General features: G+C 50.3%; 2 protein-coding genes across 14 annotated transcripts; one reads left to right on the plus strand and one right to left on the minus strand.

The window, feature by feature from the left end:
* The first annotated feature begins 3,511 nt into the window (after positions 1 to 3,511).
* Positions 3,512 to 104,747, plus strand: EPS15L1 (epidermal growth factor receptor pathway substrate 15 like 1). Of its 13 annotated transcripts, none has more exons than XM_036846895.1 (25): positions 3,517 to 3,574; positions 25,411 to 25,452; positions 25,651 to 25,740; positions 26,205 to 26,252; positions 27,878 to 27,973; positions 28,690 to 28,752; positions 36,110 to 36,235; positions 39,634 to 39,693; positions 43,975 to 44,208; positions 48,316 to 48,473; positions 51,177 to 51,333; positions 51,579 to 51,664; positions 54,593 to 54,665; positions 61,104 to 61,265; positions 61,807 to 62,004; positions 63,532 to 63,603; positions 68,476 to 68,599; positions 69,882 to 69,932; positions 71,040 to 71,176; positions 75,373 to 75,433; positions 76,440 to 76,522; positions 82,983 to 83,115; positions 85,516 to 85,563; positions 98,572 to 98,777; positions 104,118 to 104,712. In XM_036846895.1, the coding sequence occupies exons 1-25, from the start codon at positions 3,542 to 3,544 to the stop codon at positions 104,262 to 104,264; spliced, it is 2,688 nt and encodes an 895-aa protein (XP_036702790.1). In that variant the 5' UTR covers positions 3,517 to 3,541; the 3' UTR covers positions 104,265 to 104,712. The 13 variants fall into 13 exon arrangements, with proteins under 13 accessions (XP_036702789.1, XP_036702790.1, XP_036702785.1 ...); XM_036846890.1 differs by having other exon boundaries at positions 63,532 to 63,696; positions 104,118 to 104,711; XM_036846892.1 differs by having other exon boundaries at positions 63,532 to 63,696; positions 85,519 to 85,563; positions 104,118 to 104,711.
* A 21,617-nt stretch (positions 104,748 to 126,364) lies between these two features.
* Positions 126,365 to 128,797, minus strand: KLF2 (Kruppel like factor 2). Its single transcript, XM_036848755.1, has 3 exons — positions 128,580 to 128,797; positions 127,578 to 128,394; positions 126,365 to 127,032 (listed from the first exon to the last, which is right to left on the minus strand). The coding sequence occupies exons 1-3, from the start codon at positions 128,652 to 128,654 to the stop codon at positions 126,857 to 126,859; spliced, it is 1,068 nt and encodes a 355-aa protein (XP_036704650.1). The 5' UTR covers positions 128,655 to 128,797; the 3' UTR covers positions 126,365 to 126,856.
* Positions 128,798 to 141,184: the final 12,387 nt, after the last annotated feature.

The following is a 141,184-nucleotide window of genomic DNA, read 5'->3' on the forward strand; positions in this document are numbered from 1 at the left end:
ACCACAATAAGTTTAGTGACCATTCATCATCTCATATAGATACAAAATTAAAGACATAGAAAGAATATGTTTTCCTTGTACTGAGAACTCTTAGGATTTACTCCCAACAATTTTCATTATAACATACAGCAGTCTTAATTATATTTATCATGTTGTACATTATATCCCTAGTACTTATTTATCTTATAACTGGAAGTTTGTACCTTTTGACTGCCTTCATCCAATTCCCCCCCACTCCCACCTCCTGCCTCTGGTAACGACAAATCTGATCTCTTTTTCTATGAGTTTGTTTCTTTTTGAAGTATAATTGATCTACAACACTATGTTCCTGTTCCACAACGTAGTGATTTGATATTTCTATACATTTCAAAATGAGAAATAAAGTCTTTACAGACGTAATCAAGTGATAATGACATCATTAAGGTGGGTCCTAATCCGATATGACTGGTATCCTTATAAGTGGGAAATTTGGAAACAGAGACAGACATGTGCAGAGGGAAGACCATGTAAAGATCCAGGGTGACACCATCTTCAAGCCAAGAAACACTGGAGGCTACCAGAAGCTTGGAAAGGGGCATGGAACAGATTCTCCCTTACAGAATTGTAATTGATTTAAATTTAAACTTACATTGCCATATGTGGCGAGAGGCCACTGTGTTGGACGGCGCAGCTTTAGACTCTGGTGAGAGAGGCCCCAGGACGGCTGGTTACTGCCCAGGGTGGCGGGCACAGTAGTAGAGGGAGTTCCAGGCCACTCTGCTGCTGGCCAGGTGGGACTCTCACCATTGAGCCTCTGGTTCCAGTCAAGACAGGATAGTCTCTGTGGTTTTTGTTGCCCCTGTAGACTCTCGACAGCGAGGCTGGAAGCCTGCACAATTTTCCCGGACAACCTTGCCCGTTAGTGCCCCATCACGTTCTGTGAGAAGGTTATCAGAAGACGGGCGAAGAGGAGAAGCCATTTTTTCCAGGCTCCTGCTGGCACCTTAGGCAATGGGGACAATAGTGGTGACTTTAGCAACAATGGCAGAAACAGTGGTGGCCGGTGAGGACCGGTATCTGGGTTCCTGCTCAGGGCCCAGTGGTTGTGGGTTTGGGGTAACACCCTTTCCTTTTGACTTTTAGTCCTAAAGAGGCTAGCAGCTACCTACTGTTACTAATCTTAGGTAACCTTGCATTTCTCCTCTGTTTTTCCAATGCTTTTGCACTCAGTCTCCTGTTACAAATTGTCCTCTGTTTGAAATATCTAGGATGACTTCTCTTCTCCTTATGGAACATGGACCGATAAAGCACCCAAGGCAGCTAAAAGCCTCCATCACCCCCACCAGGACCACCGCTGCATCTTTCCAGCTGTCCCACTTGCTTCCATCCATCCCCTCTCCATCCACTTTGCCTACCTTATCCAGAGCTGCTGTTCAGAGCAGCTGTTCATGTTCAAAACCCTCTGGTGAGGGACTTCCCTGGTGGACCCGTGGTTAAGACTCTGCTCTCCCAATGCAGGGGCCCTGGGTTCAATCCCTGGTTGGGGGACTAAGATCCTGCATGCTGCACGGTGTGGCCAAAAAAAAAAAAAAAAAATCTTAAAAAAAAAAAACAACCCTCTGGTGGCCTCTCATTTCTCTTTGCACAGGGAACTGAGGAGCGAAGGAGCACCATGAGGCTGAAAACTTGGAGCTCGGAGAGCAAGGTGGTCTCAACACGAGGCTGGATCACATGTGGTCTTATTTTATTGCTCTTCACACGGGGCTCTCCAATCAGACCGTATGTAATCCAGCCTCATTTCAAGACCCTCTGTCTTGCTGTCTGAGTTCCAGAGCCTCAGTCTCAAAGTGCCTCTTCGCTCCTCAGCTCCTTCTGCTTGTGATGATTCCGAGGCCCCACCGTCGCTGCAGTCAGGCTCAACCTTCACGTGTCACACCATTGCACTACTCTGTAGCACTTATCACTGGTTATCTATTTCCTCATGTGATTTTTAAAAATCAATCAATTATTTTTTTGGCTGCGTTGGGTCTTCGTTGCTGCGCGTAGGCTTTCTCTAGTTGCGGCGAGCGGGGGCTACTCTTTGTTGCGGTGCGCGGGCTTCTCATTGCAGTGTCTTCTCTTGTTGTGGAGCACGGGCTCTAGGCACACGGGCTTCAGTAGTTGTGGCACGCGGGCTCAGTAGTTGTGGCACACGGCTTAGTTGCTCCACGGCATGTGGGATCTTTCCCGGACCAGGGCTTGAACCCATGTCCCCTGCATTGGCAGGAGGATTCTTGACCACTGCGCCACCAGGGAAGTCCCTCCCCATGTGATTTTTTCATGTCTGTTTCCTTCCTCTAGACCTGTGGTTCTCACAATGCGGGGCCTGGGGACCAGCAGCCTCAGCACCTCCTGGGGATTTGCTAGAAATGCAAAAATCTCAGGCCGCACCCAGATCTGTAAACCAGAATCTGGAAACCTAGTCTACTTAACAAGTCTGGGTAGCTCCAGGGTGAGACCTGTTTGTGTAGAGTGTGTGTCTACCTGGCCCACAAATGGAGCACCTGTACTCAATGAGCATCTGATGGTGAATGGTTGTTGAATGAATCACAAAGCACACTGTGCTCATTTGAAGGGCACGAGGTATGTCAAGTCGCTGAAGACACAGGAGCAAGCAGCTGTGAGACTCCAGAGGGGAGGAGGTGGACAGGCAGCTGTGCCCTCACTATCCCAAGATCGCACAGCCTTCCAGCTTGTCTGCCTGAGAAGTGCCACTATCACAGGAGACCAAGCAAGGGGAAGCTGACCCGTGCTGAAGAAACCTTGTGCCACTGTGGTCAGCTACTCAGCAGGACCTTCCTTCCTCATCCTTTTAGTGGAAACCGGCCACAGATGAGTGGGTGTCTATAGTAAAAAGAAGGCAAAACATGTCTAAACAAATAAATGCGCCTCCATAATGGTCCTCCAGCAAACACCAGGTGCCTGCTCTGTGCGGGGCGCAGCGTGAGGCACAGAGGTGGAACAATAGCAAACACATATTATTACCATTCCCTCTTTTCAGAAGAGGGGGTTGGGGGCGCAGAGAGCCTACTTAAATGACTTGCCAAGATCACACAGCAAGAAAGTGGCCACACACACACACAGCTATCCTAGGAACAGGGCGCCTTGTTGGGCAGGGTGAGGGTCCCGACCCTCTGCCAGGTGGGCGACGGCCTCTCCATAGTGCTTTTGCCAGGCGCACGGCAATGTGAAGAGCATCCCTAGAAGACGGCCCATCATCGGCTAGGACCCGGAGGGGTAAGGAACCTTGGCAGACGAGCCGAGGAACTGGGAAGGAGGTGGTGAAGGAGCTCGGGTGGCACTCTGGAAAAGTCCCGGCCCCCGCCCTCTCCGGCTGGGGCTAGGCGCGCGCGGCCCCGCCCTCAACCCCCCCCTCCCCTTCAGGCTCCGCTGAGCGTGCGCGGCCCTGCTTCGGCCCCGCCCTCTCCCGGGCCGGGCTGCGCGCGCACCGCCCCTCGCACCAGTGCGCACGCGCGGCCCCGCCCCGTTCCCCCCGGCGCTCGGAGCCCGAGTCCGCGGGAAGATGGCGGCCCCGCTCATCCCCCTCTCACAGCAGGTACGGGCTGGCCAGGCGGGCGGGGGGTGGCGGCGGGAGCTGCGGCGCCGCCCGTTCCGGGCGCGAGGCGGACGCTGTGGGGAGGCCTAAGCGCGAGGAGGCCCAGCTGGGCGGCGGCGGCTCGCGCTGAGGGGCCCCGGCGGAGGGCGGGCGGGTGGTCCTGAAGGTGACAGGCCGGTCCGGCCCTCGGCCTCCCGCACCAGAGCGACCCTCTGCGGGCGGCGACCCCGCAGGCGGGGCCGCAGCGCGTGTCTGCTCCACCCGGGACCCGGCCTTCTCCGCAGCTTCCAGGCCGGGTGATGCACGGTAGCATTGGGCTGCCTCCCGGGGAGGTGGGCCAGGGGAGCAAGCATTTTTGCGGGTGCGGCAGCCTCGCGGGTCTTTGTCTCCTGCCGGGTCCCAACGCCGGGGCGGCAGTGTCCCCGCCGCGGCGGAGGGCAGAGCCCCGCCGGAGCCAGGACCTGCCAGCAGTGCGATCCCGGACTCTTCTTCCACTGGGAGCTGCTTCCGCCACCCTTGCGCCGTGAAAGGGAGGGGGGTCGCAAGTCTCCGGGCGCCTTGCGGTGCCCTCAGATCAGCCAGATGCTCTTACTAAGGGGCAGTATCAGTGGCGCGACACAGACGTGCAAAAAAGAGACATGCGCAGGCAACCCTGCCTTCTGGGAGGGACGTTCATTCATTTATCCATCCGTCAAATGTGCGTCGGGCCAGGTGCTGGGAGCGCAGCAGTCACCCAGACCAACAAGGTCGCTGCTCTCCTGGAGGTGACACTCTCGTGGGAACTAGAAACTACCTATGTCCTGCTAATAACAGCTGCCTTTATTTGCTGAATATCTGTGTTGTACCAAGCACCGTATTATACGCACTTTGCCAGAATTATCTAGCACAGCATTGGGATTGAGAGTGAGGACACAGGGTCACATCATCTTGTGTTCAGATGTTGGCTCCAAGGCTTACTTCTCTGACTGTCCTTGGACGAAGCTCTTTAGCCTCTCTATGCCTCAGCCACCTCATTTGGAAAATGGGAATATAAAAAAAAGTATTGGGATTAGGTGAAGATTAAGCATGTAAAGCACTTAGAACAGTGCTTGGCACATCGGACTCACTCAGTGATCCTGTAATTATAACCATTATTTAATTCTCTGGCAGATTTGGACATTTGGAAATAGAGATTACAGCTGTGAGAATGCCAAACCCCAGGAGAGCTGTTAGGCATGTTGACATGACTGGTCAGCTGATCCAAGGAGAGAGTGCATACTTGCTAAATATTGCCAGAACTAGCCAATTTGTAACACTGTCACTAAATTAAAAGCATTAGAGACCGGTGGTTATTAATTAACAGATATGAAAGTGCTCTGTAAACTATTAAGTGCCTTACAGATGTTGGGTATTATTATTGATAGCCACTTGCTACCTTTTAGGGTATGGTGGGGGGGGGGGTGAAACAGGCTTAGGCTCATATAATGAGGAAGCGCCCCTGGTTTTTAAAACTTCCTATCCAGTTTCGGCACCTGCCTTAATTTGAACTTTTTAAAAAAATTTCTTTATTTATTTAATTTTTTTTTTGGCTGCGTTTGGTCTTCGTTGCTGCGCGTGGGCTTTCTCTAGTTGTCGCGAGCGGGGGCTACTCTTCGTTGCGGTGCGCGGGCTTCTCATTGTGGTGGCTTCTCGTTGTGGAGCACGGGCTCCAGGCGCGCGGGCTTCAGTAGTTGTGACACGCGGGCTCTAGAGCGCAGGCTCAGTAGTTGTGGCGCACGGGCTTAGTTGCTCCACGGCATGTGGGATCTTCCCGGACCAGGGCTCGAACCCGTGTCCCCTGCATTGGCAGGCGGATTCTTAGCCACTGCGCCACCAGGTAAGCCTTTAATTTGAACTTTGATGACAATAGCTAACGTTAATTGAGTGCTTTAGAGCGTACTAAGTGCTTTCTAACGTGCTTATCCACACAACGAAGAGAGGGGATTCTTATGTTACTGATGAAAGATTAGCTTTAGAGGAAGGCAGTGGTTTGCTGCTGTGAAGTAAGGTGTGAAAACCTGAATCAGGTCATGTGATTCATCTGCTTAGCACCTTTTAGAATAAAATCCCAATCCCTCCCCAGGAATCCCTGCTGGTCAGGTGCCTGCCAGCCTCCCCTGCTTCTTTCTCACCCTGGCACCCACACTGCAGCCATACTTGTGGCTTTTCTGTTCTGCTCATAGTTTAAGCTCTGTCTGTCCTTATGATGTCCCACGGGCTGTTCCTCCTTCCTGAAGCGTTCATCCCTATTTCTTACCTTGGTGGTGCCAGTGCCTGGCTCCTTTCAGGTGGCAGCTCAAATGTCATTCTCCCCAGAGGCCTTTGCTGGTTACCTGTTGTAAGTCCCCCTCCCCTGGCACTGTGCCTCCGCCACACCACCCGTCAGCACCAGTCATGGTCCACAGATGTCTGTGGGTCTCTTTTCTGTCTGTGTCCCCATTAGACCAGACATAGATCTCTTGCTCAGTGCTCCTGACTCTGTGCTCAGCACCCAGGGGGTGTCAGGTAAACCCATGAAGCAGGGACCAGCGAGTTGCACCACTCAGCACCCTTCACAGGTGGCTTTTCTTCCCTCCATGTGGCCTGGGGTCTGGGCCCTTGCGGGTGGGAGCATATTCGAACGAGGAGCTCGACAGCCTGAATCCCCTGGTCTCTGACAAGCTCAGGTCATTGACTGGTGTGCTTTTTCCTTTTCCTTTGTTGAATGATGGCATGGCCAGGCTTTCTTCCTTGGGTAATTATGTAAACATTTACACCTGTTAAGTGAAGCACTGCCCCACATGTTCCTGTCGACCCAGGTGTGAGGCACAGATCTATCAGGCGCTTCCAGTCTAGCTGAGGCTAACAGGAGTTCAGTTCAGTCTAACACGAGTTCACAGTTATTTCAGGGGAAGCATGCATATAATTCCGGGATAATTTCTGGTTGGGGGCACTAGGGGAGCCCCCTGGAGCAGGAGGCCGTGGTCTGGTTGGATTGAGGTGTAGGGCACAGTTGGAACATGGATGGCCAGCTGAGGGTGAGTGAAGCGGGTAGCCAGTGGGATTGTGGAGAGTGGGGTGTTTTTCCTCTGCCTCCAGCCCTGTCTGCGTTTTTCCCATCAGCATCTTTCCTGGTCTGCTCCCTACTCTGCCATATCTGTGATGTCCTCTCCCCATATAGTCTTCTCTGACCCAGCATATAAATCTTGTCAATTTGAAGAGTAGGTAGTTCTCCCTCTAGAAGTGAGTTTTTTCCTCCATCAATGTCTCATTGATTTATGTTTCTCCCAGCGCCCCCCTTCACCTCTCCTCTTTAATTGCGGCCCACCCTGGAAATGCACCTGTGTCCCTTACCCCCTTTGTACCCCCTTGTGCTCTTGTAGGTTACTGGCGACCTTGCCCCAGTAACCTACAAGAGCACACGGTGGTCCTTAACCCCAGTGGCCTGTCCTTGGGACTGGTCTTCCTCGAGCCCTGCAACACTTGTCCATCACTGTAGCCTGCCCTCAGCCTTAACTGTCTCTCTTCTCCCAAATTTCAGCCTCTCCTGCTTGCATCCTTTCTTTCTGTATGTTCCTGCCTCTGGTGCAGAGCACTCTAACACCGCCTCCCAACCCTCCCCACCCCGCAATGGCTAGAACCTCATGCTGTGACCTCCTGCTGCATCCTGCCTGCCCCAGAGGCCACTTTGGTGGTGTCTTCCTTCAGCCCCATCTGAACGGGAGTTCTCCCCCCTGTACCTTCTGTGGGTCCCTTGCGTGGCCACCAGACCCAGGGAACAATGGTAATGGGAGGAGAGCGTCAGGCTCAGTGACAATGAGAGTCTGCCCGGTGCCCAAGGAGTTCCTTCTTCCTTCCTCCCCACTTAGTCATATGTTTCATTTTAATGGGTACCACTGTTTTAAGAGTACTTTATTCCCATTTTTCAAACGGGAAACTGAGACCCAGAGAAATTAAGTAACTTGCTGAAGTCCCATAGCTGGTGGGTGCAGAGCTGGGGTTGAACCCACATCTGTCTGCCTGCAGAGCCCTGCTCCTTCCCTCTTCTAGGCGGCCTGCTGGCCCACAGCAGCACCAGGCAAATGTGTCTGGAATGAAGACTCAGTGCTTGGGACACTTGTTTGTCCTTTTGTCCCTTGTTTTTTCCTCCAAAATAATTGCTAGTTTCTGTGTCTTACTAGACTGTTAATGCAGTATAAATTGGGGGGGGTGGTGGTGGTAGAGAGCCAGGTTTTATTATTTTGTTTATTTTTTAATTAATTTTTATTGGAGTTTAGTTGCTTTACAATGTTGTGAGAGCCATGTTTTAGAGTAAATTTGGCTCACCCTGTAAGATCCCGAGTTCCCTGGCTGTCTCTGTCTTACTGAACTGCCTCAACCTGGTTTTTGTTGACTACGTGGCTCCCGGTGAAGCAAGAACATGTGAGTTTTGCCTCTTCTGCCCCAACTTTGAGCTTTAAAACAACTTTCCCCTGCCTGGTTCTTAATCCTGATCAGTTGATCCGGGAAGCAAGTGACTGCCTTTGAGCAGATGTATTGGATAGAGTGTCCACTCTCTGATGCCTCAGGCTGTGCCGACAGCCCCGGCCACCGGTGGTGAGAGGCACCTCATCAGCCCCACTCCAGGAGTGCTGTCCGCTTTGACCTGAACTGAGCAGCCAGCACTCACTCGGAAAGCTACTCGTTATTCTTCCTCGGGACGGTGCTCTCGGAGCCCCATTATCATTTGAGGCCATTTCAGGGTGCCTGTTTATCAATGTTAGGGTTCCCAGATATTCTTTCAGTGACCTCAGTTATGCAGTACTTTCTGCACCTCAGTTTCCCCATCTGCAAATTGGGAATAATACTCTACACCTGTTTTATCTGTCTCACAACAGTGGAGTGTCAGAATCCCTCAGGGTGATAGACGTGTGTGCAAAGTGCCTTCATTTGTGTAGCACGCTGTTTGTTCAAGCATTTACTGGGCATCTTCTCTTGGCTGGTGCTTTCTGGGCAGCAGGATGTACCAGCAAACCTGAAGACCATCCTGCCCCAGGGAGCTGAGGTTCTAAGGAGAGGGTGCAGACGTACAGAAATGAGCAAACACATACACAGTATAGTGATGCCATCTGCGCTGTGAGAAGTGTAAAGCCGAGGAGGGCACAGTCAGATACGGAGGTCTGGGCAGGCCTGGAGTCGACACAGGCTCCAAGGACTGAGTAGGAAAGGCATTTGGATGGCTCAGATTATCCTCCCAGTCACCCTGGTCAGTCATCTTCGCTTTATATAAAGGGGTAAACTGAGGCCCAGAGACCTTATGTCACTTGCCAAAGGTGGCACCCAGCAAGCTCACGCTGACACGGCTCTTCTGACCCCTGTCCTGGGCTCTGCGTTGCACTACAGTTTCCTGTCTTGGAATTTTTTTTTTTTTTTTTTTTTTAAGCTGCCAAACGTTATGGTAGTGTGAGGTCTCATTTGTTTTTAAACAGTGGTCCTGCTACTTCATCATTAGGTTCTATGGAGTCTGGTGGAGAGAAGATCACTTATTTACATTTTTATTTTATTGTTTTTGAAGGTGGAGGGGCAGATGGAAAGACCTGCTCGTCGTCTTTATGAGGGATCAGCAGGCTTCCCTGCTGCAGTGGGTACTCAGAGCTTCCAGAGGCTGATGGAGGAATGAGTGGGCCACGCCCGGCCCCCAGGGAAAGTGTACTCTGCTCTGGCTGGCGAGGCTCAGGTCCGAGCTGGAGGAGGGCCGGGTGACTGGCTTGCACTTGGGTGTGTTGGAGACAGTTGCCTGGAGGAGAAGGGGCATTTGGACTGGGCCGTGGAGATCCTGGGAAGGGAGGGAGTCATGGCCTTTCTGACAGAGGCAGAGCAGAATGAGCCGAAGCCGAGAAACTGGAACTCCAGCTCAAAGGGCCGAATGTGAGGCCGGGGATGGGACTTTGGGGTGCATGTCCCTCTTTTAACTAGGGTGACTTAGAGTTGAAGGGAAGAAAGTGGCATGGTAAAATGGGACACAGGAGTCTGCGCCTGGCCTACAAATTGGCCTGAGACAAAAGGGCCTGACAGGGTGTCTGCTTGTCCAGAGAGTGGCTGACGCAGATGTGGGGGAGGAAAGGAGACCTGCCGGCTCTGTGGCCCAAAGGCTGCTCCTGCGTGGAGTGCTTTGCCCGCCACAGCAGTCTTACAGCTACAGGCTGATGGAGGGGGAAGTAGAGGTTACAGATGACCGCAAACAGCCGTCTCCTCAGATTGCCACCCAGCTCTGCCTGCTGAGTGGGATTGTTGCAGTTCTTGATAGCAGAATCGATTTACTGACTGTGTTCTGGACTGGCTGATAGAGAGTCGGTTCTCCTCCTTTTGTACACACTGGCTGAAAGCGGGGAAAGGTGGTGCCTGGCCGTCACTGTCTATGGACTGGATCAGGCCTCTGCCCCACGCAGCACATGGCACCCCTGTATCCTGCACCTCCCAGACCTGTTGCTCTGCCCTGCAGCCCCTAGGCCCTTCTTTCAGTTGCTTGCATATTCTCTCTTGCCTCAGGGCCTTTGCACATGGTATTCATGGCCTCTCTGGATTGTCCTCTCCCCCACTTCATCTCCGGTTAATCCCTACTCCTCTTCACGTCTCAGCTGGCACATCACTTCCCTGACAGCCTGGCCCAGCTTTTCTGTTACTGCCTTTGAGGATACCCTGTACTTTTCCACATACCAGTTTGTAATTTTCTGTTGGTGGGAGTATTTGATTGATGGTCTTTCTCCCCCACTGCCTAGACCGTGTCAACAAAGGCAGGGGCTGTGCAGGTTTTAATTTGACCTTGTACCCTAGGTGCTAGGAGTCATCTGTTGAACTAAAGGCTGACGGGTAGGGCAGGTCCACTTTATGAGAGGCAGTTAGGAGCTCTGGCAGTTCTTGAGGAGTGAAGTGACACATTTAGATTGTCTGACTGCTTATACAGGGAATGCCCAGAGCTGGGTACTAGCTCAGAGACATTTGCTGTGCTACAGTCCTGAAGTGATGCAGAGCAACCTGGCCCGAGGTTTCTGGAAGAGCAGAGCGGCTGATGATCAAAGGAGTATGTGGATTGGCTACCTGGATAGGGATCCTCTGAGTGGGGGCAGGAAGCAGGAGGAAGAAGCAGGTGTGGTGTGGGCAGCCAGCAGGACGAGACAAGCCTTTGTGGGAGCCAGGTGGGTGGCACCAGGTGGTGGCTGTGTCAGTTGAGACCAGACCTTCATCACCTTTGCAGCAGGCCCTCCAGGCTGGGCCTGACCCCACATTGAGGCACAGCCCATCTCCTGGGGACACCCCCCCCCCATGTTACATTTACTGAGCACCTACTTTGTGCTGGCTCAGACCTAAGATAAATAAAACTGAGCATCTGCCCTTCAGATGGCTGAACTGGAGCCGGGCTCCCAGGCACGGATAATCCAGACACCCTGTGGCGGACATCCTCGTGGAGGTCCGGTGGCAGCCCGCAGAAGTGGAATGAATTGCCTCCACTGGGCTGGACATAGGAGAGGAGGAAGAGGAGACCTGCATCTCCCTTTTTCTTTTCCCTCCTCTGTTCCAGTGGGACCAGAGGAAGCAGAGGTGTGCAGCCTCTCAGTCTGGCTGCTCGCCCCTCCACCCCCGTCTTTGTAGTTTGCCCCTCCTATCCGCTCTGCCCAGTCAAAGCCCCCGTTCCCAGACTCTGATCACCCAGGGTGTCCCAGAGTGGTGTTGCGGAGAGATTTGAGGCACAGGTCTTGCGTGGAAGTAAGGGAGTGTGGTTGGATACCCACTTTGTGCCCATTCACCACTGACTCCCTGTCAGGGAGGTGTCATTGTCATCATTCTTGTGCTTATTTCTGAACAAGGAAACTGAAAAGGGAGAGAGGTAAAATGCCTGGTGTCAGACCTCCTGGGGAGGTGGGGTGTCTGGGTTGGCCCACAGATCTAAAACTCCCGTGGATGCCATGCTGTGGGCTCCTGGGAGGGCAGGAGCGGCTCTATCCCTGCTGTGTCCCAGCATCTGAAGCAGGCAGGTGATCGTCACCTGTTGATTGATTGCTGCATGCTCTGAATAGCAGCCAGGAGTGCAGTCTCTCTCTAGCTGTTCTTGTTGGTAGTCGATTGGTGGGAACATTTTGTATTTTATGTCTTGGGTGAAGAAACAGGCACGTACGTACTCTACAGGTGACGAAAGTCAGGGCACCCCCCCTCACCCCTGGGCCAGCATCCTGATGGCCAGGCCCCCACCCCTCCCCAGGGTTCCCGATGCCTCTTCACTTCTGCTGTGAGAGGGTATGGGAAGGGGTTCTCTGATTTACTCATGACAGTAACAAGCATCCCTGTTGATCCGTAGAAGATTGGCTTTTCTTAACCCATATAGGATGGGCTTTTCAACTTTACATTTCCAGTGGAGAAAGAAAACTATCTTCTTTCAGGCTGTTTTTAAAGAGGAAAGATTAAACAAGAAAAAAACTTGACAGGCCCTCTTTAGGAGACTGCTTAACCAGGACTCTGAAGTTTTGGGGATGGATTAGCCCTCTAAATTCCCCCACACCCGAGAAACAGCACTATTGGAGGTCCCAGAACCCTATAGACTTTGGCATGTGTGATCACAGATGTTTCTCCCTTTGGGTGTTTTCTTTGATAAAGATTAGAGCGGCTTCTGTGCCCTCAGTGCACGCCTACATCCATTTTGAACATTTTGAACACTACCTCTGTGGAGAAGAGGGTTCCCAAAGGGATGAGCTGATACCCGTGATGCCTAGTGGGTCGGGCAGTCCTGTGGGTCACTGTGGTGCTCACACATCAGGCCATGGAATCAGCATTTTCTTTCAGGCCAAATTTTTAGTATTGGCATTTGACTTTTTGATTTTTTTGTTGCCTTTTTGCCACTGGAAAATATTCTTTAATTCACAACCCTGTAAGTGGGTTTTTATAGGTATGTACTTAACTTACTATGTGTGAAATTGTATGTTTAGGAAGAACGACCACTTAGACTAAGAGAACTGGTAAAAGACTGTTCTGTCCTGGTGTTGGGAGCAGCTCAGCCAGCTAGTTGAGTGAGAAAACGAGTACGATATGTACTATAGCGTGTCCAACGTTTGGTGAAACATTTTATTGTTTGGTAAAAAGATCATTTGTCACGGCCAGCTGTAAGGATGACAATTCTTTGTAGATAAAACCTGTTCTTCTGTTTCAGTAACAATAATAACAACCACCATAATAATAGTTATAACAACTGCTTCCCTTTGTAGTGTGTGCTTTACCTACATATTCTTTTTTTTTTTGAGTGTATAATTTTTTTTATACTGGAGTATAATTGCTTCACAATGGAGTATAATTGCTTCACAATGTTGTGTTAGTTTCTGCCAGTACAACAAAGTGAATCAGCCATATGCACACACGTATCCCCGTATCCCCTCCCTCTTGAGCCTCCCTCCCACCCTCCCTATCCCACCCCTCTAGGTGGTCACAGAGCACCGAGCTGATCTCCCCGTGCTGTGCAGCAGCTTCCCCCCGGCCATCCATTTTACATTTGGTAGTGCATGTATGTCAGTGCTACTCTCTCACTGCGTCCCAGCCTCCCCTTCCTCCCTGTGTCCTCAAGTCCGTTCTCAACATCCGCATCTTTATTCCTGCCCTGCCACTAGGTTCATCAGTACCATTTTTCTAGATTCCGTATATATGTGTTAGCATACAGTATTTGTTTTTCTCTTTCTGACTTACTTCACTCTGTATGACAGACTCTATGCCCATCCACCTCACTACAAATAACTCACATTTCGTTCCTTTTTATGGCTGAGTAATATTCCATTGTATATATGTGCCACATCTTCTTTATCCGTTCATCTGTCAATGGACATTTAGTTACCTACATATTCTCATTTGATACTTGCAGGAATGGTCAGGGCAGTCACTGTATTATCTGCATTTTACAGATGGGGAAACTGAGGCCCTGAGAAGCTTTGTAGCTTTTCACTCTGCCTCTGAGGGGTAGAGCTTTTTTTTTTTTTTAATAAATTTATTTATTTATTTATTTTTAATTTTTGGCTGCGTTGGGTCTTTGTTGCTGTGCATGGGCTTTCTCTAGTTGCAGCGAGCGGGGGGCTACTCTTCATTGCGGTGCGCAGGCTTCTCATTGCGGTGGCTTCTCTTGTTGCAGAGCACGGGCTCTAGGAGCGCAGGCTTCAGTAGTTGTGGCTCATGGGCTCTAGAGCGCAGGCTCAGTAGCTGTGGCTAGCGGGCTCTAGAGCGCAGGCTCAGTAGTTGTGGTGCACGGGCTTAGTTGCTCCGCGGCATGTGAGATCTTCCCGGACCAGGGCTGGGACTCGTGTCTCCTGCACTGGCAGGCAGATTCTTAACCACTGTGCCACCAGGGAAGTCTGAGGGGTGGAGCTTTGTCTGCCTGAGAACTGACCACTCTCTACCCATCTTACCCACTCCCTCCCGAGGTTTCATCTAAATCTCACCTGTTCCATGAACAAACTTTTCCTGAAGGTATGGGCCCAGCGTTGTGGGTGGGGTTGAATAAATGTGAAACCTCCACCCCCCAAGTAGTGAAATGTAGGGAGGGGGCCCGGTCATAACAGTAGCCTTAACATAAATTAGGAGTGTGGGAGAGAGGCACTCATTTCAGTTGGGAATTTGGGCAGTGTCTTACAGCAGGGGGTTTGGTGCTGGGGCTGGAAGGTAACTGGCTTTCAGCAGGCAGATCCCCCCTCCCCCCAGGATAATTTGTGCCCAGACAAGGGTGAAAGGTGCACAGTGTGTTCAGTAGAGCATCTGCCAGACCAGGAAGGAAGGCGGGGCTTGACGGCTGTGTGTGTGTCTGTGAGCAAGTGAGTGTGTGTGTGTGTACGGGTGAGTTTGGGGGAAGTTAACCTGGCAGGGCCGGGAGGTGGCTTTGGGGTGCATCGAAAGCATGGCCGGGTGGAGGTTCACACTCCCTCAGCAACCACAGAGGGTCTTTTCGAGCAGGGGCGTGACCTCCTGCCAAATGGGATGGAGGGGGAAGCTGGTGAAGGTGAGGTTCCAGCTGAGAGGCTGGGGCCTGGGCAGAGGCGTGTGCAGAGCGAGGAGGGGGTTGGAAGGCCACCCTCGCTGCTCTGTCTACCTAATCCCTCCCTGCCTCCCCGGCAGGACAAAGCTCCATTCCTGTGCTGCCCTTGCCAGTGCCTTTGTGTGTTTGTTCCCTGACCAGACCGTGATGTGATGCGCTGCTCTGCGGTGGCGGGGACTGCCTTTCTGCTCACAGTGGAATCCGGGAGCTTGGCTTGGTGCCTGGTGCCTAGAGGGCTCCTAGGCTCTGAGGAAGAGCAGTGGGCAGTGGGAGGCTGGTCGTGCCACCTACAGAGGGGAGCAGGGAGGAGGCACAGAGAGCTGCTGACTCCATCTGTCCTGGGGATCCCTGGGTCCTCGTGTAATGTTGGGCCAGGGCTCAGAAGATGGCAGGGATGTTGGAACCCTGGGGTGGCCGATGTAGAAAAGGAATTTTGGGAAGGTTCAGAGCACACTTGGGGAAAGTTGGGAGCACTGTGAGAAACGGGTGCTTTCAAGGAGGGCTGTAGGTGCCCTGCTGTGTAGGGGGCACTTACTGCTAAGATGTCGCCCCTATGAGTCTCCCCAGGGCCTCTTCAGGGCCTGGTCCATCGAATGGAGGAAGGGAAGATAGAATGGAAATGATGGGGCAGGGGGTGTTCTCTGCGACGCCTGGAGGAGTGGTGTCCAGGGAGAGCTGCAGGGAGGCCAGGGCTACGTTGATCTTTTAATTTATTTATTTTTTAATTAAAAAAAAATTTTTTTTGAGGGGGGCACTCCACGAGGCATGCGAGATCTTAGTTCCCCGACCAGGGATCGAACCCATGCCCCATGCAGTGGAAGCGCAGGGTCTTAACCACTGGACCGCCAGGGAAGTCCCCAGGGCCACGTTGATCTTAAGCAGCAGTGTTTGGCTGGAATCTGCTCCCTGCCCCACCCACGCTGCCTGGGCAAGGTCCCTTTCCAGCGCCATCCACCTGCTCCTCTGCATGGCCGTACTCAACCCTGTACCCCTCTCTCTGTGCCCGCCCTCTGGTCCCCACAGGACCCCACTCCCTTGGTGTTTTCTTGCCAGTGGCACCTCCTTCTGTCTCCGCTGTGGGCCTGTCTTCCCCCAGCGCATCCGTGTGGGTGCTCCTCAGCCTGTTGGTTGTCTCGTGTCCCCTCGGGCAGGCTCAGCAGCGTAGCCGCCGTCTCCCTGCCCTCGCAGGTGTGTGTCTGTGGGCTACAGAGTCGCCCTCCACCCTGTCTTTTCCTCATAGCACTTACAGCCCGCTGCGTGTGTTGTCACGGCTAATGACATTCTCCTCAAGACCAGGAGTTCTGAGAGGCTGGGCCGGGGGCGTGGTCCCCTTATTCATTGCTGCACCCCGGTGGAGGCCAGTGCCTGGGACCAGGCAGGCACTCCATAGATACTGCTGGAATGGAAAAGAGATTTCCACCTCGACGTCCCATAGGGACATCCCAGAGAAACATGTTCAAGGGGGAACAGCCCCCTCTTCTCTGCGTGTTTCCGCATCGTGGATGGCTGTGTTCTTTGGGCCTCATTCTCCTGGAGGACGATGGTAGTCTCTCCCTAGCTTCCTCCCCTCCCTCCTGTCACCCGATCCGAGAAGCTGAGTGCATACTTGGTTCACCTTCTCGTGAGCGCGTCTGTTCAGGTCGCCTTCAGGAGGCCAGGATGACATTCAGACCTCTCAGCAAGGGGTGTGCAGACCTGTCATCTCATTGTGTCTGCCATTCCTGCCTGGTCCTGCATCCTGTGCAGCGCAGTGTGTTGGAGCAGGAAGGCTGCCTCCAGTGACTTTTGTTCCTTCCTCACTTCTGTTTCCGGTAGATGGGATTGAGAGTGCTGGACTCCCGGAGCATGGAAGCTTTCACACCTTGATCCTGTGTTCTTCCAGGTGGCGTCTCGCCCTAAACTCCCCCTGCCTGGCTTGTTCACATTGATGCCTCATTGTGTGTCTAAACTTTCAGGTGTGGTTCTCTTGCTCCTTGGTTCTCCTTGTAGGAGAACTCCCCCGTGTCATGTCCCCACTGCAGGCCCTGAGTTCTGCGTGGGTCAGAGGGAGGCCCCACATTCTGGGCCAAATGGCAGGCACACGTCTTCAGCTGGCCTTCGTCATGGCGGTCATTTGGGTCCCTGGGGAGAATCGTGTATCATCCTTCAGATCCCTCTTCTCCTTTCGCGCCTCCTTTTCCCTTTTCTGTCCTATTTACAAAAAGCAGTGTGCGCTAACGTGGATCACTGGAGAACTCAGAAAGCCGGGAGAGGCAACCAGTTCACAGGTAGGAATCACTGTACACATGTGGTGTCCGTCCTGCCAGGTTTAGATCCAAGTGGATGTGATCACTGTGTGCTTACCAGCCAGGTCATAACTGCGTGCTGATTTGGGCCCTCCCTTTTCACTTGAGCAAACAATGTAAACGTTCTGCCTGTGCCGTTTTTACCGCTCTGTGGTATTCTGTCCCAAGGAGACACAGCAGTTCATTATTGGCTTAACCAGTTCTTGACTATTTCCAGTCCTTTACTGTCACCTGCAGTCCCGCCCTGAAGAAGGGCAAACTGATCTAACCCTCTTGCCCTTCTGCCTTCCTGCATATCTGATCATTACAGAATCCCAGGAGGAGACCCTAGAGTATCGGGAAGGCCTAAAGAAATTCTGGTTTTTATTATTTGACAAAAGCAAATTCTGGTTTTGTCAAATAATAAAAAGAAAGAAATTATTTGTTAAAGAAATTAACAAATAAATAAATTCTGGTTTTTATTATTTGACAAAAGCACGATCTTGCCAGTGATAAAGCTACTTTTCATTTATCACACTTAAACCTGAAGCAGCTTGTACCATTAAAATCCTTGCCAGAGCAGAAACACATCAAATGTTGGTCTTTAATTATGTAAAATTTTAAGCACACTAAAAGTAGAGGGAAGAGTTTAATGAACTCCCATGTACTCACCACCCGTTCACAACAGATGCCAACGTTTTGCAAATGTCTTTACCCAAGTGTTTTTCATCTTAGAAATCGTATTTCAATATGCACTTCTAGTAGCTGAGACTGTTTTCTTTTACATTACCACAGTGCCATACCACAACTTAATTAATAATAATCTGATACCCAGTCCATATTCAAATTTCCCTGATTATCTAAAAATATCACCTTGCGTTTGGTTTTGACATCTCCTGAGTCTCTCTTTTTTTTTTAAATTTTGAGGTAATTGTAGATTCACATGGAATTGTTAAAAAACAATGATGCAGAGAGATCCTGTGTATTCTTTATCTGGTTTTCTCCAGTGGTAATATTTTGCAAATCTGTAGGACACGATCCTAACCGAAACATTGACATTGCTACAGTCAGATGCAGAACAGCTCCATCCCCACAGGGATCTCTGTAGTTGCCCTTTTACAGCCACACCCACTTCCCTTTCTGAATTTCCTTTCTGAATCCTTGGCAACCACTAATCTGTTCATTTCTATAATTTCAGCATTTTAATAATGTACAGTGGAATCATACAGTATGTAACCTTTGGAGATTGGCCTTTTTCACTCCGTATAATCCTCTGGAGATTCTCCCGGGTTGTTGTGTATATCCGTAGTTGATTCCTTTTCATAGCCAAGTAGTATTCCATGGTGCTGTGGGACCACGGTTCATTGAAGCAGTTACCCATTGAAGGAGATCTGGCGTGCTTCAGTTTTGGGCGATTATGAATAAAGCTGCACTAAACATTTGAGTACAGGATGTTCTGTGAACTTAAGTCTTCATTTCTCTGGATGAATGCCCAGGACAGTTGCTGGGTCCTGTGATAGTTGCATGTTTAGTTTAGTTTTTTTTTTTTAATAGCTGCCAAGCTGTTTTCCAGAGTAGTTGTACCTTTTTACATTCCCACAAGCTCCGTATGAGTGATCCAGTTTCTCTGCATGCTTACCAGTGTCACCAATTCTTTTTTTTTAATACATTTATTTATTTATTTATTCTTATTTTTGGCCACGTTGGGTCTTCGTTGCTGCGCACAGGCTTTCTCCAGTTGCCGCGAGCGGGAGCTACTCTTCGTTGCGGTGCATGGGCTTCTCTTTGCGGTGGCTTCTCTTGCTGTGGAGCACGGGCTCTAGGCACGCAGGCTTCAGTAGTTGTGGCACATGGGCTCAGTAGTTGTGGCTCGTGGGCTCTAGAGCGCAGGCTCAGTAGTTGTGGTGCACGGGCTTAGTTGCTCCGTGGCATGTGGGATCTTCCCGGACCAGGGCTCGAACGTGTGTTCCATGCCTTGGCAGGTGGATTCTTTTGTTTTGTTTTGTTTTGTTTTGGCTGCCTTGGGCGTTGGGTCTTTGTTGCTGCATGCGGGCTTTCTCTAGTTGCGGTGAGAAGGGGCTATTCTTTGTTGTGGTGCGCGGGCTTCTCATTGCAATGGCTTCTCTTGTTGCGGAGCATGGGCTCTAGGTGCACGGGCTTCAGTAGTTGTGGCACGTGGGCTCAGTAGTTGTGGCTCACAGGCTCTAGAGCGCAGGCTCAGTAGTTGTGGTGCACGGGCTTAGTTGCTCCGCGGCATGTGGAATCTTCCTGGACCAGGGCTTGAACCCGTGTCCCCTGCATTGGCAGGCGGATTCTTAACTGCTGTGCCACCAGGGAAGTCCTGGTGTCACTATTTCTTGTTTTAGCCATTCCAGTAGGTGTGTGGTGGCCTCTCACTGTGGTTTTTCAAGACAATTTTTTTTTTGACTGAAGTATAGTTCATTTATAATGTGTTAGTTTCAGGTATACAGCAAAATGATTCAGTTATATGTGTAACTTTTCAGGTTCTTTTCCATTATCGGTTATTACAGTATATTGAGTATAGTTCCCTGTCACAGTGGTTTTTAATTTACATTGCCTAGCTAACGATATGCTAGCCATCTTTTCATGTGCTTATTTGCCATCTGTATATCCTCTTTGGCTAAATTGTTCCTTCATGTCTTATGCTCATATTCTCATTGGATTGTTTCCTTTTTTGTTGTTGAGTTTTGAGAGTTCTTTATGTATTGCAGATACTAGTCCTTTGTTGGATATGTGATTGGCAAATACAGTTGACATTTGAACAACACAGGTTTGAACTGCGCAGGTCCACTTATATGTGAATTTTTTCTTTTCTTTTTTCTTTATTTTTTAAAAAATTTTTATTTTATTTTCTTCATTAAATGTGTACTACAGTACTACTTGATCTGAGGTTGGTTGACTCCATAGATGTGGAACTGCAGGTACAGAGGAACTGTGTATGGAGCGCTGACTATAAGTTACACTCGGATTTTTGACTGTGTGGAGGGTGGGCACCCCTAACCCCCACGTTGTTCAAGGGTCAGCTGGATTTCCTTCTAATCTGTAGCTTGTCTCTGCATCGTCTTATCAGGGTCTTTCGTAGATGAAACATTTAAAATTTTGATGAGGTCCAGTTTATCAATTTTTTTTTTCTTATGAATCAGGCTTTTGGTGGCAAGTCTGACAGTACCTAAATTGAACATCTCCCCTAACTTTGCTGCATCTCTTCTTTCAGAATCACCTTTTTCTTATCCTTTGCTCGTTTTTAAATTGAGATGTCTTTTTCTTCAGGATTTATGAAAGCTCTTTCTCATGTCTCAGTTCTCTCGGCAGTGTTCACCTTAGCTCTGGCTTAGAAACTTCTCATCTGGCAGTTGGAGTGAGCTGTCAGTTTCAGGGAGGTTCAGGATGCCCCAGTGTTTGCTGACGCTCTTTGAGTGCTACTGAGTTATGTCCCGGTTTCCTCACCTGCAGAATATGGTCCGGCCTGCCTGGAGGGCTGTGCGCACCGCCATGGTAATGGTTGTGCAAATAGTGAGGGGAACTAACTCTAAGTGGAAGGCGAAATGCAAGGATTATCAAGTGAGCACTTCTCTAGCCTTGTTTTTGCGTCAGCATCTTGCTTGCCAAGGAGGAACTCAGACAGGGATGTCTTTTGGTGTTATGTGCCTAACTTCCTGCAAAACTTGGCAACAGCTTTGAAAAACACAGCCGTTATGGGGTCTCAGTTTTCCTGAGGAAATGTCAGGCTGCACTGGTTTTCAAGTCAGTTCGTATGCTTAAGTCAAGTCTTGCACTTTGACCATGTCTGTTGAATAAAATGTACCATGACATAATCACATGTTTTGCCTTTTCTCAGGTGAGCATGCACGGGAGGCTGTGCAGTGGCCCTGTGTCTGGCTCCGTCATGCCTGGGCTATTTTTGCAGGGTGCAGAGTAGGTTAGTGCCACATGGCCTGGGTCTCCTCTGGCTCCGTCACTCCTTGGCTGTGTGACCCTGGGCAAGGTAACCTCAGTCTCCTCACGCATAAATTGGGACGAACAGTAGTACCTGCCCATAGCATTGTTTGGGACAATTAAATGAGGTACAGGATAGAAAATAGTGAGGCTCAGTAAATGTGATCCACTATTTATCAGAACAAGGAATTATACTTTTCTAAAAGTTTTAAAACGAAAATTAATTTGCTTTACAAATGTCATTTTGAAACAAGCAAGGCCAGCGATCATTGCTTTGTTTTGCATAAGAGCTCCTGCCCGTGGATGAAAGCAGGAATCAGAGAGCTGGATGGACTCAATCCTGAGAGGGTTAGGTGTGGCCAGAACCCCAGTCCTGAGGGTTTCCCCTCCAAAGTAGTACTGCTGTGTTCCTCATCTCAAGCTGGTTTTCTCCAGCATTAAAATTGCGTGCACTTGCATGAACTGTGGAGTTTAAAGGCCTCCCAGGAGAAGGATGTGAACTTGTTCCCTGATGTGCTGCCCTCCCTGTCTCCCCATTTGTAGGTTGCCTCTGGGGTGGAGGTTAGAGTGAAGAGGCCACAGGAACTTTTCTTAGTATTTTAGGAGACCAACTGAAAGATCAAATTGAAAGTTATATTGAACTTCAATGAACAATTCAGAGTCAAAGATGGCATCTTAGCACAGTGGGCTGGTGGAGGAGAACACCCTCCTGGGCCGGCTCTGTCCGTTCTTGAAGCCATCTCAGAGCTGTCTGCAGCCTCTTACACTGAAGGCCTTGTCCCCTGGCCTGTCCCCTTTCTACCTTTGCCCCTGGGCTCACTTTGGGGTTAGGCAGAGGTGGGCAGCTCTGGTGCCCACTCTCAGCTCTCAGGGGGCTCTGTCCCAGCAGAGCGGCTGCCTGCACCAACGAGCTGTTTGTGTCCGAGGTCTCTGCCCGTCACGTGGGGACTCGAGGCCTTAGCAGCATTCATCTTCAGCTCTGTTGCAATGGTGTATTGGGCAGCTTGCAGGTGTGACTCTGCTGTCGCCGGGAGGAAGTAGTGTGGTAAGAGGAAGTGCCATTAGATCTGGTGGTGTTCTCCCTTTACTCCCCCTTCTGCTTATGTAGTGCCTGAGGTATGTGTAATTAAATCAGAACCTCTCACTGCTGTCATTGTCCCAGGTTACCCAAATTGACTCCTGTACTTAGAGAGGAATGGGTGAGGCATATTCTGTGGTTTTCTGTTAGTTGTAGGTCATTTGGGATCCACACCTGGCCATAGACTGTCTGTGGGATGAGCCCTTAGCATCGATGGGCCAAGCTTTGGGCCTAGGGCTTCAGAACCTTTTCTGGACTGTTTGGGGTCTTGTTCCTCCTGATTGTGGATCTAGTTCAGAAGCATTTGGAAAGTTTGAGGCAGTTATTAACCATCTATGCTCCAAATATTGTAACTTTTTTTCGTTGGAATAGTAGTAGCTTGGAAACCTCTCCCTTGCTTACCGTGAGATCTTAAAAAAATCCCACTGGAAATGCATTTCAGACCCGTTCCTCTCTGATTGCTGGCAGGAAGGGGACCTTTGTCAAGGTGGGGGTCCCTGTGGTCTGTGCGTTCCATTTCCATGAGCCAGGGCACAGGATGTGCTATCTAGACCCAGCACGGTTACCTTTACTGATGACAAACAGCCTGCCTGACTTTGCTTCCTCTGTCAGCCTTACTCCTCCGGGGAGATGTGTTTTGAAAGCATGCAGAGCTTTTTTTTTTTTTAACTGGTTAATTATTTTAAATTGAGGTTATAGTTGACATATAACATTATATTAGTTTCAGGTGTACGATGTAATGATTTGCTATTTATACACATTGTGAAATGATCACAATACTTAACATGCATCACCACATGGTTATAAAATCTCTTTTCTTGTGATGAGAACTTTTAAGATCTACTCTTAGCAACTTTCAGTATACAGTACAGTATTATTGACTATATTAACCATTGCAGTACATTATATCTCATGACTTACTTATTTTATAACTGGAAGTTTGCACCTTTTGACCACCTTCACCCATTTCGCCTACCCCCTATTCCCATCTCTGGCAACCACCCATCTGTTCTCTGTATCTGTGAGTTTGGTTTCTTGGTTTTGTTTTTTAGATTCCACATATAAGTGAGATCATCCAGTATTTGCCTTTCCCTGTTTAACTTATTTCACTTAGCATAATGTCTTCAGGGTTATTCACATTGTCACAAATGACAAGATTTCCTTCTTTTTAATGACTGAACAGTATTCCTCTGTGTGCATGAGTGTGTGTGTGTGTGTACACACCATATTTTCTTTTTCCGTTCATCCATTGATGAGTAAATATTTAGGTTGCTTTCATGCTTGGCTATTGTAAATAATGCTGCAGTGAACATGGAGTTGTTGTTTGTTCGTTTTTCTTAGTGTTTTCGTTTCCTTTGGATAAATACCCAAAAGTGAAATTGCTGGATCATATGGTAGTTCTGTTTTTAATTTTTTGAGGAACCTCCATACTGTTTTTCATAGCAGCTGCACCCGTTTACATTTCCACCAACAGTGTGCAAGGGTTCCCTTTTCTCCACGCCCTCTCCAACACTTTGTTATTTCTTATCTTTTTGATGCTAGCCATTCTAACAGGTGTGAGGTGAGATATTGTAGTTTTGATTTGCATTTCCCTGATGATTAGTGATGTTGAGCATCTTTTCACATACCTGTTGGCCATCTGTATGTCTTCTTTGGAAAAACGTCTATTCAGATCCTCTGCCTATTTTTTAATTGGGTTGTTTGGTTTTTTGCTATTGAGTTGTATGAGTTCATGTGGGGTTTTAAACCCTGGAGATCAAACAGGGTGTGATGGTGGACATTGCCATCTAAGTCATATGAAGCTAAGGGCGACAGCCTCCCCCAGGACGGTATACACAAGGGCCCAGGGCAGGAGGAACCCTCCCGCTAGGGAGCTGCTGTAGCTGTACATTTAGCTCTTTTTTTTTTTGGCTGAGCCGTGTGGCTTACAGGATCTTAGTACGGCAGTGAAAGTGCAGAGTCCTAACAACTGGACCGCCAGGGAATTCCCCACTTAGCTCTCATTTCTTCTTATTGGTGTTGTTGCCTTTTCTTTCTCAAGCCATTGGCCTTTACCCTCCTTTCTTGCTTTTTCACATTGTTCTGCCTAGCTTTTTAGCTTTTTCTGCCTTTTCAGGATTTCCCTCTTTCTTTTCCCCTTTTTCTTTTTTTTTGACTTTCCTCTGCCGCCTTTCAGATCTTTTTGCTCTTTTCCTTCTGTTTTCCTTCTCTCTTGCTGGTGTTCTTGTACTTTCACTTCTTTCTGTGTTTGCAGGTGTTGGCATCCTCCAGAGGAGCTGACCGTAATCTGGGCATTATTTTTAACCTGAAATGACTTTTTACAGCACAGCAGGATGCAAGTGTTTGGCTGGTTCAAATCAGTGATTGTAACTGAAGGGAACCCGCCTCCCCCCAGTTTTATTCATTATGAAAAGTCTCACAACAGCATTCAAAGACTTTTAAAATAAACATTGTCATCCCACCTCTCATCTGGTACTCATTTTTCCTGGCATTCTTCTCTTTACCTGTTTACACACCAGTTCTTCCATACGATTAAGCATAATGGTGTCTTCTTCACTTTTCTTGCTCACTAAATCAACGGCAAGTTTGCCATGTCCTGCTTTTTTCCCTTCATGCGGTAAAAGACCAACATGTGTAAGCCTTTACAGCTAACATCTTAGTGGCTGCTGAATTCCTCCCCCTGCTGGCATACACCTGCAGATCCCCTCCACTGGGGGAGATCCCCGCCACTGGTGGGCGGCTCGCTGAGGTTGGGAAGAGAGACCGTGGACACGGTGGGATGTGTGAGGGTTTGGCCGCCAACCAGGCTGAATCCAGGCGTGGCCTCAATTTGCCGCTTGATCCTAGACCGGGTGGTTACCTTCTCTGAACAGCGACATCTTGGGGAATCTGGAATGTCTGGAACATGGAGTGTCTTCGGTGCCAAGCTGAGGATTTTGAACTTCCTGCCTGTCATTGTGGGAGCAGTCACTGGCCAGCCCTCTCCTGGCGGCCAGGGCTGGTCAGTGGTTTTTGCACAGCCCTTGGGTGGGTGGCTGGTGGAGGACAAGATGGGTGGGGACGAGACCTGGAGTGGGGAAACCAGTCTGAAGCTTCTGTGACTGGTGATTCATGATGATGTGCAGAAGCTCCCGTTCTGGTTCCTGAGCCAGAGAACAATCTCAAAGGATAAGGGTGTCTTTTCCCTCTGAGCTCCTGGACGCACCGAAATCCCATCAGTCAGTGAATGGAAAACGACTCTGGGCTGCTGTTCCTTCCCGAACGACTGTGTTGTTTGTGTTGGAATCGGGACTTATTTAAGAGCATTAACATTTCCTTTTTCTAAATCGAGAAAGTGTGTTATCTCTGAAAATAAACTACAGTCCACGTATAGAGGACGTTTAAAGTGCATAAATTTTGATTTTCATTATTGTGTATTTTGGTGATAACAGAATTGAGGGACACTTTTTTTTAGAAGGGTTTTGTGTCCACCTTTGACCAATATCTGTGCTTTTGTTTACAGATTTCCACTGGAAATCCATTATATGAATCTTATTACAAGCAGGTAAGTTTTCACTAGTGTCTTTTTGGATTGAAATTAGAGTGAGTGACTCAGAGACCACAGCTGTGAATTGCAGCCCAGTAAGGCCTTTCGTCCCTTTCTGTTTCCAAATTATCAGCTAGCAGCCAGTGTCATGGGTAATGCTTTTACCTGCTGCTCCGTTGCTGAAGCCTTGTCTCAAGTGTTGCTCCCCAATTCCAGGTAGACCCAGCATACACAGGGCGAGTTGGGGCGAGTGAAGCTGCACTTTTTCTAAAGAAGTCTGGGCTCTCAGACATTATCCTTGGGAAGGTATGTGATGAATGGTAGCGATTTCTGTGGCCGCCCTCAGGGCTCCCCCGGCAGGTGAAGGCCAGCCTGTGCAGACCCCTCTTCATGCGGTCTGTACTCCCCTTGGAAGTGGGCTGGCCATCGCGAGCCTCTCGGGGCTGTAATTGGTAGATCCAAGTGCTCTGATGCCTATTGCCACCCTTTGCTTGAATAGCAGACGAGAAGCCTGAGTGCTCCTGGGATCTTGATAGCTATGGATTTATGTTGGCCTCGGAGCCAGGTGTACCTGGGTGTTCTCCGGGCTCTGCCACTGACCGCTGTGTGCCCCTGGGGGGAGGGAGGGGTGAAGGCTATTCACCTGTTCTGAGTCTGTGGCTGCTGTGGCGTATACATAAGGCCCGCATGTAGCGATGGTGGCTTCTGTTTTGTGATTAAACGGGCAATGATCCGCAGTCGCACTCACGAGCATTTTTGTGTTTCCACAGATATGGGACTTGGCCGACCCAGAAGGTAAAGGGTTCTTGGACAAACAGGTATATACACGTATACACAGAGCAAGTGGAGGGGCTGGGCCAGAGCCCCCAGGCCGGGTCACCTCTGCACTTCCTTCCTCGTTGTCTCCACTGACAAGTATTACTAGTCATAAGTGCGGACATCAAACTGTTAAAATGGGAAGGTTTCATTTTGAAATAAAGGTCTTTTGAACTCTTGGAGCCATCTTTCATGGTTAGCGTATCTGTTAATATTTTGTGTGCTTACAAGCAGTTGAAATGTTTTCAAAACGTTTTATTTTGAAATAACTTCAGACTCTCATGGAAGTTGCAAAAAATAGTTCAGTAAGTTCCCGTGTATCATTTCCCAGCTCTCACCAAAGCACACTGCTCAGAAGCCTGACTCAAAGCTGACCAGTTTTATTGATACCTGCACTTTCTTGTGCCTTTTGTTTCTGTCGTATATAGTTCTATGTAATTTCATCACTTGCATAGATTCAAGTAACCATCACAACAGTCGGGATCAGAACATTCTCAGACCCCGGAGTCTCCCTTATGCAGCCCATTGGTAGTCACACCCTGACCCCTGGCAACCACTGGTTCCTTCTCTGACGTAATTTTGTCATTTTGAGAATGTTCTATAAATGGAATGTTATAGTACTTATGATTTTTAAATGGTCGTATTTTAATTTAGTTCAGTCTTTCCCCAAACTATATTCCAAGGGATGTTGTTCCTGGTGTCTCACTGTCCGTGATCCGACCCGTTGGGGAAGCACCGTTAGCTTTTCCTCCCTCGCTTGAGATTCACAGTGCACATCTGTGTGTTAAGGTTCTGAGGATCTTTGTGTAAGAGAGCCCTGTTAACTTGGCTTAATGCAGTTCTTCTAACCTTACTAATGTCCCCGTTTCTCTACACTCTTCACGGGCATTCTGTAGACATCAGCTTGAGAAAAGCTGCTCTAGTGCTCATCTCTTTGAAGAAGTTTTTAAAACCATAATGGTGTTTACAGTTTTAAAAAGAGTCCGTGTTCTTAGGCCCGTTGATCAGTTTAAAAAAACTAGGTGATGCCACACGAGTCCACTAAGACTGTGGCATGGCCAGTTCTGGGTTAGGAGGAGAGCGAGGAGGAGCCAAGGCCCCTGACGGCCTGGTTCAGGTCCTTTGTCCTTATGTGGGAAGTGAAGTCCACGTCAGGCCACTGGGGAGTAGGGGGGGTGAGTGGGAGATGCTGTGTTCAGTGAGGCCAGGGGGATCCCAGTGAATCGTGAGTGTCAATTCCCGAACAACTGTGTCTATTTCAAACCATTTTTAAAAAGTCAACGCATATGTGAACCATCCTTTAGAGTCTTAAACTGCAGTCTGCTACTTTTACAATCTAGCATTTCCTAAATGTTGAGAGCTCATTATTTTTGAAAATACATTTATTTGAAATTTTACAGTGTTCAGAAAGCTATGGGCTAAGTCCATTTTAGCATATTCATTTAAACAGTGCTCCCAGGGTGAGACCAGTTCTGCTCAACACTGTAAGTGACTTGCTCACATGTGGTCTTCCTTGTTGAAGTAAACTGAAATCCCTCTTTCCCCAAAGCCCACTGCTGCAGACAGCTCTGCCACTGCCGCTGCCAGCTGGGTGGGGTTTACGCCTCCCCCTTTTTTGGATTTGCAGGGTTTCTATGTTGCACTGAGACTAGTGGCCTGTGCACAGAGCGGCCACGAAGTTACCTTGAGCAATCTGAATTTGAACATGCCGCCGCCTAAATTTGTAAGTGTCAAAATCCTTCAAGTTCACGTTCTTCTAATATCATCTATTTATCTATCTCTCCAATGTTTTCTCTCTCCCTCTTTTTAATTTTTTTTTTAAATTGCAGGGAAATTTACATAATCTAAAATTAACTGTTTAAAAATGAACAATTGGGTGACATTTAGTGCATTCACAATATTATGTAACCATCACCTCTATCTGGTCCAGAATATTTTCGTCACCCCAAAAGAAAACTCTACACCCATTAAATAATCATTCCCTATTTCCCCCTCCCCCAACCCTTGGCAGCCACTAATCTGCTTTCTGTCTCTATGCATTTGCCTGTTCTGGACATTTTATAGAGCCATACATCTGGCTTCTTTCACTCAGCATAATGTTTTCAAGGTTCATCCACATTGTAGCATGTGTCAGTACTTCATTCCTTTTCGTTGCTGAATAAGATTGCATTGTGCGGTCTACCCCATTTTGTTTATCCATTCGTCTGTTGGTGGACATAATAATTCATGTACAAGGAATTGTTTGCACACCTGTTTTCAGTTCTTTTGGGTCTATACCTAGGAGTAGAATTGCTGAGTTATATGGTAATTCTGTGTTTAACTTTTTGAGGTTTTCCTCCTTTTTGAAAGCACTTTGAAATGTGTATCCTTATAGTAAACACATCCTCCTGTAGTTGAATTCTGTTCCAGCTACAGTGCAATGTACCTCTTTCTCCTCAGCACGACACCAGCAGCCCTTTGATGGTCACGCCGCCTTCTGCAGAGGCCCATTGGGCTGTGAGGGTAAGTGACCGGGGAAGGCGCCCCTTGGCTGTCTTTCACATGCAGTCGTTTAGCCATTTATGACGTTCAGAACATTTCATAGGACGATTGTATCATCCACTCTGTTTCAGAGTGAGTATGCCACAGAAGTTGGTAAATTAGAGTCTTTTCAAAGGCTATCTATCCCCTTTTCCTATAATTGGGTGTTGCCTACTAAGGCAGTTAGCTAAGTTTCAGATGTTGGATTCTGAAATGTTTACAGTTGAAATCTCGTATTTCTGTGGTTTTGCTGCTTGGGTTGGTTAATCAGGATAGAAGGAGAAATTGTGAGAACTCTCAAGCGTGAAGACTTCCAGGATGTCTTCGTAGCTTTCTTCCTTATTTCCAGCCAGTTTATGCGTTATAATTCTTTCCTTTCTGTTGCTCCTATTGCTTTTTGAAAAGCTTCTCTCAACACTTAATGTGTTTGTTTTAAGACAGGGTGTTGTGGCTGTAGAGCTGTGTTACTGCTTCTAGAAAGAAAAACGAGTGGTGTCTCCTAATAAGTGTGGAATTGACTCCTGAAGGCAACCTGTGTATGGCTTGGAGACAGTCTCCCAGTAATGAGATCTCCTCCCCACTCACTGTGAGCGGGTTGTCACATTTCCTCATTTTTATCTGGCTTAAATACTGACGTTAATAGCAGTCCTGCTATGAAATAGACACCCCTCACCCACCCCCCAGCCCCAAGTGCTTTTTTGTCCCTTTTTATGGGGTTGGTGTGTTCCCTCATTGAAAGGGTTTAGATGGGAGAGGTCCGTGCAGGGACAGGGCAGGAAGAGGCCTCAGGTGACTGAGGGGTCAGGAAGTTGCCTTTGTGAGCAATCAAGCATGTTGCCGCAGTGCCGAAGGATTTCTTTCTCTGTAGTCCAATTGCACGGTGCCTACTTTGAAAAGCAGCTGCTTTGTTGTGAAAAATGGTGCCAAAGGGATCTTATTATTCCTTGAACCATTTTGACCCCTTTCTGGCAGGGGCTGTGTTGAGGCCTCAAGAGAAGAGCTGGCGGCTGAGGAGCCTGTGAGGCCTTGAAGAGGGGAGTCGGGGCAGGAATGGCACCGTGGTGGGGCAGAGAGCTTTGCAGTCCATTCAGAGAAACGGTGACAAGTGTTAACGTTCTTTTCTGTGGTGGAAGTTCCTGGGCTTCCTGAAGCCTGAGCCAGCGAGTCTGACAGATCCGGGGAGAATTCCACACTCTAGGCGGACGCAGGGAGTTGGGATTCTCAGTGCTTATGGTGACTCGAGTACACAGTGTCTGCTTGTGCTCTGATTTCAGTTTTTTCTTTTTTTTTTTTTTTAATTGTGGTAAAATACACATAATATAAAATTCACTATCTTTTTAAAAAATTTTATTTATTTATTTGTTTTTATTTTTGGCTGTGTTGGGTCTTCGTTGCTGCGCGTGGGCTTTCTCTAGGTGAGGCAAGCAGGGGCTACTCTTCGTTGCGGTGTGCGGGCTTCTCATTGTCGTGGCTTCACTTGTTGCAGAGCACGGGCTCTAGAGTGCAGCCTCAGTAGTTGTGGCGCACGGGCTTAGTTGCTCCGTGGCATGTGGGATCTTCCCAGCCAGGGATCGAACCCGTGTCCCCTGCATTGGCAGGCGGATTCTTAACCACTACACCACCAGGGAAGCCCTGTATGTCTTCCTTGGAAACATGTCTGTTCAGATCCTCTGCCCATTTTTTAATCAGGTTGTTTTTTGATATTGAGTTGAATGAGTTCTTTGTATATTTTTAGATATTAACCCCTTATCAGATAAATCATTTGTAAATCTCTTCTCCCGTTTGGTAGGCTGCCTTTTCATTTTGTTGGTGGTTTTCTTTGCCGTGCAAAAGCTTTTAAGTTTAATTAGGTCCCATTTCTTTATTTTTGCTTTTGTTTCCTTTGCATTAGGAGACATCCAAAAAAAATATTGCTATGATTTATGTCAAAGAGTGTTCTGCCTATGTTTTCTTCTAGGAGTTTTTTGGTTTCTGGTCTTACATTTAGGTCTTTAATCCAGTTTGAACTTATTTTTGTATGTGGTGTAAGAAAATGTTCTAATTTCATTCTTTCACATGTAGCTGTCCAGTTTTCCCAACACCACTTATTGAGGACATTGTTGTTTCTCCATTGTCTATTATTGTCTCCTTTATCTTAGATTAACTGACCATAGTGCATAGGTTTATTTCTGGGCTCTCTGTTCTGTTCCATTGATCTTTGTGTCTGTTTTTTGTGCCAGTACTATACTGTTTTGATTACTGTAGCTTTGTAACATCAGTTAGGGAGCTTGATACCTCCAGCTCTGTTCTTTCTCAAGATTGTTTTGTCTATTTGGAGTCCTTTGTATTTAATACAAATTTTAAAATCATTTGTTCTCATTCTTTGAAAAATGTCATTGGTATTTTGATAGGGATTGCATTGAATCTGTAGATTGCCTTGGGTAGTATGGTCATTTTAACAATATTAATTCTTCCATTCCATGAGCACAATATATCTTTCCATCAGTTTGTGTTGTCTTCAGTTTCTTTCATCAGTGTCTTACAGTTTTCTGAGTATAGATCTTTTACCTCCTTAGTTAGATTTATCCTTAGATATTTTATGGTTTTTGATGCGACTGTAAATGGGATTGTTTCTTTAATTTCTCTTTCTGATAGTTCGTTGTTAGTGTACAGAAATGCAACAGAATTCTGTATATTTTGCATCCTGCAACAAATTCGTTGATGAGCTCTAGTATTTTTTTGGTGGTGTCTTGAGGATTTTCTATGTATAGTATCATGTCATCTGCAAACAGGGACAGTTTTACTTCTTCCTTTCCAATTTGGATTCCTTTTATTTCTTGTCTGATTGCTGCATCTAGGACTTCCAATACTATACTGAAGAAAAGTAGCAAGAGTGGGCATCCTTGTCTTGTTCCTGATCTTAGAGGAAATGCTTTCAGCCTTTCACCATTGAGTATAATGTTTGCTGTGGGCTTATCATATATGGCCATTATTATGTTGAATTATGTTCCCTCTCTACCCACTTTGTGGAGAGTTTTTATCTCAAATCGATGTTAAATTTTGTCAAAAGCTTTTACTGCATCTATTGAGATGATCATATGATTTTTATTCTTTAATTTGTTAATGTTGTGCTATTGATATTGAACCATCCTTGCATCCCTGGAATAAATTCCACTTGATCATGGTGTATGATCCTTTTAATGTATTGTTGAATTTGGTTTACTGATATTTTGTTGAGGATTTTTGCATCTATATTCATCAGTGATATTGGCCTGTAATTCTCTTTGTCTGGTTTTGGTATCAGGGTGATGCTGACCTTGTAGAATGAGTTTGGAAGCTTTCCTGCCTCTTAAATTTTTTGCAGTAGTTTGAGAAGGATAGGTGTTAACTCGTCTTTAAATGTTTGGTAGAATTTGTCTGGTTCCTGGACTTTGTTGGGAGTTTTTAAAATTACTAATTCAGTTTCATTACTGGTAATCAGTCTGTTCACATTTTCTATTTCTTCCTAATTCAGTCTTGGGAGAGTATACATTTCTAGCAATTTATCCATGTCTTCTAAGTTTTCCAATTTGTTGGCATGTAATTGTTCATAGTAATCCCCTATGATCCTTTGTATTTCTGTGGTGTCAATTATAATTTCTCCTGTTTTATTTCTGATTTTATTTATTTAGGCCCTTTTTTTTTTTCCTTGATGAGTCTGGCTAAAGGCTTATCAATTTTGTTTATCTTTGCAAAGAACCAGCTCTTACTTTCATTGATCTTTTATATTGTCTTTTTGGTCTCTTTTTTATTTATTACTGCTTTGATCTTTATTATTTCCTTCCTTCTACTGACTTTGGGTTTTGTTTGTTTTTCTTTTTCTAGTATCTTTTGGTGTAAGGTTAGATTGTTTGAGATTTTTCTTGTTTCCTTAGGTAGGCTTGTAGCACTATAAACTCCCTCTTAGAACTGCTTTTGCTGTATACCATAGATTTTTTAAAAAATATTTAAATTTTATTGGAGTATAGTTGATTTACAATTGTATACCACAGAATTTGGATCATTTTGTTTCCGTTTTCATTTGTCTCCAGGTATTTTTTGATTTTCTTTTTGATTTCTTCAGTGACCCATTGGTTGTTTAGTAACATATTGTTTAGAATGCATGTGTTTGTGTTTTTTGTAGTTGTTTTCCTGTAGTTGATTTCTAGCCTCATACTGTTGTGGTCAGAAAGACTGATATGATTCCAGTCTTAAATTTATTGAGACTTGCTTTGTGCTGTAGCATGTGATCTGTCCTGGAGAATGTCCGATGTGCACTTGAATGTGTATTTTGCTGTTTTGGGATGGAATGTTCTATATATATCTATTAATTTCATCTGATCTAATGTATCACTTAAGGCCATTCTTTCCTTATTGATTTTCTGTTTAGATGATCTATTGATGTAAGTGGGGTGTTAAAATTCCCAATTATTATTGTATTACTGTCAGTTTTTCCCTTTATGTTAATATTTGCTTTAGGTATTTTTGTGCTTTATGTTGGGTGCATATCTGTGTTTACAATTGTTGTATCTTCTTGTTGGATTGATCCCTTTATCATTATGTAATGCCCTTCTTTGTCTTTTGTTACAGTCCTTGTTTTACAGTTATTTTGTCTGATGTAAATATTGCTACCCCAGCTTTCTTTTCATTTCCATTTGCGTGGAATATCTTTTTCCAACCCCTCACTTTCAGTCTGTGTGTGTCTTTAGATCTGAAGTCTCTTAAAAGCAGCATATAGATGGGTCTCGTTTTTTATCCATTCAGCCACTCCATGTTTTTTGATTGGAGCATTTAGTCCATTTACATTTAAAGTAGTCATTGATAGGTATGTACTTATTGCCATTTTGTTCATTGTTTTCAGTACGTTTCGGTAGTTTTATTGTTGCTGTTCCTTTTTTTTAAATGCATGCTTTTCTAATTCTTGGTGGTGTTCCCATTTTTTTTAAATTAAATTTATTTATTTATTTTTGGCTGTGTTGGGTCTTCCTTGCTGCACGCGGGCTTTCTCTAGTTGCGGTGAGCGGGGGCTACTCTTCGTTGTGGTGCGCGGGCTTCTCATTGTGGTAGCTTCTTTTGTTGCAGAGCATGGGCTTTAGGCACGTGGGCTTCAGTAGTTGTGGCACGCGGGCTCAGTAGTTGTGGCTCATGGGCTCTAGAGCGCAGGCTCAGTAGTTGTGGCGCACAGGCTTAGTTGCTCCGTGGCATGTGGGATCTTTCCCAGCCCAGGGCTCAAACCCATGTCCCCTGCATTGGCAGGTGGATTCTTAACCACTGTGCCACCAGGGAAGTCCGAGTTCCTTTTTTCTTCTGCTCTTTTTCCCTTGTGATTTGGTGGCCTTCTTTAGTGTTATGTTTGGATGCTTTTCTCTTTTGTGTTTATGTAGATACATTATAGGTTTTGGGTTTGTGGTTACCATGAGGTTCATGTATAATAACCTATGCATAGGTGAGTATTTTAAGTTGGTGCTCTCAGGTTTGAATGCATTCTAACAATTGTACACTTTTACTTCCCCTCACCACATTTTGTTTTTGACATCGTATTTTGCATCGTCTTATTTTGTGTTTTTCTTAACTACTTATTATAGGAGATGATTTTACTACTGGTCTTTTAACCGTCCTACTAACTTTATAAGTGGTTGATCCCTACCTTTACTGTATGTTTGCCTTTACCAATGAGATTTTTTTCCTTTCATAATTTTCTTGTTTCTAGTTGTGGCCTTTTCTTTTCCACTTAGAGAAATCTCTAGCATTTCTCATAAGGCTTGTTTAGTGGTGCTGAACTCTTCCTTTTGCTTGTCTGTAAAACTCTTTATTTATCCTTCAAATCTGAATGATAATCTTGCTGGGTAGAGAGTATTCTCGGTTGTAAGTCTTTTCTTTCATCACTTTGAATATATTGTGCCTGTTCCTTCTGGCCTGTAAAATTTCTGCTGAGAAGTCAGCAGAGTTTTATGGGACTTTGCTTGCATGTAACTAGTTGCTTTTAAGATTCTCTCTTTATCTTTAATTTTTGCCATTTTAATTATGATGCCTTGGTGTGGACCTCTTTGGATTCATCTTATTTGGAACTTTCTGTGCTTCCTGGACCTGGATATCTGTTTTCTTCCCCAGGTTACGGAAATTTTCAGCTATTTCTTGAGATAAGCTCACTGTCCCTTTCTCTCTCTCTTCTCCTTCTGGGACCCTTATGATGTGAATGTTAGTATGCTTGAAGTTGTCCTAGAGGTCCATCTTAACCATTTTTAAGTGTATAGTTCAGTAGTATTAGACACATTCACGTTGTTGTGTAACCATCACCACTGTCCATCTCTAGAACGTTTTCATCTTGCAGAATAAATCTCTGTCCCCATTAAACACTAACTTTCCATTCCCCCTCCCCCAACCCTTGGCACCCACCATTCTACTTTCTGTCTATTAATCTGAGTACTTTAGTGACCTCATGTAAGTGGAGTCATAGAGCATTTGTCTTTTTGTAACTGACTTATTTCATTCTGCGTAATGTTTTTAAGGTTCATCCATATTGTAGCATGCATCAGTGTTTTATTCCTTTTAATGGCTGAATAATGTTCCATTGTATGGATGGACCATTTTGTTTATCCATTGTTCCATTGATGGACACTTGTCGAGAGTATTTTCTTAGGGCTCCCAGTGGCTTCAGCTTGTGGTCAGAGTGGTGAGAGGTTTGCCATATCCTCACTTCCCCTTGCCGCAGGCTTTATTTCCATAGGAGGGCAGACTGGAGGCCCCTGCCCAGACCCTCCTCACTGACAGCTCCCTTTACATGCTGCCCGCATTTTGTATTTCAGAATGGTAGAGGCTGCTATTCTGCATTGCAAACCCTGCCTAGCCCTTCACTCTGTTCCTGAGGAGCTTTATTATTTATTTATTTATTTTTTATTGTCAGACACAGAGGACTTCTTATGCTTAAAGTTGATTTTGATAATTAGTTGCTTACATCTTTAGTTTATTTTTATATTTGGTTCTTTAGTTGTTTAAGTTCTACAGATTGATATCCAGATTTAGTTCTTCATTCTTCCATCTTTCTCATCCTAGTGAGCTGCTAGGAGGTAGGTAGGAATGACCTTGGTCTCCCAGGCATCTCCTGTGGCAGAGAGTGAAGCCCAGCTCCTCCCTCCCCTGTTGACCTTGGCCACCAGATCCATAGTCACCAGAGGGCTGTATCCTTATGGGTAGAATTCACTCTGGAAGTGCAGTAGGACAGTCCTGTGCTCTTAGGTGAGCCCAGCGCTGTGTCCTTGCCCATTTTCAATCAGCTTCAGGCCAGGGCTCATTTTGGACTCTCACACTTTTTCACTCACTCAGGCTGTTTCTTTCCAACTAGGTAGAAGAAAAGGCAAAATTTGATGGAATTTTTGAAAGCCTCTTACCCATCAGTGGTTTGCTTTCTGGAGACAAAGTCAAGCCAGTCCTCATGAACTCAAAGCTGCCTCTTGATGTCCTGGGCAGGGTAAGTGGTTCTCTCGCACCGGGCACTGCTGCTGAATCCAGTCAGCCCCGTGCTCACCCACCCCGGACACTTCGAGGCCTCGCTGCACGGCCGTGCAACGTCGGGTCTCATAAGAGCCGACATGGGTGGAGCAGTTGCTGCAGTTGGGCTGGCTTGGGGCCTCACAGGGTGCAGCTCACAGAGGCTCCCCAGCACACATGGGGAGCAGCCTGAGAAGTGCACTCACTACCCAGGGCTCGGGGCAGGCAGAGCTGGGACTCAAACTCAGACTGTGATTTCCCCCTCTGCATTGTGCTTCTAGGGGAGGAGTATGGGCATATATGTCTGTATTTCTTTATTTCTTTTCTATTTTTAATTTTTTTTCCTGCCTATGAACCTAAGGTAAAGGTACTTTCAATTCTGCTGCAAGTTTAGATAAAATTTTATGCATTCCCCCCCTTTTTATTTAAAAAAAAAAAAGCCTCAGTTTTGTTCCTATTAAATACAAGTTTTTTAGATACAGGTTTCTAAACCAGACTGTTTTCCTTCTAATGAGGTTTGCGTTTTGGCCCCTCATGTTTGCTCTGTGCACAAAGCCCAGTTCTGCATGGCTATCTCTGTGCTGAGTTTCCCGCTCTGGGTCGAGAGGGGATGGATGTTGTCATCTCGCTGGATGGAGTTGCTGATGTGGCAGGTGCAGACCTAGAGCAGGAGGGTGGAGCATGGTCCCTGCTGCCTCAGGCCACGCCTGTGGGTCTGGCTCATGACATTTGGTAGAACCATGGGGAAAGGTGCAAATTCCTACCCACTTGGATTCACCTAATAATTTTCCTGTTTGAATATCACTTTTGCACAGATACTGGCCCATTTGATAGGACCCAGATAGGACTTTGTTTTGAAATGAGGCCACTAAGAAAGGGGATCTCACAGATCCCTTTGTCTTCTTTTTGGCTGTGGTGTGGTGTAGACGGAGGCCTCTGATGGGGACCCACGCTGATCACCAGTGGTCTTTATGAGGCAGGATGGGGTGATCTGCTCCTGAACAGTGTGACAGTTCTTCAAAATACCTGACAGTTGGGTGTAATAGTGTTGTAGAGCCAAATCCTGAACAAGACAAAGATCAACAGAGGTGGAGTGTGCTTTATTAGAAAGGGAGCTACGGCTAGGAAGGGTGGGTTCTGCAGATCTTCTACCTTGGCTCCAGGTCTTGTCCACAGGGGTCACTTCTCGTCTACTCCTCTCTCCTTCTCTCCCTCCCTCCAAGCATCAACCCACACGTGCACCCATCCATGTATGCGTGCGTCCACACCCATGCATGCACCCACGTCCACGCACCCATCCGTCGTGCATGCATGCATCAGTGCACTCAGGCATCCATCCTTGCATCTGTGCACACACTCATTCACCTGTGCATCCCTGCACCCACGCATTATGCATCCATTTAGTCATTCAGAAGCATTTTTCGGAGTCTGCTATGGGCCAGCTTTGTACTGAGCACTGGGAAGATGGGGATGAAATTAAATACAATCCAGGGGATCAAATAAGTAAGTAATAGTTAAGATCTTAATATTTATTGAGGGCTTAGTATGTGCTAGATCCTTTTCTAGTGCTTTGCAGGAATGAAGTCACCAAGTACTTGCAACTACTTTGTTAGGGATGGTGTCACTTCCGTTTTCCATGTGAGGAAATGGGGGTCCTTCAGAGTCGCTGGTTAGTCGCTCAGGGTTGCATGGAGAAGGGAATGAGGTCCTGGTGGTCCCCAGAGCCTGCGCTCTTCCCTGGTGCTCCCCACCCCACCCCCCGTAACCATTGCCTCCCTGATAATCACGGTTCTGCTTGCTGGGGACAGTGGTAGAGGGGGAGGTTCCTGACCCGCCTGAGCAGAGGGGTACAGGGCAGGCAGGGAAGGCTGCCTAGAGTAGGTGCCCCTGGGTTATAGCCTTTAGAGGGAAGGAACGGGTGGCAGATGACGGGTTGAGAAGGCCGGGCACAAGACAGCATGAGCAGAGGCAGCCTGGCACGCTGAGTACGGCTGATATTCTCACCAGGCAGTTCTACCCCTGGGGAATGTTGAGCAGTATCTGGAGACGTTTTTGGTTGTCCCACCTGGGTTGGGTGTTACTGATATCAGGTAGGTTGAGGCCATGGTTGCTTCTCAGTATCCTATAATGCACAGGATGTCCCACCACAGAGATGATCTGGCCCCGAATATCAGTGGTGCTGCGGCAGGGGAGGACTGTGGAGTCAGGAAGGCCTGTATGTGCCGTATTTTTGGGAACATTACTCTTCTGAGCTTCTGCTTCTTAAATTGAGACCAAAGACATAAAACACTCAGCCCAGTGCCAGACACCTTTAAAAGGGCATCCATATGCTTGAGGGGACTGTGAACAGTTAGAAGTCCCTGGAGATCAAGGTGGAGTCCCAGAAGACTGGGCTGGGGTTGAGGGACCAGCTGAGGGCACAGTGGTCTCCATGTGCACAGGGGCTGGATGCCGTCAGCAGGGTGAGGTGGGGTGAGAGTGCATTCTAGAGCAGGTCCTAGGTTACCCTGGGTACAGGACTGGAGGCAGGGAGGCCAGCTGGAAGCTCTGGCCTCTGTGGAGTGTTAGAGAGGCCTAAGCCAAGGGCACAGCAGCAGAGGGTGAAGAGGAGGGTCCACATGTGAGAAACATCCCTGGGCTGAAGATCCTAGTGATCGATTGGGGGGCGGGTACCAGCATATGTAGCATCATGAATGGACCCTGGGCTTCTGCCTGGCTCTGGGCACTGGTGCCACGTGCAGCACTGTCCAAGTCAGACAGGTCGCTGGTCCTGGAGGGCTGACTTGGGTCAGGAAGCTAGTGCCTTGGTTGTACTTTAGAAAACCCAGCACACAGCCTTTGATCCATGCCTGCCTTGTCTTTCAGGATGCTAGGTCGGCCTGGCATATTTTGTGGCATCTTTCTCACCATCCACTGATAGGGGAGAGGAGACAAGATCCCACAGACCTACTCAAATGCATTCCCGTGGCCCTGCTGTGAATGGGGGCAGGGGCTAGATGTGTGTGTGTCTGTGTTTGTGTGTGTCAGTCAGTGGGGGCGGGAAGGTGGGCTTGTGTTCAGAGCAACACCTGCACCAAAACCAAAGAATCTAAAAATCAGGGTGGACGTGATTACAATCATGATCATTTGTTAGAGAAAATGAATGTTAATATGGTGGAAAGGATCTTGGAATTGACAGTACTTCATTGGATGATGGTTTTTCAGAGAACCTACAGACTGGTTCTTAAATGCATTTTGATTGCCTTGTCTTAACCCTAGTGTGCAGTCAAAATCTGAGTTCTGGTGAGCATGCGTGCTGCCACACAGGCCCTTCCTCCCAGCAGTAACCCTCGGTACCGCCCCCCACTAACTAAGCCTTGCTGCTCTCTTCCCTTGCAGGTCTGGGACCTCAGTGACATCGACAAGGATGGGCACCTGGACAGAGATGAGTTTGCTGTGGTAGGCCCCTGCTGTGACTCTCTTTTCCCACTCTGCTGAGGAAGGAAATAGGCAGCTCATGTGGGGGTTTCTTGTTTAATTTTTTAAATGTTTATTTTGACATAATTTGGGTGTAATTTGACAGAGAATTCTTTTGAATCTTCACTTAGATTCCCCAGTGTTGCTGTTTTACTACATTGTTTTATCCTTCTCTTTCTCTCCCCTTCCCTCTCTCCTTCTCTCTCATTTGCATATGAATGTATACATGGATATGTATACACAATTAATTTTCCCTTTGAACCATTTTGAAGTAAGTTTCAGACATGGGCCTTTTCATCCTGAAATACTTCAGTGTCTATATCCCCAAACCAGAGAATTCTCTTATATAACTGCTGTCCAATTCAAAATCAGGAAATTGACATTGTCTAATTTATTACAGTATCTATTATGATAGGTTATGTCATGTATGTTATATATTACTATATCTATTATTATATTAATCTATTATCTAATCTAAGGATAGTATTCACATTTTGCCAATTGTTCCCAAAATGTCCTTTATAGTGAAAGACTACAGCCTCATGTTCTTATAATCTAGATCAGCTCCTGCATCTGTCTTTGTGTCTCATGGCCATGTGGGCATTTTTTTTTTTTTTTTTTTAATTTTGGGTTTATTTATTTATTTATTTATTTATTTATGGCTGTGTTGGGTCTTTGTTTCTGTGCGAGGGCTTTCTCTAGTTGCGGCAAGTGGGGGCCACTCTTCATTGCGGTGTGTGGGCCTCTCCTGTTGCGGAGCACAGGCTCCAGACGTGCAGGCTCAGTAATTGTGGCTCACGGGCCTAGTTGCTCCGCGGCATGTGGTATCTTCCCAGACCAGGGCTTGAACCCGTGTCCCCTGCATTGGCAGGCAGATTCTCAACCACTGCGCCACCCGGGAAGCCCCGTGTGGGCATGTTTAAGGCCAGTGGTTTGTAGCGTCTCCCTCGGTGCGGGGTTGGCTGCTGTTTCCTGATGATGATCCAGGCCATGCGCTTTTGTGTGGCCGGTCCCCACCGAGGTGATGCTTGTTCTCCCAAGGGCACATGACATCGATAGGACATGTGATGTCTTATTACATGTCTTACTACCTTGATGTCAACCTTGACCTGACCTTGATCAAGGTCGGGGTGGAGGCTTCAGGATTCTCTCTTTTCCTTCGTGCTCCATCTTTCATGAGAGACACGTGGAGACTGAATACCCTGTTACCCCTACCACTCTCACCCGCTAGTTCTTGCATCCTCCCGGGAGTCTCACCTGAAACAGTCAGGTTTCTGGTAGTTGCCAGATGATGATTTTCTAATTCTGTCATTCCTTGCACATTTTCTAGCTGGCCTTCTACTGTAAGGAACTTGTTCATATCAGAGTGGACTTATGCATGTGTCCTCTGTTCTTTGTTCCATGGTTTATAATCCTTTACTGGCATGATTTATTTTGCCCAGTGGGAGTTCCTCCCAGCTGACTCCTTTGTCATTTGGTCACATCATATCATTCTTGAGCACTTGCTTACTTTTGGCATGATAGGATTTTCCTGGCTCTTCCTGTACATCCCCTCTCTCAGCTCCATCATCAGCCATTTTTCCAGGGACCTCCAGTTCCTTATAGTGGAGAATGGTATTAGAAACCAGGATCTGGGCACTGGGGTGCTCAGTGCCCCTGGGATGCCACTGCTTCCAGGCCTTCTCAGCAGACAGAGCTGGAAGTAGGTGTATGTGTAGACATGCCCATCAGGTGCCCTAGCAGCCTGCCATCTACTTACACGTCTGCTTCTGTTCATGCCAGAGCCCTGACACTCCCACCCTCTTCTCCTTTTAGCAGCAGTGCTAGATCTATGTGAGGGTTGGGGCTATTGTGTCCTATGGGCTGCCTTCCCATTCAGCTGCCCTCCCTCCACACCCCTGTAGCTCCCCATTCACCTCTCCCAGCTGCCTGCTGCGCTGACTTTGCCTGGCTCTCACCTCCCCACCCTGGGCCCATGTCATTCTGTCCCTCTTTTTCTTTCTCCCTTCCCCTCTCCTTACTCACATCTTTGATCTTTCTCTTCCGCTCATGAGATTTATTCACTCATCTCATTCTGTTAAATCTCAAAGTAGAATAAAGTAGCTCCTTGTAGTTAAAGACAATGCTCTAATAAATAGTAATTAAGTTCAAGCAAAAAAAAAAAAAAAAAAAGCTGGGAATTCCTAAGTAATAGAAAACGATGAACTATATCAATGTCCCTAAGATACATCTTCTGTTTTAGGAATTTTAAATGTCTTTAAAATGTGATTTTACAATATACAAATGAATGGAAGCTTATTATCTTACTATACTATGGTGTAAAGCCTTTGAGATTTTAAACTTCTAGGTTAAATTTAAACCATTTGCCAAGGAAATTATAAATTTCTCTTACAATTCCACTCATAATCCCTTACACCCCATAGTGCTCAGTTGTGTTTTTTTCCCCCACACATCGACTCTGTTTTGCCTTTTTTACTTTGAGCATTTTCCATGTTTCTCCATCATCCTGTTCTTTTCACTAGCTGTCCATTATTTTTTTTTTATTGTGGTAAAATACGCATAACAAAATTTACCATCATAACCATTTTTATTTAATTAGTTTTAAAAATATTTATTTATTTATTTGGCTGCACCGGGTCTTAGTTGCGGCACGTGGGATCTTCATTGCCGCGTGTGGGATCTTCATTGTGTCACGTGGGATCCTTTTAGTTGCGGCATGTGGGATCTAATTCCCTGACCAGGGATTGAACCCCGGCCCCCTGCATTGGAAGCATGGAGTCTTAACCACTGGACCACTGGGGAAGTCCCATCATAACCTTTTTTTTTTTTTTTAAAGTATTTTTTCCAATTATTTATTTATTTATTTATTTATTTCTGGCTGTGTTGGGTCCTCGTTTCTGTGCAAGGGCTTTCTCCAGTTGCGGCGAGCGGGGGCCACTCCTCATCGCGGTGCGCGGGCCTCTCACTATCGCGGCCTCTCCTGTTGCGGAGCACAGGCTCCAGACGCGCAGGCTCAGTAGTTGTGGCTCACGGGCCCAGCCGCTCCGCGGCATGTGGGATCCTCCCAGACCAGGGCTCGAACCCGTGTCCCCTGCATTAGCAGGCAGATTCTCAACCACTGCGCCACCAGGGAAGCCCCCATCATAACCGTTTTTAAGTGTACGGTTCAGTGGTATTAATACTATCACATGGTTGTGCAACCATCACCACCGTCCATCCCCAGAACTCTTTTTACCTTGCAAAACTAAACCTCCATCCCCATGAAACACTAACTCCCCATCCCGCCTCCCCCAAACCCCTCATTATTTGTTTTTATATTTCTTTTGATGACACTTGACTTCAGGTGTTAGTTAGTATCATTGAACTGCCTTTGGGGTGGTCCCCAGGAACGGGGTGATTGGCTTGGAGTGAACCCAGGAACACGCCTCTCTCCTCACAGCCTCATGAGCCCTGAATTTCTACTTTTGTTTTGTTTTTATCATTTCTCATCATTTCAGCCAAGATTTATGTTCTTTTATAAGTGGGTCTTAGAGTTGTGTCATTTTGTGTTTCTTTTCATCACTAGCTGAGTTTGGCATTTAGTACAGTTTTTAAGTGACTGTAAATTTTTACCTGTGTTAATGATCTGTTGGTAGCAACTTAAAGACTAGTTTGAAGTGGGGGGGGCGGTTGTAATTTTGGTTTTGTTTTGTTACTTTTTAAAACAGACTTTTCAATCCTTGTTTTAGACAAAGTTTATTTTCCCCTGCCTACCTCGAGCAGGAGAGCCACCTATCCATCCTCAGCACACACACCCTTTTGGGTAGTTTTCTGTCTCCTGAATATCCTGAAGTACAGGCAGCTCTCATGGTGTGTCTTTTTTCCCCTTCCAGTTTTCTTGAGATGTAATTGACAGACAGCACTGTATAGGTTTAAGGTGTACTATCATGGTGAGTCTGTAGACTTCCACGTTCCAGTACTTTGAAAGTCGTCAGCCCTGGAGACAGTGGCCTTGCTGTGTGGCGAAGGGACATGTGTGGAGTCTGGCATGATTGGATTCCTTTTGTACTCATTTCAGTCTCGCATGATTAAACATACGTCTTAGAAAATTATGCATTGGCGGTGTAGCTCATCAGAAAGGTTTATTTTTACTGTGTTCCGTTTGGAAGCAACCTCAAAAAGAGCAGTCTTCATCACATCACTGCAGCCCCTGAAAGAGCTGCCCTCTGCCCACCCTGGCCCCGGGCCTCGCCACCTGAACGCCGTTCTCTTTTGTGCTCACAGGCCATGCACTTGGTGTACCGAGCCCTCGAGAAGGAGCCTGTGCCCTCCGCCCTGCCCCCATCCCTCATCCCACCATCCAAGAGGAAGAAGACGGTGTTCCCGGGAGCTGTGGCCGTCCTGCCTGCCAGCCCCCCACCGAAAGACAGCCTCCGCTCCACGCCTTCCCACGGCAGCGTCAGCAGCCTGAACAGCACTGGAAGCCTGTCTCCCAAGCACAGTATCAAGCAAACACAGGTACGGTGCCCCCTGCACGCGTGGCCACGTCTCCGAGCAGCTGTTTGCACTGCTGTGTAGAGTCCCAGCAAGATGTTTCTCAGCAGCAAGTAGTTCGTGACCCAAGAAGGGTAAAGTCTGTGATTAAATTAAATCTTTACAATAGGTGTCTTAGTCCTCTCTGGCTGCTGTAACAATGCCGTAGACTGGGTGGCTTCTAAACAACAGATATTTATTTCTCACAGTTCTGGAAGCTGGAAGTCCAAGATCGAGGTGCCGACAGATTCGGTGTTTGGTGGGGCAATTCCTGGTTCACAGGTGGCCGTCCTCTTGCTGGGTCCTCACATGGCGGAAGGGCCATGGAAGCTCTCTGGGGTCCCTTTTATAAGGGCACTAATCCCATTCATGAGGGCTCTGTCCTCATGACCTAATCACCTGCCAAAGGCCCCACTTCCTAATACCATCACAATGGGGCTTAGGACTTCCAGCATATGAATTGAGGGGAGGGGGGGACACAAACATTCAGACCATAGCAACAGGGATTCAGAATTAAGTTTCTCACTCACTTACATATAAATACCAACTCTCCCCAAGCACACCCAGCACTACTCACCCCTCTGCCCCTCCTGCCTCAGGCAGACCCTCTGCTGGGAGGGCGCGTCCCCTGATTGCATACTGAGGCACCTGGCATCATGAGGCCTCTGCTCATGGGGCACCTCATCTGGGGAGCCTGGTGTGACCACACCCCGGACCAGCCACCCTCTACCTGCTCTCTTCTAGATTTCCCACAGCTGGTCTGTTATGCGGTTAATTATGTATCATCTGTCCAGATCCCCCCCAACCCCCCGCCATTAGCTTCATGAGAGCAGAGTTCGTTCTTGGTTATAATCTCAGCATCTAGAAGGATCTCTGGTACTCTGATGCTCATTAAAAATATGTTGAGTAATCAGGTAATTAAGGGAGGTATCCATCTCGTGTTAGGAAGACAGGAGGGGGCTCCAGCTCTCCATGTGGCAGTATCTTATATGTCAAAAAAGACGTTTCTTGTTCTGGCAAAGGCAGCATCATAATGGGCTCTTTATAAAAGGGCGCCTTGGAGATTGTCTAAAACGTGCAAGGACATGAGTTACATCTGGAATCATGCTTTGCTTTCTGCCTCATTTGTTTCAAAGGCAAAGCAATGAGTTGTGCCAAGAAGGCCAGCCAGCACCCCATGCAAGTTTTCAATATGATAAAAATGAAAACGAGAAAGGCATAATGAGAGTGATTTCTCTTGATAGTGACATAATTTTAAAGTTAAATATTCGACTTGAAAGGCTCATTTTCAAGGAGCTTATCATATCTTAGAGTTAAAAAAAAGAGATCAGAGAGGGTCGATGAGGCTTGGTCATAGGGGCTAACACAACTCCCCTCACCACTCTGGCCAGTTGGAGAGGTGTGGCCTCCGGTTGGTGAGTTGTATGCGGCTCTCTGTGAAGGAGCCCAGCCCCAGATGGCCCTGCCCGGGCACCTTTATCAGCTCACCAGCCGTGCCCGGCACTTCCTGGGGGTGCTGCAGTGACTGTGCGATGGGCCCCTGCCCTCTGTGGGGAGACAGACGATAAGCAAATTGGTAAACTAAGGAAGGTCCACCAGTCGTGAGAAAGCAGAGCAGGGCCTGGCCTGGAAGTGTCGGGGTGAGGAGGGGGCTGTGCTCCCGCAGGTGGGGCCAGCTGGCAGGCTACCGCTGCTGCGGTGACATCTGAGCTAACACCTGAATGATAAGAAGCCATCTGAGGACTAGTGCATGGCAAGGCTCTGAAGTGGAAACACTCCGTGTGTCCTTGAAACAGGAAAAAGGCTGAGGCAGGGTGAGCCAGGGGATGGTGAGATGGAGTCGGAGAAGCGGGGCTGAGGCCAGCTACTTAGACCTACATGAGCTGCTGTTTTTCAAGACCCAACACCTTGAGTCTGCAGAATTCTTGCCGAAAGCTCTTAAGTACCGTAGGTTAGGCCAGATGGGGTATGTTTTACTGACAAGGAAGCAGGCGGGGCTGAAGTTGTTGTTGGGTGCAGGCCAGCCAGCCTCATAATACCGCCCCCTGGTGATCTGGCAGCTCTCCCCAGATGCCAGGAGCATGCTGCTGACCCCCCTGACTGGACCAGTTGTGCTAGTGGCCACCGCTGGGGGTCACAGATGGGCGTGTCTGTGTCCCCGTGGAAGAGAGGCGGCTGGTGGAATCGCAGACATGAGAACGGGCATTTCTGTGGACCCACAAGTTCCATGCTTTCCCCACCCCCACTTTCCTCATCCCCAGGGCAGCAGCACCCTACCTGGGGCCCCCAGAGGGCCGCCCAGTCCAGCTCTCATGGCCATATGTGAGGGGAAGCCCCTTCCAGCCACAAGGGTCTGTTCCCTTTGACTGGAGGCCTGCAGCTGCTAAGCTGACCTTAAACCCAGCCCTTTCCAGGAGACCCAGCTCCAAGGGGGAGGTTGTCCAGTGTTGGATTTTTAGCCAAGTAGGCATCGGATTCTTGCTGCTGACATACCCTGAGACCCCCAGAAATGAGGCAGCAAGTTCATTGTGTTTGCGCAACGAATGTCTGGACCCTCATCATCCCAGCGGCATGATCTGTTGGGGCCCATGGGACCCAGAAACCAATCCCGCCTCAGCTCAGCTTGTCTGCCCATTGCTCCTTCTTCTGTGGGCATCTCAGTGTCAGCGTATGAGCTCGTTCCAGGCTCTTGACTTAAAGGCAGCAAGCATCTTCATTAAAACTCCTTTATGTGCATCTTTACGTCTCCTCTGAACTGTTCAATGACAGACCTGAGGTGGCTTAGAAAATTCCTGTAATGCAGCAGGTAAAACGCTATCTCAGTTCTCGCTGCCTGAGCCTTTGCAATTTGAATCTGGTCCGTAAATTCTGATGAATTTTTTTTTGATAAATCCTTGCTGTCCTAAATCATTCTACTCCCTACCCCAAACCCTGGGTAATGTGTTGTCCCTTTCTTCCCAAAATTGCTTTCTGGATTCCTGGTGCTCACATCAGGATCCCACTGATTTAGATGATAAGAGAGACCTGGTCAGAAAAGCAGATGAAAGGAAACATCTCTACAAAAAGGGGCAGAGACGCTGTGAAACGTGCTGTGATGGGAGCCCCAAAGGTCAGAGGTGACACACCCAGAATAAGCAATTGAAGAGGCCTGCCACCAAGTGCCCAAGGGACCTGGATGCCTCTGAGTTGGAGGTGCTCTGGCCCTGGCAGACCCTGGCATTTGCTTTTCTTAAGTAGAACTAGAGCAGGTGGTGTTAAGAGGTCACAGGTGCACAAGGTGGCCGAGCCCCAATGCAATGAAATCACAGTAGCTCGCTGGGCTCTCAGCTTCGTCTGCCACAGCAGGGTCCTCGTGAATGTGGGGTGCTCACAGGTGGTGGGCGTGCTCCTCAGAGGCCCGGGCTCCCCCACCAGCAACACAGGGCCCTGAGTGCCCGCCTGTCATGCAGGTGCAGTTTTCACATCAGCCTCACTCACTGCCTGTCAGTGCCTTGTGTGTACTGACACCTCACAGGGGGTCTGCTGTGTGGCAGGGAGTGGGGTCAGGGTCAAAGAAGGATGGAGTACAGAATCCTGGAACTGTGGGCATTGAGAACGCCCCTGCCGCTGCAAAGAAGGTCTGCAGGTGGAGGACAGAAGGCCAGGAAGGCTGGCATCGGTGCTGGGCTGGTTCTCGGGAGACAGTCCTTCCAAAATGAGTGGTCAGGAGGGTCCTCTCTGGTACACTTGAAGCCCCCTCCTGGAAGGGGATCACTTTCCGTCGTGGAAGGCTTTCCTTCGTGTCCCAGGCAGTGGGGATGGAAGGGCTGTTGTTGGTAGAAGGACCTGCTGGGTCTTTACATCCCTCTTAGTACAAAGATTTCAGGGCACTGTGATGGGATGGAAAGAGGCGCAGACTGGCCACTGGGTGAGACTGACCGAGTCAGCATTAACCTCTCTGAGCCTCAGTTTCCCCTCTTACAGAACAGGGATCCTGTCTGCCCTCTCGGCTCGTGGAGGGTTTTCTGCTAAAATGAGCATGAAAACTCTTTAATAGTGTGTATTCGCAGTTGATAAAAAGCTTGAGGATTAACTTCTGAAAAACCCTTTCAGCCAACAGTAAACTGGGTGGTGCCAGTGGCGGACAAGATGCGATTTGACGAGATATTCCTGAAGACCGACCTGGACCTGGACGGCTATGTGAGCGGCCAGGAGGTGAAGGAGATCTTCATGCACTCGGGCCTCACCCAGAACCTTCTAGCGCACATATGGTAAGAGCAGATAGATGGACGTCTCTTCCTAAGTACAGGGGGTCTCGCTGTGTGAAAGTAACGGCTGTGGGTGGCTCACATGTTGAGTGAGACTTGTGCTGCCTGAAGGGCCGGAGCGGGTGAGCAGGTCAGGAGGGAGCGGTAGTCAGGGCTGAGTGTGCAGACCTGTGTCCTGCATTCCGTGCATGTCAGTTGACCCTCCTCCGGCAGCAAGGTCTCCTGTTTTGTCCCTCCAGAGAGCCCTGGGGCAAGTTCTTGCTAGTGGTTATGCAGCCTTCAGCCCAGCCAGTGAGGGTGCAGGTGCTCGGCCCCACCCCCCTCTGGTGGGAGGGTGCAGTAAGGGCCCCAGAGGCTCCGGCAGGGCCACCCTGGGCATCAGGGCTGTGGCCATCTCTCCTAGAGGCCCTGCCCCGTGAAGGTCAGTGACACGGCTGGTGGGAGAGGGTGAGACTGGTCTGCACCTCAGGGCTGGTTGAGGAGCTGTCTTCACCCCCACTTTCCTCCAGGGCCGGCGGAGCGATCTTCATGGCACTGGGATGGCTCCTTTTGTAACTAGCCAGTAGTGAAAGTCGCTTCCTAGCTTTCTCAGGGGAGAAAGCCCTCCCACTTTAGAGGGCTTCACTTGGGAGTTGTAAGAAGAGAATTTCCGTGTAATTCTGGAGGGGTGAACCCCTCCAAAGAGAGCTGTGAAATTCACTGTGACTTGGGGAAATAACCATCCTTAACAGTAATTCAGAGATAGCCACGTTGCAAGGTGAGGCCCCGCTGGAGAAAACGGGCTGTCCCTTCTCAAGAAGCACACGACACCTAGTCAGTCAGCAAAAGGCTGTGGGAAGACTGGCTCCTTGTGACGAGTCAGGGGCAGTCTCTATCAGGCCCTTCAGATCCAGTGCCCCCTTTATCACCCTGAAATGCACGTGCACGGAATTCAAATTATACCCCGATCGTAACGTAGAGTAATTTATAACATGTATCTCAACCTGTAAGTGACATGACGATACGTAAATGACACAACGAAATCACAAATACGCTTGGATTAAAAAGAAAACACGCAGAAGGCGTTGCATACAGGGAAAAAAAGGCAAGGACAGAAAGAGTGAGCTTTAGAATAACCACTGGGACAGTGAAAGGACAGTCTGGGTTTGTTTGCAGGTGGCCGGGTGTGGGAACATATCCAAAGTGGAGATAACAAGCGAAGAAGGATTGAAGGGACAAAACGAGGACGTAGGCCTGTCCCCCGCAGTGCCCGGCACCGTGCCACTCAGCGTGGTGTCAGAATAAGCACAGTAGGGCTTCCCTGGTGGTGCAGTGGTTGGGAATCCGCCTGCCAATGCAGGGGACACGGGTTCGAGCCCTGGTCTGGGAAGATCCCACATGCCGCGGAGCAACTGGGCCCGTGAGCCACAACTACTGAGCCTGCGCGTCTGGAGCCTGTGCTCCGCAACAAGAGAGGCCGCGACAGTGAGAGGCCCGCGCACCGCGATGAAGAGTGGCCCCCGCTTGCCGCAACTAGAGAACGCCCTCGCACAGAAACGAAGACCCAACACAGCCAAAAATAAATATAAATAAATAAATTAATTAAAAAAAAAAAAAAGAATAAGCACAGTAATGCTGCCCTGGGTGGACGCGGACAGAGTACCCCCCTGCACGTGGGCCTGGGGGCCCCCGCTCCTTCAGAGACCAGGGAGCAGGGACGGGCCGGAGAGATGGGACCGCAGCCCGAGAGCTGCCGTGGGCTGGGTGTGCAGCAGGACTGGCCCTCGCCAGCAGAATCAGGAGAAATAGTTGCAGTTCGAAATTATCACACCCCGCCCTTGAACTGTGACAAGAACAAAGACATTTTAAAACCAGCCTTGAGTAGAGACATTTAGAGGGATCTCCACCAGCCCTGTTCACTCACAGTGTCTGGGCTTGAGTCTGTTACACGTTCCCGGCTCTTCTTCGCTCTGCATCAGGACATGGTTTCACTACTCTCTCAGTAACTACGTGCAGTGGGAAGGAGTCTGCATGTTGAGTGGACAGAGTGAAGGGATGACATTTTTCACAGATGTGGAGGCCTTGTCCTTGCTGCATGAGGCTTCCCTTCCCGTACGGCCGGCTCTCGGTGACCACGGGTGTGGCAGAGCTTCCACACTGCCTTGCCCATGTGCCAGGACACCAGAAGGCCACGAGGGCGGGGTCACCTTAGCAGCGAGGGACTGTCCCCTGTGTAGCCATGCCTGGCTTTGCAGGCCCCGTCCCCTCATGACAACCCCAAATGCTGCTTGTCATCCCCATTGAAGACCAGCGGCCCAGGCCATTCAGATAACCCAAGGCTGCAGGAACCAGCTGAGGGTCTGAGTGTGTGCACTCGGCTCCAGCTTCCACTTACACAGGAATGTGAATCGCATCCACTGCCTGCACACCATCAGAAGCCAGCTGCGTGTCTCGTGGCTGCTAACAGGGCTTCCCAAGGGACCTCGGTCCATGGGTGGGGCTTGGCGGTTCTCCAATTGGGAGAAGAGCCCCCTCCTGCCCCGAAGCGCTGGTGGGGGGGTTGTGACTGCTCCCCAGGAGGGGGATGTTCAGTGGAAAAGGAGCTGCAGCTGTAGCCCGTTGTTTTTATCGTTTTCGTTGTCCATTTTTTAGAAGTGTGGGTTCCGTGTACTTGGAGCCGATTCTGGTGTTTGTGATGTGTAATTAGCATCCCCACATTTCTCCCAGGGCCCTGGCCGATACGAGGCAAACGGGGAAGTTAAGCAAAGACCAATTCGCGTTAGCTATGTATTTCATTCAGCAGAAGGTCAGTAAAGGCATCGACCCCCCTCAAGTCCTCTCGCCGGACATGGTCCCACCTTCAGAGAGAGGCACTCCCATCCCGGTGAGTAGCCGCTGGCCCATCCCTATCGTGTTTGCGTCGCTTCCCTCACCCCGCCACCAGGTGGCGCTGGCAGCCTGCCCAGCCTTCACTAGGGCCACTCGGGGTGTGTCTGGGCTGCCCAGATGGTTCGCAGGTTGGGGGCTGGAGACAGATGATTTTATCCCTTATTCTAAGACCTACTAGCCCATGCTGTGCGGTGCGGGCAGCTAGCCAATTTGTAATTCTTTGTCTGAATTTGGTTGCAGGACAGTTCAAGTTCTCTTGGATCGGGGGAGTTTACTGGTGTGAAGGAACTTGATGATATCAGTCAAGAGATCGCCCAGTTACAAAGGTATGTTAAAGCGTCTCCTTCCCTTCAGATTCCAACCAAATCTACATCCCAGGTTGTTATCGGAAGTAGCAGAGGCTTGTGAACCACGTGGCGAGTTGACCATCACGAGTTTGTTCGGCAGAAATGAAAGGACACAGATTCTCCTGAGTTCCTGAATTGAGTTAATGAGCTCGAGTACTGACATCCTCAGTGGGAGCCGGTGTGGGCTGTGGGGTCTCAGACACATTGTTGCTAGGCAGCCACAGGGCTCCCCGGCCTCAGGAAGGCCTTGTAATTTCTGAACACATACAGTGACTGAGTCTCAGGTAGTGACACTGCTGCTTAGGAGCAACAGGTCAACTCTGAGTCTCAGGCCTTGTGTCCAGGTTTCTGTCTTCACTCCCAGCGCCCACTGATTTGGTTTCCCCACCTGTAAACAAGGGCTTTGGATGGGGTGTCTGTACTCTCAGAGTCTGGCATAAAAGAATACATCTACTTCCTCTATGCCCCTGTGATCTTCTGCAGAACACCATCCTCTTACCAGTTAATTCTGGGGGAGGGCTGGGGGGTGGGGTGCAACAAGCAGAAGGGCCAAAGGCACCCAGCCCTCCACGGGAGAGGGACTGTTTCTTGACCGAAAATGAAAACAACATTACTTTGGCAGAGCGAGCTGGATCCCACTCACAGCTGGATGCCCCTTGGGTGGTGTAGTTTGTGTCCTTAGTGGAGCAGAGCCCTGAGAAGCAAAGGCAGGTCAGATGTCATGTGAGACTGGTTAGGTGGGTGGCTGGCTGGGCACAAAGCCTCAGCCTTGGCCTCCTGCTGAAGCCAGACCCTCTGCTTCATGCTCAGCCCAGAGGATGGCTCCCATTCTGTCACCGGCCCCCTGCGGCTGTATTTCCAAACCAGAGATCAGCACGTGCAGCCTGGCAAGGCTGAGAGGGTCTGCGAGGATGGAGGGCCAGTGTCTTAGAGCCTGGGTGGGCCTGTTAATCAGAACTGCAGGTAGAGGAGGGAGGGGACCCTGTAATGCAAGGGTTGGGGTCTTGGAAGGGACAGTGGTGTCCCAGTCAGGCCAGGGCTGCCTCTTCACAGCTGTGCAGCCTCTGGCAGCCTGGAGCGTTTCCCTGTGAGGGCGAGAGGCAAGCGTGTGCAGAGCAAGAGTGTGCAGGGAGCCAGGCCTGGGTGGCTTTGAGAGTGACCTTCAGGCCTGTTGCTTGGCGGTGTGGCGAAACACGCCTCTCCCCTTGACGTGACTCAATCGTAATGGGTTGGATGTAAAGAGCACGTTGTATCGTTAGGTAGTTCTTAGACTTGTGGAAACGAACATGCAGATGCTCGCGGTTCCATGTCTGGCCCAGTGTCCCAGAGGGGACCTTATTGTCGAGCAAGGGCTGGGTTCCCAGCAGGGGAGGCAGGGTGTGTTGGCCACATGAGATTTCTGATGCCGAGGCAGCCCTTTCAGGCTGCTGTAACAAACTCTCACAGACTGGGGGGCTTGAACAACAGGCCCATACTTACGCCCATCGTGGAGGCTGGAAGTCGAGATAGAGGTGCAGGCAGATCCAGTGTCTGATGGGGCCCATCTCCTGGTTCATAGGCAGCGTCTTCTCGCCATGTTCTCAGAGGGCGGAGGGGCAAGGAGGTCTCTGGGGTCTCTCGTAAGGGCATTAATCCCATTCCTGCAGGCTCCACCCTCGTGACCTAATCATCCCCCAAAGACCCCACCTCCAAAAACCATCACATTGGGGGGTTAGGGTTTCAACATATGAATTTGTGGGGGGCACAAACATTCAGTCTCTAAGGAGGAGAGCAAGGCTGGTTGCTGCCCCGGGGGAGCTGTTTGCAGCTGAGGAGACAGGCAGGGCCCCACCAAGCCCTGGTGTGCACAGCGGCCAGCCACAGCCTCCTGTGAGCGAGTAGCTGGGGGCAGCTGCCAGGCCCAGAGACCCGCACTGCCGCGTCTCGCTGCCAGCCCTCTGGACTCCTCACCCAACTTTGCATCACTCCAAACTCCTCACCGTGGCTCCCCCAGCCGAGCTATGCCTTCCTGTTCCCATCGCCTAGAATGTTTTTCCATCATATAGTCTATTCATAGGCCATGTTCTCATTGCCCTTCCCTGGTCGTCCTATGCAGGACACTGCACACCCCCTTTCCTTATCCCATTGGATTTCCCTTCGTGGTACTTAGGTTGTGTGCCTTTGTGTGTTGATTTGTCGCCTGTCTCTCTCACTGGCCTGTGAGCTCCGTGAAGGCAGGGCCTCTCTCCGTGTGTCCTCGTGTCTTCAGCACTCAGTCTTCTGAGCAGTTGTTGCTCACCATTCATGAGCGAGTGCACATAGGATTTAGAGAATGTATTCATTTTCTCTTGCTGTGTATGGAATGGCTTAAAACAGCACAAATTTATTAGCGCACAGCTCTGTAGACCAGGAGTCCAGATGGGCTTAACTGGGCTTCTTGCTCAGGGCCTCACAAGGTCGAATTCAAGGTGTTGTCCAAGTAGGTGGGGATCTGAATCGAGTTCCTCAAAATTGGGGGTCTGGGGTCTGCTTTCCGTGCTGTGTGGCCAGGGGCTCATTCTGCTCTGAGAGGCTGCCCGGTGCCTCCTCTCTCGTGACCCCTCCATCTTCAAAGTCAGCAGGGGCACGTCCAGCCCTTCTCACCCTGGGCATTGCTTTGACATTCTTTGCTTTAAAAGGCTTGCACGGCCATGTTGGGGGCAAAAGCCTCATGGCATCCACAGGTTCGACCCACACTTGTAGGGGAGGAGGTCAGGTAGGGCAGATGGTCACTGGGGGCGTTCCTATACTTCTGCCCCCACTGAGTGGGGTCAGCCCGGGTGGGTTTCTGTGGGATGGATGGGATTGGGTCTTGAGAAGTTGGGATATTGGGGGAATGGTCAACTCATTCACTCTATCTGTGCTTTCATGAACTATTTTTAAACACAGAGAGAAATACTCACTGGAACAAGACATTAGAGAAAAGGAAGAGGCAATCAGACAGAAAACCAATGAAGTACAGGTAAGCACGTGGCTGGTTTTGGTGGGATCAACCTTGTGTCAAACGCAGTGCAGGGAGTTCCCAGCAGTGATGGTGGAGCAGGGCAAAGGGGGGCACCGATGCACTCATTGGAAACTTGAGCTTTTGGGGGCTTCCAAGTGATTTTTTTTTTTTAGTTTCCTATACCATAAACAGTGGATTTTTTAAAAATTGAGATATACAATTCATGTAACATAAAATCTGTTCTAAAGTGGACAGTTCAGTGGTGTTTAGCGTGATCAGTGTGTTGCTTAACCACCACCTCTGTCTAGTTCCAGAACATCTCCATCACCCCAAAAGGAGACCCCGTCCTCATTAGCCGTCTCTCCCCATTCCCCCTCCCAGCCCCTGACAGCCACGAATCCACTTTCTGTCTCTATGGGTTTGTCTGTTCTGGACATTTCATATAAAGGGAATCATACAACATTTGGCTTTTTGTGTCTGGTTTCTTTCACTCAGCCTGACGTTTTGAGGTTCAGACAGTGACCCCTAACCTGTTCTCAGGACAGTCCTGCTTGGAGAGTCTCCTTGTGGGTGGTGGTGACACTGGGGGTCTGACTGCTGGGGCTCAAACCTGGCTCTCCTTAGCAGCTGTGTGACCTTGGGCAAGTTACTTAACATCTCTAGGCCTCGCGTGACGTTGGTAGTGAGTGGTCTGCTCTCCTGGGCGCTGGGCTGGAGCATGGGGTCTGGCATGTGCTCAGCACTCACTCGTCGTCTGGGCAGAGGGAGGCTGTGCCAGAAGCGAAATGGTCAGTGCCTGGGAGCTGCACCCTTGAAGAGACATCGGTTCTGAGATGTCTCAGGTCTGAATGAACAGAGACGGCTCTGCCGTCGTGAGGAGACTCGAGTTGTCTGTAGGGCTCTGAGAGCGTGGCTGAGCTGTGCCGCTGGGCCTGACAGTCTCCGCGTGGGGCTTCGAGCGCTCCGAGCTCAGAGCCGGGGAAGGAGGAGCGAGGCTGAGCAGTCAGCGCTGCAGCCCCCACGGCTCGGCCGGGGGCCTGTGGGTGGGTGGCTCAGCCTCCCGGCCTGCGTCTTCCCACCTGGCGGTGAGGGTCAGCGCCAAGAGCAGCATCTGGCCGCCGTGCGCACCGCCTGAGAGGCTGGTTCTTTCTGGGCCACCTCCTAGGGCAGCGACCTGAGCCAGGCCAGGGGAAGCAGCACCTGACTCAGTCAGGCTCATGGGGTGCTGGGCGGCCCTCTTTCCGCCTCCCCTGAGCCTGTCCGCACAGGGGCTGTAGGATTCCATGAGGTACCCAGTGGACGGATGGCAGGCTGCGGGAAATGCCGTCTGCCGTAGCTGCCGTCTGCAGGTGGGGTAGGGTGGGTGCTTTGGGACTCTCACTGGTTCACACTGTGCAGCGTCCAGGCTCTTCTTTCCTGGCTTCTCACTCTGTACACGTTGGCGTCGGGGGTTGGGCCTTAGATGGTCCCCAGGAATGTTTTGGATCAGAAGGCAGGGAACAGCCTGCCTCTATTATCGTGTTTTGGTTTTGTTTTTGTTTTTGTTTTTGTTTTTTTGCTCAAATGAGTTGCATCATTTATATGACCACAGGTGAAGTGACTGTCTTTTTCCGGATGTTTGTATGTTCATCCTGTCATTTTATTCTCACCTCAGCCCTCTGATTTCCACCCATGTCCTAAAACTGACCCCTCAGACACAGTTCCCTGTCACCCGTATCACCTCACCCCCATCCTTTCAGCTGTTTGGTGTGGTGGCACTGGCCTCATCTTCCCTTTCACCTTGGCCATGGCCCGGCTGGCCACATGGGTCCCTGGGCAGTTCTCCCTCCCCTTGTGTCTGGGTCACTGCACAAGCTCTGGTTTGCCTTCCCAAAGCTGGGGATCTGGGTGCTGTGATGTCCTTTGGCTCCAGGGAAACCAGTCACCTGGTCTCTGGCACCTGCTCCTGGGCAATTCTAAGAAAGCCGCTGGGTCGCTGTGATGTCTGGAGGTGCTTTCCCCTCTGGTCTGCGGCAGGCTCAGCAAGGCCACCCGAAACCCTTGCTGCTGGGCTCTGACAGTGCACTCCTGCAGCCTTTGAGATGCTGGGGTCTGTGTGGGCCCCAATGGCCCCTCAGAGCTGGAGGGGGCCCGGCGCCCCGATGGGCCCTCAGAGCTGGAGGGGGCCCGGCGCCCCGATGGGCCCTCAGAGCTGGAGGGGGCCCGGCGCCCCGATGGGCCCTCAGAGCTGGAGGGGGCCCGGCGCCCCGATGGCCCCTCAGAGCTGGAGGGGGCCCGGCCAGGCCAGCCCCTGTTCCATGGGAGCATCACGTGTACTCCAGACCAGGACAGGCCTCTGCTGCAGTGTGATGGCAGCTCCTTGGTCAGGGACAGAGCACTATATATATTTTAAAGTTCCCCTGTGAAAACCAGGTTTGATTCTGGTTCCTGCTGCCTTTTCCCAGATGGGTTTGGCCAGGAGATCATGTGCCATGCCTGCCAGCACAGGCTGCAGGTCAGGGCCCAGCGTCGAGTAGCAGGCCTTGGTCCTCAGGTTAGTTTATGTTTGGTTTTAAGCAGTGGGAGCTTCAGCTTCAGCCCCCTCAGGCCTCCCCTTCCCCCTCCTGCCCTGGGGATCTCTCCATTTCTGTGGCTACTGTCTTAGAACCTGCGGCATCTTTGCCTGGTTTACTGTTTCATTTCGTTTTTGTAACAACAGCTTCACTGAGATGTAATTCACATACTGTACAATTCATCCATTTAAAGTGTATAATTCAGTGGGTTTTAGTATATGCACAGAGTTGTACAGCCATCGCCACAGTCAGTTACAGAACATTTTCATCACTCCAAAAAGAAACCCCCTACCCATTAGCGATCCCCAGTCCTTCCCCAGCCCTTGGCAACCACTAATCTACGTTCTTTTCTCTGGATTTTCCTGTTCTGGACATTTCATATCAATGAGATCACATACTGTGTGGCCTTTTGAGTCTGGCCTCTTTTCACTCAGTGTAGTTTTCAAGGTTCCTTCATGTTGTTGCATGTGTCAGTGCTTCATTCCTTTTTATGACTGAATAATGCTTCAGTGTATGGCTGTTTTATTCATTGCTTCATTAGTTGATGGTTGTTTGTGTTTTTCTACTTTCTAGCTATTTCAAGTAATGCCACTGTGAATATTAATGTGCAAGTTTTTGTGTGGACATATGATTTCACTTCTCTTAGGTGTGTGTGTATATATATATACATTTCGGGGTGAAATTGCGGGTCACATGGTAACTGTATGTTTAACCCTTTGAGGAATTGCCAGACTGTTTTCCAAAGTGGCTGTACCATTTTTCATTCTCACTTTCTCCACATCCTCGCCAACATTTGATATTTTCCATTTTTTATTATAGCCTTCCTAGTGGGTATGGAGTGGTATCTCATTGATGCTGTCCCTAATGTTGATGAGCATCTTTTCACTTACTTATTGGCCATTTGTGTATTTTCTCTGGAGAAAAGCTAATTCAGATCCTTTGCCCATTTTTAAATTGGGTTATTTGTCTTTTTATAGCTGAGTTGTAAGAGTTCTTTTTTTTTTTTTAGTTTATTTATTTAATTTATTTATTTTTGTCTGTGTTGGGTCTTTGTTGCCGTGTGTGGCCTCTCTCTAGTTGCGGCGAGCAGGGGCTACTCTTCGTTGTGGTGCGTGGGCTTCTCGTTGCGGTGGCTTCTCTTGTTGTGGAGCACGGGCTCTAGGTGCGTGGGCTTCAGCAGTTGCGGCTCGTGGGCTCTAGAGCACAGGCTCAGTAGTTGTGGCCCACGGACTTGCTCCGCGACATGTGGGATCCTCCCGGACCAGGACCCGAACCCGTGTCCGCTGCATTGGCAGGTGGATTCCCAACCACTGCGCCATCAGGAAGCCCAATATATTTTCTAGATAAATTCCCTTATCAGATAAATGATTTGCAAATATTATGTCCCCATCTTTGGGTTGTCTTTTCACTTTCTTGATGGTTGTACCTGGGCCCTCAGCAATGAAAGTGAGGAGTCCTAACCACTGGACTGCCAAGGAATTCCCTGAAACACAAAAGTTTAAAATTTTCCAGTTATTTATTCCGTTTTTTTGCTTTTGCTTGTGGTATCATATCCAAGAACCCATTGCCAAATCCAAGGTCACAAAGATTTACCACACATTTTCTTCTAAGAGTTTTATAGTTTTAGCTGTTACATTTAGGTCTTTGATCCATTTTGAGTGAATTTTTACATAATGTGTGAAGTAGGGGTCCAACTTCATTGTTTTGCATGTGGAGGACCAGTTGTCCCAGAACCATTTCTTGAAGAGATTAATCTTTCCCCCACTGAATGGTCTTGGCACCGTTTTCAAAAATCAGTCATAGACATGTGGATTTATTTCTGAACTCTCAGTTCTGTCCCACTGATTTCTGTCTTTCCTTATGCCAGTATCACACTGTCTTGATTACTGTTGCTTTGTAGTAAGTTTTGAAATCGGAAAGTTTGAGTCCTCCAACCTCGTATTTTTCAAGATTGTTTTGGCTATTCTGGTGAGATCGGGCCCATTCAGCATGGTATGGCCGTAGACTGTTTTGGCTATTCTGGATCCCTTTCATTTCCTTATAAATTTTGGAATCTGCTTGTCAGAAGCTGGCTGGCGTTCCAGTGGGGATTGCTCTGAGTCTGTAGGTTGTCTGGGTTTTTTCTGTCTTCTCTTTGCTCAGACACCTCCCCCACTTTGACCCCAGCGTTCTTCCTAACTAGAAGCTGGCGGGTCGTCTTCCCGTGGGCTTTTCCATGGCTACGGTGGGCCTGACCCTCCTTCCTCCTTCGTCTCCCCCTCCCCCATCACTTGTCCTTCCCTCAGATGTGGGAAACCCACGTTCCCTACTCTGCCATTAGCTTCCTATCAAACATTCATTGTTAGCTGTCCCAAACTTGTCGGACTTGAGATCTATTCTTAAAGGTCGGGGACAAGGAGACCGGGGAGCAGAGAACCTGGCCCCCCAAAATAGCTCAGAGGTGTGTTTTGGCTGTTGAGAGAGGAGAGAGAGAGCCGTGATTTTTTGTCCTCAAAGCAGGGAGAGGGAGACCCTGCACCTCCTTCGAGTTTTCTTCTGAAATGACGTCAGCCACCAGCAGCCCCAGCCAGCCCTGGGCATTGGCCTCACCACTCCTGTCCTCCCTGACCGCCCAACAGTTCCCTCAAGTCCGCCCCTTCCTTTGATACCCACGGCCACAACCTCACCCAGGCTGCCATCACCTCTCCATCGGCCCCAGCTTGAGTCCCCTCCCCACTGTCAGCCCCATAGGCCATACTCTCCCCTCCCATCCCATCCCTGCTTTAGTTATCTATCTTACAGGTAGATAAGACATCCCATAAGACATTCGCCTGGTTGAATATGGACGCCTCCTGCCCTTCCCTGTATCCCCAGAGGTGTAGTCCATCAGCTCCCATGAAGCCTTCCAGAAAGGTCCTGTGTGTGTGTGTGTGTGTGTAAGGAGAGACGTCTGTGCATATTCCCCCCTTCCTGATTGCACAGATGCCACTGTGCCTCACACGTGTGCTCTGCTGCGTGCCTCGTTCATTTCACATTATAACTCGGGTACGAGGTGGAGTGTCCCTCAGGGTGGGCTGTGCTGTAGGTCCAGCCAACTCCGCCTGTGGAGATTTGCATTGTTGACAGATTTTGCCATCACAAACATTGCACGCTTTCACTTGCGCCATCCCCCTCTAGGATCCTTTCCCTAGAGGTCTAACAGTCGAGTCTGAAGACACCCGCCCTGGCCATCGCGTTCGATACAGCCCACGTGGAGGAGCTGTAGCAGCTGAGAATCATCATGTCCTGCTCCCATTTTGGATGTCCGCAGGGGCTTCTCACTACAGAAGCCAGTGCCGTCTCTGGCATGGCCTGTGGGGCACGGCCTCTGGTGCTCTCGGCCCGCTTTCCTTTGATCCAGCTGGAGCACGACACCCCCTTCTCTTAGGGGTCCTCTGCGGCCCCATCCACTCTTCACATTCCTGGCGCTTTTCCTGGCTACCACCTGCTCGTCCTTTGGGTCCATCGAAGTGGCACTTCCTTGAGCTCTTGTGCACCTGTGCAGCGTCAGTGTGATCTCCCCATGTCCCCGTGACTCTGACCGACAGTCTGACCCAGGCTGTCCCATGTTTGTCTCAGTTCATTTGTGTCTGGGTGATGCCCTTCCCGCCCCACTGATGACCACATGTCACTGGAGAGCTCTTCTTGCCAGGAACCCAGGCCCTCTCCTGGTGCCTGGCCTCTCTTAGGCCATCAGTAAATATTTGCTGAGGGACTTAGTGAGAGATTCAGCTGGGGCCGCCACACTGAGATGTGTGTGGTATTCCCTGTGGAGTGTGCGGTTTTGTAGGACATCTTGGGGGCTCCAGCCCAGGCTGTGACAGTGTTAGCTTGGACGTGCCCCATGTGAACAAGTCTCGAATAAATTCATGCCACCCTCCCCTAGGAATTGCAAAATGATTTAGACCGGGAAACAAGCAGTTTGCAAGAGCTGGAAGCTCAGAAACAGGACGCCCAAGACCGCCTAGACGAAATGGATCAGCAAAAGGCCAAGCTCCGAGACATGCTGAGTGACGTCAGGCAGAAGTGCCAAGACGAGACCCAGATGGTAAGTCATCATCCCCCCTCTCTCCGCTGAGCCCAGCAGGGGAAGGAGGCTTCTTACGGACTTCCCTGAGCTCACCATGACCATCTCAGCTCAAGGCTGAGACGTCTACTGGTTTAATAGAGTAGTTGAACGTATCGTGTGGAAAAGCGTCCAAGCATTTGTGGCCTGACCTCAGTCTCATCTGCCATGTCACATGTATAAGCGTGAACCCGTGTGTGCACACACCCCCGACCCATGCCCCACAGCACGGTGTGGGCACGTGTCTCCCCTCCCCTGCTGTCTTAGCTGCTTGTTACAAACCAGGGAGGCTGCAGCTTCAGCAGACTGTAAAACCCTTACATCCCCGTCTGAGGCCGCTTGTGGGGACGTTCAGCCCCAGGGGACAGACAGATTGCCTATGCTTGTCCCAGGTGTGGAGAGGGGTCCCTGTAAAGGAAGCCAGGCATCTGGCTTTCAGGCTGGTGTCCTCTTCCCTGGGTCAGCTTGTTTCAAGAACGTGAGCCAGAATTCTTCCTCGAAGTTGTGTTTCATCTCATTTCAGATTTCCTCATTGAAGACGCAGATCCAGTCTCAGGAATCCGACCTCAAGTCCCAAGAAGACGACCTGAACCGGGCCAAATCTGAGCTGAACCGACTGCAGCAGGAGGAGACGCAGCTGGAGCAGAGCATTCAGGCTGGGAAAGTTCAACTGGAAACCATCATCAAGTCCCTGAAATCCACGCAAGACGAAATCAACCAGGTATCTCCGAGGGGGTGGGGTGGGGCCTGCCACCACTGGCTGTGGCCGGGGGCTTCTGGGGTCTCCTGCCAAGCGGGGTGGCTGCCACGAGCAGAGCAGTCACAGAGGGGTGTGAGACCGGTGGTCCCAGGTGTCTGTGCCACAGTAGTTGTTTCCTTTGCTCTCACCCACCTCCCTTTCTTCTTGGAAGCCTTCATTCAGCCTGAAGGTGAAGTGCTGAGAACCCTCCCAGCGTGTGTTCCACCATCGTGTTGACTTTGGCCTGGTGGTGTCTGCTTTGCCTCACCGGCCTTCCACTTCCCCGCCTGAGCGCACATCATTTTTGAGGAGCGGGCGGGGTCTGGGTGAGGACGTTAAGTTAACTCATTTGGAGAGAGCCTTGGGTTCAGGACATGCTCTCCCCAGCCTTGGTCCTTGTACACGCAGGAGGGACAGAGTCCAAGACACCTTCCAGCACCCCTCTGTCCCCACGTATTGATAGTTCGAAGACCAGCACACCGAGGAGGCCCCATCCTCTCAGCATCGCCCCACGTGGACCCCTGTCCAGGCACCCCTCCCTGTCCCGCTCTGGGGTGAGGGCCTCGAGGCCTGTGGCTGCTGCCCACCAGCAGAGGGAGAACTCTTTTCCTGCTCCCCCGTATGTAACGGCCAAAGGCCTCCTTCCTGGCCCTCGGGTGTCCCACCTACAGAGTGAGGGTGATGTTTGTTAGACCTTGGCAATATCTAAATGCATGTTCGTGCTTCCTTTCTTTTGACTGACTTGATCTCTTTGCTCTTTTTGCCAGTTTACAGGCAAAAGTTGATCACAAACTCAAATCTCAGGGATTTAATACTATATATTGTGCTTTATTGTTAATTAATACCTGTAGGGTTATCTTATGTCTTTTCCCTCCCAGCCTTTGGAGTTTATAAAACAGAGATAGGAGCCAAGACATAAATGTATGTTAGTGATAATGATAATGATATTAAAAATGATAGCTGCTGCTTGTTAAGGCCCACCCTGCTGGACACCGCAAGAGGGGTTTTACCCGTCATTTCCAGTGCTCCATCTTGGAGAAGAGGAAACAGAGAGGTTAGATCGCCAGTGCGTACGAGACAGTTACGATAAAGCTGGGGTCTGTCTGACGTCACAGATTGCCTTCCTTGCCCTGGCCTCACGTGCCTTCTCCAGGAAGAAGGAGGAGCAAATGGGGTAATAAAATCCCACAGAGGAAAGTGACCGCAGAATATCACTTTGAATAGATTGTGAATCTGGATTTTGTCCCATTTCAGTTCGTTCCGAGTCACCACATGTCTGAACACTTGCCTTTCTCAGGGACCGCCTTGGGGCAGCAGAAGGGTCTCGTCTTGGTTTACAAGCGGTCTCGCGTCTCGTAAACATGGCAACAGGGATTGTCTACTCCGTAGATGGGTAATTCAGTTAACCGGTGTGAATAGTCCAGGGTTGGATGTTAGGAGAAAAAAATGTGTTGCCTAATACTTTTTTCCTAAACCCTACTTGATGCCGACGATGTCTTTATCGTACAGGCAAGGAGCAAGCTTTCCCAGCTGAACGAAAGCCACCAGGAAGCCCAGAGGAGTCTGGAGCAGTATGACGAGGTGCTCGACGGGGCCCACGGCGCCAGCCTGACCAACTTAGCAGAGCTGAGCGAGGGCATCTCCCTGACAGAGAGGGGCGGTTTTGGAGCCATGGTAAAGGTCGAATAAATGTAAATGTAAAGGTCCCGGGATCAGGCCCCACATTGGGATCAGAGAAGGCCCTGCCCGCTTGATCCAGCACTTGCCAGCCTTGATTCTGTTCAAGTGCAGGGTGTTTCTTGTTTTCGCTGCTGCTTTGCGTGTCCCCACCAGCCCTGCAGCCTGGCGTCCGGGGCCACACTCCATCCTGGCGTCTGGGACAAAGCCAAGGATAGGCCTGAATCCTTTCTAAGACCAGTTTGTAAAGACCTCCATCTCCGTGGGCTGATCACCCAAATTTGGAGGGCTTCCCAAACTTAACCAAAATTGGATCAACTCTCACACGTTGTGAAACACCACATCCGACTAATTGGGAGGCTGGAGGAATGTGTGTGTGTGTGTTTCTGTGTTCCTACAAGGAGCACCTTGAAAATCACACGTCTAGGTAAAGATCAAGAACAATGACAGCCCTCCTGGGGTGTTGCTATGTCACCTACGAATTGGCCTTTCTCCTGAAATCTTGGTTATTACGTTTGAGACTTTGGCCCTTGGGTTCAAACCTCATGACGCTGGGGGTGCTGGTGAAGGCCCGAGGGGCCATTGGCCTCTTAGGTTTCTGCAGGCCCTCAGGCTGCTGACATCCAGCAGTGTTACTTTGTCCTTTGTTCCTGCCAGAGTCGGCCGTAGCAGCCCTGAGCCCTGGCGTGTGCCGTTTGCAGTTTATTCTGGCTGACGAGAGCGTCTTTGTGCGTCTTTGTGCATCTCTGTGCGGTTGCGGGAGCCAATGGGACGCTGTTGGTCTCAGTGGTTTCGTTGTGCTCTGCTCCCAAAGCCTTTCACCGCGCGCCCTGCACTGCCATCTCTGTCTCCCAGGCTCCTGCTCCTGGCCCTGTTTGCCTCATGGATTCCTTCCCCTCCTTGTAATAATTCAGCCTCTCTGTCTCCCTTCATGTGAGACTCGGCTCTTTCTGTGCATTTCTTGACACGTTTCTTTTCTCAGTAGCCAAGTACTCAGTCCCAAGGATTTATGGGGACGCTTACGCCTCCTCCCCCGGATGGTGCAGAAGCCGCTGTTGGTGTTCTCATCTGTCTCCCGTCTCTGGCCGTCACTGCCTCCCTCTGCCATTCACACATTCCTTTCCTCAGGGAATTGTAAACGTATCCGCTCTTGGGCCCAGCCCATTGTCAGCTTTGTCAGCTTTACCGTCTAAATAGAGACTGTGAACGTTCCTTCTTCATGAACCGCGTGAGGCAGAATTTCCTGCTTGGCTGTCTGTCTCAGAGTGTGCGTTTCAGCTTCATAGCCCTGCTCTTATTCTTCCGTCTGTCACTGGTGCCCTCACACGGCTCCTGGCTTGCCCTGTTCCGTCTTAGTTCATGGAACAGCTCACTTTTAAACCCTCTCGCAGGCTTTGGTAAGATTGGTTTCCTGGGATAAAAAGTTGACAGCGAAGTGGCAGTTTGAAAGCAGCATGGGACTTCCCTCCCCCCACAGATTTTTTTACCTTTATTTTTATTCATCTCATTAGCAGGCAAAGTTTACATGATAGTCAATTCATCTTGAAACGTTGATGTCACATATGTTACGTAGAAACTCAAAACCAGTGTTTGAGAGAAAAACGATTTTTATCTTGTTGTACAAATACAGTTTTTAAAGCACTTTTTGGTTCGTTTCCATTTCTTAATAAACACTTTGAAGAGGGCTTTTTGTTTACTCCTGGACATTTCAGGACTGCTCCGGAGGAGAGGGACCTCTCTTAGTTCTTCTTGAGGGGGATGAAAGTGAGGGATTTAGTTTCTTGAGGACAAGTGTAACCAAAGAGGTGCGTCTAGAACTTCCTAAGTCTGGACGGTTTTACTAAAGTTACTAAGTTTAGTGTTAGGCTCACATGATTTTACTTTGTCCAAGACAGCAGGATTCTTAAAGCCATATTTATTTCTTATCTTTCATCCACTGATGAGAATACTAGCCTCTTGTCCTTGGAGTCAGCACTCAGCCAACCGGTCTGCTAGAGAGAAGGTAATAAATCATCCCAGACTTTAGTCTCGCCGAGAACTCATCATGAAAGATGGGCTTGTCTGTCACATCCAGCCCCTGGAGTTCTGGAGCCAGTTTTATTGACTCTCCAGAGCCGATTATTAAATAGGAATTTTGTAAGCTGTTACTCAGCCTTTGGTAACTGGATGTCAACCATGGTGGGAGTAGCTACACCATGGGAATTGGCAGAGGCTAACAATCAGGGCTTTTTTTTTTTTTCTCCCCCAGAGCGCTGGTTCACCAGCGCACCACTGCCTTGCCCCCATCTAAAGGGAAGGAATGTCACAGAATGTCACCTAGATGCCCTTTCAGAGTTGTCGTGTCTGTTTCCCGAGAAGTGCAGTAATTAAGAGCAGAACTCATTGTTCGAGGTGTTCTCCCTCTGCTTCCTCTGCCACAGGGGGGACCGTTCACCCCGTGCTTGGCTGCTGCACTTGGATCTCCCAAGTGGGCAGGTGGCTCCGTGCTCATTGGCAGGAGGTCAGTGGATGGTGGAGTTTACGGCCTCGCTGCACCAGGGGAAATGTAGTTTTCTGCTCTGGATCTGTGAAATGGAATCCAAACCACCTGTGGTTACCCTAACCACATGAATCCTGCCGGGGTCTTCTTAGGCTTCTCCTCTGAAGGGGAGGGAGCGGTTGCTGCCTCAGGCAGACAGTTGCTCCTGAGAGAGAGCTTGCAGACTTGACTTTCCGCTCAGGGGATTGCAGGCCAGACCCCCCAGGATCAGTCTCTTCTCTGCCATTGTCCACTGTTATTTGTCAGTCTTCCAAGTGGCAGTTGAAAACATTATAAAAGCAAAAACAAAACAACACAACCAATTTGTACATCAGTGCTAATGAAAAACTAAATAGAAGCTTCCACTCCAAGGCCAAGTCGTCATTCTTAACTCACTACTTTATCCACCTCATACATCATCTCTCTCTGTTCTTCTGGAACAGATACGTTCCTTCCCCCGGGCTGCAGTGCGAGAGGTTTATTTTCCACACCAGCCTCCTGGCTTCCTTAGATTAGGACTTGTCCGTCACGTTGATCTGTGTCTCAGAACCCCACTGGGTGCTTGCTGACGCGGGCATGCCACAGTAGTTAGCAGTACGACGTCCTTACTGAGTCCTTGCCCTGCTGCCAGACACGGTGCTTGCAGACATCGGTACTTACTTGCCTAAGAACTGGCTTATTTTCCCCACCTTGGGAAACCCTGTGGTTGGAGGCTGCAGATAATCTTTCTCAGGTAAGGAAAATCGTTCCGTATTCATCAGAGGGCAGGGGTGTTGGTCAGTCCTTCCGAAGCCTTGGGCTTCCTGTTAGCCTGGTACCTCTGAGATCTGTCCTGCTCCCTGAAGTCAACTGGCCCAGGGTGGTAGGAGCCTCGTCAGGAATCTTCCTTTGGCACCTTTGACGTCATTGCCCTGTATTTTCACGGAAGCCCAGCTCTTCAGTCATTTGGTTTTGGTCAGTTGGAGTAATGGCTGAGTTTGCCAGCCCCGAGGATGCTGACACATTTGCCAGATTCAGTGAGGATGTTGTGCTTCTTAATATCATAGTGAAACCTTCATGTTTTCACTGAGGGTGTGTCTTCATTAACCAAAATATCTCAGTATTTCTAAACCAAGTACACCGTCCCTACGTGTACTGTGAAGCCTCTCCCCAGCCCTTTCAGGTCATTTTCCACTATAAAACCTTGCTCTTCAAAAGCAAGTTTTTTTCCCTTCTGATTTAAATATTCTTGTTTGTTTCTAGAAATAAGCACTTTTTTAAAAAAATGCAAAGTGTGGCGTATGCTCTAGTAGTTCTAACTGCATAAGCACTCATTTCCTCTCAGGATGTAAATAGCCAGCATGCTTCTTGGTGTGGAAACGGCATTTTTTAAAATGCCCACATAGGTAACACACTCTGAGAAGGTGTTTGAGGGAGGCATACCTTTGAACAAGGCCCCTCTGGCTGCAGTTGTTGGTGGCTCGTTACATTTTCTTTCTGACATTTCCGAAAACATGACTTTTTTTCTGACTCGGTTTTCTTTTTTTTTAATTTTAATTTAATTGTGGTAAAAGACACATAACGTAGAATTTACCGTCTTAACCATTTTTCACCATACAGTTCAGTGGTGTTAAGTATATTCACATGGTACTACTAAGCTCCAGAACGTTTTCATACCCATTAAACACCATCTCCCCATCCTCCCTCCCCCCGTCCCTGGCACCCACTATTCTGCTTTCTGTCTATGAATTTGATGTCTCTGGGGACTTCCTATAAGTAGAATTACACAATATTTGTCTTCTTGTGACTGGCTTCTTTCACCTAGCATAATGTGTTCAGGGTTCATCTGTGTTGCATGTGTCAGAATTCCCTTTTTAAGGCTGAATAATATTCCATTGTATGTACATCCCACATTTCGCTTATTCATTCATCCATCAGTGGGCGCTTGGGTTGCTGCCACTCAATGATTTTCAAATAAACTTTTTAATTTTAGAAGACTTATAGAAAAGTTACAGAGATGGTACAGAAAGTTCCCACGTACCCCACACCCAGCTTCTCCTATTATTAACATCTTGTACGGTACATTTATCATAACTAATGAACCATTGTCGACATGGTATCATTAACTATAGTCCATCTTCTTTGGTTTAAAAAAAAAATTACTCTCTTTAGGGTCACATCACTTAGAGGGAAAATATACCAGTTAAGTATAGAATTCTGTACTTTGCTTTAAGTCTGAAATAATTAAATACCTGTCCTGTTTCTTCACAAAATTATAGGACGATCCTTTCAAAAATAAAGCCTTGTTATTTAGCAACAACGCCCAAGAATTGCATCCGGATCCTTTTCAGGCAGAAGACCCCTTCAAATCTGACCCATTTAAAGGAGCCGATCCCTTCAAAGGTATCTCATTTGACACCCACTTTATCATTGAAAGGCTGTTTTGTGCCCCCTAGGGTTGTCCAGTGACTAGAACAGTTAGGAGGAAAGAAATTCTTTGAACCTAATGGGCCTCTTGAGTTTTTCACCTCACCTGGTTATCTAAAGAGCTATGGTGTTGAGGGGAGGGGGTGGGAAGAGCTCCAGGCTCACCAAGAGACATCCACGTTCAAGGGCGGCTTGCTTGGCCCCGAGACTCTGCATGCTTCCCTTCCCATCCACCTCTCAGGATTGATAAGATAATCAGATGTGGTAGTGATTATGGAATCACCTAGTAAACAGCAGATCCCCACGTAAACATATCTAAGGTCTTAACGTGGGGAGTTCATCCAGATCCACACACGAGTCAAGAATAACTAAGAAGAATTCTAGAAACAAGATTTCCCAAGTTTCTTCATTTTTTGCAGAGCAAAACAGTATTTCCAAGAAGGCTATCTGTACTTTTCTGAGAAAAATGCCAGGGCAGGGAGAGGGCAGAGGGAGTGCCTTTCCAGTTTCAGATTTGGAGTGGAAGCACCTTAGTTCTGAGAGATGAGTCAGGCAGCTCCCGCAGCTCAGATGTACCATGCGGCTGAGGAGGGGGCAGCTCGGGGTCCCAGGTTCTTGGAGCCCTGGGAAGTGACGGGGAGGGGCGGGGGTGAGACGGGAGAGTAAAGCGCTGTGTAGAAAGAGACAGTGAATGCAGGCTTGCCCTGCATTTTCCTTGACTTAGGCCCGTGTTGAGCAGCCAGCGATACCTTTCGTTTTATCTTTTTTTTTTTTTTTTTTTTTTTTAAAGCACTTTTCTTTTTTTTTTTATAGCTACTTTATTTATTTATTTTATTTTATTTTTGGCTATGTTGGGTCTTCGGTTCATGCGAGGGCTTTCTCTAGTTGAGGCAAGTGGGGGCCACTCTTCATCGCGGTGCGGGGACCGCTCTTCATCGCGGTGCGCGGGCCTCTCACTATCGCGGCCCCTCCCGTTGCGGGGCACAGGCTCCAGACGCGCAGGCTCAGTAGTTGTGGCTCACGGGCCCAGTTGCTCCGCGGCATGTGGGATCCTCCCAGACCAGGGCTCGAACCCGTGTCCCCTGCATTAGCAGGCAGATTCTCAACCACTGCGCCACCAGGGAAGCCCCTCGTTTTATCTTAGTTGTCCTCGCCATGACGAACTGCCTGAGTCAGCGGCTGCCCCTGCTTCCCCACTTTGCTCTGCCAAGGTCATTTCTACCACAGACCTGAACGGTCCTCTCTCCTCTAAATCCAGGTGACCCGTTCCAGAGCGACCCCTTTGCCGAACAACAGACGGCTTCAACAGGTAAAAAAAAAAAAAAAAAAAAAAAGCCTTTGTTAAGAGAAACATTTTGTGGACTGGCTCTCAGAATATTCCCATTCCTAGTTCAGGTTGAGGGAAATGGGGAAACACCTTGCAGCCTCCTTTGCCAGGTCAGTTTCTGAAGGAACCTCCATTGTCCCTCCCTTTCACAGTCTGCTGCCGTTCTTGCCAGTCGCACAGCATGATGAGAACTAGAACTAGAAAAGAAGCCCCTGATAGCTAGGCCACTGTTTGGACACTTGTGCCTGCTTGTGCCACCTGTGGCGGCATCAGGGTGTCCCGTTGGTACCCACATGCGGTGGCACTTCTGCCCACACATACCAGGGAGTGGACTGGGAAGGACAGCATCGCATTGCATAGAAGCCTAGCATCTTGTTCCCTGCTGGTGAGGGTGGCTTGCCCCTCCTCTAGTCACCAGGCCCACACCCCACATTCGAGGAGAATGAACACACCCTGGGCGTGGTGTTGGGATCATGCTGCCTATTTATCTAATTTTTTCCCTTGTATTCATTTTTTCTATTGAGGTGAAATTCACATAACACAAAATTAACAAATTCACCTAACACAGATTAACCACATTTCGGTGGCGTTTAGTTCATTCACTGTGTTATGCAGCCCCCACCTCTGTGTAGCTCCAGAACATTTCCATCACCCCAAAAGGAGGCCCTGTCCCCATGAGCAGTCTCCCTAGTCCCACTCTCCAGCCCCTGCTTTCTGTCCTTATGGATTTACTCCTATTATTTGTTTGTTCATATTATTTTTAAATCAAATGTTATTGAGAGGTATAATTAACACACAACAGAACTCACCCATTTTAAGTGCAGAACTGGACAACTTTTGACATATGTGTATAGTTGTGTGAGAGAGAACGTTGCCATTATCCCAAAAGGTTCCCTGGTCTCCCCCACCCCCTACCCCCTCAGGTCTCTGGCAACCACTGACCTGCTTTCTGCCACTATGGTTTTTACCTTTTCTAGACTTTCACGTAAATAGTGTCAGTCAGTTGTGTGTTCTTTTATATTTGGGTTCTTTCACTAGGCATAATGTTTATTCATGGGGCATTTTTTTTCTTCTTTCCAAAACACCTAGATCCATTCGGAGGGGATCCTTTCAAAGAAAGCGACCCATTCCATGGCTCTGCCCCCGACGACTTCTTTAAGAAACAGACAAAGAACGACCCATTTACCTCAGACCCATTCACGAAAAACCCTTCCTTACCTTCAAAGGTGAGTGACCCCGGAAAGGCTGCCTTCTGGTGCTGCCCGTGTGCATGCTCTGTGTGTGTGAAGGCAGCCCTTCCCATCCCCCACCCTCCGTGGACCGAGTCAGGGCCTCCATCACTCAGGCTGTGAGTGCTAAGCCTGATGAATGAGGGCTGTGCAAGGCCAGGTGATTCCCCAGGGGCTGGCTCGAAGGCCAAGCCTCGTTACTGCATAGCAAGGTGACCGTTACTGCCGATCCCTACAGAGGCTTGTCCCACGAAGCGAGGTGTCACATCCAGCAGTCCAGTGAGCCCAAGTCAGGGCGGGCTGTGTCCTGAACAGCTGTCATTCCTCTGTCCCTTTCTGTGCCCCTTTACTTCAGCTCAGGCCCACCTGCTGGGTTCTCTGCTCTATCGTCTGCCCGCAGTGCCACTCCACCTCCCAACAAAGACAAAATAGAGCACCACACACTCCCGCAGGTTTCCATGTGACTGCTCCTGCCATCTTCCTAGTGCAAAGCGCTGATGGTGACATTGGCATCAGCCAGCCTCAGTGGGTCCCCGCCATGGCAGGAGGAAGTCCAGACCCACAGCCTGGCTGCACCTAGTGTGCTCCCCCGCCCCCCAGCAAGTGGTAAACCGTACGTTTTGCACGTTAGACTCAACAGACTGGTTTACATTGGTGTAAATGAGGATTTAAAAAGCAAAAATTGACTTTGTGATTGAATAGAGAATTTTTGTGTCTAAGTGAGGGCAATGTATAGCCTTCCTTCACGTTCTAGGCTGCACCTCTGTCCCCACCTTACCCATTCCCTAGTTTTTCACTTCTCCATGGACCTACTGGTATGTATCACTGGCGCCAGAGCTCCTTGAAGGCAGGGATTAACCTGTAACATTTCTATCTGCGAGACCTGTCATGGGATCCCCCCCTTTCATTGCTGGTGTTGGTGGTCTGTGTTCTCTACGTTTATCAATTTTGTCGATCTTTTCCACGAGTCAGGTTTTGGCTGTGTTAATTTTCTCTCCTGTTTGTTTCCTATTTCACTGATTTCTGCTCTTCATTATTTCCTCCCTCCCACTTTGCTCTTCTGTTTCTAACTTCCTAAGATACAACCTTAGGTCATTGATCTTGGATCTTCTTTTCTAATATGAGTGTTTAAAGCTATGCATTTCTTTTGAGGTGCTGCTTTAGCTGCATTCCATACATTTTGATATGTTGTATCTTCATTGTCATTCATTTTGAGATATTTTCCAGTTTTCCTTGTGAATGCTCTGTTGAACCTGGATTATTTAAAGTATATTGTTTCATTTTGAGATACTTTTTTTTCCCCCTAGGTATTTTATAATACTGATTTCTAATTAAATCTACTGTTATTAGAGGACATATTTTGTATGTTTTTGGTCCTTTTAGATTTATTGAGACTTGTTTTATGGTCTTTGTTGGTGAACATACTTTGTACACTTGAGAAGAATGTCTATTTGCCGTTGTTGGGTGTAACGTTCTGTAAATGCCAGTTAGGTCAAGGTGGTTGTTCTGATTGTCTATTTTTTCTTCCCTTTGGCCACGCCATGTGGCTTGAGGGATCTTAGTGCCCCGATCAGGGATTGAACCCAGGCCGCGGCAGTGAAAGTGCCCAGTCCTAACCACTAAACTGCCAGGGAGTTCCCCTTTTTTCCTTTTTTTTAAATGTAAGGTATAGTTGATTTACAATACTGTGTTAGTTTCTAATGTACAGCAGATTGATTCAGTATACATGTATATATTCTTTTTCCATTACGGTTTGTTACTGGACTGGTCATCTGTTTTTATGGTTTTTGTTTGTTTGTAAGCTCTACCAGTTGCTGAGAGAGGGGTGTTAAAATCTTCTCCTATGATTGCAGAATTGTCCATATCCTCCTTAATTCTGTCAAGTTTATCTTCATGTGTTTTGAAGCTCTGTCAGGTGCCTACACATTCATGATTGTTGTGTCATCCTGATGCAGTGACCTTTTTTTCATTATAAAGGGTTCCTTTTTTCCTCTGGTGCTTTGTCTTAATCTATTTTTATCACATATTAAAATAGCCACCTCATTCTCCTTATGCGTAGTCTTTGCATGATATATCTTTTTTCATCCATTTACTTTCAACCTGTCTGGGAGTTGAAGGATGTCTTTTGTGTCGAGCATGTAGTTGGGCCTTATTTTCTATCCAGTCCGGAAATCTCTGCCTTCTAAATGGAGTGTCTAGTCTGTTAACATTTAATGCAATTATTGATATGGTTGGATTTAAGTCTACTATTTTATTATTTCCTTTCTTTTATCCTCTGTATTTTATTCCTCTTTTCCCCTTCTTCTGTCTTCTTTTGGATTATTTGAATGTTTTCTAGAATTCCATTTTCTGGTATCTGTTGGCCTTTTTTAACCATACCCTTTTTTCATTATTTCTTAGAGGTTGCTTTAAGGATTACCATATACACTCTTAACTTACCATGGGCTGCTTGGAATTAATATTATGTAACTTAATGTAAAATGTAGAAAACTTGTAATCATATAGGTCCATTTATCCACCCTCCCCCAAACAGCAGCGTCTCTGTTACAGTTGTCCTATGAATGTAATACATCTAAATATATTAAACTCCATAAGACAGTGTTTTAATTTTTGCTTTAATCCACTGTATGAATTCTAAAGAGGAAAAAATAGTTATGTTCTTTTCTCTGGCTGCCTTAAAGAGCCTCTCTTTACGTTTGCTTTTCAGTGGTTTGTGTAGGGTGTAGATATGTTTTTCTTTGTATTTATGCTGCTGGGCATTTGCTGAAGTTCTTACATCTATAAATTATGTCTTTCACCAAATTTGGTAAGTTTTCTGCCATTACTTCTTTGAAAAAAATTTTTTTTCTATTCTCTATCTCTTCTCTTTGTGGGATTCGAGTTACATAGATGTTAGACCTTTTGCTATCATCTTTACATGCCCCTGAGGCTCTGTTTCTTTTCATTCTTTTTTTCTCCTTTTTCTTCAGATTGGGTAATTTCTACTGATTTATCTTCAACTTCACTTACATTTTTCTGTCATTTGTTGGTTAGCTAACCTAGTGAAGTCTTTATTTTAGATATTGTACTTTACATTGTTTGAGAATGTCCATGTTTCTTCTTTATAGTTTCCATTTCTCTACTAAGATCTCCTGTCTTTTTATTCATCTTAAGTGTTTTTTCCTTTATCTCATTAAGCACAGTTATTGCTACTTTAAAGTCATCCTCATCTGAGAATTCCAAAATCTGGGTCATCTTGAGATTGACTCCACTGATTGTCTTTTTCCTTGAGAACCGCATTTTTCAGGTTCTCTCTGTATGTTGAATAACTTAAAAATATATTCTATGCATTGTGAGTGCTCTGTTGTGGAGACTGGATTCTGTTGCATTCTTCCAAAGAGTGTGGATGGTTTTATTTCAGCAGGCAACTAACTTGGTGAGACTCACATTGCAAACTCTCCCTCTCTTACCTGTGGTTTCATTCCTGTGGCCTTAGCTGTAGGCTGCTCTGAGTCTGCCCACCCACACACAGTGTAGGGGTGAGCCTGAGACGTGGACAGAGCTTGTCATGGAATTTGGGGCTCCCATTCTCTGCCTCTCCTTTCTAGATCCCGCATCTCTTTCTCATGGCTGTGGTTGTCCTGGGGCTCCCTCCTCTGAGCTTCAGTCCAGAAAGACAGTGAGTTTTCTATTGGAGTCATAGCCTCCCAATACTCTCAGACTGTAGCTGTCAAAAGGGAAAGCTCGGGAGTTTCCTGGTCTAGTGGTCTAGTGGTTAGGACTTGGTGCTTTCACTGCCGTGACCCGGGTTCAATCCCCAGTCGGGGAACTGAGATCCCGCAAGCCGAGCAGCACGGCCAAGATAAAAACAACCACAGAAAAAAAAAACAAAATGGAAAACTCAATCTTGTACTGCTTTTTCTGCCAAGTTTCAATTCTTTTCCAAAGTCTTCCTGCTTTGGTTCACTTCCTGGGTCTTCAGGTGATGGCTTTTTTTTTTTTTTCCCCAGTTCAGGGTGTTTATAGGTGTTATCTGCAGGAGGGGTTGGTCTGTTGGGATTTAACTCTGCCAGGATTTAGTTTAAATCATTTTATCCTCCCCTAGGCTGGGCAGCAGATATGGTGCATATAGATGTCAAGAAAGTTTGTGGTTGAATGAATGGATGATGAACAAAGGAACTGCTTTTCACTCTCTCCTCTCTCCTTTCACTCAGCTCGACCCCTTTGAATCCAGTGATCCTTTTTCATCCTCCAGCGTCTCCTCGAAAGGATCAGGTGAGACTGATGGCTTATTTTCCTTCTCACTCTTCCTCGGGCAGTGGAATGGCCCACCCATTTCTGAATCTGGTGTGTCCTCAGTGTTTATGTCATTAGTAAGCGGCACCCAGATCCTCGCCTGAGGCAGTGCAGCCAAAGCCATTCCCCTCTGGCTGCTCATCTTCCTGAGCAAGAGCTGGCATCGTACTGGAAAGCAAGCTTGGCGGTAGGGATTAATTTAGTAATAACGCCAATGTATTAGTTGCTCTTTGCTCGATCCTCCTTATGAATCTTTGGTTCTGACCTTTGGATTTTTTTTCGTAAAGGAATCCAAAGTTCTACTGAGGCTTGTGCTGTGGGCACTGGATTTGAGGGAACCTCCCCTCACAGCATAAAGCTCTTAGGTGTGCCTTCAAGGGAGGGGAGCGTTTGTGGACTCCCCCTTGCTTTTGGAAACAGGTTCCACTTGGTACTGCCGCCTTGCCTAACATCTTGTGCTTGTCAGTTACAGAGTTTGATTTCGTAGGTGAGCTTGTGGGTTATTCTGGATAAATCGCACCACCCACCAAAGGAGAAAGCTCAGCAAAAATCTCTACCTGCAGATGACCTCCCCACATAAATCATGTGGGTGGCTGGTCGCCTCCCTCTCACTCTCCCCTCCTGATCCAGCAGGACAGACGGCAGGCTCTCCTTCCACAGGGTGCTTGTCACTCCTTTGGTGACGGCGAACAGTGCTGGCTTGCAGCACAGCCACAGGGCAGAGTCCCTCTGGCTCTCCCTGCGCCGGCTCTCATGGCCGCAGACCATCTGGCTAAGCTGCACCAACCATGAGCCAGAGTGGGCGGGGGCAGGGGGCCTTGTTGAGGACTTGCACCCGATTCACCACCCCATCAAACAAACGTGACCTCCATGGATCTCCTGCTTTGGGGGCCTTTGAGAACCGAGAGGTGACACTTCCCCCTGCTCCCAGGAGGCGTGTTCTGTGAATGCCCTGTAACTCTTCCTCTGCTGGTGCTGCTTGCAGGTCCCTTTGGAACCTTAGACCCCTTCGGAAGTGGGTCCTTCAATAGTGCTGAGGGCTTTGCCGACTTCAGCCAGATGTCCAAGGTAAAGCCCTTCCCATGGAGCCCCTGTGCCTCTGCCAGTGTCCTTGTGCCTCTTGTCGTGGTCTTGTCGTGGGCTACCAGGTGTAACTGTTTAATGCCACGTATGTATTTCTTTGGCACGTGTCGAACTCTGAAATGTATCCTCATGTGAGGTCGTGAGTCAGCAGATGGGGTCTAGAAAGTGCCCATGGCTGTGGCTGGACCCACTTCCCTTCCTCCAAGCGAAACTGCCAGAGCCCTGAGTCCCTCCCCGAGGCATAAGGGCTGCGGGCTCCCCGCTACTCCCACTGGTGTCTGATGGCAGTCAGACCTCAGGTGATAAAGACGTCTCTGTGGCTGAACAAAGTTGAGAAGGTCTTGGGCCCTGAGGGCCAGGCCTGGCGTGCAGCCCGCTGAGGCTGGGACTGTGGGCCATGGGCCAGAAGGCAGGAGGTGTGCCTGGAGCTGCCCATGGACAGAACCCGAGAAGGATGTGGAAATCGAGGGCTAGGCTCGGTGAATAAATATGCAGGTGAAAAGTGAGCCGTTCGGGAAGGACGATAGTGACTCCTGGTTGGACTGGATAGTGTCTACGCGGCCATAGTTACATCAACTGACTGTGGATATAGTCCCACAGGTGGTGTTAGAGCTCTTTCGAGAGGGGCTTGGAGGGTGGCGCTTAACGTAGCAGGAAGTCAGTCAATAGATATGTCCAAAATGGACAGATCAAGAAATAAGAGTAGAAGCCCACGACTGAGAGGTAAATTCCAGAAGAAACTGCTCAGAAGTCGAAAATGTTGGCCTAGGCGAGTAGGTCTGCTGTTCTTTGTTCTAACCTTTAGCGTCCCTTGGTTTTGACTGTGAGCCCGTGTTTCTTTGCCAAGAATTAAGGGAAGCAGCGTTAGGTGTGCGCGTCTTGGCCTCGGTGGGTGATGGTGGGATCCCTCACAGATAAAGAGCTGCGTGCAGCACGGCCTGTGGCTGTGGAGCCATAAAGCCCTGCATTCTTTGTTTAGTCCCACCGGTCTTTCCCAGCCGCCTGCTCCAGCCCAGGTGCCGTGAGCACTGCGGGGCGGCCACATGCAGATACGGTTCCTGTCTCCTCGCTGGTGGGGCTGGGGTGGGGAGGGAGCCCCCGGAGTGTGTGGGATGGGCACCCACGGCGGGGAGTCCTGGGCCCCCGGCACCGCTCGCCCCGCATGCCAGCTCCTCAGGGCATCCTGCGTGCTTCCTCCACATTCACTCAGCCCGAGGGGCGCACGACTGTCTGGGCGCTGAGTGCTCGTGGTTAGCAATGTGTGATTGTGGTGCGTGGCTTCCAAGAAACATTTGGGATTTTGTTTAGGTTTTCAAAGAAACGCGCTAGTATAAACTGTTGAGGTAGCAAATGTAGCTTCTGGCCAGAGGCAGAGCATCTGTTTGCCCATTGGCCGCCGCGGAAGGGAGCCCAGAGGTGCTGGGGTTTCGGCCTCTCTCCTTCCAGTGCCTGGAGGGAATGAGCCTCCGTCGCTCGTATGGGAACTGTGACGCTGACGGTCAGGGCACCCTCTGGGATCAGCCAGAAGGGACCAGGGCCTGAGATTTGCCCTCATGTTTGCCCATCACTGCGTGGCTGTTACACACACTCCTTGAGTGGAGCTGTGTGTCCTTGTCTTCTGTCCGTGCTTAGCGGGTGGGAAACCATCCCCTGAAATGAGAAAACTTCTGCCACATGGGGGCGGCAATCTCCAGGGAAGGGGTTCGCACCTTATTCTCAAGCTGGCACAAGTGGGCCCTCTCCCTGCGCGAGGCTGGGGAGGGAGTAAGAGCTAGCAGTGCCCCCGAGCTGGGACAAGGACAAGGGCATGAACGGGGCCCTCTGTTTCAAGAAGCACCTGAGTTGAGGCTGTGTGTGGGGTGGCCAGCCTGGCGGGGCCCCGGATGGCCGGTACGGCCGCGTCTCCCTCCTCCAGGCAGTGCCTGCGTTTCCTGTAGCTGCAGAGACACCCCAGAGCTGGGCAGTTCAGAACCTGGCCCTTCCCTCCTTCTGCCCGTTCTAACCTAAAGTTGCGTTTTCCCTTTTCTAATTCCGCTTTCCCTCTCCTTGTTCTCGTGTCCCAGATCAGGCTGCACACACGTGCACTTGTGACTTCAGGGCCAGTGCCCCTTCCTGTTCGTGGCGCTGGGCGGGACGGAGCTGGATGGGGCCGTGGAAAGTTTGTCTCCAGTACTCCATTGTTTTGTTTCCACGGTTCCATCAGCTCCTGATCTCATGCCACTTGCCCAACTGAATACAGGGCCCTAACCTCATAGGTCTCTGTTTTTCCCTTTTGGTTCCCGTTCTGTTTTTCAAGAACAACATTGTGTATATAAATAAAATGCTGAAGGAAATGAAAGTAAAGTGGCAAGAAGGTGTTTTTTTTTTTTTGACTTCTTGGTTTGTGTGTGTGTGTGTGTGTGTGTGTGTTTTGACATCGCTATCTTTTCTCCACCTGAGTGGGGTGGGGAGGCAATGCACGCTGGTGATGCATGCTGGCTCCCTTTCTTAACTTCACCCTAAATGAGAGTGTCCTCCCTCTGCCTGGCAGTGCTAGAGGAGGGTGCCAGCCAGCAGTCTGACTCCAGTAGGTTCCTTTGGGAGGTTCTCTGGGCTTGCACCCTTCGTTGAGGTCCCTCAACACCCGAGAAGATTTTTCTAGACAGTATTACCTTGCTTTAAGAACACATTCCCCAAAATAGATTTCAGAGAGCATCTGAGAATAAAAACAAGACTCTAACTTAATTATTTCACTCCTCCCACCCTAAAAAAAAAACCGCCTATGAAATACTTGACTGCCCATTGTCAGCCCATTTTCAGTTGTTTTTCAAGCGTGCATTCCTATTTAGGGCTTTTTTTTTTTTTTAAGTTGAGAGTCGTTTGCTTTAAATCAGTTCTTTAAACTGTGAATCTCTTAGAGCTGCTTCTGATATAGTAGCTTTTCTGTTTGTCCTTTTTTCTTTTTCTTTCTTTTTTTTTTTTTGGAGCACACTTCACTCTAGCCCAGCCAGAGAGAGCCCCTACCGGCTTTACTGAAACCCTTCTAAAAATAGCAACTTTCCCTGAAGCCACAGCCTGAGTAGGAACCAGTCAGGTCCCAAAGGAAGCTTCTTGGGAAACTTCAAGTCATGAAAATTAGGATTCGGAAATGACGCAGGCTTTTTGGTGTCAGAAGTGATATAATTCCCTGCTGTGGGCGAACCAGGCGCTTACAGTTGGAACCCTTTTGCCTTGGAGCGGGCCCACTGGCTCCGTGGGTTTTAGACAGACGAGGGGGCGGAGAGTCGGCTTGGCCCGTGGAGTCCCCAGACAGCCGGGAGGCTCACTGCAGCTTGCGCTCCAGGCTGGGGGTTGCACGGGCTGGGTGGACGAGGGCCCCACGCACCCCACAACTCTTCGGGGGCGTCACGTGGAGAGAGCCCTGGGTGTCCCTCTACACCCCTTCCCCAGAGCTAACGCCTTCACAGCACCCAAGACAAGAACTGGGGCCCACGCAGGGGCCTCGGGGGGCTGGTCACGCCTCCACCCTGCCAAGAGGTTGGTTTTGATTCCCTCCTGCCCGTCTCAGGTTGTGGCGAGGGTAGCAAGAGTCCTAGATCCAGGCTGTGTCCTGGGAACGGCAGAAGCAGAGGCACCAGCATTCCCTTGCTCTCCATCTCCTTAGCCCCCACTGCATCTTCTTTCCCAACCAGCAGACCCTAACCCACTTACTTTAGAGCTAAGCTGCCGGTCGACACGGCACCTTAGCTCTCCTGCTCTCTCCGTCTGGGAAAGGCTCTGTGGATGATGGGAAGCAGCAGAAATAAAGCATCGGTGGCCGATGGCGCGTTTGCAGATTCTTGCGGGCATCCAAGAGAGTTCTAGTCACATCCACATCCTTGGCGTGATGATAATCGTGCTATCTTTGTGCTGATGCGGTCCAGGCGCCAGCTGGAGCAATTTATGCGTTACCTTTCGTTTTCCTGCCGCAGCCCTGCGAGCTGGGGCCTGTCATTATTGTCGTTTCATAGACGAGGAAACAGAGGCACGGAGCCGGTAGCAGGGCCTCCAGATCCCACCCCAACCACTGTGCTCTGCAGCAGACGTTCTGGAAACTCGAGCAGCAGCTTTTGCAGGGACTCCCAGACTTTTGTACCGACAAGGACAAGCGTCACAGAGCCTGGGAAAGGGGGGCGGCAGCAGTGGAGGGAGGGACCCCCTTGCTCCGCTGCAGCCCTTCTGGCTCAGAGCTTCCCGGCGGGCCCGGGTGGTCTTGGCAGGGAAGTGAGTCTTTCCCATTAGACCCCATCCTCCCCAGGGCATTCTGCCCTGCTCTGCCTCTTGCCTGCATCTGCGCATGTCTCCCTCATGGGCATGAGGGCAGTCCCCAGACCTCCCGTGGGGGCGGGCGGCGGGCTGCCAGCAGCCGAGGGCAGGGCCTGAGAGCCCTGGCCCAGGAGGTGGACGGCGGGGGTTCCCGCCCTGACTCCCCCGCTGAGGTGCTGTGTGGCTAGCAGGCTGCATCTCCTCCCCGTGCCTCAGTTTCCCTGCGTATAAGACAGAAGTGGTGACAGTAGGACTTGTCCCAAGGCCGTTGGGAAGATGTGGTGAGAAGATCAGCGAGCGTCTCCTACCCTGGCGAGTGAGCGTCTCCTACCCTGGCGGCCCCAGAGGCTTGTGGGGAGGAACCAGGGTGCCCAGTGGGCTTGGCTGAGTGGGCAGCAGCCAGTCCGGGCCCCCTCCTCCTCCCTGTGGGCTGGCCGGCTCTCTCCCACCTGAGGCTAGTATCTAGGTACCAGGGGCAGGGGCGGCCGCATCCCCATCCCCGTGACCGGATCCGGAAGAGGGGGAGCCGCGTCCCCGTGACTGGCGTCGGCCCCTCTCCCCACTTCTCCAGCGATGTGTCGGAACCAGGTTACCTAAGAAGGTCCCACGAGTGCACTCTTGTGTTCCTGCTTTGTTTTCTGTCCCTTGACCTGCCCCACTGGGGAGGGCATTGCAAGTGCCCCTCCTCACGCACCCCCCCCACCCCTGCTGCGTGTGGCCCCCCCCCGTCCCACTGCGCGTCTCCTTTCCTTTGCTTTTTGAGGACCTTATCAGCATTTTCGCTCCCGTGTCCACCAACTCCTTTAGTGTCTAGCAACTATGAATCTCCTTGCTCTACTTTTTCCTAGTTCTCTTCTGTTTCAGTGGTCTCCCACCTCTGTAGAAAGCAGTCTCTCCCCTTTGGGGTGCAGCTCTGGCTGGCTGTGCTTATCCATCCGTCAGTGGAGGTTTGTTGTGCCCGGTGCTGGGCTCGTGCTCCAGGTGAGGGTGCACAGGTAGACAAGTCCCTGCCCGCTGCGGGCAGTTGGCAGGTGTGCGCCCTGCCACTGGCAATTGCCCTTCAGGCAGCTTGCCCCAGTTAGGTGGGAGGGGCCTGAGTACCCGTCGCTGTGGCGTGATGACGTGTGTCCCGTCAGCTCCCGCCAGGATGTCCGAGCAGGCAGTTAGTGGGAAGGGGTGTCAGGGAGAGCTCTGGGGGCGGCAGTGAGGTCTAGCCAGTCTCTGAGGAAGAAGAGGGGCTTGAGGCGGACGGGGTGGGCTGAGCCCCCAGTTGGGGACCCTGTATGTATGGAGACCTCGGGATGGGGCACAAGGGGGTTCCAGGCACTGGGGAACTGGCCAGGAGAGGGTTGGGGCAACTGCAGGGAGGAAGCTAAAGCACTGGGCAGTGGCAGGGGGGTAGGGTGGTGAGGGGCTTGTGAGGGAGGCCCTGCGTGACTTGAGGAGTGCTTGGAGGTTACCTTCAAGCTTCAGGGCTGTTCAGTGCTACTACCTACCCCCCATCTACCTACCCCCCTGCCTGCCTGACAGCTGTACCTACCCATCTACCCACCTGCCCACCCATCTCTCCAGGCATCTCTCTGTTGCCGGTTGGCGTGGTCCCTTTTGGGTTTGAGATGGTAGATGTGGAGGTGGGTGGGAGCAGGAGGAGGCTGGTGGAGGGTCCAGGCCAGAGGTGATAAGAGCCCAATGGAGGCAGCGATGGTTGTGCTGACGGGGCTGCGGTGGGCTCTGACCTGAGCCACTGGGTCCGGCAGCCCACGGGCACACAGAGGGCCTGGTGCCGTTCTGACCCAGCTCCGGACACTGACCGAAGGGAGAGAGGCTGGGCGCATCTCTGAAGTATGAGCAGGAAGCCCAGGGGACCCTGGGGTCAGGAGAGACCTGATATCCCCCTGTGGGTGGCAGGGAGCACCCCGCCCCCACCCCATGACAGAAGCCCGTCGAGGCACCGGGCTACTCTCGCCTGCTCTGTGTGTTCGCTGTGGTCCTCACAGGCCAGAGGACCCCGGCTGTTGAGGGTGGAGGAAAGTGGGGGGGGCTTGTGAGAGACCCCGGGTCCGAGTGGCGGCCGTGCTGTGCAGCCCGGAGGGCTCGGTGGGCGTCCGCTGCCTCCGTGTTAATGATTCTTTCTGCCTCTCTTTCGTGTCCTCTCTTACAGCCCCCAACTTCTGGCCCTTTCACCTCCTCCTTTGGAGGGGCAGGATTCTCAGATGACCCCTTTAAAAGTAAACAGGACACTCCCGCTCTGCCTCCGAAGAAACCTGCTCCTCCGCGGCCTAAACCGCCCAGCGGTCAGTACGCTTTCTTCTCTCACAGCCACCCGCCCACCGTCGCCAGACGGCGGGGGGACTGAGGGCCCCTCCTTTCACCAGCCCAGAGTAGAGCAGACGCTGCAGGGCCTGCACTCAGAGCAGGAGGGTCTCCCCTCCGCCCCGTCGCCTGGGTCTGCACACACTGTGTGCCTGGGACATGCTTCCCGCCCCACCTGCCCTCGCCTCGTCCTCTGGGCCCCTTGGCTCCGGGCTCTGTGTGGGGCTCCGGGGTGGTCTCTGGAAGGCCAAGAGCTCAGAGCCCTCCTTGCGGTCGGAAGAGCTTCCACATGGCCTCTGCTTCAGCATGTAGTCGTGGCCCCTCCGGCCTCCCCACCCGACCCGAGCTCTTTCCCAGGTTGGCTCAGGGAGGGCCCAGGGGTGGGGATGGCAGCAGCAGTGGCTGAGGCCCCCGCCTCAATTCAGTGCCTCAAAACTGGTTAAGGACTTGGGAAGGGGGGGTGGGGGTCTTCCTTCGCCATGTTTGATGTGAGAGGAGGCAGGATGGCTCGGGGCTCCCTTCTCCTCCGCTCTGGCCCCAGCATCTAGGCGGATGGCTCCGAGCAAGGGGTTTCCTGTAGACTCTACCTCTCCTGGCTGCGGTGGTGTGGCTGCTTTCTCTCAGGAGTGAGCCTGGCATGTCCCCCTCAGGATGCTGAGGACCGTCAGCTCATGCAGGGGACCTCTCTTACGTGATGGCGCTAGGCCGACAGGCCAGGTTTCCAGCCTCAAAAGCAGAAAGCTATTGCTCCAAGCGGCAGAGGGATTCACTGCAATTTCCCAGTCCATTCACCTGTCCCCTCTTCATCGTTCGCGCTCATCTCCCAGCAAAGTCACCTGTGTTGTCCTTAGACTTCTGGGTGGCCACAGGAGAACCACACGCTCCCTCAGTCACGCCTTCTGTTCCACAGCCTTCCTCTCCCCGGTCCTTTCTGTCGGAGGGCGGTGCTCTCCTTCCCGCCTGAGCTCGCCCTTCCCCATCAGTCTGCCCCGGGGACTCGCCTTGGCACCTTGTGGTCATCGGTGCAGGCCCCCAAGCTCTCTAGTTTCAAGGGGTCATCAGTCCAAGGCTGGCCAGTCTTCCTACACCTGCCACTGGAGCCAAACAGAGGGGAAGCTATTTAAAAACGCTGCCTCTCCCCTTCTGTCACCTGGGCTGGCCAGGGCTTTCTCTCAGGAGGACAGGAACTAGGCCCGCAGTGCCCGGTTTGGCCTCCTTGTGGATGGGTCATGAGAGGAAGCACGGCCAACAGGCGGGGTGGATTTATGACAGGTTTCCTGTGAACTGTGAGCGGGAACACACACATAAAGAGATCCCTTCTGTGAGCCCCGCGGCAAAGGCGTTTATCGTGAAACGAGGGAGAAAAGTGAAGCAACAAAGGAACTCCCTCGTGTCTGTGAGAGGCAGTGGCCCTTAGGGAACCCCTGATGGTCTCCTGATGGAATGACATCGGGCCTTCTCACTCCGCCTGAAAGATGGGAGCCACAGCACGCCTGCACACACGTGCACACGCAGTCACACTCTGCACTCGTGCACACGCTCTCACAGTGCTTGCATGCACCTGCATGCACACTGCACACGTGAAAGTACACACACACGAGTGCCCATACGCCCAGCAGCTCCGCATCTGTCGGGCCTCGTGGGGGAGCTGCTCCCCTCACTGGCTGTGGCAGGCGCAGAGCTTCATTCTTGGGGTTTCTTGGAAACACTTCATCTCAGCCTCCTCCCCTTCCCTGAACCAATGCTGGGTGCTTTTGAACTTGCCCTCCGCTGTCACCTCCCCTTGTGTCTCCCTCTGCGGGCCTCTCCACCCTGCCTTGGCTTCTGTTTTCAGTGTGCCGTGGACTTAGAAAGCAGAGCCCGCCAGAGGCACGGCTCACCTCCTTGGAGCTGACTTAAGGGCTCGGGCTTTTTAGAGTGCTGTCCACGTTTGGGGAGGTTTGGGCCTGTATCTCAGGGGTCTCAGGCTGCCTTTGCTCGTGGCTTTGGGCTGCCGCAACCTTGCTGTGCCACAGCCTGCTAGGTGCCGGGTGCCCCGAATATCCTCTTCACATCACAGCCCTCAAGGTGCACGTGCATGACTGTTAGCTTGCCAGATTCTAGCAAGACCCGCAAAGACAGGGCAGGCACCATGATGCCCTCTTACCGGAACTGGAAAGGGAAGTGAGAGAGGTCACGTGTGGCCCAAGGTCACGCAGCAAGGTGGTAGCAGGGCCACCCCTGCCAGCCTCCCACCCCCATAGACAGCTGTAATGAGAGTCAAGCTGTGAGGTTCGGGTGCTCTGGACAATAGTCAGCTTGTGTGCAGTGCTTAATCTGTGAGCACCCACGATGTGTCCGTGTAGAGGCCTAAATGTCTCTCATCTGATTCTCTTACCTAGAAGCAGTGGCTGAACAGGAAATCCCTGTGTTGTACACACTGCTGGGTGGTAGGTACACACTGTGTGGCGGGTGCCACTGGAGCACTTCCAGTGGTGTTTCTGCTGCGATTTCATACTAACCTCTAACAACCTGGAGATTGCTGGCTGTGCCGATGTACCCGCGAGGGACACCTGACCCAGCAGGTGCATGTTGGTGGGTGGGGGGCATTTGGCTCTTTGAGGGATGCGCAGGAAGGTGTCCACCCACGCTGCTTCCCTGATTGAGGGAATTGGAGCCCAGCTGTGTGCACTGCTCTCCCCTCCCCGATCCAGGCCGCAAGGAGCAAGGCCATTTAAACCGGAGCCGCCTGGCAGTTATCCGGTTCTTAGCAAGACAGGTCAGCAGACGAGAGTTGGAGGAAGTCCCACTCAGAACGGTTGTTATGAAAGCGTCAGACCTGGCTCTTGTTTTCTTGGCTGCTAAAGATGAGAAGCAACCAAGACGATGTCCAAGTGTTGTTGTCGTTGTTTTTGTAAGAAAACAAAGTCCAGCAGTTTGCAAGGGAGGGGATGGAATGTGCTTTTCTGCTCGTCTTGCTGACCCAGCCTTTTCCCGCTTCGAGGGGCCGCGTGGCCAGCATGTGGCAGTGGCCACCTTCACCTGGGAACGCCGGGCGGTCACACTCAAGGGCCATCCTGACACATGGGGGAGTGTTGGTCCCAGGCGGCTGAGCCGGGAGAAGATGAGGCAGGTACCCTGCTCCCGGGGACGTGTGGCCCTGGCGGTTGAGCTGTGATCCCGCGAAGGTAGGCGAGTGGACAATCCAGCCTGCTGGGTGATAATGATTTTTCTCACAAACCACACACACAGCTTCATACCTGCACTCCAAAAACCAAGAGGAAGGAATGGGCTCTTCTGTAACCCTCGCCGCCCCGCGTGTGAAATGGATCTGATTGGCCACATTCCCACTTGAGGCTTGTCTGCAGGGGACCCAGAGGTTTCTAGAACCCTGCCAGGTCTTTGCGCCTAGAGTCGGCTCCGATGTGTGAGGCCAGGACAGGCGAATCTGATGCCATATCCCTCCAGCATCTGGGCCACCTGTCCCACTAGAATCCCGAGAGGCTGTGTGATCAGGATGGTTTCACGTTCCAGCCGCTTCCATTTCCCTGAGGGGCTCTGGGCAAGTGTCTTAAGCTTGCCGAACCTCAGTTTCCCTGCCTGAACATGGGACCAACTCTGGCCTAGCATGTGGCCTCTCTGGTAAGTGCCTTGCACAGTGATTACCATGATGGGCATGGTGTGCATCCCCCAACCCATCCCCAGGGTACAGAGACCAGGACTCGGGGTCCTCCTTCCCTGGCTCCTTTTCCGGGAAAGACAGAGGCTGGGCCTGAGGTGGACATATGCGTACAGGGATTTATCAAGGGATCCTTTTCCCCCATGAGATTGCAGTTTAGCAGAAATCTTTGCAGTTGAAAAAAAGTCAGAGCGTGGGTAGTTGAACTTCAAAGAGGTCTCCAGGGTCCTCTCTGGCGAAGCTCAGCTGTCGTCACTCGTGGGACCAAATGCACGTTTGGGTCTGAGTTACTCCTGGTTTTTGGGGTGCCATCTCTTGTGCACCAGCGGCTGCAGTTTTTACATTCTGTGGGAGCTGGTTTTTTGTTTGTGTTTTTAAGCTTGATTGAAGACTAATTGACATGCGACAAACAAACGTATATAAGCATCAGCCTGTGCAGTCACGGTGGGGATCCCACCAACTGGGATCCTCACCAGGGTTCTCTGGGAAAGAGTTCTGGTGTCATAGGCGTGTGACTGGCGCAGCCTGTGGCTGGCCATCTGCTCTGACCCAAGCCAGAAAGTGGACCTTTGGGGACTGTCAAGAATCACCCTCTGCAGCATGTGCACGGAGCTTTGGCGTCAGCGCTGAGTTCTCTGTGCCTGGAGGTCTTTTCTAGAAAGGTCTCTCAAGGTATGAAATGACCAGCAGGTGTCTGTTTGGGGTAGAGAGAATTGGTTTCTTCTAGGCAGATGCAAAACAGACCATTCTGGCAGCCGCCGAAACCTGTCAGTTAGAGTTAGCGCTGGCACACCTCCCCCAGGTAAACAGCGGTGTGCTTTCTGCAACGGACCGGAGATCGAGATCAGTCAGAACTCACCGCCAAAGAGTTTCTAGGTAAAAGTTGTTGATTTGCAAAGGGAGAAACAGATTTTTTTTTTAAGTGCAGGAAATGGCTGTGTGGGTGTCAGTGATTGGGCCTCGCGCCTGCGGCGACAGATAGCGGGATCCTGTGCCCCGGGCCCCACCCTTGCCACTTCCTGCAAGTGCAGCCCCGCGTTGCGGTTCCTGCAGCGCCTGGGTGACACCAGCTAGCGTGCCTTCACCGCTAACCAGCCAGTCACCTTTAACCTTTCCCCAATTTAATTATTATTACTGCTAATAACCTTTTCACCTTCAGGATAAAACTGCGCACACACTGGTGATGTCTTTCTGCCCCTCTTCCCCTTCCCATAATTCTTCCAACACACACAGGACAACGGAATACCGTTTAACCGGGGTCCTATTTGGTTCAAGTGATTCTCAAAAAGTAAATAGATAAATAATCATTTCTCCCCTAGAACATGAGTCCCCCCCCCCCCACAGCTGTGACTGACTGCACACGGGGTGACTGGCTGCGGGGTCTTTCTCTCGGGTGGTTTTCTGGGTGCCGCCCACTCTTGGGCCAGCCTGCTGGCTCGGTGGTCCGCTTGACCATCCCGGGAGCTGCCACACAGGACTCGGTCAGGGAGGACGCCCCGGGTTCGTCCGTGGCGCCAGCCCAGGTGTGTGCTCGGCTCTGAGATGCCAGGCTGGGGGTGAAACCAGGGTGGTCCTCCTTGGCCCGTGTGGGTTCTGTCCGCTTGTTTATTGCACAGGATCCACTCTTAAAATGGCTTCTCCAGTTGAGCCGTGCGGTTAGCACCTTAGCCTTGAGCTTAACTACTTTAATTCCGTTCCCACGATGATTTCAGAGAGATAATATGGTGGGTACCTGTGAAGTTCTAGAATGGGACAAAAGCAGTTCACTGCCAGCTCGAGGAGCCTGGAAAATTGTGGCAGTTGCCAGCCAGCCAGGGTTGGGGTGCTCCAGGGGAGCCTCAGGCGCCCAGCCTGGCGGAGTCTTCCTTTCCCGCGGGCCACCGCCTGCCCGCCGGCAGCTTCTGTGCCAGGGCTGGGCGGGACCCCTGACAGCGTGTGCTCGAGAGCCGGCTCCCGGCAGAGGGAGAAAAGTCATTGTCCTCTCAGCCTCTTAACCTGTAAAACGCCTGGAGATGAATTGCTCTTTGGGGTGAATTTCTGTTCTGCAAAGGTGGCAGAGTTCGAAAATAGAAGCATTTGCCTACCTTAGCACACGCCCACCCTCCTGCACCCGGAATCGAGCGGTGGATTGAGTGGGAGTTGAGTGACGCTCTTGTTGCCTGTCGTTCAGCGGGGTGCAAGTGCCCAGGCTTGGGGTTCTGGAGCAGAGGAGTCAGGGCTCAGCCAGCTGGGCTCTGGTGGCGGGGTATAGCAGGGCCTCGTGTTGGGGTGCAGGCCCAGAGAGCCTGGACTCCCCTCTCTGATGTCTGTGCATCCGTGTGAACAGACAGCAGCTGCCACCTTGACCCCGGCCATCCCCCCCGGCCGCCGGGGGTGCCTCGTGTACCTGCCCCCAGGCCTCCCGCAGCCCCTTGGTTCCACCTACAGCAAGGTGAGGGGGCCCAGGAAGATGTTCCCTGTGCAGCCCTTGCTGTTCTGATGGGATGGATGTGGTCCCTCATCTCTCCATCTCTCACGTTCAGAGCACTAAGTCAACCCCCCGCCACCGCCATTGTCAATTGAAAAACAGCACATATGTGTATCTGAGTGGGTGGTGGGAACTGGCTGTAAAGGGAGTGAGAGTGGGCGGGTCCCCCATCTACTGCAGGCTCTCTCGGCTCCTTTCGTGCGGCCCCTACAACGGGAGGGGGCTCCGGGTGGGCTCTGCCCCCCAACTCCAGTGCACAAGTGCCTTCAAACTGGCTTCCAGACCCGCCGTGTGGCACCCTGGGGATTTTGTTAAATGTGGGCACGGCGCCTCTCTGCCCGTGCAGTGGTGGCGTTCTGGCAGCATTGGCACTGCTTTATAGGGAGGAACAAAGCCTGGGCCACCGCGGCCCCAGGGCTCTCCCCACCAGGCTGTAGCTAACATCTCCCTTGTCCCCCGCAAGGCACCCTAGGCCCCTCAGAGGGACGAGGCAGGCCAGCACACAGGGCTGATTCAGCAGAGTGTGTTGCAGGCTCAAATCAAAGAACAAATATGATTTTTCAAAAAGCAGAGCTGTGAGACCTGCCAGTCTGCATTATTTTAGTTGCGAAGACTGATTTGTGATTTGTAAATTCGTTTATATGTCATGTACCCCCTCCCCGTTTTTGCTGCAGAACTAAAGTAGCCCCTGTCAGGTTTCTCATGAATGTCTTAGGAGCTTTTCGTGGAAACCTTGAAAATTGTATTTTTCAGTCCAAAGGATATTTGTTTTTTGAGGACCCCAAAAGTGTGGCTGCTTTTCTTCTTCTCTCCTTTTCCTTCTGACAGTGCGAAGACCCCACATCCAGTGGGCTCCTCACCCTTGACTGCCCCAGGCACCTCGCAGAGAATGAAAAGCGCATCAGTTCAGGGGGCACCTGGTGGATAATAGTAAATATTTGTTCAGCTTTTCTCAACAATTCAGAACCAAACCTCATCCTGTTCCCTTCAATGCATTAAGCAGATTTTTCTTAAAATTCGGTAAATATTTTTAGTGGAAAATCTCAAGGCTGTGATGGTGGGGACCTCAGATTTTATCTGCCGGCGCTGTGCTGCTTGGCACGGCTTTGATCTGCCGGGCTTGCCTTCTCCTCGCGTGTGCATCAGCCAGAGCGAGTGGGGCTGGTGTCTGCAGGACTCCTCGCTAGCAAGCCGCTTGGGTGGCCCTATGGGTCACGCCCGTCCTGAGAAATTAGCTCTCCTCGCTCGCCCGCCCCATCCCGCCATAGGGGGATGTGTGTTTTTCACGTGTGTTGGTGAAAAGCGATCTTCTTCAGTAAAAAGTTCCCAAGTGATTATGGATGTGAAAGGTTGTGCTCCGGACAGCCTGCTTTCTCTCTCCCCCCAGTTAAGCTTTTTTGGTGGGTTTAAGGGGGCAGGAAGGGAGGAGCCAAGGTGACAAGGAGTGCCTCCTCCCAGCCACAGCTCTCCTGCGTAGTATGACTCTCAGAAGCCTGGTGGTTGTGTAGGCGTCCCCTATAGTATAGAACGAGTGACAGTTGTGTAGGCGTCCCCTGTAGTATAGGACGAGTGACAGTTGTGTAGGCGTCCCCTGTAGTATAGGACGAGTGACAGTTGTGTAGGCGTCCCCTGTAGTATAGGACGAGTGACAGTTGTGTAGCCGTCCCCTGTAGTGTAGGACGAGTGACAGTTGTGTAGGCATCCCCTGTAGTGTAGGAAGAGTGACAGTTGTGTAGGCGTCCCCTGTAGTGTAGGACGAGTGACAGTTGTGTAGCCGTCCCCTGTAGTATAGGACGAGTGACAGTTGTGTAGGCATCCCCTGTAGTGTAGGAAGAGTGACAGTTGTGTAGGCGTCCCCTGTAGTGTAGGACGAGTGACAGTTGTGTAGGCGTCCCCTGTAGTGTAGGACGAGTGACAGTTGTGTAGGCGTCCCCTGTAGTGTAGGACGAGTGACCGTTGTGTAGGGGTCCCCTGTAGTGTAGGACGAGTGACAGTTGTGTGGACGTCCCGTGTTGCAACGAATGGCAGTTTGGGAACGTCCTGTGTTGTGTAGGGTAGTAGCTCAGGTGGGGCAGCTGTCCTGACCACAAATCTTTGTTTTTTATTTTTGTGTTTTGTTGTTTTTGTATTTAAGTCTCATCTACAGAACTGCATTTTCCAACTGCAGCCCTCAATCTTATAAATAGAACGCAGCAAGTATCTGGTTGGGATGAAAACATACACTCAGACTCATGTCTATTTTTGATATTTTCATTCATCCGATTTATTGAGACCCTCCCAAGTCACCCAAACCTCTTACTTTTCTTCTAAGTAAAGAATTTCAAGCAAGAGAACCTGTCTTCTTTCAGTGTTCACATTTGTATGTTGAGGGGGATTTGTGTTCCATCATTCTCTCCACTCGCCGCCGCTGCAGGGACCCTCCCGGCAGAGAGCTTCCCGAGAGGCGAGGAGGGAGGGTTGGCGCGGGCTTCACCACTGCTGGGTTGCCGGGGGCCTGGCCTCGGAAAGTTCAGAAGTAGGAGAATAAAAGACATTGCTACCAGGGTGGGGCCGGCCACCGAGGTTTTTTTTAACAGCACACACCGTGGTAAACCATCGGGTTCATATTGTTTTTGCTCAAGGCCGTCCTGTGTGCGGTTTCGGTGCACCGCTGGGGTAGCTGCTGAAACTGCTGCGGTTTGAAATAAGCCTTATTCTGTCCTATCCTCAACCTTGCGTTCCTCCCCCTGGCCATGAAGACTCCTCTGAGTGACGGAGAGTCTCTCTGGGGGTCGCGGCAGCAGCTTCCAGCCCCCAGGGGCTCTTCATTTGGTTGTCTGCAGTCACAGCCTCCCCTACGCTCGGGGCTCCCGTCCCTGGGCAGGTGTCTAGGAATGACAGGCCAGGTATCATCCTGGTTAGCTTTATACCAAAATTAAAAAAAAAAAAAAGTGATCTGTGCCCTCTTCACTGAAACACGCCCCAGTCAAGCTCTTTCCTTACTCTCAGTACCCGGAGCCATGGAAAGGCATAAAGCTGGGCAGCCGACTTTGCTCAGGGGGCACGGAGGCAGATCGAGTTACTTTGTCCCGTTTGAGATGAGCAACACCTCAGAAAATCGGAAAAAATAAACAATTAGGGAGTTAGCAGAAGTGGTTACGTAAAAGCAGGAACTAGCCCCAGAATGTTTTAAAAGTGCAGCTGCTAAAAATAAACGGGGGTGCAGAGTGGGAAGTTTGGACCGAGGGCAGTCAGGGCGAGGGTTTCTTTGTAAAAAGCCTCTGCTCGTGAGCATCGTGTCAGGCCGATGGGGACGCCACCGATTTCACACGTGCCCGGTCCGATAATTCAGCCTCTGTGCCCGAGCACAAAAACAGATGACCGAGAAAAAACCGTTTGTTTTTCTCCCCCCCCCCAACGCCCCCGAAAACAGGAGCAGTTGATGTGCCCTGGTTTCATGTTAACACAGTCATGATTTCTAAATAACAACGGTTTCGGCAGCAGAGCAAAACCAGGCCCGGGCTGTGCTTGACGTGATTGCCAGTTCTCATCTCCCCGATCATCTCTTTGCTTGTCGGAAACCTCAACTTGACATTCTAGCCGGCTGGATTCTTAACTGCCCCCCACGCCCTGCCAAAAACTGATTTAAAAAAAAAAAAAAAAAAATCCCCCAAAGCAGGGGAGGAAGGTCTTCTTAATTGAAAAGGGAAAAAAAAGAAAAGCGCAGAAGTGGGCGATGATGTATTTATTTGAACATTTGGACTGTTGTGGTCGCTCTCAGGGCCTGGCTGGGGTCGACTGACCCACTTATCCCGGCTCAGATGTCTGCCCTTTGTGAGCAGCTCCTGCAAGAAATGCTCCAGGAAATCAAGCAGCCGTCCGCCCTGGACTTGCTGCTGGAACCAGGGGCTGCTCTGGGCCCTGGGCTTTTCAGCCTATCCCTGGCAACCCTTACTTTTTCTTGGATTTGGATTTTGCTATTTGGTCCATTATTTTAGTTTCTGATTTTAAAAAATTAGCCCAAGAGTGCACCGATGAATATTTGTTGCCCTTTCTTGCAAAGGAGGGAAGCCAGATGCCTATATATCCCTTCCTGGCTCATCAGTGGGGTTCCCCCAAAAGCCTCAGGCCCCTCAGGATGGCCCCGTGGAGCCTGGGTGGTGGCACCAGGAAGAGGGGGCTGGTATTACTGGCACCTGCAGTGTGCTGAGCCCCGCCTACGTGGAGCTGACCCTCAGGTGTGCTGGAGGCTAGACCAAGAAGCCTGCGGGGGTGGAGTGAGCCCTGGAGAAGGGTCTTCCAGGGGAAGGGCAAGGCTGTGCCAGGGCGGGGGGAGACTGGCCGGGCTGGACAGTGCAGGGCAGTCAGCATGGTGGAAGTCGCTAGTTGCCATGGGAAGGAGGCCGCGATGGCCAGGCTGCAGGGACTGTGCCCGCTGAGGTCAGTGTCCCTTCCTTCAGTGTCCCCATCCCTCAGGACCGCGTCTCCCAGGGTGCCCCTGCCAGAGGCACACATTATACCGGCTCAGTTTGCAGGTGAGGACCCATCACCCTGGGCCCAGAGAAGGCTGCAGGTGTTTCAGGGGCCCCCCCCCGAGCATAGTTCACTCGGGAACATGTCTGTCCGTCCACGATCAAGCCCCGGTGATGCCACGGCTTGGGGTTTGGAGAGCGAGGCGGGGTCTGCGTCTTGGCGCACCCTGCAGGGGGACTCTTCTGTGGTGGGTGTGGAGCACGCCTGGGGCGTGGTGCTGCTCCACCGTGCAGAAGGAGGTTGTACGGAGGGACTGAGGAAGCAGGATGGTGGCGGCCGGTGCAGGCAACTCAGCAGTTCAAGGGGGGGACACTGTTGCCCAGGGGCTGCACGTGCCCACCACGCTGCGCACGGGACATACGAGCGGCTCTGTCAGAGCAGAGAGCTGCAGTCGGGGGTCCTCGGTTTCCTTAGTGGGGAGCATAGGGGCAAGCTGTCCTGACCTCTAGGGATTGGAGCTGCGCCGGCCTGGCCTGGCATGGGCAGACCAGTAACGCCTGATTTACGAAAGCAGGCAGCGCATCCCAGGCCAAGGCCGGCTCCGGCAGCCGTGCACAGCCGGTGCTCTGTTACCCTGTGTGAGTGTGCTAGGGCCGCCGTGACACATACCACAGACTGGGTGGCTCAGACAGCCGAAGCTGATCGTCTCACAGGTCTGGAGGCTGCGAGTCCGAGATCAAGGTGTAGGCAGGGTTGGTTTCTCCTGAGGCCTCTCTGCTTGGCTTGTAGACGGCGTCCTCCCCCCGTGTCTTTCCGTGGTCTCCCCTCTGTGCATGTCTGTGTCCGACTCTCCTCTGCTTCCAAGATCACCAGTCCTATTGGATTAGGGCCCACTCATAGGACCTCATTCTAATTTAATTACTTCTGCAAAGATCCCGTGTCCAAAGACAGTCACATTCCAAGGTACTGGGGGAGAGGACCTGAACATAGTGAATTGGCGGGGGGGGCGGCGGGGGGGAACCAGTTCAGCCCATCACAACCCCATTTCATGGATAAGGAAACTGAGGCTGAGAGAGCAAGGCTGAGTGGGGTGGTGGCCGTGCTCCACACTGTCTTCCAGGGGCCCACACCCCACTCCCTGCCCAGGGCCGAGCTGGGAGGGCTGAACACAGGCATAGGGAGGCAGCGGGTCACAGGCGTTTGAGGTGGAGGTGCCATCTGGGCAGAGGGACTGTCTGGGTTGGGGGGTCCTGGGGGCGGAGGGAGGTGCCGCTCAGGCCCTGGAGGGCTGTCGGGGGATGAGGTTGGGAAGGGTTTCGTGTGGGCTGTAGGGCCTTCTGGATTCGCCACAGCGGATGCAGGGGCCCAAGGCAGGGCCGGGCGTGGTGGAGCTTGCATGTTAGAAAGCTCCGTTCAACAGAGGGGTCTAAGCAGCGGGCCCTGCCCTAGGCAGCGGGGACACAGCCGAGGACAGCAGGGCCCTCACCCTCGGGGAGCTCACGTTCTCTTGGGAAAGAGAAAATACACAGCAAGTGACATAATAACGACGGAGCGTGACGAGGGCTGCAGAGGCATCTGAGCCGAAGTGGGGAGGGCGGCCTCTGTGTGTGCGGCACCCACGCGAGGAAGAGCGTTCCAGCCTGGGCAGCAGCAAGCGCGGGGGACTGCGCTGGGCAGGGCCAGGGTGGCCGAGGCTGGGGTGTGTATTCCCAGAGCAGCGGGGAGAGCTCGGCAGTGTCGGGTCAGCTCTGCGTTAGAAGGCCACCTTGCTGGGCGCGGATGGCCCATGGGGCGAGAAGCTGAGAGGGTGAGCAGCCGGTGGCTGTTGCAGGGTTGGTTCCCAGGGGCCCGGGAGAGGTGAGGACCCCTTGCCTGGGGGGGTGGTGGTGCAGCCATGTGGACCAGAGCACCCTGCCTCACGCCCACCCTCCCTCCTGCCCAGGGTGCCCCTGGGCTCCGCCTGGCTGCCCACTGCTCACAGCTGCACAGCCTGGAGTTGACAAGCGGCCGGGCAGGTCTTGCCCGACCCCTCCCGCCAGAGCTGCACGCTCGCTTCTGAAGAGAGGGGAAGGGGTCCGCAGCAACATGGCAGTGCTCTCCTGTCGCTGTGGTGCCGGGCCCGGGAGGCCTTGGCTCACCCATCGGCTTGACCCTTGGACCAGGGAGTAGGCTGGTTGTGTAAGCTGGCCTTGGGGGAGGCATTTCTTCAAGGCCGGCACCCAGATCGCCCTGCTCTCTGAAGCCCAGGGGCTGAGGTCCAGGAGGGAGAGGAGGAGGCGGGATAGCCGACAGCAGGGAGAACGTCTCAGGGAGGGGCGTTTGTTGCTGGGGGGGGGTGGGCAGCCTGAGGTCTGTGGCTCTGTCACAAATAGGAGAGAAGGGACCAGAGGTAGAGAACTCAGCCTGCACAGAAGTTGGGTCGTGGGGATCAGCCCCAGGACTTCACCCTGAGAAGCAGTTACCCTGGGGGAGAGAGACCCTAATTCCTGCTGTGCCGCGGGGTGGACTTGGCACCGCCCTTCTGGGGAAGGGCCCACCCAGGGGCTTTGTCGGAGGCTCACCTGGCTTATTGGGCCTCAGGGCTGACTGAACTGATTCGTGGCCACAGGGAGAGGTGGACCGATGTGGCAGCCTACAGCCTCCTCCCCACCCTCCCTTCTTGGTCGGGGTGCATCCTGTCGGAGCCTGGGCCAGGCAGTGTGACAGGGAAGGTCAGGCTGCAGTGGGCACACCTTCTGACCCACGGCTCCACCTCCAGAAGCGTCTCCTATAAATAAACACACGTGCGTGGTGCTGCTGCTCGTGACAGTGAGAGCCTGCAAAGGCCAGGGGTCAGCAGAGGGGCCCCGTCAGGCCACAGGCAAGGGCATAGAGGTGCTCCGCTCTGACCGCAGGAAGCAACAGAGGGCTGGGTGCAGGGCTGCCTGTGTCTCAGAGTCCTGGGCAAGCCTCGGGAAGTTGAGACTCTCGGTTTCCTTGAACACGCAAAAAGAAACCAGCAGCAGCTCTGACGGGAGGGGGCGGCCTGGGGCCTCTGTGTTCAGCTGTCGGTGGGGGCATCCATGCACTGGCATCACCCGCCCACCCAGAAGTCCCGATTCAGGTGGGCTGGGGCGTGGGGATTTTAACCAGTGCTTCTGGTGGGCTTGGCGCCCGTCTCTTCTCCGTGGGCTCTCCCAGTGGCGGGACCGCGTCACTGGTGACTCGAATTTCTCATGCATGGGTGAAGCTGACGGAGACGGGGTGGCATTTGTACCTTACGGCCACCCAGCTGCTGCATCGAGTGACAAGTAAATAAACTTGCGTGTCCAGAGGGGCCTCAGGTCAGGCTCTCACAGGCCCCACACACACTGAGCCCTGCTCGCGCAGGCACTGCGGTGCCGGATGCTGGGTGGCCTGGAGTGGGGCGCAGCCCCGAGGAGCACGCCGTGCACCAGTCACCCGGTCTGACCCCTACCTCTTCGTTCCCACTTCCCAGACAGGAAACTGAGGCCAGCTGGGGCTGAGGGGTTGGTCCTCGTCTGGGTCTCAGAACTAAAGGTGACAGAGGCTGGAGTCGTTAGGGACACCTTGGGGCCGTCAGAAATGTGGCCTGGGAAGCAGCGTCAGAGAGGGTGGTTTTGGAGCTGGGCATGGAGATGGACGTGCGGGCAGGTGGGGTGGCAGAGGCGAGCTACAGGGGTCAGCTATAGCTCAGGGCCAGGGGCATTCTCTGGATGTGCAGCTGGATGTCCAAGGTCTTCTGTGGAATGTGACCCTCGGCTTTTGGGTTCTTTTTGCACATTACTTTGAAATTGCAAGAGTAAACATAGGCAGCTCAGTTAACAAATCAGAATCATGTTAAGTATTCTCGAGCCTCTAGCCCGGGCTTGGACACAGAGCTGCCAAATTGAACGTCCCACCCCCTGGGTACCCCAGTACCCTGGGCAGCTGTTGGGCAAATGAATGGCATCAGGCAGGAACCTGGCCTGCAAAACCGGCAGATCCCTGAGGCTCATCATGTGGGTTCCCCCCCACTCTTGCCAAGCAGGCCTGGAGAAGGGTCTGGTTCCTAGCAGATTGTTCTGACATATTGGCAGGATTTGTTGGGAGAAGCCACCTGTCCTCAGGCCACACCCCCCAAGCATGGCCTCACAGCCTCATTTCCCTCCAATTCTAAACACCTCTCTCCCGCGTCCCCGTGGAGATCTGCCTTGCCGGGACCGGGGCATCCCAGAGCCACCCTCTTGGCAAGAGCCCAGAAAGGCCCAAAGCCTGCCCCTTGGAGCCAAAGGGACAGAAGCGGGAGCTGGAAACGAATTTAAACCCAGGACGGCAGAGTGGGTTTGTCTGGTGAGCTGCCTCCGGACCCTCACGACTAACACAGCTAACTCTACACACACCACGTTGTGAAACTAATCGCCCTGTTTAGTTGCAAGTAATCCGCTCCCCCTTTTTTTTTTAATTGTTGGAAGCTTGCAGTGTATTTTCTGCTCAGCCATGACTTTTTAAAAACAATGTGATAGTAAATGTGTTGCCACGCTAAAATGAATCACTTTGAAACACGCCAGCATGTGAGCTTTTTAAAGATGATGTAAATTTTAGCTGCGGTGGGAGGGGAGGGGAGGGGGTCATCTGAAGTGGTTTTCTTGTAACGCCCACAAACCATTAAGCCTCCGGGATAAATGGAGAGGAAAGCCAAGAGCCACGCAGATTCCCCGGGGTCCGTCCCACGAGCGGCATTCCAGCTCTTTCCAAAGAGGGATAGGGTTTCCCAGGGCGCTGGTACCCGGCTCTTCAGTCAGGACTCTGTTCTGTCCGTGGTCAGTAACTTGTATTTCTTTTTTTTCTCCCTTTTTTTTTTTCTCCTAAACTTTCCAGGTAAAAGTACACCCGTAAGCCAGCTTGGTTCTGCAGACTTTCCCGAGCCCCCCGATCCGTTCCAGCCACTCGGGGCTGACAGCAGTGACCCGTTCCAAAATAAAAAGGGGTTTGGGGACCCGTTTAGTGGAAAAGATCCATTTGCTCCCTCCTCTTCAGCTAAACCTTCTAAAGCCTCCTCCTTGGGCTTTGCAGACTTCACCTCTGTAAGTTAAGTTCTCCGCCTCCGCGCCATTCCCTCCCCTCCTTCCGCTTGCAGCTTCTTTGGGGTTATTTTTTGTGTGTGTCTCTTTTGAATGGCAAACCTCCTCCTGGCTCAAGTCTCCCGGTACCTCACACCATCACCCGTGTTATTTATTCTGTACTGCTGCTTTCTGTAAGAAAAACGGTTTCTCAATAAAAAAAAAAGAGCTCTGGTTTGGATACTCTGTGATAAGGGCACGTTTTCTTCCAGCAGGGTGGCCCAGTATGCCTGTTTTTCTGTCCTTCACGGTAGACTCTTTGTATTAGTTCTGTTGCCCAGAGCCTGTTGTGTTCATTGATTTTTTTGGAAGCCACGACATCAGACGCTTCTGAAGTACGAAAACAAGACTGCTAAAGTTACATTCGGGTCTTGCTGTCCTCAAAAAAGTCTTTGTGGGGGAGTTCTGATGGTCCTGCCCAGTGCATTTTGGGCAGCAAATGCGAATTGAAGGACCCAGCCGGATCACATGAAGGGAAAGCAAATTTGATTTTTTAAAACTTTTATTTCAATTACCAGCTACAATGAAAACTGAAATGCAACCTAGAACAGCCACTCTGAATCCCCTTCCTTTTGCAGGGAAAAAAACCAAAAAAACAAAACAAAAACTCAGAAAGCCATTAGCAGAGTTAAGTGCCTTTTCCGAAGCTAATCCAGGGATTTTGAAAGTCTGGCTTTGTGTCTTGGTGTGAAAAAAGATTCCAGATCGTAAAACGCTGTCACATTAGAGTGTTTTCAGTACCCAGAGATCTTGTTCTCAGAGAGCTTCAGACGTTGTCTTCCCAGAATCAGTTTCACTGTCTGTTGCGGCACCTGTGTTTTTTAAAAGGTTTTCTTCACTCGATTTTGCAAAGTACCCTGTTTCCTTGTTCGTTGTGAGATGTATTGTTTATAGATGCTTCCACTCCTAGAATATCCGTCTTAAAGCATGCTCTGCCATATCAGTGCCCAGTGAGCACCCAGTTCCTTTCAGAATCACCTCGCGCACAGCTATGCCGTGGCTTATTGAAATCGCCCAAGACGCCGACACGTTCCTGGCTCTTGGCGACCTGTAAATATTTTATGACTGCAGTTAGCCGGGTTTTGTTGACAGCGAGTGCACACTGCGGATATATACAAATGGCAACATTGTTAATAAAAGCCAGAAACAAAACCGGCTTTATCTACAGTTTCTTAGATAGCACTGCCTTTATTTTTCAATGGAACAACTGTGAAACGCTGATGAAAAAAACAGAGCTATTCATGCACGACTCAGGTACTCTAGGGTAGGGCGGAAGGGTAAGTGGATTTGAATGGCAATTGGAAGAAATGACTGTTCTCTCTCTGAAATGCACAGTTCTGTTTCCTGTGCCCACCTCCCCCCCCCATAGCTGGTTTTTGGAAAACTTTTTTTTTTTTAAACCCCCAAGATTTCAAGTTATCATTTGACACATCATTTCTGGTCATTTCCAGCACAGTTGTTAACATCGATTTTAAAACACCCCTGGGCTTTAATCACCCTCAACTCCAGGCAAGGAATTGGATTCTGCCCAGTTTGCAGCCCTGCTGTTTTACGTTTAAAATCACCTTTCCCGCTTCAGACGCCCCAGTCTTTCCAGGGGAAATCACCTGACTGGGAGATTCAGCCCACTCTAATGGGATGGGATGCGTGGGAGGCAGGACACCTAACTGGTTTGGTTTTTCCCCTCAGTCATACCGTGGTCCAAAACATGGTCAAAAGTGTCCCACCTCCAGGGACTCAGGATGTCCTTGTGTTTTCATGGCGTCCGGGGGCTCAGTCCATTGGCCGGTGGTTTCTGTGTTCACTGGACCGCAAAGATATATGCCAACTCAAGGCCAAAGTTGGTTCCTCTGGTTTGTGTACTTCAGCTTCCCTGAGTAAATGCAGAGAGGTCTCTAACTGCCCAGCAGCCTGGCAGCGTGACTCTTTCAGATTGGATGTTCTAAGCGTGCCATCAGGACATGTTGTTACCCATGCAAAAGCAGCTTGGTCCGTGTTGGAGTTCAGGGACGCCAGTGTCACAAGTGTACTCAGTCCTGCCCCCCTTGGTGCCCCAGCTCTGCCACTCTGGAACCGTCTGATTTACAAGCCTCCAGTTTCCATCAGTGGGTTACTTGTGCTTGTAGCGGCTCACAGGAAATCTCTCCGGTATTTCTCTTAAAACAAGCCTTTCTGTCTTAGGCGAATGTGTTTACTAGGAAGTAGTATTTAGAGGTGAGCAAAACAGTGCTTTCTTTCGGGAAGTCTGCATTAAGAGCAGAGCAAATATCAGACGGGATCAGTCACGCTTTGCGTCGTCAAAGAAGTCGGATGCATTTGCGATAGCAGGATAAGCGAGTTAATGGGAAGTGGCTAGAAGTGTCCCCACGCATGGTGATGGCAGACGGGTGCACATGTCGATCCCTGGGGAGGAAGGGTGCCAGTGCTTCACGTGCAGAGGCCTCTGAACCTCGGATTTCTGTGGAGGGGCCGCCGAAATCAAACCGCTTAGAGTCCGTCAGGCCCCGGCGCGGGAGGTATCTCGGAAGAGCAGAATGCTCGTGCCCAGCCGGGTCTCGGTTCCTCGACGGCACAAGAGTGAAGCAGAAATCGGAGCCTGCCGTTTACCGAGCGGCTCCTGCACCCGCAGGCGGTCCAGATTCGCGCCGGCGTGTAACGCATCCAGGTCAGAGGACAAGAGCGCGGCCCGGTCAAGGTATCTCCACCGGGGCCGGGGGAAGGATTTTCCGCTGCTCCGAGACACAGAGGGAGCCACAGAGAAGCCCCTTCCTCCAGTATCCCTCAGACATCACAGCCCGTTGTGCTCCTCAGGTGCGAGCAGACCATGCGCCTGCGGCGAGGCTCCATCCTGGATCCTAAGCTGGCCTCAAACCAGTCCACTCTGAAGGCATCTAGAACGTTCCTGTCAGCACGTTTACCTTGAACACACAGACTCCTTGAGCAGGAGACACCCGGGCTGAGCAGGCACCGTGGCGTGGGCCCAGCCTGCCCGTCCCTGGCCATGTGACCTCAGCCAATCCCTTGACCCCTCCGGGCCCTGGTTCTCAGCTTTGGTGTGGACCAGCCCGGTCATTACTTGTCAGCCCCTACTCGCCCCTCCTCTGAGCTGGCAAGGGCGAGGTCGCTGTCAGCCCAGCTGTTCCCTCCCGCTGCTGCCAGCACCGCAGAGTCATTCCCATCAGCATTTGTTGTTTTTTCCTTGTTTTTCTCCTGAAGAGGTGTTGAAAAATTCCCCAAAGAATACGGTGGGGCGGCGGGGGGAGGCGGTGGAGGGGGGAGGGCGATGATCTGTGACCAGTGGTGGCAACACGAGGGGCGGGGACTGGCTTTCAGGAGTCCAACTTGGAGACCCGTCAGCCCTCTGAGCATTTTTCTGCGCAGTTTCTCTAGAAAACGGGGACCAGCCTTTGTTCCCGGGGATGGCCCCTCTTCGTGCTGACCCTCACCTGCCCCTGTCTGACTCCCCAGGCGGGGGGAGAGAGGCCTCCCGGGCTGTCCTGCTTCCTCCTTCTCCTCCTCGGGGCCACGTCCAGCTCCAAAGCGGCCTCCCCCAACCCAGCCCTTCCCTGCCCCAGTCCCCGCCGTCTGGCCCTGCCTCACCCGCACACTGGCTGTCAGGTCATGAAACATTCAGAAACTGCCAACCCCATCACCCCGTTCGCTTGCCCAGGGAGCCTCCTCAGGAGAATCTTAGCTCCTTTCTGGGGCCTGTAAGCCCCTCGAGGTCCAGCCCCTTCCACCCTGTGCTCTGTCTGGCAGCACCAAGTTTGGGCACTTGGCGCCCAACAGCTGGCACCTCACTGGGGATGGTGCCCAGACCTCCAGGGCCTGTCCTGTGCCCTCAACTCTGCAGTTACAGCTGACCACTGCCATCCCCACTGCCCCCCCACAACCAGGGGGAAAGTCCAGAGTCCCGAGGGCCCAGGCTCTGCAGCCACCTGCACCTCCACCCCCAGGCCTCAGTGTTCCCAGCTGTCAGCCCACCTCCTGGGTTGCCACTCAGACTGTGTGTGTGTGAAGAAGTAGCCGTGAATTCCTGTCTCTGTTCCTTCCGCGGGGCTCCTGGTGGGTCTGCCGGGGCCTCCACAAGAGCCTCTCTCAGGCTGGGATTGTCTGTAGGTCTGTTTGTTCCCGAGGGGCGCCGGGCCCCTCTTTACCTTTGGTGTGTCATCCAGTGCTTAGCAGAGAGCCAGCCAGAGTCAGTGCACAGGAGAGAGACACTGATCCAGGCAGGCCAGGGGTCCGAATGGGCTGCAGCTCTGCTCGGGGCCAGTGGTGCTGGAGACAGAGTACAGCGACCGGGGGCCTCGGGGGGTCGGGGACCCCCGCCAGGGGAAGAGCGTGTGAGGTCTGGCTTTGCTTTTCTTTCCATAGAGCTAAGGTACCCCAAATGGTTTGAATTCGCCCATCTCGGGATCAAAACGGTTTCTTCCCTTGTTTTAAAAAACTACTTTTTAAAACTTTGAACCTTTCGGAAAAGGACCCCAAGAATAAAAAACTCCTGGACCAGATGGCGGTGTAAATGCCAGGGCTCCCGTAAACGTCCAAGTACAAGGTGGCTCTGAGCGTCTCCCAGAGCTCCTGGGACCGCGGCTGAGACGGAGATGCTGCGTTTCAGGACCTCATCATCTCGCTTGGCCTCAAGGCCCCTTTACGCGTTTGAGACTCAGAGATCTGTTTGAACCGGAACTCTCCAGCCCCAGCGCCTCTCACCCGGGCATCAAGGCCCGTCGAGGCCCAGGCTCCGCGGGGTTCGCTGTCCCAACTCCTTGGGGTTCTGCTGACTCTGCTCCCCAGCTGCTTCCAGAGACGCCCCTGCCGTCCCCCAAGAAGAGGCCCCGCGGAGCTTCTCCCTCACACCCCGTGAAGCCTCCTCGGGGTGCTGTTGGGGGCGGGGAGTCCCTGGAAGTCTCTCAGTGTCCCCGATATCACGGCCTGGCTTCCGCCTGCTTCAGGTCCCTGCAGGGACGGGACGGCTGGTGTCTCTGGTGGCAGTGAAGGTCAGACTCAGCCCCATGTCTCAGTGCATTGACCCCTTCTGGACTGGGGGTCAGGACTGGGGCGTGCGCGTCCCCTCCCCCTCCCCAACCAAGACAAGGGCTTCCGGCGTTTCCTGGTCTTCACCTGCACACCGGGCACCTTCCCGCACACCCCCCAGCACTGCGTTTCCCCGCACACGCCCGTCCACCCACGACAGGCCTCCGCATCCTCGCCCACCAGCACGCCCCCACCCCTCCCCGCCCCAGCCAGCCGGCAGCCAGCTCCGGGGCGCCGTGTAACCCACCCTCCGTTTTTCCTTCGCAGTTTGGCAATGAGGAGCAGCAGCTGGCGTGGGCCAAGCGGGAGAGCGAGAAGGCGGAGCAGGAGAGGCTGGCGCGGCTGCGGCGGCAGGAGCAGGAAGACCTGGAGCTGGCCATCGCGCTCAGCAAGGCTGACATGCCCGCCGCCTAGGCGCCGCCCCGTGCTTGCGCCCGCTGGCAGAACGGCCGCGGGGCGGGCTTGCGACAGGCAAGGACTCGGAGGTCCCTATAGACACACACTCGGTCTCGGCGGTCCCCGCTTCACGTTGCGACATGTCACAGCCACTGTTATGTCAAGGACTCGCTGGTCGGAGGGCCTCGGGCTCTGGGTGGCTCACCCAGGGCCAGGAAACACAGCTCAACCCAGCGCGGGAGGCCCGAGGAGACGCCCAAGGATCCACCTCTCCGCTGTGACATCCCCGTCACCCTCCCGGAACCAGCAGGACGGGCAGAGGAAAGCGCCTGTCTCCTGCCTTTCATCCCCTGCTCACAGCTGGGCAAGTACCAGCGTGTGGGGCGCAGCCCACCCCGTCGCCTCCCCGACCTCCCTCTGAGACAGACACCCCGGTGATGTATGCATTCATTGTATAAAAATTAAGTTTGAATGATTAATATAAAATATTTTAATACAAAACACATGAATCCTTTTTTTTTTTTTCTCTTTTCACTTAAACGTTGTTTTCCTTGCATTAACGTTCACACGTGATGTCACATGAGGCAGACCGGGCAGAGGTGGAAGACCAGGTCGAACGTTCCCCGTTAAATCCTAAGTGTTTGAACAGAGAAAGCCAGTTTTGGAAGTCTTCCAGGGTCACCCTGTCCCTCAGGATGCAGCGTGCTTCTGAAATGGTGGGCTGTGACCTCACTGCGACTAGGGCAGCTGGCCCTTTGTCCCAGCAGTGCAGTTTGAAACGAGATTCCCGCCTACAATTCACTGGGGCCTCGTCTAGTCTGCACGAGGGGTGAGGCCAGCAGGGTGGTCTCCCCACCAGGAACCCGTATTCAGAGTCGGCACACGGGGAGAGCTTTCCACCAGGATGCAGCTGAATTCCCCTAGAACCTTCTGGAAGCTTGGACATAACTGTTGGGGCGACCTCAGGAGTTGATGAGGATATTGCAGATTTGCCCCCTGCTTTGCTTCTCACGTCCCCAGGGAGACGAGACAGCCCCGGCCAACTTCTCTTGGGTAAAGATGATCAAAACTTGTGAGTCTGAGTGGCCTGAGTACCGAGAAATGCAGTAGAGAACCTCTGACCTTAAAACCATGCAGGAAGGGGGCGAGACACCATTGCCAGGACTTAATTATTTATTTTTTATTTATTTACTTTTGGTTGCGTTGGGTCTTCATTGCTGCACGCGGGCTTTCTCTAGTTGCGGCCAGCGGGGGCCACTCTTCGTTGCGGTGCGCGGGCCTTTCATTGCGGGGGCTTCTCTTGTTGCGGAGCACGGGCTCTAGGCACACAGGCTTCAGTAGTTGTGGCGCATGGGTTCAGTAGTTGTGGCTCGCGGGCTCTAGAGCACAGGCTCAGTAGTTGTGCACGGGCTTAGTTGCTCCATGGCATGTGGGATCGTCCCGGACCAGGGCTTGAACCCATGTCCCCTGCACTGGCAGGCAGATTCTGAAGCACTGTGCCACCAGGGAAGTCCCCAGTTGCCAGGACTTAAAGAGGTCCAGAATGTTCCACATCAGAAGGAGCCTTTACTGGAAATGGCAGGGCACGCACAGGCCCTGTTTCTAGGTATCTGTGGCTCTGATACCTAGAAACCCTTCTCTTGAAAAGTTCCTTTTCAGTGTGTTCTGGGTCTCTGGGTCCCAGTCTTACCTTCTCCCCTTCCTTTCCCAGCTAGGGCAAGGCTGTTGACAACCCCTTACCTACCCCAAATGCTTTATCCCAGCCAGGGAATCATTCTGACAGAGGCACTTACTTGCTTGTTTTTGCATTTTAATAAACTTAATTTTTTTAGACCAGTTTTAGATGTGCAGAAAAATCACAAAAGATAATACAAAGAGTTCCCATAAACCCCTCACGATTTCCTCTCTTTTTAACATCTTACCTCAGGCTGGTACATTTTTTATTGAAGGAACCCAATACTGAGATATGATTATTAACTAAAGTCCACACCTGATTTATATCTCCTCAGTTTTTTCCCTAATACCCTTTTTCTGTCCCAGGATCTCACATGGCATTTGATTGTCGTGTCTCCTTAGGTGCCTCTGGACTGAGACAGTTTCTCAGACTTTCCTTGGTTTTGATGACCTTGACAGTTTTGAGGAGTGGTCAGCTGTCTTGTATGTTGTCCCCCATTGAGATCTGTCCATGTTTTTCTCATGGTTAGCCTGGGGTGACGGGTTTGGGGAGGACCTCAGGGGTGAAACGCCTTTCTTGTCACATCATATGGAGTCCATGTCATCAACAGGATTCATTACCACTGATGTTGACCTTCATCACCTGAGGATAGATTGCTTTCGAAAGACAGTTTTTCAGACCCAGGTATGTAGTTACACAGTCTTGCATCAGAGCGATACTCTGTGAGATTGAAAGTAAACCATAAACTGGTGTTTACGACAGATTTAGGGGAATGTAGAGATCAACCAGGACAGTCCAAGCCCTTGGTAGTCTTTCTGAGGTCCTGGAGTGGGTGGGATTCCTTGGTGCCCATGGAAGGGCCTTGCCTCTCTGCCGTGTTGTGGGTCTGGGACCTGGTGCCTGGTGCCTGGTGCCGAGGCTTGTGGGCTTCCTAGCCTCTGACGTGCCCCTAATCCTCTCTAGAAGAGCTAGCAGCTCCCGGAACGTGGCTGGAGGTGATCCCTAAGGCTTTTTCTTCCTGCAGTGGAACCATCAGAATAAATCCGAAAGCCCCATACTGCGTACCCCTACTATTACATCCCTTTGGGGAAGGCACTGACCATGTCACCTCTCTCCGAGGTGGTCACAGGTCCCCATTTGAGCATGTGACCCACACTCTATATTTTGTGAAAACCTCCCGGTTTTCAGAGCATTCAACATCTGTTATTTTGTTCTACCTCAGAACAACCTTATAGGTGAGGAGAGTGGGGTGTTAGCCCATCTTCTGATGGGAAAACTGAGGCTCAACGTCTGCAGTCATTTGCCCGGAGCCCCAAAGCCAGCCAGTGGCTGTGGCTCAGCGTTTTGCTGATCTTTAGAAGATGTATTTCTTGTTGCCTGCTGCTTCCTTACATAGCCATTGTACCTAGAAAAGGTACAGAAATTGTCTCTTTGTCTCTTAGAAATGGAAGACCATGCATTGAATTAAGAGCTCTCATCCAAGGGGATGAGATGGACTTTCAGGCATCTGTGAACCCCTGAATGCACATTTGTGAATCTTTCTTTTTTTGGGGGGGCAGAGGGTGTCCATGACTTTTTTATCTGATTCTTAGAGCATCCCAGAACCCCCCCTCAAAAAAAGTTACCAGCCAGTTTTATCAATTTTGTTTATCTTCTCAAAGAACCAGCTTTTAATTTCATTGATCTTCGCTATTATTTTCTTCATCTATTTATTTCTGCTCTGATCTTTATGATTTCCTTCTACTAACTTTAGGTTTTGTTTGTTCTTCTTTCTCTAGTTGCTTTAGGTGTAAATTTAGGTTGTTTATTTGAGAATTTTCTTGCTGCTGGAGGTAAGATTGTATTGCTATAAACTTCCCTCTTAGAACTGCTTTTGCTGTGTCCTGTAAGTTTTGGATCGCCATGTTTTCGTTTTCATTTGTCTCTAGGTATTTTTATATTTCCTCTTTGATTTCTTCAGCATTCCATTGGTTGTTTAGCAACATATTGTTTCACCTCCATGTGTTTGTGTTTTTTACAGTTTTTTTTCCTGTAATTGATTTCTAATCTCATAATGTTGTGGTTGGAAAAGATGCTTGATATGATTTCAATTTTCTTAAATTTACCGAGGCTTGATTTGTGGTTCAAGATGTGATCTATCCTGGTGAATGTTCCTTGTGCACTTGAGAAGAAAGTGTATTCGGCTGCTTTTGGATGGAATGTCCTATAGATATCAATTAAATCCATCCAGTCTAAGGTGTCATTTAAGGCTTGTGTTTCCTTATTAATTTTCTGTTTGGATGATTTGTCCATTGGTGTAAGTGGGGTGTTAAAGTCCCCCCTGCAGACAGTTTTAAATCCTGTTTTCTTTTCCCCAGACACACACACACACACACACACACACACACCCCTGCTGTGTAAATAACCAGCCTCAAATCCACCAATCCATTTACACTCCCATGGGCTCTCAACCTCTTCCTTGACAGAGAACATTCACACCCTTTCCTGAAAAACAGAGTATCCAGTTTGAAAAAATTTATCGTGAAAAATCTCCAAGCATAATAGCAGCAAGAAGAGTACAATCAAACCCCAAACACCCATCACCCGGCATCACTGTCCTCCGAATTTTGCCACCTTCGCTTCACCCATCCCTTTCTTCCTTTCCTTCTCTTCGCGAACATGCTTTAAAGCAATTCAGTGATGACATCACTTCACCCTTCCACGGTCAAGTGCACATGGCTAAGACATGTGAGACCTTCTCACATACTGCCAGGCCATGATCACACCTAACAAAATTAAGAGTAACACCCTCCTTCGACCAATCACATCTTTCAGATGAGTGGCAACTTGTGATTTTGCAGCGTCATTGATTTACTGCCCGAGTGCTTGAAAGTCTCTGTCCCCTTAGGACGGCTCCCACCTGTGGCAGCTGGTTCCCAACCCCCCTCACGGTCCAGTGACCCAGCTCTGGCTGCAGTTGGACCAGAACCCAAAGGTCCCGGATACCTGGTCTGAGCAGCATTTTGCAAAAGGATGATTGATTATCTGCAAACTTGCTCCAAGTAAATGAAATCACATCTTCAAAGCCAATTTCATTTAAAAGGACATTCTAGTTCTGGAACAGTGATGGAGAGCTATTTTTAAAACAGGAAGCGTCTGAGCAACAAAGAACCTGCCTCTTGAAATAATGGAGTAAATATTTCTGCCCCCTTATCAGATCTGGTGCCTTTGAAACATGGTCCTTTTTTTTTCTTTCCCAAAATTTTCCCCAGTAAAAGTTACCAGGGGCTGTACAAATTGTATCATGAGCTTTTGTTGGAAAAACATAGAGGGAAATGGAAATGTGATCCTTATCGCGAGCATATTCCAAAGAAATTACGTGATGTGGGCTTGCATGGTTGGAGTTGTGTTTATGTTTAGTGGGTCTTTAAATATCTCGCTTTGATTTGCTTTCTGGTGGCCGTGCTGTGTGGTCTCTGCTTCGTGACCTTGGGCCTCTTACCTCAGTTTCCTCATTTGGCTGAGGAGGTAGGACTAGATGACTAATGAAGACCTTTCTAGCTCTAGAATACTTAATATTATTGTTCAAATCTCTAGAAAACACATATTTTAGGATCTCAGGTAGCATAAAAGAAGGAAATGGAATAGATGTCATCCTGTCAGTTTCATCTTTATTGAAAGTATTTTGTCCACATGTAGACAACCATATTGTATTATAATCATCAAACTTGCTAAGAGACAAGTAAGTTCCAGTAAGTTATTCCCACCACTCAAAAGAAATAATAATTATCTAATGTGGTAGAGGTGCTAATTGCTACTATGGCAATCATATTAAAATATAGAAATGTATCAAATCAACGTGTTATACACCTTAAATTTACCCAATGTTAAATGTCAAATATATTTCAAAAATTTTTCTAAATAAAAATAAATATTTTCCATGCATAAAATTTTTAGATATCCCAACAAAGGTGTCATTAAAAATAAATAGGTAAGTAACTGACTGAAATAAAATGTTTGCAATGCCTATATCTGACAAAGGATTTGTATTCAGAATATATAAACCACTCCTACAAACAACTCATATAAAAAGGGGCCAAAGACTTAAAAAGACATTTCACAAAGGAAGATGTGCTTAGGGCAAATAAGCTTAAGTGCTCACCAATAATAGTGACTTAGGAAATGAAAACTAAAGCCACATGATATACTATATAGGTGGTTACAATTTAAAAGATTGACAGCATTAAATATTGATGAGAATGTAAAACAACCAGGAATTTCATACACTGCTGGTGGGAGTGTAAAAAAAATTTTGTTTTAATGTTTTGCCCACTCTTGATAACCATTTGATAGCTAAGGGAGAAATATTAATTTAAGTAGCACTGGTTTAATATGATATAGTATAATATCATATAATGTAATATATAAATAGAAATCAATAGTATAATTATATCAATATCAATAATATAATTGTATGTATCTTAGAAACTTTAAAAAACTAGTATAAGAAACACTAGTTTAATAAGTGAACAATTCTGTGAACTTCCAGTGGCTTTTCTATGCTAACCTTCAACCAAGGGGAGAGAGAGTCCTTTCCAAGGGCCAGAAACATAAGGACTTTTGAGATAGTGGTCTGCTACAAATATTGTTTCTTTGTACTAAAGACAAAGGGCAGAGTTTCCACTCCAAGAGCCAAAAAAAGACCCAAGACAAGATGCAGCCATTGTTTTACCACAAACATACTTTTTAAAGGAAGTAGGGATCCTGGTTCTAAGAGAACAAAGTGGTAAGCCAGAACTCTGATTCCTTTCCGGTTCTAGATCCTGGGATAAGAACCCTATGGCTTCTCTTCCCCTGAGGGAGCCCACAGAAGACACAAAGTTATGAAGAGGCCATGGGTGTGTTGGAAAGGGCACAGACTTGGAGTCAGGCAGACTTGGTGTAAACCCAGCTCCTCTCTTAGTAGTGGGGTGAGCTTGGGGTGGTGATTTCACGTCTGGAGTCATTTTTCCTCATCTGTAAAGTGGAGATGATAATATCTATCTCTCAGGGCTTTTGTGAGAATCCACAGCAGAGTTCCCAGAACATTCTATAATCAGAACAGTAGTAGTTGTTTTGTTTTTGATTTTTTTAATTACTAACTGTGGTTAAAAAAAGCCATATAACATACAATTTACCATCTCAACCACTTTTCAGTAGTGTACAGTTCAGTAGTGTTAAATACATTCACATTGTTGTGCAATAGCTCTCTAGAACGTTTTCATCTTGCAGAACTGAAACTGTACCTATGGAACGACAGCTCCCCGTTTCTCCCTCCCCCCAGCCGGTAGTAGCGGGTTTTGTTATTACTGAGTCAGATGGTTATTATTAAATCTATGGCTGCTGTGATAGTGATTGCTTTGCACTTTGAGAGCAGGGCATACACATCCTAGTTCTACTACCCAGGAGCATGCGGAGAGGTAACTCTGTCTGTACTAAATAAGCTACTACATTTATTCCGTATTATGGGAGTCTCGTTCTAAAGGAAATAGTGTTGTGTTGAGGAAGACATGAGGCCCAGCCCTGCCATTAATTTTCTGTATGATTCTGTGGTCTTACGAGAGAAGAGGGCTCGAGTGTACTGAGTGCCTTGTACAGACCAAGTCCATTATCGGCCACCATTCAGGAAAACAGCGGTCTTGTCTGAAACCAAGATGTTACTTTTAATCCAGAGCCTTAGCCAGGGGACTGTCCACTCAAGGGGGACCAGATGCCATGGCCCTTCTGTGGCACTGCAGGACTGTATCATGAGCTTGTCACCACTTCAACAGTGGTTATTTTCATAGCTAATGATGAGACTTACTGGAAATGGCTTGGCATTCTTGTGTAAGAAAGCTCCTGCACTTAAATCTGAGGAGCTGGAATGCATGAGTCCTGGCATGAGCCCTTGACCAAGACATTCCCACAGAGCAGATCACTTCCAGCCCAGGAGAAATTCCAGGGATACTCAGCCTTCCTGAGGACCCATTCTCTTAGGACACCTGTTTGAGGCCACAGAGCCATCATTCTCTCTCTGGTATCATGGTCCTCTGGCCCTCAAGGCTCACCCCGGGCTTACCTCACCTCCCGTGCCTGGCCCTCCCAGGAAGGAAATGCATCTGCCCAACAGAGGAAGAGAATTCCCCCGTTTTCCATTCCCCATTCCACTTTCTTGAGTTGTATGCTCTTCCCAGGTGCACCCCCACCCCCAAGCATTGACTGGGCCAAGGAAGATGGTTCATTTGATGGAGGAAGTGACGGGAACCTGATTTTCAGCTGGGGGTGTGGGGCTCCTTTCAGACATAGAATACATCACCCATAGCAGTGCTCTCTCTGTCCCCCAGACCTATGTCCCAGCTCGGGAGAAGACCCTGTGGGTGGCATTTTTGGATATTTTGTCTTTAGGGCCTTTGACACATTTCCAGCAATTCTTTTTCTCTATTTTTGACAGCATCTCTCACATCCACACCAACCCTTTTGAACCCTGTTTTTGCACATGCTGTCTTGCTGACACTGCACCCCAATCCCTAGGGCGGTGCCACATGTATTCCCTGAACTAAAATTCTTCTTTGGAAGCATGGCTGAGTAAACAAGCAGGCATTTTCCATCAGTCATGGGCTGGGTCACCTCCCCACAAAACAGACTAAGAGTCTCCATGGGCTTGTGCACTTTCTTGTGGGCTTCAGGGACCCGGGACAGATGGGAGACTTTGCAAGGCATCTATAAGGGTTGAAGTCAGGCAGTGAGACTCAGGAAGCTACCCTCATCTGACTTTCACCAAGGGCCTGTGGTGGCTGTGAAACTGGATCTAGAAAATTCCTCCCACTTGCAGTTGGTTAAATGACAGCAGAGCCCATTCTCACCAAATCACCTCCCTCTAATTGCCTGAGAGGCTCCGGTTACTCTGTTCAAGTCCCGAGGCCTGGGCACTCTTTCCTACTGTTTGTCGTTTGTAACTTTCTCCTAGGAGCCTTGGCGAACCATACAAAGTCGATTTGCTGTATTTCTTCAAGAACCTGATGCACGCAAATGCAGTTGTGTTTCCAGAAACAGGAGATGCGGCCAGCAGCCAATTCTACTTTGCATCTGAAAAAGCACACTTTTTACTGTCACTCATATTGTTCTAGACCAGGAGACAGCAAACTTTCTGTAAGGGGCCGGGTAGTAAATATTTTGGCTTTTAAGGCCATACAGTGTCTGTTGCAATGACTCAAGCCCGCCATTATAGTACAGAAGCAGCCATAGAGTAGATGTCAATGAATGCGTGTGGCTGTGTACCAATAAAGCTTTATTTACAAAAGCAGATTTACAAAAGCAGCTGGAGGGCCATATTCAGCCCTCAAGCCATAGTTTGCCACGCCAGATATAGGGCCTGAGCTGGGTACTGGAAAGGCAGTGGTGAGCCAGTTTCTCTGCCCCCATGGAGCTCCAGCTGAATTAATTTTTTCATTAGGGCTGAACAGTTTCTGATTCCTGTGTAATTTGATTTTTAGCTCTCTCTGGGGTGCAGGTGGCATTACTTGGAAGAATAAAAATTAAATGCTACATTGTTTGCAACATTGTTAAACCAGAAGTCCCCTCCCTGTTTTCCCATAGAACCAATATATTTAAAGGAAATTATGTGAAATTCACAGAAGGAATGGCTCCTTCTGTGAATCTAATGATAGCGTCAAGGTCATTCCATTTCTTCGATCCCTCATTCTCTATATTCGGGGCCCTCTTTCCCATCTTGGCTCAAGGCTGGCAAATGCACAGGGTGTAAAGAATTTTTTTTAACCATAAAATGGGAAATCCATCGTTTTCCTGAAAATCACTCATGTATGCAGTTATACACAGTGCTAGCACTCTATATAGTATAACGTAATGAAAATGGAAAAGAGGGTTTGAACTTTCACCCTTCCTGTGTGTCCGTTGTTAATGAGTGAATGTTACCGTCAGCAAAGCAGATGAGAAATTACTGTTTGGGAGTCCAAGAGGCTGCAGGTTAGTTCTTTTTTGTTACTCTGATTTTCCTACTTATTTGCTTATTTATTAAACTGTGGTAAAATACACATAACTTAAAATTCACCATCCTAGCCATTTTTAAGAATACAGTTCAGTGGCATTAAGTACATTCACATTATTGTACAACCATCACCACCATCCATCTCCAGAACTTTTTCATCTTCCCCAACTGAAACTGTCCCCATTAAACACTAACTTCCCGTCCCCCTGGCACCCCACCCTTCTACTTTCTGGAGGTGACTGCTCTAGGGACCTCATGTAAATGGAATCATGCAGTATTTGTCCTTTTGTGACGGGCTTATTTCACTTAGCGTAATGTCCTCAAGTTTCATCCATGTTGTAGTATATGTCAGAATGTCCTTCCTTTTTAAGGCTGAATAATATTCCATCGTATAGATATATATACATTGTGCACGTTGTACGCACCTTGTGTGTGTGTATATACCATGTTTTGTTATCCGTACATCCCTTGATAAATTTTATTTTACTCTGACATTCACGAAAAGAATTTCGTTAAAAATAGCAAAGTTTTACAATTGAAACCTCTATTCCCAATTGCTTCTTTAGAAATCGTTTTGCTTTTATTGAGGTGAAATTCACGTAACATAAAATTAACCATTTAAAGTGTATAATTCAGTGGCATTTAATACATTCACGATGTTGTGCAACCACCACCTCTAGTTCCAGAACATTTCCGTCACCCCAAAAAGAGACCCATCCCCATTAGCAGTCACTCCCCATCCCCCCTCTCCCAGCCCCTGACAACCACTGATCTGCTTTCTGTCTATGGATTTGCCTGTTCTGGACATTTCATGTAAGTGAAACCATACACCACATGGCCTTTCATGTTTGGCTTTTCTCCCTCAGTCTGATGTTTTCAAGGTTCATCGACGTTTGTAGCGTGTGTCAGTGCTTCCTTCCGTTTTATGGCTGAGTAATATGCCATTGTGTGGATGGGCCACTTTTCGTTAGTTTATTCATTCTTTGATGGATACTTGGGTTCCTCCTACTTTTTGGCTGTTATAATTAGTGCTGCAATGAACATCCCAATTATTTCTTAAAACAACACGCCAACAGCAGCAACAACGATAATAAAAATAATTGCCACAACTTTTCTTCCAGGCAAAAATCTTGCAGGGGCCCCTCCCACTCAGAGAGGCACCCCTGAGATGCCCGCTTACACTGCAGAAAGGTCCAGGACGAGGTCGCCTGCACTGACGCTCTCCCTGTGCATTTCAAGTCAGCTCAGTTGCCAATGACATCAGGACTGTCCCAAGACATGGCAGTGCCCCCACCTCCAGTCCCACCTCCCAGAGGCCAGCAGGAGTAAGCAGAACGAGTGGGCGTGTTTCTTTGGAGTTCTACTGTCTCTCTCTTTTTTTTGGTCACACCACGAGGCATGCAGGATCTTAGTTCCCCGACCAGGGATCGAACTCAGGACCTCGGCAGTGAAAGCACAGAGTCCTAACCACTGGACCGCCAGGGAACTCCCTGTCTCTCTCTTAATAATGGCCACCATTCCTTCATTGAGCACCTACTGTGTGCCAGGCATAGGGCAGGCCCCATCCATCAGACAGCAGCTACCAAGACAGCTGCTAAGGACCCCTTTTGACAGGGGAGGAAATGGAGGCCTGGGAGTCACAGGTTGACAGTGATGAACTCAGGAGCTCAGCTCAGACCTGTCCAGTGTCCCCAGCCCTGCCTTGTGGCCGGGGCTGCCCCCCAAGTCGTCAGGAGCCCAGATCCTGGCAGGCAGGGCAAAGCCGGCCATGGGCTCCTGCAGTGAACTGCACAGAGGCAGGCAGAGAGTTGGTGGGAACCAGCCGTGCTTGATGGAACAGTCGCCAACTTCTGAGATGAGAAACCCTTCCTTCGACAAACCTCTGTGTGACTCAAAATGAACCGACGAGCCCCCGGCAAGCTGGCCTAAGTCACCCCAGGCCTTGTTGAGGAAATGAGACATCAGGATGTGTTTGAGGTTTGGGGTTCAACGGAAACACACCAGGAATGCGGAGAATTCTGCTCCTGAGAGCTGGGATTGGCACCTCTGGGCATATTTTAAAGCCAAGTGAAAAATGGGGCTGGCTGGACTCCTGATTCCTGGTTTTTCTCCTTGCTTTGAAATATCATAGAACCCTGAGGCCACAGACAGGGGGTTTGGCCAAGGAGTGTGTCTTTCGGTCTTGGGACAGTCCCCAAAAGGCCAGCTCGGGGTCAAGGTTGAAATCAGGGGTGATGGAGGCGGAGGGCAATCAGGATGTGCTAGAGAAGGCAGGATGGCAGCCTCTCGAACAGCGAACAGCATCTGGCATTCGGCGGGTGCAGAACTATTTCCTGAATGACTGTGACAATTTAGAGCCGCGTGTCTCAAAGTGTGGCTGAGCCAGTCCCTGGGGCACTGCACACATGGCAACTTCTGGGCCCTGCCCAAGACCCACCAGATAAGCTTCAATCCCCCCTGGAGGATGGAGGGGAGGAAACAGCAGAGGCTGAGCTCCCACAGTATGTGTGTCGGAGGGAACTTGACTCTGATTTACTTTTCTGACCAGCCCAGAGGGGGAAGCTCTGGCTCCCAGAGATTGGGCAGTTGCCGGGGGCCGCAGCCAAGAGGCAAACACCAGAGCTGGGGTGACCCGGGCTGCCGGACTCCAAGTCCTGTCTACACTGCATGCTGCACCCTCCCCCACATTAGCATCAGCACTGACTCCTGGAGTCGGTCAGAAATCCTGCTACCCCAGGAAGGCCTGAATTTGGGGTTTGGTTGCGTATGAGGACCCGGGAACAGAGCCACTACGTCTGCTCGTGGTGTTGACTCCTTCTCAACCAGGGCCCCCCCGGTCATGCAGCACCCCTCACTCCTGGCTGCTCAGGCCCCATCGGATGGGGGTGCCAGATACCCATGCAGGCGCCCCCGCCCCAGTGAGGTCGGGCCCGCGTGGTGGGGAGAAGAGGTTTTGCTGGGGGACTCACGGCGGTCTTCCCAGAGGAGGTGACGCTTGAGCTAAGCCTTGAAGGATGGACTGTCCCTCGATGGATACATAGGAAGGCCTTTTTGGCATAAGGAACAGCCTCTGCAAAGATGTGGGGTTGGGGAAGAGCAAGAGTGAGTCGGATCGGGGCGTGGGGGGGGGACTCGGAGATTAGGGTGAAAGGTGGAGAGTGACGTGGGAGAAGCAGAGGCTCAGAGGAGAGAGACTGCTGACCATTAAGGACCAGAATGCAGAGCGAAGGAGTCTCCAGCATGTTCTAAACAAGCAAGGGAGGAGGCTATCTGGACGGCTGGGGCAGGCTCTCAGAAGCAGCCCCCCAGCGGACCCCACTGGAGCCACGAGGAGAGCTGCCCTTGGGGGTTCGGGGGTCACCCGCACGCATCAGGGCAGGCTCCCATTCTGGAGGCCGCGTTACCCCATGGGAACCACAAGAAATCCCCAAGGGACACCCGGAGACCTCACGGACCCGCCCTCCCCCCAAGATCTGCAGATGAATCCCGGGTGCGCGCAGGCCCCCAAGCAAAGCCGGATCTGCGCCCCACCTCCCCCCAGCCTCGGAGCTCAGGCCCCGGAACTAATCTGCCTCCGGGATTTGCTGGTTCAATCTTGGAGCAGGTAATTCTGTACTATTGTTACTTAATTTCCACGTATTTCCGGGTTTGCCAGCTTTCTCTCTGGGGTTTCTAATTTCATTCCATTGTGGTCGAAGAACATACTTGGTATTATCTCAAGCCGCTTCAATTTGTTGAGGTTGGTTGGTGGCCCATCCTGGGGAATGTTCGTGTGTATTTTGCCGCCGTTGGGTGGAGTGTTCTAGATGTGTCTGTACAGTCTAGTTGGTTTCCAGACTCCCTCTGTTAAAAAAAAGAAAAAGGAAAAAAATGTGGTGGAGAGGAGGGAAAAATAGAAAGGCTTGTCAATAGAATGTTCTCTTCATGTTGTTCTAGGTTAAAATGGAGCAGGTCCTGGCAAGCAGGTGCCATTGGCAGGCACTCAGCCAGCGTGTCCACTCCCGTGGCTCAGTGTGGACAAGGGACCAGGAGGCCTGGCTGGCATGTCCCACTGCACGGCCTCTGCTGCTTCGGAGTGAGGGTGGATGACGTCAGGCCAGCTCAGGCCCTGCCCAGGGGAGGGTCTCTTGATCTGGCCTCCAGGGGTCTGTGTTCCCTCCCCAGAAGGCTGTCCCGGGTAGTCCAGGCCTGGTGGGGCCAGGTACTGGCTGCAAGCAGAGCAGCCTGTAGGCTGAGCGGGCGGGAGGGCGTGCCGGGTGTGAGTGGCACCTCGACCGCAGGCCTGTCCAGCTCCTGGGGAGCCTCTGCCTCTCTGCACAGCCGGGGCTGCTGCAAAACCCCAATTTCCGGGCGCCCCCGAAGCTGGGCTGCTGGCAGCGCTCCCCTCCCCTTTTCTGTTGCCCCCATTTCACAGAGGAGGAAACCGAGGCCCAGAGAGTGGCTGGTTGAAGCCAACAGTGGCGAGCTGGTGCAGAAGGGACATCCAAACACTGAGAGATTTGCAGACGCTCCGCCTGAGCCTGCAGCTCCTGGGTGAGCTGCTCAGAAAAGAAAAACACTTCCGACTTTCTGAGAGGCAGCGAATAAAGCTTTCAAAAGAAAACAAGGGATCCAGCAATTCCACTTCTGGGTCAGTCCCCAAAAGCAGGGTCCCAGAAACATGTCTGCATACCCATGTTCATGGCAGCTTTACCCACAACAGCCAAAAGGTGGAAGCAGCCCAAGTATCCATCAAGGGATGAATAAATAAACAAATGTGGGCTATCCACGCAATGGAATATTATTCAGCCTTAAAAAGGAAGGAAATTCTGACACGTGACAGTGTAGATAAACCTTGAGGACATTATGCTGAGTGAAATAAACCAGTCACAAAAGGACAGATACTGTAGGTCTCCACTTACATGAGGTCCCTAAGGCAGTCAGATTCGTAGAGACAGAAGGTAGAGTGGTGGGTGCCAGGGCCTGGGGCAAGGGGCTGGGCAGTTAGTGTTTAATGGGGCCAGAGTTTCAGTTTGAGAAGATGAACAGGTTCTGGAGACGGATGGTGGTGATGGCTGCACAACAGTGTGAGTGTACTTAATGCCACGGAACTGTATGTACACTTAATACTGGGTAAAATGGTTAATTTTATGTTACACGTATTTTACGGCAATGAAAAAAGAAAGAAAACAAGAGATGGAAGGGAAGAGAATAGGGAAATGGAGGAGACACAGCCTGGAGAAAGTACTCAGGCCTGGAGCAGGGTCTTGGCAGGGACCCTGCTCCCTGGGCTGTGTCCCCCCTAGAACAGTGATGTTGTCTCCCTTGGTTGGTCCCAGCCAGGGCCTGGCCTCCGCCCCCAGGGAACCCCAAGTCAGAACCAGCCTCCAGGTTCTGGGGTGAAAAATGCTTAAGGAACCCAGAGAAGGGTAGAGAAGGGTGTGGGATCTCAGAGGAGAAAGGGGTGCCTTCCCAGGCGTGGGTCATGGTGAAAGAACCATGTTATAGGGCTTGAGAGACAGAGCACAAAGCTGATGGTCACCCCTGCCTTCGTCCTTCTGTGGCTCCCCACTGCCTCTCAGTCCCGCAGCCCCGGCTCACCCCCGTGCCCTCCTGTGCTCTCCTGAAAGCCCCATATGAGGGGTCTCCCTCCACCCCACTCCCTCCCAGGTGGGCCAATCCATGAGCCCCAACATTGGAGGCAGGATAGATGGGGGTCCCATGAGGCTGAATCAGCTGTGCTCTCCCAGGAGGCCCAGCCAAGGCCCTGGGATTTGTGGAGGAGAGGGGTGAGGCGGGTGTGGGGCACAGAGCCTTCTGAGACAGGACGGCCACAGGGTCTCAGCCTTGGGGAGTCTGGGTAAGGATTTGGGAGACAGAACTCCAGGGAACTCTGGCTTTTCCTGCTGTGTGACCTCAGGCAGTTTCCTCCCCTTTTCTGAGCCTCCCCATGCACTGCTCACCACCCTGGCACATTGAAGAGTTCATCTGCACCCCCCCACCCCCCACCCACCGCCTAGATCCACCTGCTTGGGTTACGTTTGCCAACGTGCAGTCAGGTCTGGAGAAGCCCATTCATCTGAAAGAAGTTGCTGAGTGTGGTCCAGCGGGAGGAGGACATTGAGTCCTCCATCCCAGGGAGGGGGTAAGGTCAGCGGGATGGATGGTCAGGGCCTTGAAGGACAAGGAGCAGCTGGCCAGCATTTCTGGCTGAGTGAACAGCAAGTGCAAAGGCCCTGAGGCAGGTCTGGAGGGCATGCCTTTTTATTCCCAGAGCCTCAAATGGCCATAAATGTAACCCTGCTCCACCTTTACGCTCTTCCAAAAAAAGAAGAATTAAAACTGGTGGAGGATGGGGCGTTGAGATTTGCCTCCTCTCTCAGCCTCCCTCATGAACCAGAGTGAACCTGGCCTTCTGCGAGTGCACAGCTAAGGGAAAACCCCTACCTTCAGAGTGGGAGTCCTAGCATCAGCGTATGACTCTGGGAAACACCTCTGGGCCTCAGTTTCCTCTTCTACAAGAGGAGAGATGACGCCTCTGAAGGGTTTTCCCCAGGCACAGCTTGAGAAGCAGAGGCGATGGGAATTGAGATTCCAGGGGCAGCTTCTTTCACCCCCCGTGGGGTGAGGGCCAGCAGGGCCCCGGCCCCTTGTCTGGTGGCCTCCTGCCTTTCACCTGAGGATCTGGTTTCTGGCTTTGAGGCTGCAGAGATTCTCGCAGTGCAGCTTGGCTTGGCTGCTACTAGTGGCTATGGGAAGAATCCAGGGAACAGCATTTCAGGTCTAGGGAACAGCAGGTCCGAAGGCCCTGAGGCAGCACTGAAGGGGAGCATGTCTGGTGGACAGAAAGGAGAACAGTGTGGCTGAGTGAACACATAGGCATGAAGGAGAGGTGGGCAGGAGGAGGTGGGGCTCCCCAGACCACAGTGAAATCTTTGGATTTATTCTAGAATGATAGTGACCTGCTATAGGATACCATCTGATTTTGTTGGGAAGACAAAATTGTCCCCAGTATGTGGTCCATGTAGAGGAGCCATTGCCCTGGTTGTTTTCAGGTGGAGAAACAGAGGGCCAGAGAGACCCAGGGACTGTTTACTGCAGAGACATCCAGATGGAGAAAAACTTTCATTTCAGGAAGACTCAGGTTCAAAGCTCAGCCCCATTATGTGGACAGTGGCCTTGTCTCCCCAGGCCTCCATTTTCCTACCTGTAAAATGGGCACAAATGCCTGGAGAATACTCATCACAGGGTCTGACTCGTAGAAATCTCTCTCCCCACCTCATGCCTATGGAGACTCCCAAGCCTTTTAAAAAAAAATCATCGTAAGATGTACATAACATAAAATTTACCATTTTAACCATTTTTAAGTATTCGATTCAGTGCCATTAATTTTATTCACACTGTTATGCAACCATGCTCACCAACTATTTCCAAAACTTTTTCATCACCTCAAACAGAAACCCTGTCTCCATTAAACATTAACTTCCTGGTCCTCTCCCCCAACCCCTGACACCCACCCTTCTACTTTCTGTCTCTGCGGATTTGGCTGCTCTAGGACCTCACATATGTGGGCTCATACAGTATGTGATCTTTTGTGTCTGGCATCTTTTATTCAGGATAATGTTTTTGAGGTTCATCTACCTGGTAGCTGTGTTAGTGCTTCATTCCTGTTTATGGTTTAGTAATATTCTGTTGCATGGATGTGTCACCTTTTGTTTATCCATTCATCAGTTGATGGCCATGTGTGTTGTTTCCACCTTTTGGTGGCTGGGAATCCCACTGCTGTGAACACTGATGTACAAGCATCTGTCTGAGTCCTTGTTATTAATTCTTTGGGGTCTACACTTAGGAGTGGGAGCTTTTGGGGGGAACTTCTTCTTTCTGGCCTCCTTTTGTTTCTTATTACAACATCTCAGGGAACTCCATTCACCTAGCCAGGCTGCCCCCTGACACCTGTGTTTCCTGACCCCATTTCTCCCTGCCCAAGATTTTCCTGGAAAGTGAGTTTTCCAGGATATTCAGACGGAAGCCTCGAAGGAACTCACTGGGGCTTCCAGGAACCCCCAGATTGTGTGCGTGGAAGAAAACAAGGCGAGCTTGATGCAGTTTAGCATGTAGATGTTTCCAGGCGTGGGTAGGAGCTGTGACGTCAAGATCGGACCAACCTGAGTTGGAGCCCTCACTCCACCACCTACACGCACACCGGGCAAAGGGCTAGCCTTCCTCTCTCCGCACCAGCTTTCTGCATTTGGAAAATGGGGGTGGCTATTCCACTCCCCCACACCCCAGCTTGGTGGTAAGGTTGAAAGGGAGAATTTGTATTAAGTGCCCGGGATGAAAGCACCTGCCCCAGCCTGAAGCTCAGCTCAAGTTCACACTGGGTTAGTCATTCAACAAACTTTTGTTGACAGTGGCTGTGGGTGAAGAGGCAAGGCTGAGTCACTTCTGAGTCACTCCTGCTTCCCCAGGACTCAGATCAGGGCTGAGGAATCGGGAGCATTTGCTGAATGAATGAGTGGAGGAGAGAGAGGTTGAGAGAGAGAGAGAGAGAGAGAGAGAGAGAGAATGAGACAGAGGTGGAGAGAAGGGAAGGGAGAGAGACTGAGAGAAAGATCATCTATCATCTATCTATCCATCCTATCTATCCATCCATCCATCCACCTTTCTATCTATCCATCCATCTATCTATCTATCTATCTATCTATCTATCTATCTATCTATCTATCTATCTATCTATCTATCTATCTATCTATCTATCTATCTATCCATCTATCCATCTGTCGATCCGTCCGTCTATCTAGAGACACAGAGAGACAGTGGGTAGCAAGACTTGAAATTCACACACACCGGCCTCACAGGGGAGACTCACCCTGCAGGCCACACCCCAGTGCTGGGCACTCATCTCCCGTCTGTCATTCCATCCCCGCAGCAGCACCCTCACCTCCCAGTCAAGGAAACAGGCCCGCACGGCAGAGCTGAGGGCTTCCATGGGAAAGAATGGTTTTGCCTAAGCAGTGGTACTCACTGTGGGCGATTCTGCACCCTCCCCCTCCAGGGGACACTTGGAGACATTGTCGTTGTCACAACTGCGGGACTGCAGGGCTGGGGGTGCTACTGGCATCTCCTGGGTTGAGGCCAGGAATGCTGCTGAACACCCTACAATGTGCAGGACAGTCCCCCAGCGTAAAGAAGGATCCGGCCTCAAATGTCAGCAGTGTCGAGACTGAGAAACCCTGTATGAAGTATTTGGAAAAAAATTTGATGTAGGTTCGAAGCTCACACTACGCACCAGAAAAAATTTCCGATGGGTTAGATGGTATAAACCAGGCTGATCCCTCAGTGTTTGTGAGTTACCTCTTCTCTCCCTCCCACTCAGTTTCTGTATTTAAATATGTGCAGCATCCTAGCGCCTCAGGTCAGATAGTTACAGATGCAAAGTGTCTCACGTGTCCACAGAACCCCCTAACCCAGTGGTTCTCAAACTGGGGTGAACCTGCTTCCAGGGGACACTGGCAGTGTCCGGAGATAATTTTGGTTGTCACAACTTGGGGGCGTAGGTGCTGCTGGTATCGAGTGGGTGGAGGCCAGGGTTGCTGCTCAACGTCCTACAGTGCTCGGGGCAGCGTCTACCACCGAGAATGATCCAGCCCCGATGTTGATGATTGTGGGGTTGAGAAACCCTGTGCTTGTCACACACCAGCTCAGCGTGGGTCCAGGCTATCAGAGACACCTGGTGCTGGTGCCTTTGAGAGCCATTCATCTCTGGCCTGTTGCCTTGAAACTCCCCCAGGGTGTGGCTAAGCCTGGGTGCTAGCTCAGCTTTGCTGATGGGGCAGGTGCTGAGTCAGGCGTGTGCTGGGACTCACCTGGCCCTCTGAATGCTCTCCCTCCCCCCACTTCACACCACATCATTCTAGGACGCCTGGGGCTCCCTGACATATAGGAAACTCCTAGTAGAAAAACAGCTCCTGTATCTTTCCCCCGTCACTGGAGTCACTCCTGGGGGAGCATTTTGGCAATGCCCAAAGTCCTCCAAAACTGTCATCCTTTCCAACCCTGGGGGGACAATCTGAAATGTGGCCCAGTGTGTACATACAGATGCCCAGCGCTTGTTTGCATAAGCAACTTCTGGCACGTCCAAATGTTATATTATGCAGCCATTTAAAATAATAAAAACATATTGTGGAGGAAAGTATATGGAAAAATGGTTATAACTTCTCCTGGAAAAAAAAAAAAAGGATACAGTGGTAGTCACAGCCATGTGAAAACAATTCAACCACTGACCAGAAACCCCTTCCTCCAAAACACTTTGATGAAAATTGGGTCGTAGAATGCAGGGCAAAAAATTTTTTTTCTGGTTTGATATTTTATATTTTCTCAAGTGGACACCAGGAAGGAAAAGTGTTGTGTGTCTTGTCACAGGGATGGGGACAGGGCCCAGCAGTGAGGTTTTATTCATACTTTTCTCTGGGTGGCATCTGTCATGGAAACTTGCTTCCTGGGATGGAGCCCCCCTCCTTGCTAGTAAAAGCGATGAATGATGATGATCTTTTAGGAACTCGAGCAGGTGTTTCAGCCGCGGCACTAATGGCACTGAGACCGAATGGTTCTCTGTGGCGGGGGCTACCTTGTGCCTTCTATGATGTTTCTGCAGCATCCCTGGCTCCTGTCCACTAGATGCTAGCGGCATCCCCCAGTTGTGACAACCCCAAATATCTCAAGACTGGGTTGCAACTGGCTGAGAACCACCCATCCAGAAGATGTTTGACGGAAGTCAACATTTGGGTTTCAGAAAGGGGCAGAGAAAACGATGAGGGAGTGTTTCTGCATTAATCAGTGCAAGCCAGCTCTTTGCCAGCCCGTGTCTTGCTGAAACGTACTGCTGCGTAGGAGCCTGACACTTTCTATTGTATCAGTTGGAGGCACTCAGGAAACAGAAACTCAACAGCTTCAGTCCCTTACAAGTGGCCTCGCATTGGATTCAGAGGCCTCTGGGAGGTGTTTTCGAGCAAGCCAGAAACATGGCTTTACCCGTAAGTTTAAAAACTCGAGAAAGACTGGAGGACCCTACAAAAAATTATTTAAAATCTCTTGCGGGTCTTTCTTCTACTCCTACTGCCTCTGAAACCAGCTCTGAGCAAAGAGGGGCGTTTCCACGGATTGAGGGGGCCAGGGCTCTGCTCTGGAATCGTTTTTGCAAAAGCTGCAGAGAGAGGGTACAGAGGCTCACACACACGCACACTCACACACCCCATCGCCAGCGGAAGTGGGCCCAGGCTCTTTACTCGAGAAAGATGCATCAGATTGTCATCTCCCATTTCTGCTTTTTGTGGATTACCAAACGCTCTCAGCTGTTTCCAGGGCTGCCGTCAGGGGTAGGGGGTGGGGAGGAAGGAAGAAGAGAGGGAGGAAGGGAGGAAATCCCAGCCTCTGTCGCAATAGGGCAAGAGTGTTTTAAAACAGGCGCTGCTTACAAGCTATTTTCACTTTCTGGAAAGAACTTGTGCAATTGTTAGTGGCCATGGTTACCCACCCAGGGCCCCGAGAAGGGGGAAAAGGAGGGGGAACCTGCCAGGGAGAGGCACCTCCTCGCCTGATTGAGGTATTCAGGGTGCTGTACAGGGGTCCTCCCTTGCTCACGAAGGGGCACTGAAGGGGAGTGCCCCTCAGTGGCCGCCTGAGTGGCCACTTCTGGAGTGGCCGCCTCCAGCCAGCAAGGCTGGGGCTCTGATGTGATTCCTTCACACAAGGGCAGCTGCAGGGGAGGGTCTTATAACCCTCCACCACCAGCAACAGGTGGGTTGTTGCAGAAATCCCTCTAGTGGGATTCAGGGACCCCTGGGAGGCAGCCAGACCAGGCTGGCACCCTGACACCACTGTTCCATAGCTACCTCTCTGGGCCTCTGTTTGCTCATCTGGAAAAGCATACTCACCATCAAATGTGGATTTCATTTTTTTCTAACAGGATGGGGAACTCACCTTAAAAATAAAAAAAAAAAATTCTGCTAAAAGGCAAGGCAAGACTAGTGAAAGGCAAAACAGGTCAGAAACTCAGCATTTTGCCCCTTCCGAAGGAAAAAAAAAAAAAAAGTCTGCACACTACAGAAGTTTGGCTAAAACCTCAGAAGCTTCCAAAAGGAGGTAAGGCTTTTTTCAGCCCAGAGGAGGCCACGTCAGTGGGACCAGCAGTTTCTCCAGCTCTGGGGAAAAGGAGGCAATTTATGGCTCAGGGAACAATCTTAAAATAACTCTCCCTCAGTCCTAAAAGGCAGTGTTTAAATTTATAGAAAAACCCACAGGTTCCTGGCAGCTGGGGGCTGCAGCTGGCAACCCCAGATGCTGGCCGGGGCAGGACCCACTTCACCCTGCCTCTGCCAGGCTGCCCTCCATCAAAGCTCCCTGTTCCCCCCAGCCCCTCCCAAGTGTCCCAAGCCCCCAGCTTCCAAGCAGCCAGACCAGTGCTGTGATTTTTTTCAAAAGATGCAAAACTTTTTTTTTTTAATTAAAAAACAGCAAAATCTTATAAAAATGAACCAGGCAGTCAAAATGCCCACCTGTCTTCCTATTTACAGTAATACAATATCTGTCACAGTCATTATGTACAATATTATAAAAAATGTTGCACAGTACAAATTAAGGCTGTATTTTTCACAAGGCATCAAGCCTCGATCCTCTAGTGTAGACCCGGCAGGGGGGAAGACGACACTTAATTATTGCACCATTTTGAAAACAAAACTCGTCAAGGAGGATTGTGGTCTTCTCCCACCGGGCCTTCAGTCTCTGATGGGGGCCGGGCGTCGTCGTCGTCGTCGTGGGGGGAGCCCCCTCGGTGGCCACGCTGTGCCCGGCCCGGTCCTCTGGGCCCAATAAATACCAGTCACAGTTTGGAAGGGGGCCGTGCCCGGCGCGTGGGACCCGCCACGGCCGCGCGCGGGTGGGCGGGGGGCGTCCAGGCTACATGTGCCGCTTCATGTGCAGAGCCAGGTGGTCCGAGCGTGAGAAGGCACGGTCGCACAGGTGGCACTGGAAGGGCCGGTGGCCCGTGTGCTTGCGGTAGTGGCGCGTGAGTTCGTCGGATCGCGCAAACTTCCAGCCGCAGCCGTCCCAGTTGCAGTGATAGGGCTTTTCGCCTGCAGGGAGGGGGCGAGAGCCGGCCTTAGTTTCCCTCCCGCCTGTGGCTCTGATGCTCACAGACACTCACCCTGATTAGTGGCTACTCGGGCGCGCACAACCTACCCCTAACCAGCTCTCTGAAGCGCGCCCCGCTATGTTTTGAACCTCTAGGGATCCTAGGCACGTTATCTGCCATTCCCGGGTCTCCTGATCCTCACTCCCCAGGGGTCCTAAGCGCGCACAGTCCGCTCTGCAATGTCTTTCAGCCACGCCCCCGGGGGGCTCCTAAGCTTGCACCTTCCCGACAGTCTGAGACATAGCATCCCCCTAGGTTTCGTAAGTGTGCATGCCTGCCCAAAGTCCTGAGCCACATTCCCAGGAGGGTCCTACGCGCGCGCCCCGTCCCCAGGCTCCGGAGCCACGCCCCCAGCCAAGCCTCAGGGGGCTTTCTAAGACTTTGCCCCCTCCCCAACCTCTGGGCCACGCCCTCTGGGGGGGTTCCTAAGCACGCCCTTCCTCCAGCTACCCCCGCATTGGTCCCCAGCCCTTGCTCGCTGCCCACCTGTATGCGTGCGCAGGTGCGCCTTGAGGTGGGAGCTCTTGGTGTAGGTCTTGCCGCAGCCCGCGTAACTGCAGGTGTGCGTGGCGGTGCGTTTGCGCGGCCAGGACCGCCGGCCGCGCTTGGGCTTGGCCTCCAGCAGCTCCAGGGGAGACGCGGGCGGCGTGAGGAGACCTCGGGCGGCTGGCGGCGCCAAGCCCAGAGCTGCTGCGGCGGCGGCCGCGTCGTCGAAGAGGCCGAAGGCGGCGGGCGCGGGCGGCGCGTAATGCAGGCCGGGCCCGGGCGCGCCGAAGCCGGGCCCACCGAAGGGAGGCGGGAAGGGGGCGCGCGGGCCGGGCGCGGGGAGGCGCGCGGGGCCGTCGGGGCTGAGCGGTGGCGTGTCGGGCGGTGGCGGGGGGCGGCCCCCGGGGCCTCGCATGCACGCAGCTGCCGGGCCCGGGGCACCCTCGCGCTTGAGGCCCCGAGGTCCGCGGGCCAGGCCCGGCGCGCAGCCGTAGCCACCGCCGCCGTCCGCCTCGGGGGGTTCGGCTTTCACCAGGCGGCCCGGCGGCGCCAGCAGGAAGCGACCGTGCAGCGCTGGCCCCGGCGGCACGTCCATCTCGGGCCGCAGCAGCTCCGACACCAAACCGCCCGCGGGGGCGCCGTAGGGAGGCGGCGCGCCGGGCTCAGTGTAGTAGAACGCAGGCGGCGGGGGCGGCGGCGGCGGCTCCGGGGCGGACTCAGCGCCCAGGCCGTCCAGCCCCATGGACAGGATGAAGTCCAGCACGCTGTTGAGGTCGTCGTCCGTGCCGCCTGCCTCGGGCTCTGCGCGCGGCCAGCGCTGCGGGTGACAGGGCGATAGGCGCGGGCGTGAGCGTGCGGTGGGGCCGGGGATCGCTGCCCGCTGCCTGCGTTCTACTACCCTAAGCCCGCTGTCCCTGCCGCCTGCGTTCTACTACCCCGCAGCCCACGTTCTACTACCCTGAGCCAGCCGCCCCCGCCGCCCGCGGTCCCTGCCGCCCTCACCTCCTGCAGGCCGCGCTCCCGGCACGGGCTGGCGAAAGTGGAGAAGGACGGTAGGATGGGCTCGCTCAGCGCCATGGCTGGGACCCGGGGCTGACGCGGATTCGGGACACCGGTGAGTGACTGCCCGGAGCCGGGCTGGTCGGGACGCGGGCGGGCGGGGAAGGCTCTGCGGGCAGCGGCCGGGCCCGCCCAAGCCTTATAGGCGCGGCGCGCGCGGGGGCCGGGCCAAGGCGGCGGCGGCGGAAACGCGTCCCGGATGGGGACGAGCTCCGGGCGCAGCCTAAATTTAGCCGCGGTATATAAGCCGGCGGGCGGCGGCGGCAGTGGCCACTGAGGCCGCCAGGGCCCTGAGCGGCCGGCTCGGCCCATCGTGCGCAGCTAGGCGGCGCCCCCGGCCCAGGCCCGCCCCCGCCTGTCTCCCCGGCGACGGCGTCAACACACGCTCCACAACAGCAGCGTGACGCTCAGGGATCCCCGGGGCACCCCGTGGGCTCCCGCCTGCGGGAGGACAGGGAGGACCTGGAGCGGGGGCGGCATCCGGGACCCGGGGCCTGCAGGGATCCCTGATGGATGGGGAGATGGGCCCCCGCAGCCACAGAGGGGTCCACAGAATCCTAGGTGGATGAGGTTAACTGGGTCCCGCGAGCTCAGAGTGGCTTTCCCCGGACTCAGCTCCTCATTTTCTGGGAACCCACCAAGCCTGATCCACTGTTATGCCCACCACTCTGTCAAAAGCCTTGCATGATGACAGCAAGAAATGTTAAGTCTGTGAGACGCTCTCCCTCAAGGAAGCCCTTCAGGGCGGGGAAACTGAGGCTCAGGAGATGCTGGGAGACGCTTGAGGTCCTACAGCTGGCAGCAGGCCTGGCGCTTTTACTGACTCACGTAAGTGAGGAGACTCATGACAACGAATCTAACAACACAGACCCAGCACCGAGGGGCCACAGGGAACAAGCCTCCCCTGTGAGCATGTAAACACCCGCCCCCCCCCCAGATGCCCCACACCAGGCATGGGGCCTGCCAGTAACGGACTGTTACTCCTGCTGTTACTGTGTGCTGACCTTGTGTGGGCACTGGGAACACATTTGCCAACAGGCAGACAAATCCCCTTGCCCTTGGGGCTTTCACTGTAGTGGGAGATGGGGGCGGAGAAGTAAAATAAACAACTATATTGGGGAAGGCAGGGGAGGGAGATGGGTAGTGAGTGTGTGTGAGAGGGGAGAAAGAGGATGGTGGAATTTCGAACCACACCCAGGAGGAGATGTGTGAGTCAAGACCTGCGGAAAAGGGGAGCCAAGTGGGTATCAGAGGGAGAGCATCTCATGGTGTAACCTGGAGCCAGTATCCAGCCCTGGTCTCTTGATTCCAGAACCCATGTTCAGGCCTGGAGGTGTCCATGGTCAGCCACAGTCCCATGGCCAGGTGGTAAGGGGTGCAGGCAGCTCCTGACCTGGAAGCCTTCCCTGGGGCCAGGAGGGTTTTGTCACTGACAGCATCTGGACCCCCACAGCCCAGGGCCACTGCAGGGGGTCACCTTGCCATCACAGAGGCACCAAGAGACCCCTTTGGGGTCCACAGTCCTGTACCCTCCCAGCTGGAAGGAGCCTCAGCGGTGTGCCATCTCATCGTGATTCATCAGATTGTGGATTAGGCAAACACTTGTTGATAAGCCCTATTTGCCAGGTGTGGGGCACCCAGAGGTGCTTCAGTCCCAGGCACAGTTGTTGGGGTGGTGGTAGTGCAGGGGTCCCCTCTGCAGCTTTCCCAGGCTGCTGGAGATTTCAAGTTGAGCTCCAAGATGCTTCCTGGGGCTGCCACTGTGATGGTTGAGAGTCAGCCTCAGCCACTGACCACTCTCTGTGTGACCTTGAACAAGTGGCTTTGCCTCTCTGGGCTCACTTCCTAATCTGAGAGATGCAGGATATAATAGTACCTTACCCCAAAGAGATATCATGAGGGTCATGCGGGCGCTTTCTCTTTGGTGGAAATGTTGACGATATCCTGTGAGCTCACTCAAGTGCTGGTTAGATGAGCTTTGATCACTGCCATTCCGTTCTCTGGGCCTCAATTTCCCTGAATGATAATGAGGGGAAGTTGAAGGGAATCAAATTTGTTTCCCAGGATGTATAATTCTCAGTCAATTGCGGACCTCTGCTCAAATGGCGCCTGGGTCCCCCCCTCAGCCTCAGCTAGCTCCTGCAGCTCTCTCCAGCCCATCCCCGTCCCTTCCTATTCTGTTTCCTTGCCAGTTCTGGAACACACCAAGCACATTCCTCCCTCCAGGCTTTTGTACTTGCTGTGCCTTCCACCAAGCGTTCAGTCCTCTCACTTTCCACTTGCTTGGCTCTGGCTTATCTCCCGCCCCCTCCCCCACTAAACTAATGAACTTTATTTTTATAGAGCAGCATCAGGTTTACAGAAAAAAATGAGCAGAAAGTACAAAGAGTTCCCATATATCCCCTCCCAAGGCACAGTTTCCCCTATTATTAACATCTTGCTTTAGTGTGATACCTTTGTTACATATTGATATGTTATTATCCAGCCAATATTGATACATTATTATTAACTCAAGCCCACAGTTTACTTTAGGGTTCACTCTTTGTGTTGTACGTTCTATGGGTTTCAACAAATGCATAGTGACATGTATCTGCTGTTACATCATATAGAACAATATAGAACTATCATACAGAACTGTTTTCACTGCCCTAAAAAATCCCTCCCTTCCTCCCTTCTAAGTCCTGATTAGGTTCCATAGTTTTACCTTTTGCAGAATGTCATATAGCTGGAACCACACCATATGTAGCTTTTTTCAGAGTCTTCTTTCACTTAGCAGTATGCATTTAAGATTCCTCCATGTCTTTTGGTGGCTTGATAGCTCATTTCTTTTTATCAATGAATAATATTCCATGGTATGGATATACCACAGTTTGTCCATTCAACTATTGAAGGACATCTTGGTTGCTTCCAGTTTGGGGCAATCGAGTTGCTATTGAATAGGCATTGAATATGGCTGCTATAAACATTCATGTGCAGGTTTTTGCCTGGACATCAGTTTTCAAATTAATTGGATAAATACCTAGGAACACAATTGATGGAATGTAGGATAAGACTATGTTTAGCTTAGTAAGAGACCACCAAACTGTCTTCCAAAGTAGCTGTACCACCAGCGATGAATGAATGAGAGTTCCTGTTGCTCCACATCCTCGTCAGCATTTAGTGGTGTTGGTTTTTTATATTTCAGCCATTCTAATAGGTGTTTGGTGGTATCTCATTGTTGTTTTAATTTGCAATCCCCTGATGATATCTGATGTGGAGCCCCTTTTCATATGCTTATTTGCCATCTGTATATTTTCTTTGGTGAGAGGTCTGTTCAGATCTTTGGCCCAGTTTTTTTTTTTGTTTTTTTTTTTAATTTTATTTATTTATTTATTTATGGCTGTGTTGGGTCTTCGTTTCTGTGCGAGGGCTTTCTCTAGTTGTGGCAAGTGGGGGCCACTCTTCAACGCAGTGCGCGGGCCTCTCACTACTGCGGCCTCTCTTGTTGTGGAGCACAGGCTCCAGACACGCAGCCTCAGTAGTTGTGGCTCACGGGCCTAGTTGCTCCGCGGCATGTGGGATCTTCCCAGACCAGGGCTCGAACCCGTGTCCCCTGCATTGGCAGGCAGATTCTTAACCACTGCGCCACCAGGGAAGCCCTTTGGCCCAGTTTTTAACTGGGTTTTTTATTTTCTTATTGGACTTTAAGAATCCTTTGTATATTTTGGACACGAGTCCTTTACCTGGTAGGTGTTTTGCAAAGATTTTCTCCCAGTCTGTGGCTTGTCTTTTGATTCTCTTAACGGTGCCTTTTGCAGAACAGAAGTTTTTCATTTTAATGAAGCCCAACTTATCAGTTTTTCCTTTCACAGATTGTGCTCTTGGTCTCGTATCTAACAAGTCAGTGCCAAATCCAAGGTCATCTCAATTTTCCCCTATGTTGTCATCTAGAAGATTTACAGTTTTGCATTTTACATTGAAGTGAATGATCCATTTTGAGTTAATTTTGTTGTTGTTGTTTGGCTGGTTTTTTGTTTTGTTTTGTTTTGCTGCACATGGATACCCAGTGGTTCCAGCACACTTTGTTGAAAAGGCTGTGTCCTCAGCTCATCTGACTGTGCGTTTCAGTGTAAATGTGGGCTCTCCAGGCTCCACCTCAACCCACCGGCCCCGCAAATAGTACCCCTCCCCAGGCCATATAGTTCCTTCCTCAACCCCCTCTTTTCTGTTGTTGTTGTTCTACGGCACTTTTCACCATTGGTCATTATTTTTATCTACCCGTTTGCTGTTTTTCTGTCTCCACCACAAATAGTGTATGAATCACAGGGAGGATGGGAGCCAGGTCTATACTGGATCCATTATGTTCTTCAAGCCCAGTTCAGCACACAGTAGGTGCTCAATAAACGTTCACCAGAGGGATGAACAAGCAAATGAATAGCTACATCTCTTGCAGCTCTTCAGAGGAACTTCTGCAGGTGGCTCTCTGCTCCTGTGGGGTTGTCTACACTCTCTCCTCCTCACCCAGCCTCCTGTGCACCTTCCTTGTCACCACGGGTGGCAATAAGTTGAATGTGTCCCCAAAAGATACGTCCAGGTCCTCACTCCTGGTACCTGTGAATGTGACTTTAATGGCAAAGAGGGTCTTTGCATATGTAATTAGGGGTATCAAAATGAGATCGTCCTGGGTTAGGATGGGTCCTAAATCCAATGATAAGTGTCCTTATAAGAGAAAGGACACAGAGATACAAATGTAGAGAAGGCCATGTGAAGACGCGGACAGAGATTGGAGCTTTGTAGCTATAAACCAAGGAATACCAAAGATTGCCTGGGGTTGCCAGAGGCCAGGAAGGAGGCCTGGGACAGATTTTCCCTCGGAGCCTTATCAGAAGGAACCAACCCTATTGACACCTTAATTTCGGACTTCTGGCCCCCAGAACTTAAAGAGGATACATTTCTGTTATCTTAAGCCACCCAGTTTGTGTCACTTTGTTGCGGCAGCCCCAGGAAGCTCATATGTCATGGTAACCAGCTGTTCTGCCTGCCTGCCTGCCTGGTTTCCTCTTCAGAAAGGGAGCCCCTCAAAGGCAGGGGCCTCCCTTGATTCATCTCTGTGTCCCCCAGGCCCAGCTGTGGACCTGGTGTTGAAACAAACGTGATGTGAGGATGCTGGCCACCCACCGAGGACCTCCCGGGGCAGCGTGAGACACTCCAGCAGAGTACCCGGGGAATGGAACCAATTACACAGAGCCACCAATGAGTGTAAAGAACGTGGGCTTTAGTTGCCACTTTAGCTGTGTGACCTTGGGCACATCACACAACCTCTCTGAGCGTCAGTTTCATTGTGAGATATGAGTATTTACTGCCTGATTATAGGCATGGATGAATGAGCCAGATAGAGGGTCTCAGGCAGAGGGAGAGGCTTGGCACAGAGGGGTTCGGAGCATGGCACCTCTCAGGCTGTGGTCCTGTCTCCCTGCTGTCCAGGCTGCACCCACCTGTGTGGGTATGTGTCTTTGTGACGTCTCAGGTGATGATGCTGTTGGAGAAAGAGTTCTGGACTTGAAGTCAAGTCCCAGCACTACCTCTTACAAGCTGGGCGACTTACTCTTGGCAAAGCTTCCGAGCAGCCTCTCCCACTGCTAAGTGGGGGAGAATAAGGCACATGTCCAAGGATTACATGGTCAGTAAGCAAACTGGTGATGCTGAAGAACACAGTGGGTGCTAAGTAAATGAGCACCCTTCTCCCTGTCATGGCTAAGTTCCTAAAGGGTAGGGACTGACTCTGTGTTCGTGCCCTGCCAGCCCCCCTCTCCCAGTTGGGAACTTTATGCCTCTTGATGGTGATGCCCTTGTTCTCATCTCTTTCCCAAGGCCTCCCATCCTCTCCTAACAGCCCAACATGGATAATCTAACCTGAGGGGGCAGATAGTTTCCCTCCAATCCATTGGTAATGTTTTGAGCACTGTGTTCGCATAGATTCTGAGATCACATCCAGGCTCAGTGCTGGAAAAGAGTGCTGTGATTGATTAGTGATGTCTGTCCATGACTGATTGGTGATGTCTGTCACTGGTGGAGCCTTGTTGGAGTAGTATGCATGCAGCTTCACATTTACCATCTCTTGCCAGGCTGTCTTTAAGGACCCAGGAAACTTGCAAATCAGAGGTTTTGAGCCTGAACAAAAAATAAATGTTGAGCTCCCTCTCCATGTTCTGCTGGACATGGAGAGGAAGGTGAAAAAGTACACAGCTCCGTTTCTGCCCACAGAGAGCTTACAATCTCCTTTAACTGGGTCCTGGCCATTTCTAGTATCCTTTACTTCTTTCCACTTTTCTTCTAGAGTCTAGACCATCTCTCCCTTTACTAGCTGTTCCGCCCCAAATAGCTATTGTGTGCACTTGGCCCAACTCCCAAGAGCAAGCACTCAGGAATTCTACAGAAAACACGTCACTTAAAATACAGCTGAGCTTCCAAGACTAATTGTGAATGCTCTAGAGGAATTACAGTCGCATGACAGCAGCAACTGGACGATGACTCCCAGCTGGGGCAGTCGGGGTATTTCTGCTTAAGTTTGCACAAGTTCTTTGCAGTATGTTGCCAAACTTAGCTCCCTATGTTGCAAAGATGTTTGGCAGCTCAGTGTTTCTCCAGGATGGGAAGTGATGCAGGCAGGGATGCCCCTGCAAGTGGGCTTTTTTCTGAAGGTCACCACCTTGCCACTGCCGTACTTGTGGCCAAGGTCCAATGAGAAAGGGCACTTGCCAATTTGCCTCCCTGTCTCTGGGGTTTTCTTACTGTTTATGAACAATTAAGTAGTGAGCATGTAGGGAAGGTGCAGAATTGCATTTGGTTGATGACCGATGGATTCCTATGGGGACCCCCTCATCATCTCCTCACCAGCCAGACCATGACTATCTCAGTCTCATTGATGCAGGGACATGAGAGGTGGAGGAACATTTATGAAGCACCTACTGTACGAAGAGTAGCCCCTGCTCGCTGCAACTAGAGAAAGCCCATGCAGCAACGAAGACACAAGGCAGCAAAAAAATAAATAAATAAATAAATAAATATTTTTTTTTAAAAAGCACCTACTGTATGCCAGGTCCTGCATTGAAGACTTATATGTGTTTTCTCATTTAATCCTCACAGCAGGTCTGTTTAGTGTGGTGAGCAATGAACAGAATGGGGGTGCTCAGCCAGAACCCCAGGTCAGATCCTGGCCCTGGTACTTACATCTCAGTAACTTTGAATGAAGGGCCTTCTCTTTTTGAACCTTTGTTCCATCATAAGAGCATGAGAATGCCTTGTCACCTGTTGATGAAGATAAGAGACACCCCATGTAAAGAACTTTTCCTAGAAGAGGCCCTCCGATCCTGGAAGCTGTTTTTATTTGCCTAAATCAAGGGCTGGCACATCCTGACTTGTGGCTTTTTCCAAAATATATGTATGAAAATGTCAATAGTATTGCTCTTTTTTAAAAAAAATTTATCTTATTGAGGTATAGTTGACTTACAATGTTGTGTTAATTTCTGCTGTACAGCAAAGTGTTCTTAATACTTCATGTATACTCCAATGTTAATTAGATATGTGTGCATAATTTTTATGGAGGTGAAATTCACATAGTAAAAAATTAACCATTTTAAAGTGAAAAATTCAGAGGCATTTTAGGACATTCTCAGTATTGTGCAACCATCACCTCTATATAGTTCCAGAATATTTCCATCCCCCACAAAGGAAACTCCATCCCTATCAGCACTCACTCCCCATCCCCTCCTCCCTCAGCCCCTGGTAACTGCAAATCCACTCTCTGTCACTATGGATTTGCTTATTCTAGATATTTCTTCTAAAGGGAACCGCACACTATGTGACCAAAACAGCTTTTGTTTGGCCAATAGCTAAGCATGTTTCTTTTCCTTTATGAATGTTTGGAAAAAACCCCAAAAGAATACTATTTCATACATGAACATTCTATGAAAATCAAATTTCAGTGTCCATAAGTATGTTTTATTGGCATGCAGCCACGCCCATTCATGGATGTATTGAGACCATGCACCGAAAGAGACTGGATGGTCATAAGCAGAAATACTGAATCTCTGGCCCAAAGCTTAGAGAAGTTGATTCCATATGGAGAAGCCAGCAGAGCTACTTTTGGACTCCAGAGTCGGAGCTGGGCTCCCAAACAAGCACTGCCTCTCCGTATGCATTTAATAGACCTTTCTGGAATTCTTATTACTGAGCAGGTGCTGGAGAGTGAGCCGTCATCCAGAGTAAGCTGGTCTTTGCCCTTACGTAGCTTCCGGGTGTTAAATCAATAACTAGCCAAATAGATATGGGGATGAATCTGAAGACATCCTTTAGGTCAGTGGTTTGGACATTCAACATCAAGGGATGTCTCAACACCTGGTTGTAAAGGTACAGTTTATTAGTGATGACTGACTTGAGAGCTTTTTTTTTTTTCTTTTTTTGCTTAGGTTTTTTGTTACCTGTTTGCCATAGCATCTGGGCTAGGGGCTGCTTTTCTGTTTTATTTTTACTTTATTTTTATTTTAAAAATTTTAGTTTTATTTAGATTTAAAATTATTCAGTTTTGATTTACTTTTATTAAAATTTTTGCTTTATTTAGATTAAAAATTTTTTAATCTTATTTATTTTTTATTTAAAAATTTTTAGTTTTATTTAGATTTAAAAATTTTAAAGTTTGGGAGCTCCCTGGTGGCCTAGTGGTTAGGATTCCTGGCTTTCACTACTGTGGCCTGGGTTCAATCCCCGGTTGGGAAACTGAGATCCCGCAGGCCACGTGGCACAGCCAAAAAAAAAAAAAAAATTAAAGTTTTATTTAGATTTAATTTTTTATTTTAAAATTTTAATTTTATTTAGGTTTTTAAAATTTTAATTTTATTTCGATTTATTGTGGGATCATTTGCATACTGTGAGATTTCCAAGTGGTGCAACCATCACTACAGTCCAGATTTAGAACTTTTCCATCAACCCAAGGAAATCCCTCCTGTCCCATTTTCAGTCCATCCCCACTTCCACCCCCAGCCCCAGGCAACCACTGATGTGCTGAGTCTGTAGATTTGCCTTTTCTGGATATTTCATATAAATGCAGTCACACAGTGTGGTCCTTTGCATCTGGTTTCTTTCACTCTGCATAATTTGAGGCAACGTGTACCAGTCACTGGTTCCTTTTCATTGCTGAATAGTATTCCATCTTACGTATGGACCACAACTTTGTCACCCCTTCACCTATTGATGGACTGAGTAATACTGTGTTGTCCGTGTCACTTCTTGGAGCCCAGGAACAATCCCACACGCATAACTTAGAAAAGGCAGACATGTCCTTTCCCACCTTGAGGGCCCTGGCCTCCCCTCCCCTCATTGGCCTGGGACTCCAGCACTGTTGCCTGTAAAGTCACCCCTTTGGGAAGCTGGTCAGACCTGTAGGCCTCCCTGCCACACCCTGCCAGGAGGAGAAGGCTGGCGTTCTGCCCTCCAAGACACCTTTGTGTTCTGCAATCATGTGCCCGGCATAGCCATATGTGTGACCCGGTAGGGGGAGCAGGAAAGGCCTGGGGGCTGGGGCAACAGTGACTTAGTTTGAGCCCCACATTGTTGGCACCTGGGGGACCCGCTTCCTCACACAGTCCCCTGACCTGCCTGCCTTCTGACTTCAAGGAAGGTTTGATTCTCGCTTATATGGATAACAAGCCTGCACAGAGCCTCCCCTCCCCAGGGATCGTGGCCTGTTGTCACACAACTTGCTTTGGTTTCCCGTCATCAGCCAGAGGAGCTGGCTTTGGCATTGACCTCATTTGAATCTATCTCTGCTCCTTCTGTGGTGAATGGCCTCAAGCACATTGCTTCACCCTGCTGACCTGCAATGCTGTAATCAGGGTGGAAAATAATAACAGCATGATTAAGTTATTATATGTTATTATATCATTATTATATATTGTTAATAATGATAGGCACTCGACAGGTTGGCCAGTGATCTACAAGGGATGAATTGCTTAAGGACCCCGTTTAACATTGTTAAAGTTTATTTGTAAATCTCCACACTTCTGTTTGGGGACAAGGTATTTCTGGATGCCTGGAACCATTTCTCTGGAAAACAAAGGAGCATATATAATGTTCAGATCCACTTATTTTTTCACTTTCATTTTTTTTTAATCGAGGTGAAATTCAGAAAACAAAAAAGTAATCACTTAAAGTGTACCAACTCAGTGGCATTAAGTACATTCAAAATGTTGTACAAACATCCACTCTAGCTAGTTCCAGAACATTTCCATCACCCCAAAAGGAGACCTTGTACCCATTAGTGGTCACTCCCCATTACTCCCTCCCCCAGTCCCTGACAACCATCAGTCTTCTCTCTGTCTCTATAGATTTGCCTGTTCTGGACGTTTCATATAAATGGAATCATTCACTAAGTGGCCTTTGGTGTCTGGCTTCTTTCACTCAGCATAATGTTTTAAAAATTTGTCCATGTTGTAGCAGCCCTTTTTATGGCTGAATAATATTCCAAGGTGTGGAGGGACCACATTTTGTTTATCCACTCATCTGTCGATAGACATTTGGGCTGTTTCCACCTTTTGGCAGTTGTGACTAGTGCTGCTGTGAACATTTGTGTACAAGCATTTGTTTGAGTCCCTGTTTTCAGCTCTTTGGGGTCTATACCTGGGAGTGGAATGGCTCGGTCTTATGATAACTTTATGTTTAACTTTTGGGGGAGCCACCTAATCAGATCCACTTTGAAAAGGCTCTCCTGGGCTGGAGACAGTGCTGGGTCTTCTAGCTTTGACCCCATCCCCTGCCTCCAGGGTATTTATTCTTCTGATGACATTTATTTGAGCCTCTATAAGCACAATCTCATTTCCTCCTTCCAGACCCCGTGATTTGGCTCTCTCTGTTGCACACTTTCTCTCTCCTCCTGTTCCAGTAACACAAGGCTTCTCTCACTTCCCACTGGGAGCCAAACCGCGGGCTGGATGAGTGACATTGCAGCTTTAACAGGGTGGACCTCACCTGGATGGTGTAATCAGCTCCCTTTACAGATGAGGAAACTGCGGCTTACTGCCTCAGGGTTTGGGATCCCTATACCATCACACTAGCCCCCTCTCATTCCCGGTTCTTCAACATCTCTGCAGTTTTGCTCCTTGACCCTGGGCAAACGCTGACACGTGGTCCCTGTACTACAAAGGCTTTCCTGGTTGAATCTTGGGGGAGGACGTTAAGAAAAAAAAAACTTAAAGAGAGACAGGTCCTGATGGAAAAATATCCGCAGTATCGTGGGGTCAGTTGTGTCCCCACTAAAAGATATGCCTACATCCTAACCTCTCACATCTGTGACTGTGACTTCTTAGAAATAGGGTCTTTCCAGATGTGATCAAGTGAAAGCTCCCGAGATGAGGTCATCCTGGATTTAGGGTGGGCTCTAAGTCCGGGGACAGTTGTCCTTACAGGGAAAGAGAAGGGGAAACAGACAGAGAATGGAAGGCTGTGTGAAGATGGAGGAAGAGATGGGAGTGATGCAGCCGCAAGCCAAGGAACGCTGAGGGTTGCCGGCAGCAGCTGGGAGAGAGATGGGGCCGATTCTCCCTCAGAACCTCCAGAAGGAACCAACCCTGCCCACACCTTTATCTCAGACCTCTGGCCTCCAGGACTGTGAGACAAAACGTTTGGTTTACGTAAAGCCACCCAGTTTGTGGCCATTTGTTAAAGCAGCCACAGGAAACTCATATGCATAGACAGGAGGAGTGAGCTGGGGTCTCTGCATGCTGGGTCCGGGGCTGAACATGGCTGAGATCCTGGGCCCAGAAGGGAGTAAGGCATGCCCACAGACAGCCAGGGTGGGGCAAGATAAATGCCATGAAAGAGGCGCAGTTATTATTGTTCTCATCACCATTATTAGTATTGAGTCATTATTCATCTCCGTGAAATGGGGCGCTCATTATCCCCCCCGACTCCAGCCCATCCCTCCATTCTGCGACCCAGTTAATGGAACGCCCTTCTTTTGCTGAGGCTAGAGCTGCCAGATCAAACACTGGACGCCCAGTGAAGTTTGCATTTCAGATAGATGAGGAAAGATGTTTTCGCATTAAGTATGTTCCTGTTTAACTGCTTTCCCCTTCCATTCTTAGCTTAAAGCTGTTGTACTTACAAATAACCTTTTAATTTTGGAATGACAAATCTGATGGCAGAAAAGCTGGGAAGAGCAGATTCAGAGGTCCCCGTGTCTCCTTGGCCCAGTTTCCCTGAAAGTTAACATCTTACGAGAGGACAGGGCATTTGTCAAAACTGAGAAATTCACACTGGGCGGTGCTGTTTGATGCTACACTCCAGACTTTATTGGATGTCCCCACATCATCCACAAATGTCCTCTTTCGGTTCCGGATCCCATACTACATTAGTCATCACCTTGCCCCAGTCTCCTCTGGCCTGTGACAGTTTTGCAGACTTTGTTTTTCCCATGACCTTGATAGTCTTGTAGAGTGCTGGCTGGCTATCTCCTAGGACCACTGAATGTCCCCCCACCCCAATCTGTTGTGTTTTCTTTTTAATATTTATTTATT

This window comes from Balaenoptera musculus, chromosome 3 (assembly GCF_009873245.2).
Source record: "Balaenoptera musculus isolate JJ_BM4_2016_0621 chromosome 3, mBalMus1.pri.v3, whole genome shotgun sequence".
Lineage (NCBI taxonomy): Eukaryota > Metazoa > Chordata > Mammalia > Artiodactyla > Balaenopteridae > Balaenoptera > Balaenoptera musculus.

Coding starts and splice junctions, on each gene's coding strand:
- KLF2 (XM_036848755.1), bottom strand. CDS start 128,654: ATGGCGCTGAGCGAGCCCATCCTACCGTCCTTCTCCACTTTCGCCAGC. Junction 128,395..128,579: donor GGGAGCGCGGCCTGCAGGAG/GTGAGGGCGGCA, acceptor TGTCACCCGCAG/CGCTGGCCGCGCGCAGAGCC. Junction 127,033..127,577: donor GCACCTGCGCACGCATACAG/GTGGGCAGCGAG, acceptor CCCTCCCTGCAG/GCGAAAAGCCCTATCACTGC.
- EPS15L1 (XM_036846890.1), top strand. CDS start 3,542: ATGGCGGCCCCGCTCATCCCCCTCTCACAGCAG. Junction 25,453..25,650: donor ATGAATCTTATTACAAGCAG/GTAAGTTTTCAC, acceptor CCCCAATTCCAG/GTAGACCCAGCATACACAGG. Junction 61,266..61,806: donor GCCAAGACGAGACCCAGATG/GTAAGTCATCAT, acceptor ATCTCATTTCAG/ATTTCCTCATTGAAGACGCA.